Raw genomic sequence first — 144179 nt, 5'->3', positions numbered from 1 at the left:
TTTTCATCTGGAACATGTACATATGCCAAGCATCCAAAAACCTTAAGATGGCTAATTTTCGGCTTTATCCCATAAAGCCTCTCATAAGGAGTCACCTCATGTATACTTGTTGTTGGTGTACGATTCATGACATACACTGCAGTCATTACAGCCTCTGCCCAATATGCATTTGGTAGGCTTTTCTCATTCAACATGGCTCTAGCCGATTCCATGATCACCTTGTTTTTCCTCTCTGCCACACCATTTTGTTGTGATGTGTACCTGCATGTCAATTGCCTTTAAATTCCATGAGCTGCCAAGAAGTGATCAAAGTCTTTAGAAACATATTCTCCACCATTATTAGATCTCAAGCATGAAATGTAGCAAGCCAATTCTTTCTCCACATGTCTCTTAAAATCCTGAAAAGCATCCATGACATCACTCTTGTGCTTTAGCACATACAACCATGTGTACCTACTATAGTCATCTATGAAGGACACATAGTAACGTGATTCCCCAAGAGATGCATTCTGTGAGGGTCCCCATACATCAGAATGTACAAGTTGTAATGGTCTAGTAGTAGTGCTTACATGCCTCATAGATGGAAGCCTTGATTGCTTTCCAAATTGACAAGACTGATATACATGTCCCAATTCCGCATGCTTGAACTTAGGAAGTAACTTCTGAGTACTTTCAATTTAGATAATCTTAGTTTACTATGATCCAAGAGTGCGATAATACATACTATAATTAGTCAATCGTGTTGGTTAAAATTATAATTAAATTACAAGCGGAAGTTCCATAATCTATGCAATATTGTCTTTGCATAATGATATATTATAGCTCATCTCTTCTACTTATTTCTTAAAATTAAATATTAAATTGGATCCAAGGGATTTTGAAGGTCTTTCAAATTTCTTTTCTTAAAAATTTTCTATATTTTCTGTAGTTGGACTTGCATATACTCAACGATCCAAGTATATTCAAGAATATAATAATGTAGAATGAAGCATTTGTCTATATGAGTAATTTTAACGATTACTTTAAAGTATTGAAATAAAGAAACTAAGGTAAGAGTTTTAATTTCAAACTTTAGTGTTTAAAAAGAACCTTTATTTAAAACCCTGGATACATAAAGGCTATAACTCCAAACTCATTTTCACTTTCATTCTCTACTTCCCTACACTTGTGCTCTCCTTCCTTCTCTCTTTGTGTGCCATGGCTACCATTGCCACCTTCACCGCATGGATTAGCTCCACATGCGACGCACACATAGGAGACCAGATGTACCCTAGGTTTTGCACAACCTTGAGTCTAGAGAGCTCACTTTCCACCGTAGACCCTAGCTCTAGTATACTGGCATCGTTTTGTGATGCGGCAAACCCTCTCACCTACTCTATTCTAAACTCTGCTCTCATATGGGTCTCCATATATTTCCTATATAGTTTATGTGCTGGATCAAGTCATGCAAAGGTAATAAATTGAGCCCTCGTGGATGTGGGACAGTATCTCCATGCCAGAGCAGTGCTCACCTCATCCCAAGACCACGCCACGATGGATCTCATCGAGCGCGATGCAGCATTTGCCATATATGTTTTGTGCACTGAGGTGTAAGAGGACAGTGAGGAAGACATCGACACACCCTCTCGGCCACAGCTAGAGTATTTCAAGAGGGAACCTGAAGAGATCACACTTGATCCGAGAGTAGAGGTAGCACAAAGCTTAGCCATTATGTACCCACCTCATTGCCCTGTTGAGATACCGACAAGCCGATGAGCCACCCCTCACTTCTCTCCATGCTATCATCATCGAGGGGGTGGAATATTTACTTATGCAAGATGTTCTAGAAATTTTGGAGCTAAGGGAAGAAGAGCTATATTGTATCATGGTACGTGATGCACCTAATGATTTTATAGATTTTGATATAAAAGATGCGCCAACACATGTTGATGAGGTGGCTCGATATGATGGCATCAGTGTCGATGACATCTCTACCATTGTGAGCATTTAAGAGAAAATTGAGAATGCGGCGCCACAGTATGAGATCTCACATGAGGAGTTCGAGCGGTTGCAAGAAAGCATTTTTGGACCTCGACTCGACTACATAGTATCTTCCCAAGAGAGAGACGAGGGTGGCCCAGCTGCAAGAGCAGACCTGGTTGCTCCATTACAACAACAGATAGATGATGTAGAGAAGGTAATGTTGTCGAATTAATGTTATCAAATTTGTGTCAAAATTTATTAGTAGGGCCTCTAGGGCATTAGGAGTATGCACATCAAATTTTTTTGGGAGGCTCATGTCTGGGGGCTTGAATTTGCACATCAAATTTTTCCAGGATCAGGCGCCTAGTGTTGCCTTGGCCGGATGCTCGCATGTGGGGGTGTGAATCTAGTCCCCCAAAGCTGCCCTGACCGGAGGCTCACGTCTGGGGGCCTGAATTTGCAGGGCCCAATCCCAGAAAAATTTGATGTGCACACTTCCGATGCCCTAGGGGCCCTATTGGTAAATTTTGACGCAAATCCGATGTATATATCTTTACCACACTCCATGCATAGTGAGTTTCACACAGTGAGTCTGAAATTGAACTTGTGTGATGCAAGACATTGTCTATATAGATGAATTTTCATCTAGACAAGGTGGCCGATCTGGTAGCCGAGGAAGGATGCAGGACTCGGCATTGAAGGAGTATATTGACCAGTTTATGAGCGACATTTTTGCATTCCATAAGACATGCTCTCTGGATTTTTCTGAGAACTTCTTGAAGTTGAGGGCATTAACAAAGGCTGGGCCCTTTCAGACCATCCCAAAAAACTCTAGCTTGGAGAAAGTAGTATTGCTTCGACGTTCAAATATCCTCTACTTATTCTCTAGTACTAGGTCTGGGCCACTTTTTTCCTTGGTGGCCCATGGCATGGTTGTGCTCGTGTTGAAGACCCCAATGTCATTATGCAGGAACTACTAGGGCAAAATGTGTTGCTGCCTATGATCAAGAAAAGCTCTGACCATGGGGAGTCTAGCTCAAAGAAGCCTAGGAGAGAGTAGATGTACTTAGTGCCAAATGATATCTCATCACCAATGTAATGTATGAAAATCGATATTTGTTGGATTTGCGTGCAATGTAGTTTGTCATACGTGTCGTTTATTATTATTATTTACTTGAATATTACATTTATTTATCAGATTTATACGCAACACAATTCGTACCCTAAATTTGATACATAGTGCTTTATCGAGTTCGTGCGCAATATGTATTCGTTTGAACGCATGTAACGATAACTCAAAGACATAAATAAAACAAATAACAAGTGAATAAACAAAAATAAGACACGCCAATAAAATTGTATTCATATTCATAGCATTTTACATGGGATCCATTACAACCAGGGTTTTACAAAATCTCTTTGAAAGCTACATTCTGTATATGTTTTGGTAGTACGCCCCTATCATTGTTGATCTCCATGAGGACTATCCTTCCATCGCCGGAAGAACCTCACTATCTGCAAATCCCTATCAGTGATGGCGATTCACGCTGGCTAGAGGTTATTAGAAACTTAAAAAGTCACAAAAAATAAGTCATGGGTCAAATGGAATATCTCATATCGGATATAGTATTGCCAAATCGCTAAATACAATAAAGATATAGTACATCGGCCCATGTACAACTGATCACTGATGTGTGTGTGATTGCGCATTGAATTTATCCTTAACAAAACTACTTTCAAATTTAGAAACTTGAAAATATGCACAATGTAAATCATGGCAAAATAGAATAACAAATATCAGATTTGGCATTACGAAACCATGAAATACACGGTAGATAGTGCATTGCACAAAGTACAACTAGAGCTAGGCAAAATTTAGCTCCATTTTTTAGACCACTACTATCAAATAATTGAAGGTCTACTGGAAAGATAAACCAAAACTAAGCTCCTTACAATCTACAACCAAACCTGAGCTAAAAACATAGATCCAATTACAAGGTAGCTTCTCAAAGCATATTGTTGACATTAAGATTAAATGCATCCTTGTTGTTGTGGATCCTACGAACAAGAACCATATCTATGGGCTTAATAGTGATACGTCGGGCATGAATGGCTAAAACTTGAGAATCCCCCGTTAGATAAATCAAGTAACTTTCAGATGCTTCTTGGAGAGCAAGCAAGGCTTGGCTTGACCATTGCCCCACATTCCTTGCCTAGTTCCTTGAAAAGAACTTGTGATGATGCCCTAACTGCAGATCTTGCAGTATTTCTCACATCAACCTAGAGAATGGTGCCTTAGGAATAATCAAGTTGGCACTCTTCTGGAATTTCCTTATCTCACGTAGCACAGCTATGCCTGGTCTCCATCTTCGCTTCTTATGTGTTGGAGGACGTGTATTACCAGCTGGAGCAGTAGTGGGAAGTGGAGCAACTAGAGCATGTGGACCACCATTTTTGGACAATGGCAAACCATCATTATTGACCACACTAGGGCCACCATTTTTGGACAAAGTAGAACCACCATTATTAGCTACAGTAGGGCCACCGTTGTCGGCCACCAAGGGACCTTTGTTACTCATAGTATGCTCACTAGATTCAGAAGAGTGTTGAGCTCTTGCTTTTACAGACGCCTTCTTGATAGGAAGCTTGGAACGTGCCATGGTTGTGATAATGAAGGATAGAAAGATGGAGGGTAGAGTGAAGAGTAATGGGAAAAAATGAAAGGAGAGACTTGACTTAAGTACGAAACTTTTAAACTTATTGTAGTGTAAATGAAATTTAAATTTAAAAAACATAGTTTGAAATTGACTTTAAAAAACATAGTGACAAACCTTCAAAATTTTAAACAAAATTTGCAAGACATCTCATGTTAAAGATAGGAGTATTGATGTGTCATATCCCGGGTACCTTTGCTCTCTCGTGGACTCTAAATGCATCAAAAGTATTGTCTTTATCTAGGTCTCCATTTCTTGCCATCTCTCTCTTGGGTTGCCAACCATTCTGCGTGGCGTTGTCTAGCTATGTTGTTTTCATATTTTCTTTTCTCACTTCATATATTTCCCTACTTATAAACTATTCTTGAGAGGTTTTGGACTTCTTTTCTTTTTCCTCGTATCGTATCTCTAGTCTCCTATACCACCATTGTAATAATTGCCTCGTAGAATTGGAATAATTGATGCCACATCCATGATCAGTTGCCTTTTGAAAAGCACAACGAGCTTGCCAATGAGATCGTTTCATGCCTTGAGTTGACCAAACTGCCAAACTTCCTTGATCTGCAAAGTATGGACCATGTGCTTCAAGTATATGTTGCACAAGAAGAGATATTCGAAACACAAAATAATTCCAAATCATGATTTTTTTTTTGTAATGGTGACAATACTGACCATGTAGTGTGTTATACTATTTGTAGTCCATGCCTCCACTATGGACTTATGAAATTTAGCAACAGTCTCTTTAAATGTATTGGCATCACCATCCCTAAACCTCAACTTTTGTAAGAGAGCTGCTAATCTATCTAGTTGTATCCACACTTTTGCCTTAGCAATCCTCATTCATCCCCCATTGCTCCAATCTAGAACAGCAAGGTGCAACTTTTTCCATGCTTCATACTTCTCTGGTTATTTTACAAGTATATTGCCTTCCTCATCTAGAGGTGGAGATATAGAATTCCTAGCTTAGGTCCACCAAAGCATGGTTTACAAGGGATATTTCCACTCTTTCTCAATTTTTTCTCGTGTGTTTTTATTTCTACTTGGCCCCCGTGCAATCCAACTTCAAAGAGGACTTGTTCTACCTTCTTACATGTAGCATCAACTTTTGACACAGGCTGCATCTTGTATGCAAAGCATATATATTCATATACTAGCTTCTCAATTATTCTAACCAAACAATGCAATGTGCAAAAGTGAACCCTTGTTAGTGGTATTTCCAAAATAGGGCGCCAGTTTGGATCCACTGGAACTAGCATTCCATTTTTCATGACTTTTTGATCACGTGTTGGAGCACTTTGTTGTCCTACCTTGGCAAGCCATTCTTTCTTTCCATCTTTCCCTTTCTTCCTATTTTGCATGCAGTATATGCACGAAAATTTTGCATTTGCTGCATTTGATAAACCAAACATACACTTTAATGTTTTTAAATCACCTGCAAGATGCCATTCAACTTGATAGTTCCCAAACCCCTCGATGTGTAAAATTGCTCCATTATTTTGCTATTGAATAACACTGGGTACATTAGTGAGGTTAAAAAAAACTTTAAGTACTTCATGGTCCTCCTTTGGTAGTTCAAATGCTGCAAGACACCATATTTCATTCTCTAATTGTACATTGAAGTATAAAGGATGGTTTTCATCGATGTTGGGATCCAATGCTTGATTCATAAGTGTTATACTCACACATTCAAGTTTTTGCCCCTTAATAATCTCACTCTCATCAAGTTTGAGGATAAACTTAAGCTTTCCTCTACATTCTTCCATAGACATATTGTAGAACTTGACCATAGCAATCTAAACCCTACATATATCCAATACAAAGTTGTTGGATGCATTCAATACAAATGCAACTTCTTTAAAGCCATAGTTCAGTATGTGTGTATTTTCTAGATGTGTTGGCTCACCAATTAGTTCTAAAACTTTCTCATTTATTTGTTTTCGAGCCTTCTTCACGTGAAATGGTTTTAGCAGAGGCATTAGTCGCTTAGTCTTGAAGACTTGCTTAAATCTTGTATCCAATTATTGATAGAGCATACTATATGACTCAGAACTCATTCCCATCTTGTCACATATCCCCTAAGCATCTGTAGCAATAACAAAGTTTCTCACATCCCTAAGATGTTCACTTGCGACACCATCTACAATGTTCCTGCTCATTGTACATGTCTATGATATTGTCCACTTCCTTTGGTTAATTGGTGAATTGGTATAACTAATCGGATGCGCCGATGTGCTTCTTTGGTTTTTAAAGTGGGCCCAATCTCCAAATTTTCTGTGAGCTTCCTCTTTATGTTTCGATTATCCTTCTCCAAGTCCATAACTTTAGACTATAACTCCATATTTTGCACGTGTGTAGCCTGAATAGCATCTTCAATGATAGGCATTGCTTGTTGTAGGCTCTGGTTCTCCCTATCCTTCTCAGCTAATAATCTATCCTTTTCTATCAAAGACTACATATTCCCTTGTAATCTTGTCTGCATATTTTTCAAGGCTTGATGAACCCTTGCTAATCCTTGTGTGACAAGTCTGAATGTGTATCCATACAATCCTTCATTGCCTTCACAAACGAGCTTTACAAATGATGTAAGCCCTTCAAATTGTGGTGGCCTTTGAGTGATTGGATCGGGTGGATAAATGCACCCATCAACCCAAAGGTCCACATTTTTTTTCCTTGCATTTCTTTCTTGTTGCATCCTATATCTTATTGTATCATCCATTTCTGCAGTTCTTTTCAACATTGGTGCATATTCATCCTCCAATTGAAAGTGAATATCTCTCTTTCTCTTGGTACGTCCTGCACCTACATCTTGTAAAGAAAAATATATGCCAATTTCAACATTACACAATTACACCCCTTTTACTAATAGTAAGCTAAGGAGTTGATGCCAATTTTTTGATCAATAGCATGAACGTCTAAATATCTGGGAGCAGTAGGTCAGCATCAATCCAACAGGATGCAACTAATTCTGGATTGGCTCAAATCACACAATTAAACCTTTGATTCACTATATCTGTGTTCTTTTTTACCCAGTTGGATCTTATCTCTTTCTCTTGATTTCAGTCATGATAGACCCTAATCAACTCCTAATCTGCCTGTAATCTTAGCTTTTAATCTACCTCTAATCAGCATCCAATCTTACCTTCTATTCTATCCAAAATATTCTCTGTCTTTCTCTTTCTCTCTCTCTCTCTCTCTCTCTCTTTCTCTCTCTCTCTCAGAATTGATCAAAGATATTTAAACACATTTATACAGTAATCTTGGCTAGTGGAGAACAATAATATCATCTTATCTTCTACCCTAATTTACTCTCTGTCCTTCTATCACTTATTTTCCTAGTTCATCTCACATAGTCCTCTCTCTTCCCCCCTCCCTTCTCCCTCTTTTCCTCTCTCTCTCTCTCTCTCTCTATATATATATATATATATATATATATATATATATATGGATTGACACTTAAGGATTAAACAACAACTATGAAGAATAATAACATCACAGAGATTAAAAAAATAAAGATACCTCTATTATCACTTGATTGCTTGCAGTATAGAGTGTTGAAGAGGAAGATATCTTATAGCACAGTACTGAGGAGGGAGATTGCTTGCAGCAGGGTAGAGAGTGTTGTAGATAGAGATTATTTGAATTCAACAAATGCTATCAAAACCACTCCTGAGATTTCTTATAGTAGGGTAGAGAGTGTTGTATATAGTACTAAGTATTGCTTCAGAAGAATTCGTATGCAAGAAACCATATTCTGGAGGGAAGGAGAAGAGTACACAAAATTTCGGACAAAACTAGAGCTTTGAGAGGGAATGAAGAAATGCCTAGAAATGGGCATATACCTGTCCAAAAACATTAAAAATTTACAAGGAAACTCTCGAGTCAAAAAGGTGTCTCTGTGTAAAAAAAAATCTTAAAATATGATGTGTACGTTATTTTATATCATTTTTTAATTTCCACCCTTTTAAGAAGCAAGAATGAGAATGATTCTAATATATTTTCACGTTGAAAAGTCATGAGGGCATTAAACAGTCATATATTAATGATTGGATCCGTTTTTACAAAAAATAGAATTGTATTTTTTTAGTTATGAGGATTTTGAGAAAAAGTGACCTTATCCTACAATTTGAGAATAAAATAATAGGTAAAATCTATTGAAAATACAATTACGAGATTTGCTTGATTGTAGATCTCTTATTCTAATATTATTTTGGAATTTCTTTTTAGAGAGAGAGAGGTGAGAGAAACCCCTTAAGGGGCAAAAAAGAGAGTCTATACTTCTCCTAATGTGACATGTTATAGAAGTATGGTATGGTTGAATGCACGCCTATGGAGACACCTCTTGATCAGAATGTCAAGTTGCAGATTGATGTTGGGAACAACATAGAGAATGTGACGATGTATTGAGAGATGGTGGGCAACTTGATATACTTGACTATTACCCATCCACACTTATGTTATGCAATGGGACTGATTAGTTAGTTCATGCAGAAGCCTCGAAAACCACATTTAGATGTAGTCAAGAGGATCATGAGATATGTAAAGTGTACTACAGATTATGGGTTGTTTTATGCATATGAAAAATCTCTTGACTTGACAAGGTGTAGTGATGCTGATTGGGCTGGTTGTGCCTATGACAGGAGGTCAATCAGTGGTTATGCATTTGGATTGGGCAACAATATGATTAGTTGGCAGAGTATCAAACATCCTACTATTGCATTGTCTAGTATAGAAGCTGAGTACAGAGGAGCTGCCTTAGCGGCTTGCGAAGCAGTTTGGTTGATAAAAGTGTTGAAAGACTTGGGAATACAGCTGGAAAGCAGAGTGAGCTACGAACGTTCTGTTGGGAGTGGCCGACACACTCAAGAAATCCTAAGTGACAAACCCCGTAACATTCCATGGGAGTGCTAGGCAATGACGCTTAGATTCTTGACCACTAAAAATGTTCATAGGTAGTTGATACACGTTATAGTTGGTATCAGAGAAAAACTTTGTAATCATACATGATTGATTAATGTATGGTTCCTAGTCATATCCTAAACAAAATAACCTAAGTGGTATGGCTTGATTGTCAAGCACCTTCCACACCCAAAATGGTGACATACAAGAGAAAGAACTCATTCTCAAATAGATTAAGGCAGCTGAGTTTGGTGGAAAAGGAATAGACGTTGTAGTAGAGATAAAAACATGGATTGAGTCGATGAATGACTATTTCTCTAATGCGGAAACTGCTTCTACTAATCAACCAATGATACTGAAAATTAAGTTTTTTGGTCAAGCTTGGATAGGGTGGAAGCAATGGTGCAAAGATCAAGGTATATCTAAAGCCATTGTCACTTGGGTTCAACTGAAAGATGTTGTACGCAGGTGATACCTTCCGCCAACTTATTAGACTTTGAGGATGAATGAATTCTTCAAGCTCAAGTAGTTAGAATTAACATTGGCAGCCTACTACTCAAAGTTTGTAACCCTATTAAAACATGCACCACCTATGAATATTGTGCAGGAAGTATCCAGCTTTTACCGTGGCTTGATGAGAACCACCGTCTTGAAGCAATGCATCCAATAGACTTGCAAGATGCATTAGTTTGAGCAAAGCCAATCATCCAAGAACTTAAATTGGGCAATTGTGACAAAGAGGATTTTTCAGATTAGGACAAGAGATGCCACACATGCAGAGAGATAGGGCACATCCATAGGAGATGTCCCAACAATCAATGCTTCCACTGCAATGATCTAGGGCACGTCCAAGCACACTACCCTAACTTAAGTCCACACTTAAGTCCAAAAGATATTGAGTGTCCAAGAAAACAAAGCTACATAAGTGCAGTCTTTGATTATATAGAGGAATCGGATGAAGACGAAGACTTAGAACCCACTAATCTCTTCAAGATGATTAGAAATCCTAAAAGTTTTAATGACATGTAATACAATTTTTATTAGAATAAACCTTACTCCTGTAACTACAGTTAGCCCAAGTAATATGAGTTGCATTAATTTTGAGCCTAGAACTTACAAGTGATCAGAGATACTTTAGCAAGGAAAGACAGTTTTAACTTACAATGAATTTCTCTTAAGTTGTTTTCTTCTCAACTAAAATAGATTGGGTCTTGCTATAATGTTGAAGCTTGCGAGTATGCTTTAATATTACAAGAAAAGCCGATTGTCCATGGGTCTTAGTCCAAATCTAAGAAGAGGACAACTTGGAAACAAATTCTCGAACATAAAGGACCACTTTGGTCTATTAAAAGGATCCTAGGGAAATTTGGCCTAAAGAAGAAGATGTTGCCAAATACAACCAAGAATCTTGTGATCCCAAGTGATAAAGCTCCATGTTGTTTCTATTGCAAGGAGTTAGGTCATTTCAAAAGCGAATGTCCAAAGAACCCTAAACACCAATGCTCCCATTGCCACAACATTGGACATATCCATGCTAATTATCCCAACAAGACTCAAAGAGAGCTTGAACTTACAAGGGATGAAGTCAAACAAGCTACAGTGATCCAGAACCTACTAGGAAATTCTTAGATTCCTAGGAAAAACCTAGAAGATTTTCATGAGGTGTAACTACAATAAACCTTTCTCTTGTAATCTAGTGTAATATTCCTGTGCTTCCCCCCCCCCCCCCCCCCCCCCCGTGTCTCCCCCCCATAGGAACACCCCCCCTTAATGATTTTTTTTTTCAAATTTAGTGCAAATTTTTTTAACTCCCTCTCTCTCTCTCCACTAACAGGATGTCGGGGAGAGAGAGAGAGGGAGTGAAGTGAAGTAAATGGGAGGCATGCAGCCCCCTAGGTGGGAGGGGTGGTGGCCATGCCACCCTCTTCCCCCTCCTATAAAGGGGAGGCTCCCCCTCCCTATGTCGATGAAAGTGCCCCCCTGGATGTTAGACGGTAGATCCGCCGCCACTCATGTTCCTCACCTCCCCCCCTTCGTGCGGCAACACTAATGCCCCCCCCTAGGGGCTTCTGACAGAAACCTCGCCCCTCCTCGTTCGCCAGGCAGCTGCACCCCCCCATGATCAGGAAAAGAAGAAGGAGAGGAAGAAGAGAGGGAGAGGAGAAGAGAAGGAGAGGGAGAGAGAGAAGGAGAAGAAGAAGAAGAAATGAAGAAGATAGAGAAGAGGGAGAGAGAGAGAAGGAGAAAAGGAGAAGAAGAAGAAGAGAGAAAGAAGGAGAAGAAGAGAAAAAGAAGAAGAGGAAGAAGAGGAAGAAGAGAGAGAGAGAAGAAGAGAAGGAGAGGAAGAGAGAGAAGGAGAAGAAGAAGTGAAGAAGAGGAAGAAGAGGGAGAGAGAGAGTAGGAGAAGGAGAGAAGAAAAGAAGAAGAAGAGGGAGAGAGAGAGAGAGAAGGAGAAGAGAAGAAGAACAAGAAGAAGAAGGAAGGAGAAGAGGAGAGGGAGAGGAGAAGAGAAGGAGAGGGAGAGAGAGAAGGAGAAGAAGAGTAAAAGAAGAAGAAGAGCAAGAAGAGAGAGAGAGAAGAAGAGAAGGAGAGGAAGAGAGAGAAGGAGAAGAAGAAGTGAAGAAGAGAGAGAAGAGGGAGAGAGAGAGAAGGAGAAGAGGAGAAGAAGAAGAAGAAGAGCGAGAGAGAGAGAGAGAGAGAGATATATATATATATATATATATATAGAGAGAGAGAGAGACAGAGAGAGAGTTGGTGAGTGGAGAAGGTGTCGAGAGCCGTGTTCGAGGAGCCACTCTCAAGCCACCCCCTCATCAGCAAAGGACCCCTTCTCACGACCTTTCCTTCCCGAGCTCGTCGTCTTGAAGGCCCCGTTAAGGTCAGGACTATCCAAACTCCACATGTCAAATGGCTCCCAAAAAGAAATTGGCGGGAAGCATAAGTGCCAAAGCTACCATTGGTACCAGTAATGCGGGAGAGGCGAGCGGAGCGACCAACGCAACAAATGCCCCTATGATCACAAATCAAACCTAGGTTCTTTAGATATCCTAAGCTTTGTAATTAATTCTCTATTATTTCTCGTGGAAGAAATAAAGGGGTTAGCTATATGCATGGAGCAAGAACGAGGCTTAGGATTTTTGTTTACTCTAAGTGCTAGGTTGCAAACATGAAGTAGAGTATGGAATTCACATAAGTTTATATGCATGAAATGATAGCTTTTACACACATAGAATGATAAGGTTTTTGCATTATTTTACATAAAATAATAGCTTTTAAACCAGTTCAGTGCATGAATAGTCATTTAGAATTCATGCTTTGTGATCATGATTAAAAGAAACACATGAAATGATAGTTTCCGTTCGTAAGATGCAATTGCACCGATGGATAGAAACCTAGACTTTAATATATGCAAGTCACATGTGATCCGATGCATTAGGAATAAGTATTTGTTGCCAGAGTTAAAGGTCCTTTAGGATGTACAAATATACTAAACACACCATGTGCATGATGGGTAAGGATGATTAGAAAACTCTGCATAGTACCACACTAAGAGAGATGGAAGGGACACATGCATCTAGACTGTATCCTGAAGGCCTAGATGAAGAATCTTATGTTGCCAAGTGTGTTAACTGAACTTGGTTAGAACTGGAAGAAAAAAGGACCCTTGGTTGGGTTGCGAATAAGGCATGTCCGTTGCCTTGGTTGACCATTTAATGCTTTGAGTTAGGGTTAAGATACTGTAAGGTAAAACCCAAGGGGAAGAGCAAGTCAAAATGAGTTAACTTACCAAGAACATTTGCTTGCATGATCTTGTTTGAGATTATTGGGATCTCACCAAGTCTCGAATGATCCAGGATCGGATGTTGGGAGCATCTAGAAAAACAGTCCAGGATCGGATGCTGGGAGCATCCGGGAAAAAGGAATCACACCTTAGCAGTTGGTCGTAAAAACGGCCTCCAAAATGTTCATGATTGTACACTTAGGTATATTATTTGATCTCTTTGCTCAAGGAACTAATTCAAGGAAAAAACTTAATGCTTCATGTTAAAATCCTTGAGGGAGAGGCAAGAATAGTTACCTTCGACTATCTGCCTGGCCCTATCCAAGGGGATTGCTAGCCGCACCGGTAATATGGACCTAACCCGCCACGAGAGGTCTCTTCATGGGTGCTTCTTGGAGTGGGAGGATGCTTGCGTGCCAGGGGAGGCTCTGGCTGTAACTTCCTTGCCTCTAGATCCTGCACAAGAGGCCGACGTGACTCGAGATGGGATCTCAAGGCCCGTGTACTAGTCAACGGGGGGAACTTGGATCAACAATCTTGTAGATTGCTGGAATAGCCTTCATGCATGATATTGGATGTACTCCAGGATTATGATAAATAAATAACATATATTTGAGAAAAAGGAACTTGCTTGACATTGTTTTTGTGTTAGTGCCTAAGTTACGTGAAGGAATCCGTGATTAATTTGATTAATTAAGGAAGCTGGTTTTGCATGTCAAACGTAATGTGGTAGGTAATTAGATAACTAAATAAAACTGAGAAAAGTGCGGTGGATGTGACTTAGGTCCATCCTACGGAAGGGTGGTCCTAGTTAGCTAGGAACTTTTCTCGAAAGACGAGATAACGAGACTATGAAGACCTAGCATCAGTAGAGTTAGAATCCCAATTTGTGTTGTTTTAGGGGAATGGAATGGGACTATGCCTTATGGGCAAAGAGGTTGAGATTCGCATCCCTCTCGTTTTCCATTTTCCATGAACCAACTGTAGCATGAATCCGCTTTGACTCTGATGTTCCTACGAGAAGTGGTTCATGTGGAGCTTGATGCTAGCTACTTCCTAGAGACCTTGCTGATAGGAAAGGAACCCTGACTTCAGGTCAATCCTAAGTGGGAACGACCGGATACTTCCGCTCGGGGTAGAGTCGGGAAGACTTAGATTGCAAACCCTGTGACATTCCTTGCGAGTGCCAGGCGGAGCTTTCTAGACCCTCCTCCCAATGGGCTGCGAAAACCTGTCCCACAAGTGGGCGAGCGGACACATTACAATTGGTATCAGAGCGAACCAACGAGATCCAAAGATTACAAGGAAACTTAATGGAGGAAAATAAAGGGAATAAGGGGATAGTCAGGGGAAGGTGAGTGGAATAGAGCAGTGTTTTCTGTTGAAAACATTTCTTTACTCACTTATGGATGCTAGGTTGTAGAGTCACAAAGCATGGAGCAAGTTCTTGGTGTTCCAAGTCATGTTCATGACTGTAATGCGTGCTTCGGATTATAGTCAGAGGCTTGGCATGATGAACATTCTGAACCGCATCTATAATCCTTTGCCCTTGTATACAGAATGGAGATGACGGGAGACTCAGGAATATATTACATAGCAGCCCATCGACTCGCGTACCTTCAGACCAACTTGAAGAGAATCAAGTGGATGGAGGATTTAAAGATCGTGAAGCTATTCATCTTTGTCGAAGCTCACGCAAACGCAACTTTGCATGTTAGCGGTCAGCAAGTCAAGCAAAACAAGTATGTCTATGAAGAAGTGACCTAGGTATTCTCTGCCGACAAAAAAAGTATTAGGGCACTATGAGAAGAACAGGTATCAAAGGAAGGGATACCCCAAGCTTCCTATGACTTATCGTTTCTTGAAAATCCATGAACCCACTCCATATTATTATTTCGTTCTTGTAGCCGATTGTAACACAATCCTATTTTCCCCAAACTGATGTATCAATCAGCTTGTCCTACTTATCCAAAATAAATGTACACAAAGGGTTATGCCCTCATGAATAAATAAGACTTCTTACTATTGTCTATCTTGATCGTAAATGTTAGCTAAGGTGTTAAGTGATGAAATCACTTGGCTAAAAGTTGTGCTAGTTGTATTAATGTAATATGAGGAACGTTTGATAAGATGTTAACATAAAGAATCTTATTGTCTAGACGCAACCCCAAGCACACGTTCCAAGTCCCACTCCTGCACTAAGTACAGCTGTGGTTCAAGAGAAGAAGTTCCTTCTCAAATAAATAAAGCCACCCGAGTTTGATGGCAAGGGAAGGACTGTTCAAGCTAACGCCAAGATTTGGATTGAGTCCATGGAGGACTATTTTGAGGCAGTAGGAACTACACCTGCTAACCAAGCCATGCTCGCCAAACTTAAGCTTATAGGTGAAGTGAGACTTTGGTGGAAACAGTGGTGCAGAGACCAAGCATTCTCGGAGGGGACAGTCACTTGGGATAAGCTTAAGGAAGCTGTGCAAGGGAGGTATCTGCCACCTGCCTACCGCACACAAAAGATGAATGAATTGTATGACTTGAAGCAACTAGGATTATCCCTTGATGCATATTATTCAAAGTTCGTTTCACTCCTAAAGTGCGCACCTCCAATTGATATGACACAACAGGTGTCAAAATTTTGTGGTGGGTTGAATCCACCCATAAACTCTCGATTGGAATCAATGCGCCCAATGGACCTACAAGATGCACTCATTGGAGTAGCTCCAATAATACAGGAGGTGCAGACCAAACCTAGGAACAATAGGATTTTGCCTTATAAAGATCAGAATAAGGGTATATCTAAGGCTCAGACTAAGAGAGCGCAGGGTCAGAATCAGGGCCAAAGAAAGAAAGCTAGGGCCAATACTGTCAACAACTTTGTTACTATACAAAGTAATGACTGCAACCCACGTTGCTTCCATTGCAACGAGCTCGGACACTTCAAGAGGCAGTGTCCCAAGCTTAGCAGAGGACATCACCAAGGGAAATTCCAAGGTCAAAATAGATCCGCTCATGGCCAAGGAACCACCGTTATAGCCAAAGGAAGAACCTCCTGTGTTTCCAACAAGGAGCTGGACGATGAGGAAGATCCATCCATGGATGTTGACATTGAGAGGGCAACGGTTCACGTCGCTCTTCACAAGAGGGTCCGAATCGCCAATTCTCGGTGATTCAAACTCCATCAAATTATCAAGGTAAAAGCTTCAAAACCCTAATTGGCTGTGGCAGTACACATTCCTTCATTTCTCCAATCTGTGCACAAAAATTAGGGATAGCTACAATAGATGCACCTACTTTACTTGTGGAATTAGTAAATGGTCATGAGGTCACTTGTACTAGGCAAACTGCTAAGGTGAAATTCCTACTAGGTGGGAAGCCAACTTCGGTGAGATTCAGGGTAATAAACCTAGGTGTCCACGAATGTTTACTTGGAATGGATTTGCTAATACCCAATGATGCCCACATCCACTGTGGGAAGGGCCAAGTCTCCTTCTGAAATTCTGAAGGGGAACTACTCATGACTCAAGGAGAGGTTGGTAAGCCATAAATAAAACTGGCAAAAGAAACACGGTTAATAAAAGGGGTTAGAAAGGGCCTACATGTTTATCTTATTAAACTGAATAAGCTAGATCAGAATCAGGAATCCGGGGAAGAACCTTCATGGTTAAAGGAATATGCAGACATATTTCCTGAAGATCTGATAGAACTTCCTCCTCAAAGGGAAGGCGACCACAAAATCAAACTGGCGCCAGGAGCTGCACCAGTAGCAAAGAGGACGTATAGGATGTCCATTCCAAAAGCTATCAAACTAAAAGAGCAACTGAAGCAACTGTTAGACCAAGGCTACATCCGTCCTAGCAGTTCACCATGGGGAGCTCCAGTGTTGTTCCAAAAGAAGAAAGATGGAACGCTTCGTCTATGCATTGAATACAGAGGGTTGAATCAATCAACCATAAAAAATAAATATCCCATTCTAAGAATAGATGAATTACTTGACCGTCTTCAAGGAGCAAAGATCTTCTCCAAGATAGATCTCAGATCTGGGTATTATCAGATAAGGATCAAGGAAGAAGATATCCCGAAAACTGCATTCAGTACTAGGTATGGACACTTTGAATTCTTAATGATGTCATTCGGGCTGACGAATGCTTCTGCTACCTTCAACAGGTTAATGCAGGATATCTTTAGGCCCTATCTTGATGACTTCGTACTCGTCTTCTTTGACAATACCCTAGTCTACTCGAAACAGTGAAAAGATCATGAACCCCAGCTTCGCATTGTTCTTGAAACAATGAGAGGACACAAGCTTTATGCCAAGAAGAAGAAGTGTGCCTTTTTCAAGCAACATATTGAATATCTAGGTTTCATTGTATAAGTGGAAGGAATTTTAGTAGATCCAGCTAAGGTAGAGACGTTCTGGAATGGCCAACACCAACTTCTGTCAAAGAAATACGTAGCTTTCTTGGATTGACAGGATGGTACAGGATTTTCATCAAAGATTATGCTTTGATTGCAACACCTCTGACTGATCTACTAAAGAAGCAAGTAGCAATTGTATGGTCACCTGCTAAACAGACTAGCTTTGATAAACTAAAGCAAAGCTTAGTATCAGTACCAATCGTGAAACATCTTGATCTTAGTAAGGAGTTTGAAGTGGTAATTGATGGTAGCACGATTGCTTTAGGATGTGTACTTATGCAAGAAGGTAATCCTGTAGCATATTCTTTGAGAAAATTGAAGAGCCATGAAAGGAATTATGCTACCCACGACCTGGAGCTGTTGGTTGTCATCCATGCTCTCGAACTTTGGAGACATTACTTGCTAGGTAACAAATTTTCCTTAGTAACAGATGACAAGAGTCTTAAATGGAACTTCACCCAGAATGAGCTCAATATGAGGCAACGTCGATGGATCAAAGTGCTAGAAGAATATGATTTTGAAATCAAATATAGGCTTGGAAAAGAGAATGTAGCTGCGGATGCACTCAGTCTCGCGAGGCATTTCTAAACTCTCTTATCTTACAAGATCCATCAACAGGAAGGTCGCTAGACACAAAGGTATCAATGCCAAACAACCCGATTCTTGAGCTAGTTAACGAAGAGGCTTATCATGACCCAGTATATTAGAAAATGCTAAGGGAGATCCCCATCAAGGATCAAGACCCAAAGCTAAAGACAAAGTATCAAGAATTCTCTGTTAGTAGTGGACTTGTCTACTTTAAGACAAAATTATGTATCCCTGCAAGCCAAACTCTCAAGCAGAAGATACTTTGGGAAGCCCATGACTCCCCTTTCTCAGGACATCCTGGCTATGCCAAGACCCTTAATGCGGTCAGAAAGAGCTATTATTGGGAAAGGCTCAAGGGTGATGTTCTCAAATATGTCACGAAATGTTTGTCTTGTCAACGCATTAAGGCAGAACATGTCAAAATGCCTAGGAAATTGCAACCACTTAACATTCCCCAAATGAAATGGGAGATCATTAGTATGGACTTCATTGTTGGCCTACCCCAAGTTCAGGGAGGATATAACTCTATTATGGTTGTAGTAGATATGCTCACCAAAGTCACACATCTCATCCTTGTCAAGGAAAACTATAAAGCTTCAGACATCGCAAGATTATTCATCAAGGAAATATTCAAACTTCATGGGCTACCCAAAAGAAACATTAGTGATCGTGACTCTCTCTTCACATCACACTTCTAGAGGGATATCTTTGAGGCTATTGGAACTCAAATCTGTTTCAGTATAGCTTACCATCTCCAAACTGATGGTCAAATAGAATGAGTCAATCAAGTCATTGAAGATATGCTTATGGCATACTGCTGTCGCGAACCCAAAAAGTGGATTCAATATTTGCCACTGGTTGAGTTTTCCTACAATGCTTCTTAACAACAGAGTATCTAGATGACCCCTTTTCAAGCATTGTATGGGCATGATTGTCGTACCCCTTTGAACTTCTCAAATCCAACTTTGAGGGTTAAAGCTTCAAGGCAGATGCTGGAAGACATGGATGATCAAATCAAATCAATAAGACAAGACATCCAAGCTACGAAGGATAGACAGAAGGCTTACACTGACTTGAAACCACAAGATAGATCCTTCGTTGAAGGTGATATGGTCTTCATCCGTGTATGCCCTAAAAAGAGTTCACTGTCCGAGGTATTGTGGACCTTATAAGGTCACTAAGTGCCTAGGGTCTAATGCTTACAGACTATAGCTACCTGCAACCCTAAAGATTCATAATGCTATCGAAAAAGTATCTACCTAATTCGAATCATGTACTTGAAGATCAGAAAATTGTAATGCCTAGCCAAGGAGTCCTTGAGCTATGGCCTGATAGAGTCCCAGATGTCAAGGAGAGGCATTTGAGGTCAAGGACCTTGAGAGAATACCTCATCCAGTGGAAAGATTATCCTGAAGAGGATGCCACCTGGATGGATGAAGATACTCTCAACCAAAAATACCCTAAGGTCCTCTCGAGATGAGGACATCTCGATTCCTCTAAGGTGGAGAGGATGTAATATTCCCGTGCTTTCCCCCCTCCCGTGCCTCCCCCCCATAGGAACTCCCGCCCCCCTTAATGAAAAAAAAAAATCAACTTTAGTGTAAAATTTTTTGACTCCCTCTCTCTCTCCCCATCGATAGGATGTCGGGGAGAGAGAGAGAGGGAGTGAAGTGAAGTAAATGGGGGGCATCCAGCCCCCCAGGTGGGAGGGGTGGCGGCCATGCCAACCTCCTCCCCTCCTATAAAGGGGAGGCTCCCCCTCCCTACGTTGATGACAGCATCCTGCCTGGACGCTAGACGGTAGATCCTCCCCCCTCATGTTTGTCACCTCCCCCCCTCCATGCGGCACAATAGCAATGCCCCCCTGGTGTAACGTGTCCAACAGTTCCCTTCAGGACACGTCTTAGCAGTCCATCAGAAAGGAGGTCTAGAAAGCTTTGCCCCGCATTCCCATGGAATGTCACGGGGTTTGTGATCCAGGACTTTTGGCGTATGGCATGTAGTGGAAGTATTCTAGCCGTTCCCACTAAGGACCAACTTGAATCAGGGTTTTCCCCAATGGTCATTTCCTAAACGGCAACTATCATTGAACCCCGAGCGAACTACTTTACACAAAAATGCCAAGGCCTAAGCGGATTCACGCTGCACTTGGTTCAAGGAGAATGGGAAATGAGAGGGTTGCAAGGCTCAACCTCTTTGCCATAAGGCATAGTCCCATTCCGTTCCCCTAGAATAGTGCAAACCAGGATTATTATAACCTAGACTCTAGGTCAGTGCCCTTGCTGTTCATTTCCTTTGAAACGATCTTCTTGCTGTCCATTATGATTGAGAAAAGCTCCCGGCCAACCAGGACCACCCATCCGTAGGACTCATGGCCACATCCACCGCACTTTCCTCAAGTTGTTTTGGTTGTCTAATTACCTACCACATTTAGTTGGACATGCATCAAGTAGCTTCCTTAATTAGCCCATTAGACACCGATTCCTTCATGTAATCTTAACACTTGACATAGAAAAACAGTGTCAAACAAGTTCCTTTTTAACAGGTTATCATATTTATCTTTGGAATACATTCATAAAGTCCAGTCCATAGGCTTATCCATAATCCACCCGAAGGCTATCCAGCAATCCACAGGGATTACAAATCCAAGATTCCACTCGTAGACTAGTATGCGGGCCTCAAAATCCAATCTCGAGTCATGTTGGCCTCTTGTGCAGGGCTCGAAAGGCGAGGGATTTACAGCCAGAGCCCCCTAGCACCCAAGCATCCTCCTGCTCCAAGTACTACTCAACGGAGAGATCTCACGCCGCAGGTTTGGTCCACCTTCCCGATGCGGCTAAGAACCCCCTTAGTTAGGGTTAGGCAGACAGTCGGGGATAACTGAGGCTGCCTCTCCCTTCAGACCTTCAACCTGAAGCATTAGATATATTTTCATCCTTTAATTCCTTGAGCAAACAAAGCAAACAGTGCTCTCTAAATTGTTACAAGCACAATCATTTCCAGTGGTCGTTATTTGGCCAACTGTTAAGGAGTGAATCCTTCTCTCCCAATGCATCCAGCATTCGATCGGGGATCAATTGCAACTTGGCAAGATCCCCAAGGTTTTGTTTGATAACCCGTATGTCCTTGGGTTAGGGCCGTACCCTATTAACCCAACTTAACCAATACCATAAGTTCTATGAACAATAAATATGTTGCTCCCAATTATTGATTGGTCCTTTGCTTCCAAACAAATATCTAATTCCCTTATCTTGGTCACTTTTCCCAAGAAAGGTGCTATAACAGGATGACTACTCATCTTCTTGCAAGATAAACTTGCGCAAGAATCTGCCAATCTCATTCTGAGGAATTGGCCATTTCCTTGTGATCAAATAATAAGATCATGCGACTCTGCAACTTGTTGCACAAGTGATGCATCTAATCCATGGGACTATTTTACCCATCGAACGGTGTCTTCTAATCACGGAATCATGATTAGATTGGAAACAAGGTTAGGGTGTCTTGATATCCAATCCATTCCTGATTGCACTAGGCCGATATCATCGGTCCTAGGGTTCCATCTTTTTAGCGAGCGATTCTTAGGGTAGAAACCCTAGATCGTTTCTTGCAAGTATGTTCTATTGTCCCTACATTCCGTGAATGTGGGCAGGTCTTTAGGGTATGAGAGTTTCAACTCGACAATAAGTGCGGTTAGGTCCTGTCCTCAACATGCTAAACCCTAATTAGCACTTGGGATATGCTGCATCCATTTAACCATTCCGAAGCAATTCCTTTGCAGTTTAGGTATTTATGGTAAAACAATGTACTTGTCTATTCCTAAAGATATTGTCTTGATCAAAGAGGGGAAATTTGGTTGCATTACTATACAATTCTCATAAGCACACGATTCATTGCCTATGTATGATTAGATTTACAACCCCTAACTTTTCTGGTTAAGATCAAAGCGTATGTTAAGTTACGGTATAATTTCCATTGATGCATTCACGATTCATGCCACTAAGCTTTTAGGGTTTTATGTTAAAACGAAACATGCAACCTTTCCCTAACTTCATTTCTGAATGAAATATTCGTACGCTGAATGAGCATTACACAACCTTTCCCTAACTACTTACGTAGTTGATTGAGATTTATGCCAATTGACTAGAGTTTAACCTACTTCATGCAGCCCTAAAATCATTTCCATGCCTTGCAAATTCTATGATTGTTAGCAGTCTTCTTTAATGAATCATTACTAAGAAAGATTTGTCTAATAATGCAGCATGCCATTTAATCTTTCCATGCATAGTCGAAGGTGTACTATAATAATTCCGACTTTGTAATGATAATCGTTGTTTTGTTCTAGATTCGTTACTTTGCAATGCACAAAAGCCACTTGCTAAAAATGCATAAACATCTTTCGTTCATTCCCTTAAAAAATAAAATTGACCAATCTTCATTCGTGAGTTATTTCCTTTAAAATAGCCAATGTATTTCAATCATAAAAGTGCATCCTAATTCCATAAATTATCCATGCACAATTACAATAGTTCGACGTAAACCAAAATTAGGAAGAAAACCTAGACTTGTGGGTTCGGTGAAATATCCACATGAATGTTAGGAGATGATCCTCCTGCGGTTGCACCTTGTGCCTTTTTAGGGGCCATCAAGAATTTGACCTTCTTGCCTTGGCCGGAGACTTATGATCTTGGTCTGTCTCCCTCGCATGTGCAATTCCCTTTGAGATTTGGCTTCCTTGACCGATGCACTGTCTTGCGGAATTTGGGCTTTGGAAGGCCTTATAGGCTTCCTCCTCGAAGCTCGGAGGAAAGAGAAGTTACATGTAGGAGGGTTCAATGGGAAAGCCCTTAAACCCGGCAAGGAGATTGGCCTTCTGACGGATGCAATGAAAAAGGCTTTTAAATTCTAGGTTACAATGGACTTAATAGGGATTTCACGGTTAGGACTTTACAACCGGAAAAAAAATGGGCTTTTGGGGGATGTAAGGGAAAGGGGACTTGAAAATTCCAGATATAATATGGCCTTAATGGAAAGGGATAAAATGGATTTAAAAGACTTGTGTGGGAAGGGTTTTAAAAGGAAACTGGGGTAAAGAGGCTTTGTGGAAATGCTATGGAAAGGGCTTTAAAAACCGGGCTAAGGTGGCTTTTATAGAGACTTGGGTGGAGAATCCACGGGAAGGGTTTACAACTGGGGTAAATGGATTCTTGGGGGATGCAAGGGTAAAGGACCTAATTCCCGGGGGTAAAAACCCCTAGTGTAATAATGCAATGGGAAAGGGGTTTAAGACCGACTAGTGTGAATCCAGGGGAAGGGGGTTTAAAATGGCTTGGTGGAATGCAAGGGGGGAAAAGGGGCTTAAATTCGGGGGTTAAAAAAAATTGCTTTATAGGGAGCAATGGAAAAGGGGTTTTAAAGAAACCCGGGGGTTTAAAATGAACTTGTGTGGGGATTGCAATGGAAAAGGGGGCTTAGAGAGCCCCCCCTTAGAAGCTTCCAAGAAGCTTCTAGGGGCGTGAGCAGATCGACGTGGTCGTGGAGGGGAAATGTGGCCGTGTCACTCAATCTCCAGCGGCGGCTTCATGAGGCCAGGCGTCTTCACGTAGCTCCTCCACCTACACCGGCTATGAATCCTCCCTTAGCTCCCTCTTCTCACGAATGGTGGCCTGTACCTCCTCACGATTTAGAATCCTCCCCTTCTCTCCTCCCCCCTTAGAGGGGGTTTATATAGGACAAGGGGGGGGGAGAGGACTCCCTCCCCCATGTGGCCCCTACATGCAATCCTTCCCTCCACCTCTCAAGTTCCTATATTTAACCCATCCCCTTCCCTCAGCCACGCTTCGGCTGGGGGAAAGTAATTAAATTTTTTTTCCATAAATCTATCAATTATTCTCTTGACCTCCTCCCAAGAGGGAGTTCACCTGTGGTTATGCAGGGGCTTTTTTTTCCTTGGTCCCGATTTTTGCCAGTGGAGGGTCATGATACGTCGTGTACAACATAAAGATCGCACCATCCGTATCTTCAATGCCGGCATTGTCATTTTCATGAGTCTCATGCGGCTAGTAATATTTTCCAACAGAAATATTACATCCTCTCCCCCTTGGAGGAATTGAGATGTCCTCATCTCGAGATAAACTAGGGATATTGATGGTTGAGAGTGCTTTCATCTATCCAAGTGGCATCCTGCTGAGGATAATCATTCCACTGGACGAGGCATTCTCTCAAGGTTCTGGATCTCAGTTGTCTCTCCCTAACATCTAAGATACTGTCAGGCCGTAGCTCAAGGACTCCTTGACTAGGAATTACAACTTGTTGGTCATCAAGTACATGGCTAGGATTAGGTACATACTTCTTCAATAGGCTGATATGGAATACATTATGAACCTTTAGGTTCTCAGGAAGTTGTAGTCTATAATCATTAGGTCCTAGGCTCTTGAGGATCTTGTATGGTCCACAATACCGTAGACTTAGCTTCTTGCAGTCTCCTAAGGATAGGGAACTCTTCTTTGGGCATACACAAATGAAGACCATGTCTCCTTCCTCGAAGATTCTATCTTGATGCTTCAAATCTACATATGCCTTCTATCTATCCTTGGTGGCTTGGATATCCTATCTTATTGACTTTACTTGGTCATCCATCTCTTCCAACATCTGCCTTGAAGCTTCAACCCTCAAGGTTGGATCTGAGAAGTTTAGGGGACTTCGATAGTCATGACCATACAATGCTTGAAAAGGGGTCATCTAAATGCTTTGTTGGTAAGAAGCATTGTAGGCGAATTCAACCAAAGGCAAGTATTGAATCCACCTTTTTGGTTCATGACAGCAGTGTGCCCTTAGCATATCCTCGATGACTTGATTTAGTCGCTCTGTTTGGCCATCAGTTTGGGGATGGTAAGTTGTGCTAAAACAGAGTTGAGTCCCAATGGCTTCAAAGATAGCTCTCCAGAAATGTGATGTGAAGAGAGAATCACGATCACTAATGATTCTTTTGGGTAGCCCATGTAGCTTGAATATCTCCTTGATAAACTACCTTGCAATGTCTGAGGCTTTATAGTTTGTCTTTACTGGAATAAGGTGTGCAACCTTAGTAAGCATGTCAATCACAACCATGATGGAGTTGTATCCTCCCTGAACTTGGGATAGGCCAACAACAAAGTCCATACTGATGAATTCCTATTTCATTTGGGAAATGCCGACTGGTTGTAACTTTCCTAGCATTTTGACATGTTTGGCTTTGATACGTTGACATGACAAACACTCAGTGACATATTTGAGAACGTCACCTTTAAGCCTATCCCAATAGTAGCTCTTCCTAACTGCATTGAGAGTCTTGACATAGCCAGGATGTCCTGAGAAAGGGGAATCATGAGCTTCCCACAGTATCTTCTGCTTAAGTGACTGGCTTGCCGGTATACATAATCTTGTTCTATACTAGACAAGTTCACTATTGGTAGAGAATTCATGATACTTAGCCTGTAGCTTTTGGTCTTGGTCCTTGATAGGGATCTCCCTTAGCATCTTTTGATAGGCTAGATCATGGCATGCTTCCTCTCTAGCTAGCTCAAGTATTGGGTTGTTTGGCATGGACACCTTTGTGGCTAGAGATCTAGCTGTTGATGGATTTTGTAAGATCAGAGAATTAAGAAATGCCTTGCGACTGAGTGCATCGGCAACTACATTCTCCTTTCTAGGTCGATATTTGATTTCAAAATCATACTCCTCCAGCACTTCAATCCACCGACATTGACTCATGTTAGAGCTTGTTTTGGGTAAAGATCCACTTGAGACTTTTATGATCAGTCACTAGAGTAAACTTGTTACCCAACAAGTAGTGTCTCCAAAGATTTAGAGCATGGATGATAGCTAACAGTTCTAGATCATGCGTAGCATAATTTTTCTCATGGATGTTCAGTTTCCTTGAAGAGTATGCTACAGGATGACCTTCTTGCATGAGCACACATCCTAAGGCAAGAGTGCTAGCATCAATTACTACCTCGAACTCCTTACTGAGGTCTGGAAGTTTTAGGATAGGTGCTGATACCAAACTTTGCTTCCATCTATCAAAGCTAGTTTGTTCGGAAGTTGACCATGCAATGGATGTTTGCTTCTTCAGTAGATCCATGAGAGGTGGTGCTATCAAAGCATAGTTTTTGATAAAGACCCTATACCATCCTGTCAATCCAAGAAAACTGCATATTTCTTTGACAGTTGTTGGTATTGGCCATTCTAGAACATCGTCAGATCCACTGAGATTCCTTCCGCTAATATGATGAATCCCAGATATTCAATCTGACGCTTGAAGAATGCACATTTCTTCATCTTAGCATAAGCTTGTGTAACCTCATTGTCTCAAGGACAATCGGAAGTTGGGGTTCATGATCTTCTTCCTGTTTGGAATAGGCTAAAGTGTCATCAAAGAAGACGAGCACGAAGTCATCAAGATATGGCCTAAAGATATCCTGCATTAACTTGTTGAAGGAAGCAGGCACATTCATGAGTCTGAATGACATAACTAGGAACTCAAAGTGCCCATATCTTGTGTTGAAGGCCGTCTTTGGGATATCTTCTTCCTTGATCCTTATCTGATAGTAACTAGACCTGAGATCAATCTTGGAGAAGATCTTCACACCCTCAAGATGATCAAGAAGCTCATCTATTCTAGGAATAGGGTACTTGTTCTTGATAGTTGATTGATTCAACCCTCTGTAATCAATACACAGTCGAAGCGTTCCATCTTTCTTTTTTTGGAACAGTACTGGAGCTCCCCATGGTGAACTGCTAGGATGGATGTAGCCCTGATCTAGCAGTTGCTTGAGTTGTTCCTTCACCTCAGTTACTTCTGGGATGGACATTCTATAAGGTCTCTTTGCAATTGGCGCAGCTCCCGGCACTAGCTTGATCTCATGATCCACTTCTATTTGAGGCGGGAGTTCTGTCAGTTCTTCAAGAAATATGTCCACGTACTCCTTTAGCCATGAAGGTTCTTCACTAGACTCCTGCTTCTGATCTAACTTATTGAGCTTAATCAAGTAGACAGGTAGTCCCTTTCTAACTCCCTTTATAATCCGAGATGCTTTGGCCAATTGAATTTTTGGCTTTCCAGCCTCTCCTTCAGTTGTGACCAATTCTCCTTCAGAGTTCTGAAAGGAAATTTGGCCCTTTTCACAATGAATGTGGGTGTCATTAGGTTTAAGCCAATCCATTCTGAGTAGACACTCATGGATACCTAGGTTCATGACTCTGAATTTGACCAAAGTCGTCTTTCCTCCCAGAAAGAATCCCATCTTAGCAGTTTGCCTGGTACAAGTGACCTCACGACCATTTGCTAATTCCACAAGCAAGGTAGGTGCTTCTACTATGGCTATTCCTAATCTTCTTTCACAAGCTAGTGAGATAAAGGAATGTGTACTGCCACAATGAATCAAGGTCTTGAAACCTTTACCTTGATAGTCCGACAGTGTCTGAATCACCAAAAACTAGCGATTCGGCCCTTTCTTGTGAATAGCGGCATGGATTGTCGCCCTTTCAAACTCTGCTTCCATGGTCGGATGTTCTTCTTTGCACATTTCCCTATTGGCAACATAGGCGGTTCTTCCTCTGCCTCGGGTAGCGGCTCCCTGGCCATGGCCAGTTCCTTGGAAAGGTGCTTGGCAATGTCATCCTCCAAGCTTGGGACATTGCCTCTTGAAATGACTGGACTCGTTGCAGTGGAAACAATGGAGGTTTCGACCATTGCTTTGGGTAGGGACAAAGCTGTTGGCATTATTAGTCCTTGCTTTCTTTCTTTTTCCTCGATTTTTACCTTGAACTCTCTTCATTTGAGGCCTATATGCTCCTCTGTTCGGGTCATTATAAGACCAATTTTTGTCACTTCTTGCAGAAGGAGAGGGAGAGAGAGAAGGAGAAGAAGTGAAGAAGAGAGAGAAGAGGGAGTGAGGGAGAGAGTGAAGAAGAGAGAGAAGAGGAAGAGAAAAAGAAGAAGAAGAGGAAGAAGAGAGAGAGAGAAGAAGAGAAGGAGAGGGAGAGAGAGAGTAGGAAGAGAGAAGAAAAGAAGAAGAGGGAGAGAGAGAGAAGGAGAAGAGGAGAAGGAGAGAGAGAGAGAGAGAGAGAGAGTTGCTGAGTGGAGAAGGTGTCGAAAGCCATGTTCGAGGAGCCACTCTCAAGCCACCCCCCCATCGGCAAAGGACCCCTTCTCATGACCTTTCCTTCCCGAGCCTGTTGTCTTGAAGGCCCATTAAGGTCAGGACTATCCAAACTCCGTGTGGCAAATGGCTCCCAAAAAGAAAGTCGCACGAAGCGTAAGTGCCAAAGCTACCATTGGTATCGGTAATGCGGGAGAGGCAAGTGGAGCAACCAACGCAACAAATGCCCCTACGATCACAAATCAAACCCAAGTTCTTTAGATATCTTAAGCTTTATAATTAATTCTCTATTATTTCTCGTGGAAGAAATAAAGGGGTTAGCTATATGCATGGAACAAGAATGAGTCTTAGGATTTTTGTTTACTCTAAGTGCTAGGTTGCATGCATGAAATGATAGAGTATGGAGTTTGCATAAGTTTATATGCATGAAATGATAGCTTTTACACACATAGAATGATAAGTTTTTCGCATTATTTCACATAAAATAATAGCTTTTAAACCAGTTCAATGCATGAATAGTCATTTAGAATTCATGCTTTGCGATCATGATTAAAAGAAACACATGAAATGATAGTTTCCGTTCGTAAGATGCAATTGCATCGATGGATAGAAATCTAGACTTTCATATATGCAAGTCACATGTGATCTGGTGCATCAGGAATAAGTATTTTTTGCCAGAGTTAAAGGTCATTTAGGATGTACAAATATACTAAATGCACCATGTGCATGATGGGTAAGGATGATTAGAAAACTCTGCATAGTACCACACTAAGAGAGATGGAAGGGACACATGCATCTAGACTGTATCCTGAAGGCCTAGATGAAGAATCTTGTGTTGCCAAGTGTGTTAACTGAACTTGGTTAGAACTGGAAGAAAAAAGGACCCTTGGTTGGGTTGCGAATAAGGCATGTCCGTTGCCTTGGTTGACCATTTAATGCTTTGAGTTAGGGTTAAGATACTGTAAGGTAAAACCCAAGGGGAAGAGCAAGTCAAAATGAGTTAACTTACCAAGAACATTTGCTTGCATGATCTTGTTTGAGATTATTTGGATCTCACCAAGTCTCGAATGATCCAGGATCGGATGTACTAGTCAATGGGTGGAACTTGGAACAACAATCTTGTTGATTGCTGGGATAGCCTTCAGGCATGATATTGGATGTACTCCAGGATTATGATAAATAAAGAATAGATATTTAAGAAAAATGAACTTTCTTGACATTGTATTTGTGTCAGTGTCTAAGTTACGTGAAGGAACCCGTGATTAATTTGATTAATTAAGGAAGCTGGTTTTGCATGTCAAACGTAATGTGGTAGGTAATTAGATAACTAAAGCAAACTGAGAAAAGTGTGGTGGACGTGATTTAGGTGCGTCCTACGGAAGGGTGGTCCCGGCTGGCTAGGAACTTTTCTCGAAAGACGAGATAACGAGACTATGAAGACCTACCATTAGTAGAGTTAGATTCCCCATTTGTGTTGCTTCAGGGGAACGGAATGGGACTATGCCTTATGGGCAAAGAGGTTGATCTTTGCATCCCTCCCATTTCCCATTCTCCATGAACCAAGTGCAGCATGAATCCGCTTCAACTCTGATGTTCCTATGCAAAGTACTTCATCTGGAGCTTGACGCTAGCTACTTCCTAGAGACCTTGCTGATAGAAAAGGAACCCTGACTTCAGGTCGATCCTAAGTGGGAACGGCCTGATACTTCCGCTCAAGGCAGACTCAGAAAGACCTAGATCGCAAACCCTATGACATTCCTTGCCAGAGCTAGGCGGAGCTTTCTAGACCCTCCTCCCAATGGGCTGCTAAGACGTGTCCCACAAGCGGACGAGCGGACACGTTACATCCAGACTCGAATATATTGAATACAATAAGTTGTTGTTTCAAAAGATTGCATGCTTATGAGTGGTTAGAGTGTCGCAACAAATGTGTGATGGGTCCTATCCCATAGATTCCAGAATGAAATCCCCAATTTCTTCTGGGATGAGGACTTTTCGAGTCCTCTAATGGGGAGAGGATGTAATATCCCCTCCCCCCTTGTATAGGAACCCCCCCAAATAATTAAATTATTCCAAATTTTTTAGTACTCCCCTCCCCTTGTGATCGCCAAACAAGTTGGGGGGGGGGGGAAAGAAGGAGACAACATCGATGATGAGGATGACCTGAAAAGGGAGGAAGAAGGCAATGATGATGTGGAAGCTGGGGCAACAGCAATAGGGATGATGATGATAACGATAAGCAGGAGAGGCACACATGTGCCACCTCCCCACAACCCCACTTCCATCACAATGTTGGCATGGCCACCACGAAAAAAAAAAACACAGCGAAGAGAGAGAGAGGGCCAGTGTACCATGCCTATCACCTTGCCCCCTCATCAAAGGAAAGAAGGAGGCCTTGATGCCTTGACACGGCATAGCGAGAGAGAGAGATAGAGAGAGAACCTTCTAGAAGGTTCTGCTTCTCTTCCTCTCCTTAGAGGGTGACCACACGCTCCTTCCCTTCCTTGCAAACTTAATCCCTACCCCACCAATTGCTATGCGATAAAATCCATATACAGCACAAGCAACATATAAGATTCCAAGGTATTGTCGACTCCCCTTTTCTCATAAATAATAGATATGTTTTTACCACACTGAAAGTATGTTGTAGCTTGCATGCTTGACGGATTGCATGGTAAGTAATCTAGATTAGAGGAAATGTATCCTAGAAACTCTAGATCTTTGCCCAGACTCTTGCTAATATCACGAACTAATAACTCATATTTAATAGATTGGGATCTTGAAGATGTGCATAGTTAGCACAAACAACAATCATAAGGACTAAAACTAAGATGTCTTGAGATCCAACTAATAACTACTACTTTCATCAATCCAATTTAGGGTTGGGCTAGATATACAACCAACAATTCCAGGCGTCAAAAGGCAAGTGGAGAGCTCTAGGAATAGGAAACCCTCAGTCAAAGGAGAGATCAACACTTTTATACTTGTTGGGAAGAAGGTTGGGTTATTGATCAATGTGAGTGATCTATAGAACTTATGTCTTGTACAGTGTTGAAACCATGACATATACCCTAGCCGAAGGAAGGGAGTGTTAAGAAAATTTTTGCATAGGGTTGCTCTTAGATCCCAAGGGGAAGAGAGAATATGGGGATGGAAATTTTATCGCATGTATTCTTGCATTGTTTAGAAAAATATAATTGGTTTTGTTGGTTGATCAAATAGCGTACTAATGCTTTTACATTTAGTTGGTTGTTGTGGATGAGTATTCGAAGTGCTTGTAATCTATGGTAAATTCATGGCACGAGTCTGTGATGGCAAGTGGCCATGGGAATAAAAGAATGATTTCTTGGAAGATGATATTAGGCTGATTTCCTTGACTATGCATGACTCTTAAATGATTTAATTAAGGAAATGTTATTTGCATGGGTGGATCACCTCTAAGATCGCATCGCAGATCAACCTGAAAAGGGCACTGCTCGATTCATAGGATAAAGGTCGAGTGGTGGAAAGGACAACCATGAAAATAATGTTTCACTCCTGGGTAGCTTGTGGGTTAGGTGGAGCTCTAGACACCCCTTGCCAAGTTTGGAATGGAGTTTAGGACCTCCGTCGCCCTAACATATGTGGTGTTGGAAGATCCTATTCTAGATAAAGGATGGAAATTGTGGTGCCATGTGATTTGGACCGGTTACTTCTACAAGAGGCCAGAAGGGACATATAATTTCTCCTCTATGGGCAAGATGCAAGGATTAAGTGGAAGATAAGTTAAGGAAATTGTTTGTCAAAAGGAGTGCTTGCTCTATTTTTTGTCAGTGCTATAAGTTACGTGAATGAGCCCTGTTCCCTAAAAGGCTTGAGTAAGGAAGCTGACTTTAAATGTCACATAAATATGATAGGGCCTAATTAAATAACTAAAGAATGCCTCTTGAGGGAAGCAGGTGGGAGGCTCGCCAAATGGGTCTGTCCTATTGCAGGGTGGTCCTAGAGAACTAGGAGGCCTCTCACAAGGTTCTACTAGACCCTTAGTACTTGTTAGGTTAGGACCCTGATTCATATTGTTTTAGGGGATCGGAAGGGGATTATTCCCTATGGGTAGAGAGGTTGAACGATGCATCCCTCTCGTTTCCCATTCTCTTTGAACCAAGTGCGGCATGGATCTGCTTCAGCTTGGGTATCTCTACATAAAGTAGGATATACAAGACCCGACTCTAGAATGTTGTCAAGAGACCTTGATCACTAGGAACCCGGATTTTAGGTCAATCTCGTTGGGTTTAGCTGTGAACGTTCCGTTGCGAGGCAAACTCGAGAAACCCTAGGCGACAAACCCTGTAACATTCCATGGGAGTGCTGAACAACGACGCTTAGCTTCATCTCTCAATGGACCGCTAAAAACATGCTTGGACAGCCGATAAGTGGGCATGTTACACTTGTTGTGGAGAGTTTCATAACTTTTGCAAATTGCAAGAGTTTGGAACTTTTGTATATTTGTTTTATAAACTTACAGCTTACAAAAGGTAAGCATCATGCAAGAGGTTTTATAAGTTTGCATTTACTCCACTTGTACCTTATGCTTTGGATACTTGGAAAGGATAACATGCAAAAATATCCTCTATGTTTGAATAGTTTGAGATGTCATTTGAAAAGGGTTAGTGGGAAACCCCTCTCAACACTTGTTCACTACTAAGACATTGTGATGTCCTCAAGACATTATTATGCCCTTTGGTAATAAGAGCTTGATGTAAATTTTCCAAATGCAATGTAAACAAAATAGGATTGGACTAGTGGCACTGTATGTAGAGGAGCATGCACATACAACATTGGATCTTTTCATTGAACTAAATATGAGGGAAAATGGAGTTTTTTTAGGTTGTCTATTGATGAAAAAATGACAAATATTGAAGACCTTGAATTGGGTCCAATTATATTGTTGTTATTTTGTTTTTATATTATTGGTTACTAATATTGTTGTATTGTTGCTATTCAACCACTATATTGTTGTACTCTCATAGGCAAGTCTTAAGAACTCCTCAAGTATGAAGCTATTGAAGCATTTGAGGCACCAACACAAGGCGATATTAGCACACACATATGTAATCAAAAGAACTTCCTATGCAAGGACACTTTGCACCAAGATCAAGCACCATGAGATACATGTAAATTTTCTTAGAATGAAAGCAAGGGGTTGTTAGCATGTTCTTGGAAAGATTGTTACATGTAAATTTGCTTATGATGAAAGCAAGGGATTGTTAGCATGTTCTTGGATAGATTGTTAGAATGTAGATTTTCTTATAATCAAAGCAAGGGGTTGTTAGCATGTTCTTGGATGGATAGAAGGCAAACACTCTTTGCTTTCAATGTCATTAGAATGGGAATGAGAGAGGTGTCTACCCAAGTGGGAGGTGGGATAAAATCCCATGTCCCATCGCCTACTTCAATTTCCATTGAATACAACAAATATAAGGTTGGATCTAACACGCTTTATAGTATGGTCTTGGTAAGTGGATATAGTCTTGAGGAGGACACTATTGTTGGTTAGAAGTGGCAACATGATTGTTCTTTGGCCTTCTAGCCTTGGGATTGGCAAATCATTAGATCATATGGGGAGAGTTCCATGGTTGCAAAACAAGAAACAACTTTGAGTTCATGTTGACACAATGTGAATACTTTGTGGATACATGTTTGTAGATTACATGGTCACTTGTGAATTCATATTTTTGCATGACTATTTGGGAGATGATGTCTTGATTTGAATGAGTGATGTCACTTCCAAGTATTGTGTGGCTGATTGTTGACATCAACACTTGAAAGAGAAAAAAGGGGTTTCGACTGAGAAGCCCATGTACATGGTTTGGGGTTACGAGAATTAGTTTTGCATCAATGGGTGCTTTGAGAAGCATATTTCAAGAGCACATATTCTCTTCTTGATAAAAATAAGAGGAATGCAAAAGGATACATCCATTAAGTGTGTCTTGTGAGTAACATAATGATGTTATTGATATCTTTGTCACAACAATTTTCATCATCCATGACTCCCTTTTTTTATAGGTTTATATATTGAGGGGGATGATGTATATTGAGGAGTGGAATGATGTGCCAAAACAAAACCAATGAAATAAAACCAGGCCTATATGGCATAGGTCAGTACTAATAGAGATAATAGGAGCTCCTTTGTCTATACTCAGAAAAGAAGTTCATACAATGCTCCTTCTATTTTTCCTAATGCACCACAAGTGGCACACATGTTCACCAAAGCATTACCGATGAGTACAACATATTTCTCCAAAAACGTTGATCTAACAATCTCATCACAAATCATTCACCCTTATCGAGTGCTTCTACACAAGTATAGGCTTTCAATGCACATGTGAAGGTGACTAAATGTGAAAGTGACCTTCATGCTACATCTTATCAAAGAATTTTAGAGCTTCATCATCATGGCCATTTTGTGCATATCTTGTGATCGGTGCAAGTCATGAGAATCTATCCATGAACAATATCTTCCTTAGGTACTTGTTATGCTTTTGCAAGAGCACCACCACTACAAGATATAGGCTTTATACCGACGTTAAAAGCGACGAAAATGTAAATAACAAAATTTTCCCCTGTCATCGCAAAAAGCGTCGTTATTGGTGATGCCATAGAACAATCGATATCATCGTCAGTATCAGCGTCGTTATTGGTGTCGGTATGCGATGCTGATACCAACGCCAATAACGATGCTGATACCGGCACTTTGCGACAATAATAATGATGCCAATAATGATGGGAGCAATAAATTTGTGACGCTAATAGCGATGGTAACATGGAAAAAAAAATTTGCACTATGTGCTTTATTTGGGCCATACAAAATAGTTTTTGCACTATGTACAATGGTCGTGTAAACAAAAACAAAGTATAATGAAATCATAACATTGATACATGAAATAAATACATGATCGCATAATGAAAGCGACTGGTACAATCATGATAAAATATCACTACTACATAGAAAATGTCTACACAGATCAGGCGACCAAAAAAGAAAGGTATGTGAGCTCCAGGGATCCAAGGGCGAGCTACATATCCTCGCCATCCGAAAGCTCGTCCTGCCGCAAAGGAGCATCGAACGGAATTTGCAAAAAAAGAAAGAACAACACATCAATCCACCATACAATAATGCATTCTAATTAAACATGATAACTGCGGACAAGAAAGATGAGTGACTTACAGGGCCACCACGTCTATACAATCAGTCGATCAATGCAGTGAGACCATGCCTCTCTGCTTATCGAGTCTAAAGGCCAATCAGATCGCGATTTGTAATGGAGTGATGCAAAGAAAACAAAATACTAACTGTGAGAAACATGATTGTCAATACAAAGGATATTGCAAAAAAATAAACAAGAAAAACAAAAGAAAAACTTACAAAGTCCTCCAAATATGTCCTATGGCCGCCACTCCCAAGATGATGGACCACTTCGGCCTCTATTCATGCCCTCGCCTCCTCGCGCTGTTGACTCCAATGTCTTGGAGAATCTGTAGCCTCCTCCCTCAGTTGGCGCCAGTCATCCACGTCTAGCCACTCGGGCTTTGTAGCCCCACTCTTGAGTGCCTTGTGTGCATCTAATCGTCTGTGTGACATATATGCACGCATGCAGTCCATCATCCAGTCCATAGAAAATCTATCTACTAAGGCTGGAACCAGAAACTCCTCATGCAAGGATGCTACTATGTAGTCCTTGCTCCCCTCTGGTATGTTCTTCCAATGATCTAAGACATTGTGCTGAAAAACTTGTTGGCACAACTCTCTCATGCGAGCCATCACCCTCCTCCCATCATCATTCATGATGATGGCTCCTGATATATCATCGACTAGATAGGCATATCCTCCTAGGGTATGCCTAAGATGGGTCCTCTCCCACCTACGTCCACACTTCTGGGCATATCCAAGAGACCCCTGTGCATCCGGTGTACCGACCAGGGTAATATCTGTCGCAGTGGCACCCATAGGGGTGCCACCTATAGACGACTGAGCAAAAGCCGGAGTAACTGGAGTAGACATCCCCACAGGTGTGACAAATTTTGGAGGTGATGCAACTCCAGCAGAACGACAAGATGGAGACACGGTGTTCGTCCCTCCACAGCATCCACCTGAACCTGAGCCATGCTCCCTGGAACTACCACAAGAGCGAGGAGTCGCAATGTATCCCGTGTCGACCGCGGGCTCACTGCCTCCGTATCTCTACAGCATCCCCCTAACCCTGAAGAACTCCCTCCCTCTGGCCCAAGTCTGGAGCGTCGACCTCATCTGCTCAAAGTTGAAGCATCCGATCGTGCCGAAGTAGATCTAACAGAGCGACCTGATGATGTCCGAGAGACAGCTCTTGGTCTGCCATGTCTCTGAATCTCGCGATCTGATTTGGAGATATGCGCGTGAAGATATCTTGAAACTCCTCATCACTCATCCCTCGACTCATCTTGAAAATGTCACCTGCACAAACAAAAAATGATTTTAGCATAATCAATTTAAATCATACAAAGCACGGTAATATAAATCCTTAAAAAATGATCTCACTTAAAATGCATATCTTATGTACCTTTATAAGCGACTAGTCAACGAATTGAGTAAGTGGATGCTCCAAGTATGAAGTATCCTATGGTCCCATGTCAATCTCCTGACACAACTTCGCATACACTAGAAGGTCGATAGACATGCCACCAAAAAAGGATGAGTCCACATCATTCTCAAAGAATTCTTGGACTCCTGTATTTCTATCATTGCTAGCTGATGCTGGCTCCAAGCTTTCGGTGGCCCACTCCTCCATTGAGACCTCTACTCCTTCGCGAGACCCTGCGGTCAAAGCTCCATGCAACCATCGCGTTGACATGAACCGCGGCATCTCCTCCATGCCCTCGGGATATCGAATCGGTCAATGACATGTACTACGTTGAAATTCAGATCGTGCTTCCTCTCGATCTTGCCTAGCGATCAGGTACTTGGCGAGCCATGTCTCCATAGAGGCATGGTGCAACATACAAAAGCAGTTCACCTTCTCCTCCATTGCAGCATCCATTCTTTTTTCTACCCCATTTCCAACCACCATATCTTCGGTCAGTCTATCATCGTCCTTCAACGACCATACCATTTTGTTGTCTGGATCCACTATTGGTAGCCATTGTGAAATATGCACTAGCACCTCAGACACCAACCACCTTCAGCCATGCTACCTTCTGGCCGAGCTTGTTGTCACACAAAGACTTTCAGGGTTTTCATGAAGGGCTCCAAGAAGAACATCCATCACGTATGGACAGGTCCAGCAATCTCCACTTCATCTACAAGATGCACAAGAAGGTGGATTTGTATCGTGAGCATGCTGGTAGGCAGGTATTTCTGAAAGAGACAAATCGCCTCCACTGCTCCCTGCCTCACGATTCAATAGAGGACGTCTTAATCTCCTTCTATGAGATCCATTGCACCAAAGTCGACAACCTGTAAATGGCCCCGCATATTTCTAGAGTAAGGCATCTTGTGATTCCGATCAGTAGTACAAACTGCCACAAATGACAAAGCATTATGAACAATGGCTACACTCCAAATAGCAAAATGTGCATGCCAATTACAATCCATTCGTAGTAACAAACCTGACATATCTTATGCCAGTCATGGGATTTTAGCCCTGATAATTGGTCGTCTTTAGAAAATGCAGACTTGAGAGAACGCATCATACCCGTCGGAGTGCGGATAGACTTGACTACTTATTAATAGCGACGCAGATAGCGACACCGCTATTTGTTATCACTAATCGGCATCGCTATGGCATGATATCCTTGTAGTGCACATTTAGCATACATAATTATTAAAATGCTTGTAGCATAGGGGCTTCTTTCAAGTAAGCGTTGTTTGCAAATGTCCTCATGCAATCTTGTGCCCTTGAATAGATTGGTTTGGTTTGCACAAGCCTTCAAAAGTCCCACAACATGAGCAGTCTCCTCTCAAAAGATAGATCCATTCTCCTCTTGAGGCTTTGCTTCATTCAATTCAAGTATCGACATTGATTCGTTTTCTAAGCTCTTCAAAAACCTAGGTTGGATTGTATTGGAGATCCAACCACAAGGCCTCTACTATCACTTTGTGCTTGAAATCTAGAGACCTTTGCATTGGTCTGTAGTTGCAATGGGGTGAGAGAAAAAGCCATGTCTCTATGATATCTCATGAGATTTCATGTTTTGCAGAGGTTGAATATGTCATGATGAGATATATTGAGGCAAACTAACTTACTATTGTAATTGTCCCGCCACATCCAGGGATCTTTAAAATATTGTGTCCATAAATACTTCATGTTCACTTTCTTCATATTTGATTGAATGCAAAGGGGAGCTAACAATTGCAAGACCATCTCTCTTACTAAGACCTGTTGAAATGCTATTGGTAAGAATGATGATTTGATTGATGATAATGGTGAATCATGATGATGATGTTACCTCCTCTCCTACATCTCTAATTGCAGGAAAGGATGGAGATAATTTTTCTAGTAGTAAGCCATGAGGTTTCCCTTTGATGGTATAGTATGAATTAACCTAAAATCAAGGACTCCATTTTTGGAGGTGACTAAGTATTGTATTATTATTAATGGTGTTAAAAAATAATCTCTAGGTTACAAAATTGGAAGCCATTTGGCTAGCTAACTTAGCTCATTATTGTTAAAGTGATTCTCTTTACAAAGTCCCCTAAGATATAACCAAACTTTTGGCCATATTTATTTACACCTAGTTATGTTAACAAAAAATTTTTGCACACTATGATAAAAAATTTTGGATTGTGAACAGTTAATCTCCATTGACTCAATTTGGGAAGAACCTCCCTCCAAATTTGGGGGGCATGGAAACCATCCCATAATAAGTGTGAAGGCATTTCCACTCCTCCATACACAGACATGCCATCTAAAATATCTCTATTCTTTTATTTTTAACATATAAAAATAACACCTAAAATGAGTTTCTAGCCAAATACTCTATCTCTCTGAGAGAAGCCCTAATGTTTGAAAGATGAACAAGTGCCCCTTGAATCTCAACATTTGAGAATTCAATGCCCTAGATTCTGCAAATGTGGCTAAAGTCAAGTCTGCACCTTAACAATAGCTTCCTAACATGAGTGGAAGGCAATGATTGGCCGATCTTCTTGCCTTCTATGCAGAGAGGGGGTGTAACATGTGCGCTTGACTACTTGTGGGACACGTCTTAGCAGCCCATCGGGAGGGGAGTCTAGAAATCGCCACCTGGCACTTGCAAGGAATGTCACAGGGTTTGTGATCTAGGTCTTTTCGATTCTGCCCCGAAGTGGAAGTATCCGATCGTTCCCACTTAGGACCGACCTGAAGTCAGGGTTTCTTTCCTATCAGCCAAGTCTCTAGGAAGTAGCTAGCGTCGAGCTCCAGATGAACCACTTTTTGTAGGAACAACATAGTCGAAGCGGATTTATGCTGCACTTGGTTCATGGAGAATGGAAAATGAAAGGGATGTGAAGCTCAACCTCTCTACCCATAAGTCATAGTCCCATTCCACTCCCCTAAAATAGCATAAATCGGGATTCTAACTCTACTGACTCTAGGTCCTCAGAGTTTCGTTATCACATCTTTTGAGATAAGTTCCCAGCTAACTGGGACCACCCTTCCACAGGACGGACCCAAGTCACGTCCACAGCACTTTCCTCACGTTGCTTAGTTATCTAATTACCTACCACATTATGTTTGACATGCAAAGGAAGCTTCTTTAATTAATCAACTTAAACACAGGTTCCTTCACGTAACTTAGGTACTGACACAAAAATAATGTCAAGCAAGTTCCTTTTTCAAATATCTGATCTTTATTTATCCTAGTCCTGGAATACATCAAGTATCATGCCCAAAGGCTATCCCATAAATCAACAGGATTGCTGCTCCAAGTTTCGCCCGTAGACTAGTACACGGGCCTCAAGATCCCATCTTGAGTCACATTGGCCTCTTTTTAGGATCCGGAGGCAAGGAATTTACAACCAAAGCCTCGCCTGGCACCCAAGTGTCCTCTCGCTCCAAGCAGCACCCACAGAGAGACCTCTTGCGGCGGGTTCGTTCCATGTACCTGGCGCAACTAACAACCCCCTTGGATAGGGCCAGGCATGCAGTCAGAGGTAACTGAACCTGCCTTTCCCTCTAGGCTTTTAACCTGAAGCATTAAGTGTTTTGCCTTGAATTAGTTCCTTGAGCAAAGAAGTTCGAACAATGTGCTGAAGTGTATAATCACGATCACTTCATTGGTCATTCATACAACCAACTGCTAAAGTGTGATTCCTTCTTCCTGAATACTCCCAGCATTCAATCTTGGATTGTTCGCAACTTGGCAAGATTCCAAGGGCTTGGCAAGCTAGGTTGCTTGTTTACCCTTTTTCTTTGGGTTGGGGTTTATACCCTACCGACCCCAATTATCCTTCCTTAGGTATCCTTGTGAAATAGAATCATGGACAACCCCGTTGTCCTCGGTTGGTCAATTTGCTTCTTGGCAATTCACAGTTTCCCCAAGTTTGACAAATCGGCCCCCAAGAGAGAGAGTTGTAGTAGGGCGACTACTCGACTTCTTAATGAATCTAACTTGTAAATAGATCTCGCCTCTCTTGGCCTAAGATGTAGTAGTAGCATCTTATGATTTAGTTGCAATAGAATCTGACCCTGCACACGTTGCACGAGATAGGTAGTAGTGCCTATCTTGAGGAATTACATCCCTTTGTTGATATTACTAGTATTCATGTCCTAAGGCCCGGTATTCTCTCTTACTCGCAACATAGAACGATCTAAGTATGAGAATGTTGGATTAACTCTGCAAGCACAATACTAAGCAACATTTTTAACTTAACCTATCTTTCGTATTGAATGTAACTATCATTTCATGCGTATTATATGCTTTTTATCAAATGAAATATATCCCTTTTCCTTTTCATACATTTACTTATGCATGCAAGTTGTTTATGCATGCAGGTTATGCTATGTACAGTTACAATGATATTGAAATAAAAGCATAATCTTCCTTTCCCATGCAAGTCATGTGAAATAGAATGTAGTTGCTTATGTGGAAATATTATCCTTTTATTCCTCTCCATAGCAACTACCTATTCTTTAATTAAACATCCTTCTACGAATCAACCTGTTTATGGTCATCACAAGGGATTTTTTAAAATTGCACAAATGCATTTTATAACTCATTCTTGCCAACGTAAGTTACCAAACGCAAACATTCCAATGCTCATGAGCATTGCAATATATATTTAACCTATGTGCACGATGCAACTAGGACATTATTGCATGAGTGCATCTTTTTTAACATACGACCCATATATTCCAGAATGCAACAACCTTTCATCATGATGGCACGAGGAGTATAAGTACCTTGTCATGCAATTTAAAACTTTACCGAACATCCCTATGATCTTTTTTTAAAAAAAGGCGTTCTAATAATGCAATTAAGTTCTCCCTATGCGAATTTATACTTAATACGCCCATATCATGTGAAAACGAAAAGGGTGAATTTGATGAAACTTGAACTTCTGCAGGAGGGGTATTATCGGCTTTTGCACTTCGGGTGGGGACTCCTACATGTACCCCTCTTACTCCTGCATGTGCTCCTCTCGTGTGGCGCTTTGGGGCCATCGCAATCGGGGCTAGGGCAGTGTAACGTGTCCACCTATTCGCTTGTAGGACACGTCTTAGTAGCCCATCAGGAAGAGAGTCCAGAAAGCACCGCCCAGCACTCCCATGGAATGTCATGGGGTTTGCAATCCAGGTCTTCCCGAGTCTGCCACGAAGCGGAAGCATTTCGGCCGTTCCCACTTAGGATTGACCTGAATCAGGGTTTTCCTAGTGGTCAAATTCCTAGATCGGTAGCTAGTGTCGAACCCCAGGCGAACTACTTTACACAGAAATGTCAGGGTCGAAGTGGATTCATGCTGCACTTGGTTCAAGGAGAATGGGAAACGAGAGGGATGCAAAGCTCAACCTCTCTGCCCATAAGGCATAGTCCCATTCCGTTCCCCTAAAACAGCATAAATCCGTACTCTAGTATTCTAGATTCTAGGTCATCGTTACTTGCTGTCAATTTCCTTCGAGAAAAGTTCCCGGCCAACCGGGACCACCCATCCGTAGGATAGACCCATGGCCACATCCATCGCACTTTCCTCAAGGTTGCTTTAGTTGTCTAGTTACCTACCACATTTAGTTTGACACACAAAAATAGCTTCTTTAATGAGCCAATTAGTCACCAGTTCCTTCATGCAATCTTAGCATTGACATAGAAAAACAATGTCAAACAAGTTCCTTTTCAACAATTGATCTTATTTATCAGTCTTTGGAATACATCATATAATCTAGCCCAAACGCTATCTATAATCCACCCGAAGGCAATCCATAATCTGCCCGAAGGCAATCTAGCAATTCTCAAGGATTACTAATCCAAGTTTCCTCTCGTAGACTAGTATGCGGGCCTCAAGATCCAATCCCCAGTCACGTCGGCCCCTTGTGCAAGACCCGGAAGGCAAGGGATTTACGGCTAGAGCCCCCTTGGCACCCAAGCGTCCTCCTGCTCCAAGTAGCACCCACAGAGAGACCTCTCGTGGCGGGTTTGGTCCACGTTCCCGGTGCGGCTAACAACCCCCTTGGTTAGGGTAAGGCAGACAGTCCGGGGTAACTGATGCTACCTCTCCCTCCAGGCCTTCAACCTGAAGCAATTAATTATTTTCCCATCTTTAGTTCATTGAGCAAAGAAGTACAAACATTGCTCCTAACTTTTAAAAACACAATCAATCCAGTGGTCGTTTGTTTGGCCAACTGCTAAGGTGTGAATCCTTTTCTCCGAATGCATCCAGCATTCGATCTGGGATCAATTGTGACTTAGCAAGATCCCCAAGTGTTTGTTTGTTTTCCCTTTTTCCCTTGGGTTAGGGTTTATACCCTGTTAACCCAATTAGCAAACACCTTAGGTTCCTTAAATTATGATAGTAAAATCCTGGGCAACCTCATTGCCCTTACTTGATTAGTCAATTTGCTTGCAAGACAATACATAACTTCCTTATCTTGGCAAATCGGCCCAAGGAAGGTGAAGTAGCAGGATGTCTACTCATCCTCTTGCAAATTAGACTTGCACTAGAACCTGCCAACCTTGTTCCAAGGAGTGGCAAATCTACCTTGTGATTTGAACACAAAGCCATGCGACGTTGCAACTTGTGCACAAGTGTCGCACTTAACTTGTGGGATCATTTCTCCCATCAAATGGTGTTTCTTGGTCAAGAAATATGTTTGGTCAAGATGTAGGGTTTGGGAGTCCTCTTGACCCAATCCCAACCCTAACTATACTAGGTCTTCAACGTTTGGATCTAGAGTTTCTAAACTCAATCGGAAGTTTAGTATTAGGTCGATCGATCCTTAGGGTAAATCCCTAGATCTTGTTGCATGGGCGTTTAGCTAACCTAACGTTCCGTGAACATGGGTAGGGCCTTTGGGATCGAAAGCCTTGACTTGGCGTCCCAAGTGCGATACTAGGCAGAAGTTTTAACGTACTAAACCCTACCTAGCACTTTGAAGTGTTCGTCATACCAACTAGTTATGCTTTTACGAATCCCTTGAAGGTTATGCCATTACAAGTGATTTACCTAAAACGATCTAAATGTCTTGCGATGAGAATGATCTTCGCTTAGAAGAGATGCAAATACTTTTCTTAAGAGAAGCAATTAAATTCAAGATACAACATTCCGTGTAAGTATGCGAATCATAGACTTTTCATTCTATGTAACTATAGGGTTTGAAATTGACAATTTCTTTTCCTTGCTAAAATCATAATGATTGACAATTTGGGGGATAACTTGCATAAAACCTACATAGATTTACATTAAGAGCTATGCCTCTTAAACCTTTCGTTCAATGCAATTGAATTCAGGCTTTAACATGAAATGCATCTTTTTCTAAAACAACTTTGATAAAAGAAGGTCATGCATGACGAATGTCTTAAGACTAATGCTGACTTAATCCATTCTACGGCACTTAATCCGTCTTGAAAAGCAAGCATCTTTGCATGCAACAGGCAAGTTTATGGTTTCATTTCCATGCAATGCAACTATTTGGACAACATCCAATGGATGATAGCGATTATCTCATACGAATCCACAAGTAGAAAAATTACTACCTAAATGCCTTATGCCTATTTCTTTCTCACGGTCAATCAAGGATGCATTTAAAAAATTCCATCTTTTTAAACCTACGCAATATGCGCTTAGGATTTGCAACTTGGAAATGCAGGCAAATCCAAATGCACGACATGCACTAACTTTTGTAAATCGTCCAAGGAGATAAATTTCCAAATGTATTTTAACTTGACTACGTGAATTAGAGACATGCGTAGTTGCATTCTTTTCATGCAAAAAAAAAAACAATTAGAACCTCGACATGAGGACTCGTAGCGATGTCCATGTGTAGACTTGGGTTGGAGGCTCTCGCATGTGCACCTTGCGTCTTTTGTTTGGGGGCCATCGATGACACAATAATTTCGTTCCAGCAACTCTCCGCTGAGTCATTGCGCGTATTGAATCTTCTTCTATCAGTTATCCCCTCCCTTTGCGTAGGACACGACCTTATGGACTTGGTTTTTAAAGCACCCGGGAACACATGGGGAAACCAAGCTTATGGAAGCCTAGCTTTAGAAGCTCATAGTTGGAAGCTTCTATGCTTCTGGATCACGACAGAAATGACGTGGGGGGGGGAGGGATGATTGGAAAGGGGGGGAAGATGAGGATGAAGAAGATGGCAATGATGATGGTGGCGATGCAAGCGGCCAGCAGCGGCGGGCGACCAGGGCGGTGGCATTTATGGCTGGCGGTGGCATGGCACGGCGGCAAGACATAGCATGGCAGCCTTCTCACCCTTTCTCTCCCCTCCCCCAAGCTTGGGGAGGGGGTGGTTATATAGGCTAAAGGGGGGGGGGATAGCCACCCCCGTGGCATAATTGCATGCCTTCTCCTCCACATGCTTCTCCAATTAACTCACTCCCTCTCACACTCCCTCTCCCCCTGCCATGCATTGGTTGAGGAGAGGGGGTAATTAATAAGAAATTTTGCACCAAAATTACCCATTATCCATTTACCTTTCCCATAGAGATTGTTCTTTGCGGCCTTGCGGTCTTTTAGCACAACGCGGTTGAGGTTTATTATCGCGCGCGTGGGTTAAGCACTTAACCACCTCATTTACCGATGCGAGAGATTATGTTAATTTGGTTTTTGCATGGATTACGGGTCTTCAATATTTCGAGGTGAAAATATTACATTCTCTCCCCCTTAGAGGAATCGAGATGTCCTCATCTCGAGAAGAACTGGGGGTATTGTTGGTTGAGAGTACTTTCATCCATCCAAGTGGCATCCTCTTCGGGATAATCTTTCCACTGGACAAGATATTCTCTCAAGGTTCTCGATCTCAAATGTACCTCCCTAACATCTAAGATCCTGTCAGGCCATAACTCAAGGACTCCTTGGCTAGGCATTACAACTTGTTGATCATCAAGCACGTGACTAGGGTTAGGTACATACTTCTTGAGTAGGCTGATATGGACTACATTATGAACCTTTAGGTTCTCAGGGAGTTGTAATCTGTAATTAGGCCCTAGGCACTTGAGGATCTTGTAGGGTCCACAATACCTTGGACTTAGCTTTTTATATTCACCCAAGGATAGGGAAATCTTCTTTGGACATACGGGAATGAAGACCATATCACCTTCAACGAAGGATCTATCTTGATGTTTCAAATCCGCGTAAGCCCTCTGTCTATCCTTGGCGGCTTGGATGTCATGTCTTATTGACTTCATTTGGTCATCCATATCTTCCAGCATTTGCTTTGAAGCTTCAACCCTCAAGGTTGGATCTGAAAAGTTCAAGGGATTACGACAATCGTGACCATACAATGCTTGAAAAGGGGTCATTTGAATGCTTTTTTGGTAAGAAGCATTGTAGGAAAACTCCACCACTAGAAAATATTGAATCCACTTTTTAGGTTCACGATAGTAGTGTGCCCTTAGCATATCCTCAATGACTTGGTTCACTTGCTCCATTTGACCATCGATTTGGGGATGGTACGCTGTACTGAAATAGAGTTGAGTCTCATTGGCTTCAAAGATAGCCCTCCAGAAGTGTGATGTGAAGAGAGAGTCACGATCACTAATGATTCTTCTGGGTAACCCATGTAGTTTGAATATCTCCTTGATAAATAACCTTGTAATGTCTGAGGCTTTATAGTTTGTCTTAATAGAAATAAGGTGTGCAACTTTGTTAAGCATATCAACCACAACCATAATGGAGTTGTATCCTCCCTGAAATTGGGCTAGGCTAACAACAAAATCCATAATAATGAATTCCCATTTCATTTGGGGAATGTCAAGTGGTTGCAACTTCCCTGGCATTTTGACATGTTCGGCCTTAATACGTTGACAAGACAAACATTCAGTGACATATTTGAGAACGCCACCTTTAAGCCTCTCCCAATAATAGCTCTTTTTGACTATATTGAGGGGTCTTGTCATAGCTAGGATGTCCTAAAAAAGGGGAGTCATGAGCTTCCCAAAGTATCTTCTATTTGAGTGACTAGCTTGTCAGTATACATAATCTTGTTCTTTAGTAGAAAAGTGTAGTATTGATAGAGAATTCTTGATCCTTTGCTTGTAGCTTCGAGTTTTCATCCTTGATAGGGATCTTCCTTAGTAATTTCTGATAGGTTGGATCATGGCATGCCTCTTCTTTAGCTAGCTCAAGTATTGGGTTGTTTGGCATGGATACCTTTGTGGCTAGAGATCTAGCTGTTGATGGATCTTGCAAGATTAGAGAATTTAGAAATGCCTTGCAACTAAGTGCATCGGCAACTACATTCTCCTTTCTAGGCTGGTATTTGATTTCAAAATCATATTCCTCTAGCACTTCAATCCATCGACGTTGCCTCATGTTGAGCTCATTCTGGGTAAAGATCCATTTGAGACTTTTATGATTCGTCACTAAGGTAAACTTGTTACTCAGCAAGTAGTGTCTCGAAAGCTTGAGAGCATGGATGACAACTAACAGCTCTAAATCGTGGGTAGCATAATTCCTCTCATGGCTTTTCAGTTTCCTTGAAGAGTATGCTACAGGATGACCTTCTTGCATAAGCACATATCCTAAGGCAAGTGTGCTAGCATCAGTTTTTACTTCAAACTCCTTACTAAGGTTCGAAAGTTTCAGAGTAGGTGCTGATACCAAGCTTTGCTTTAGTTTGTCCAAGTTGGATTGTTCAGCAATTGACCATACAATCGATGTTTGCTTCTTCAGTAGATCCATCAATGGCTCTGCAATCAAAGCATAGTCTTTCATAAAGACCCTATACCATCCTATCAATCCAAGAAAACTGTATATTTCTTTGACAGTTGTTGGTATTGGCCACTCCAGAATGTCTCTGACCTTGGCCGGATCCACTGAAATTCCTTCCGTTGATACAATGAATCCAAGATATTCAATCTCTCTCTTGAAGAATGCACACTTCTTCTTTTTGGCATAAAGCTTGTGTGCCCTCATTGTCTCAAGGACAATGCAAAGCTGGGGTTCATGATCTTCTTCTTGTTTGGAGAAGACTAGGGTATCGTCAAAGAAGATGACTACGAAGTCATCAAGATATGGTCTAAAGATATCCTACATTATCCTGCTGAAGGTAACAGGTGCGTTTGTCAGCCCGAATGACATGACCAAAAACTCAAAATGCCCATATCTTGTGATGAATGCTATCTTTGGGATATCTTCTTCCTTGATCCTTATCTGATAGTAATCAGACCTGAGATCAATCTTGGAGAAGATCTTTGCACCTTGAAGACGGTCAAAAAGTTCATCTATTCTTGGGATGGGGTATTTGTTCTTAATGGTTGATTGATTCAACCCTGTAATATTCCACGTGAACTGCATATGATTTTGGATAAATATTTTTTTTTAAAATTTCCCCCCTATCTCTCCACCCGACTGACGAGCTGGAGAGGGGGGGAATAGAAGGAGCCATTAAGCTCCTTGGTGGAGCCTTATTGAGGGAGGGGGGACATGCGTGTTGACATGCAGGGGAGGGAAGATCCCCCTCCCCTCCACTATTTAATAGATGGGACACTTCGACTATGTATTGATTACCGAGGGTTGAATCAATCAACAGTCAAGAATAAGTATCCTATTCCTAGAATAGATGAGTTTCTCGATTGTCTTCAAGGTGCAAAGATCTTCTCCAAGATTGATCTCAGGTCAGGTTATTATCAGGTAAGGATCAAGGAAGAAGATATTCCAAAGACGGCCTTCAATACAAGATATGGGCACTTTAAGTTCCTGGTTATGTCATTCGGGCTTACCAATGTACCTGCCACCTTCAATAGATTAATGCAGGATATTTTTAGACCATATCTTGATGATTTCGTGCTTTGTCTTCTTCGATGAAACTTTAGTCTATTCTAAACAGGAAGAAGATCATGAACCTCAACTTCGGATTGTCCTTGAGACAATGAGGTCTCATAAGCTGTATGCAAAAATGAAGAAGTGTGCATTCTTCAAGCGTCAGATTGAATATCTGGGATTCATAGTATCATCAGAAGGAATATCAGTAGACCTAGCCAAGGTCAGAGATGTGCTTGAATGGCCAATACCAGTATCTGTCAAAGAAATACGTAGCTTTCTTGGATTGATAGTATGGTATAGGGTCTTCATAAAAAACTATGCTTTGATTGCAGCACCTCTTACAGATTTACTAAAGAAGTAGACTTCCATTACATGGTCAACTTCAGAACAAAATAGCTTCGACAAACTGAAGCAAAGTTTGGTATCAGCACCTATTCTAAAACTTCCTAACATCAATAAGGAGTTCGAGGTAGTAATTGATGCTAGCATTCTTGCCTTGGGATGTGTACTTATGCAGGAAGGTCATCCAGTAGCATACTCTTCAAGGAAATTGAAGAGTCATGAAAAGAATTATGCCACGCATGATCTGGAATTACTAGCTGTCATCCATGCTCTAAAGCTTTGGAGACACTACCTGTTGGGTAACAAGTTTACTCTAGTAACCGATCATAAGAGTCTCAAATGGATTTTTACCCAGAACGAGCTCAACATGAGGCAACGTCGGTGGATTGAAGTATTGGAGGAATATGATTTTGAAATCAAGTATTGACCAGGGAAGGAGAATGTAGTTGCTGATGCACTCAGTCGCAAGGCATTCCTAAATTCCCTAATCTTGCAGAATCCATCAACAACCAGATCTCTGGCTACAAAAGTATCTATGCCAAACAACCCTATACTTGAACTAGCTAGAGAGGAAGCATGCCATGATTTGGCCTACCAAACAATGATAAAGGAAATATCTACCAAGGAGCAGAATCAGAAGTTGCAAGCTAAGTATCAGGAATTTTTCATTGATAATGGACTTGTCTACTACAGAACAAGGCTGTGTATACCAGCAAGCCAGTCACTTAAGAAGAAGATATTATGGGAAGCTCATGATTCTCCTTTCGCAGGACATCCTGGCTATGCTAAGACTCTTAATGCAGTTAGGAAGAGCTACCATTGGGAGAGGCTTAAAGGTGATGTTCTCAAGTATGTCACTGAGTGTTTGTCTTGCCAACGTATCAAAGCCGAACATGTCATGATGCCAGGGAAACTGCAACCGCTTGACATTCCCCAAATGAAATGGGAATTCATCAGTATGGATTTTGTTGTGGGCTTACCCCAAGTCCAAGGAGGATACAATTCCATTATGGTTGTGGTTGACATGCTTACCAAGGTTGCACACCTGATACCAGTAAAGACAAACTATAAAGCCTCCGACATTGCAAGATTGTTTATCAAGGAGATATTCAAGCTACATGGGTTACCTAGAAGAATCATTAGTGATCGAGATTCTCTCTTCACATCACACTTCTGGAGAGCTATCTTTGAAGCTATTGGGACTCAACTCTGTTTTAGCACCGCCTACCATCCCCAAACAGATGGCCAAACAGAGTGAGTAAATCAAGTCATCGAGGATATGCTTAGAGCATACTGCTGTCGAGAGCCTAAGAGCTGGATTCAATACTTGCCTTTGGTTGAATTTGCCTACAATGCTTCTTACCAGCATAGCATTCAAATGACCCCTTTCCAAGCATTATATGGTCATGATTGCAGAAGTCCCCTAAACTTTTATGATCCAACCTTAAGAGTTGAAGCTTCAAGACAAATGTTGGAGGACATGGATGATCAAATAAGGTCAATAAGACAAGACATACAAGCGGCCAAGGATAGGCAAAAGGCATACGCAGATTTGAAACGTCAAGATAGAGTCTTCGAAGAAGGAGACATGGTCTTCATTCGTGTACGCCCTAAAAAGAGTTCTCTATCCCTAGGAGAATGCAAGAAGCTAAGTCCAAGGTATTGTGGGCCGTACAAAATCCTCAAATGCCTAGGACCCAATACTTATAGATTGCAATTCCCTGAGAACCTAAAGGTTCACAATGTATTCCATATCAGCCTATTGAAAAAATATGTACCCAACCCTAATCATGTACTTGATGACCAACAAATTGTAATGCCTAGTCAAGGAGTCCTTGAACTAAGCCCAGATAGGATCTTAGATGTTAGGGAAAGACAGTTAAGATCTAGAACCCTGAGAGAATGCCTCGTCCAGTGGAAAGATTATCCCGAAGAGGATGCCACTTGGATAGATGAAAGCTATCTCAACCATCAATATCCCCAGTTTATCTCGAGATGAGGACATCTCGATTCCTCTAAGGGGGAGAGAATGTAATATTCCGCGTGAACTGCATATGATTTTGGATAAATAATATTTTTTTAATTTCCCCCTATCTCTCCACCCGACTGACGAGCTGGAGAGGGGGGAATAGAAGGAGCCATTAAGCTCCTTGGTGGAGCCTTATTGAGGGAGGGGGGACATGCGTGTTGACACGCAGGGGAGGGAAGATCCCCCTCCCCTCCACTATTTAATGACTGTAACGTGTCCACTAACATCCTCTAGGACACGTCTTAGCAGTCCATCGGAAAGGTTGTCTAGAAGACTCCACCCGGCACTCCCATGGAATGTTGCGGGTTTTGTAATCTAGGACTTTCCGCGTCTGCCCCGTAACGGAAGTGTCCTGGGCGCTTTCCACTTAGGATCGAACGGAATTGTTTGGTTGTTTGCTAACAGCGACTAGCGTCAAACCTGATCGAACTACTTTACGCAGAACGCCCGGTCTGAAGCGGATTCATGCTGCACTTGGTTCAAGGAGAATGGGAAACGAGAGGGATGCAAGGCTCGACCTCTCTGCCAAAAGGCATAGTCCCATTCCGTTCCCCTAAAACAGCCTGAATCGGGTAATTGGTACTTCCAAGTCATTGTTCTCCTTGCTTGTTTTGGTGATGACGATCATCCTCTGCCCATCGAAGATCTTGAGAAAAGTTCCCGGCTAACCGGGACCACCCATCCGTAGGACGGACCCATGGTCCATCCTCCGTACTTTCCTCGATTTGTTTTAGTTATGTAATTACCTACCACATTAGTTTGACACATACAAATAGCTTCCTTGATTAACCCTGTTAAGCACTGGTTCCTTCACGTAATCTTATCACAGGACATAAAGAAAACAATGCCAAACAACTCCTTTATTATCATTTTGTCCTTTTATCTTTGGAATACAAGGAGTTCCCGCCCGTAGGCGTATTCATAATCTGCCCGAAGGCTATCCAGTAATCCTTCCTGTGATTACTATCCCAAGTTTCCGCCCGTAGACTAGTATGCGGGCCTCGAGATCCAATCCCGAGTCACGTTAGTCTCTTGTGCAGGGCCCGGAAGGCGAGGGATTTACAGCCAGAGCCCCCCCTGGCACCCAAGCGTCCTCCTGCTCCAAGCAGAACTCAACGGAGAGACCTCTCACGGCGGGTTCCATCCACGTTCCCGGCGCGGTTCACAACCCCCTTGGTTAGGGTCAGGCAGGCAGTCAGGGGTAACTGAAGCTGCCTCTCAGGCACCAACCTGAAGCTTTAGATATATTTTCATCCTTTAGTTCATTGAGCAAACAATGCAAACAGTCCTTTCTAAACTGTTACAAGCACAATCAATTTCAGTGGTCGTTTAGCTGGCAAACTGTTAAGGAGTGACTTTTTTTCTCCGAATGCAACCCGCATTCGATCCGGAATCAATTGCAACTTGGCAAGATTCCTATCATTCTTGGGTTAGGGTCATACCCTTCCAATACTTAAGGTTTTGTTGTGGCAGGATCCAGCGACCATGTCGCCTTAGTTTATTGTCGGTCATTTGCTTCAAGGCAAATACTTAACTTTCCTAATTGATCAAGCCTATACTTTGTAGTCTATGCTCTCGAAACTTATGCATTGGCGAATCATACAATCTTTCCTTGGTGCACGATAATTTGGTTACTAACTTTTCCTAGGACCTCCTACTAGATCTTACATCAATAGTCGTACCTACAACCTTGTTGTTTATCCTTTTTCATCCTATGCTTTTACACCTAATTACTGCTCTTAATGATTGACCTTTTTCTCATGACGACTACGCAATTTCTAACATTCTCCTAGCCACGAAGTCGTTGGTGAAACACAAGCGAAACTAGTGTTATTCTATTCCATCTTATAACTATTTTTCAAGTCATACGTTCACTTTAGTACCCTATTAATTCTTTCCGAATGAAACCTTATGGCGCTTAACCTTTTCCTATGAAATCATTACGAGAGGTATGTTACCTAATGTGCAGTATACGCTTAATCTACCATATCTAGGATGACAAATAATGCACATATAAATTCCGTTTCCTTGCTTAGGATTAGATTCCTTACCTTGATAAGGTACCAACTACATGCATCTAACCCTCTAATCGTTCAAAAAGATGCATTTCTTTCAATTTCCATATGCAAATTAAACGTAAAAGTGCAATTTCCTTTCTAAGCGCGCCTAATCATTTCCTTATGCGGAATTAACACGGAAGAACCTGGACTTGTGGAGTCGGGGTGATGTCCACTTGCACATTCGGAGTCGAGCCTCCCGCGGTCGCCTCTTGGGATCTTTTTGGAGCCATTGCACACGTAGGTTAGGTTTCTGAACTCGCTTTCGTCGCCTACGGATTGTTCTGCTTTGACACGCAACCTTCCGGCCTTTGCTTTCCTCGTAGGCGGAAGATCCTTTTACGGTAGGTCGCTTGCGGAGAAGGGCCTTAAAGGACTTCGCGGGACCCTTTTCGTCGGTCTAGTGGGATCCTTATAGACCCTCTTCAATTCCCGAAAAAAAAAGTGTTGATGGTCCTTCTTCGAAATTGTGGTGGGAAAGTGCCTTTGGAAATGGGTGGAAAAGGTTGGAAAAGGGGTCGTGGGAAGGGGGTTTAGTGAGGCCCCCTATGGAAGCTTCTAAAGAAGGTTCTTTAAAGAAGCTTCTGCTTCTTCAACTCCACGTGGGCAGGGGGGTCGTGACAGTGTGGCGGTGGCCTGATCTGGTCGGCGGACAGGGTGGCAGCAACTGGCGGCCTGGCTGGCGACGGCAGCTACAGCAGCTGGTGGCGGCGTCTGGACTGGCGGCGGTGCTGGCGGCGACCAGCACGGTGGCGGGCCTTCACGGCTTCTCCCTCTCCTCCCCCTTCTCGACAGTCACAGCCTCTCCTTCACACAGTCTTCCCTCTCCCTCCTAAGCACACCCCCTTGATGGGGGGCGTTTTTATAGGCCTTGGGGGTGGGGAAGGGGGTCTCCACCCACATGGGGAACTCCCCCATGCAAACCCCCACTTTGCCATCCTCCCCCCACACACTCCCTTTCCTCCAGCCATGCATCCGCTGGGGGAAGGGATAAACATAAAAAAATTTTGCATTTATTTAATTAAATTGCCCCTCCCAAGAGGGTGTTTCCGTGTGGCTTGCGGTTTTGAACACCCGGTTCGATCTACATTCGCAGAGGACCCTATTTCCCGCACGCGGCTCACAAATTACGCGGTCAATGATTTCAATGCAAAGAGATACCCTTTGTGCAGGGTTTACACGGCGTACGCAAGGTTAATATTTACGGTACGATTACGCGGAAATATTACATTCTCTCCCCCTTAGAAGAATCGAGATGTCCTCATCTCGAGATAAACTGGGGATATTGAAGATTGAGAGAGCTTTCATCCATCCAGGTAGCATCCTCTTCGGGATAATCTTGCCACTGGACGAGGCATTCTCTCAAGGTTCTAGATCTCAACTATCTCTCCCTGACATCTAAAATCTTTTCCGGCCTTAGTTCAAGGATTCCTTGACTAGGCATTACAACTTTTGGTCATTGAGTATATGATTTGGGTTGGGTACATACTTTTTCAAGAGACTAATATGGAATACATTGTGAACTTTTAGGTTATCCGGAAGTTGCAATTTATAAGCATTGGGTCCTAGGCATTTGAGGATTTTATACGGTCCACAGTACCTTGGACTTAGCTTCTTGCATTTACCTAGAGATAAAGAACTCTTCTTGGGGCGTACACGAATGAAGACCATGTCTCCTTCTTCGAAGATCCTCTCTTGGCGCTTCAAATCCGCATATGCCTTTTGCCTATCTTTGGCTGCTTGTATGTCTTGTCTTATTGACCTTATTTGATCATCCATGTCCTCCAACATTTGTCTTGAGGCTTCCACTCTCAGGGTAGGATCTGAAAAATTTAGAGGACTTCGACAATCATGACCATACAATGCCTGAAAAAGAGTCATTTGAATGCTCTGCTGATAAGAAGCATTGTAAGAAAATTCTACTAATGGCAAGTATTGAATCCATCTCTTTGGCTCTCGACAGCAATAAGCCCTAAGAATATCCTCAATGATTTGATTTACTCGCTCTGTTTGTCCATCTGTTTGGGGATGGTAGGCAGTGCTAAAACAGACTTGGGTCCCAATAGCTTAACTCTATCAGCTGGAATTACACGGGTTACTTCCTCATATACATATGAGTTTAATTCAGCTCTACGACCTCGAATATGCAAAGTCGAATTCACGTGAGCTTCCACAAAAATGAACAGCCTCACGACTTTCAAATCTTCCAACCACTTGATCCTCTTCAGGTTGGTTTTTAGATAAGCGAACCGGTGGGCAGCTATGTAATAGATTCCTGAAGACCCAGTCCATCTTCGCTCTATATATAGGGGTGATGGGTTATAAATCTGCTCCAAGATGTTCATCATCCCAATTCTTTGCCTATAATGCGGAGAATGCATCGCAGTCATGAACATGATCCGGAATACCAAGAACTTATTCCACGCCTCGTAATTCTGCAAGACAGTATTGAAGATGAGAAAATGTTTGGACAGGAACAATTTCTTTACTTCACTTCTAATGAAATCTTATGGAAACAATTCCATTATAAGTCGGCTTTGATACCAACTGTAACGTGTCCACTAACATCCTCTAGGACACGTCTTAGCAGTCCATCGGAAAGGTTGTCTAGAAGACTCCACCCGGCACTCCCATGGAATGTTGCGGGTTTTGTAATCTAGGACTTTCCGCGTCTGCCCCGTAACGGAAGTGTCCTGGGCGCTTTCCACTTAGGATCGAACGGAATTGTTTGGTTGTTTGCTAACAGCGACTAGCGTCAAACCTGATCGAACTACTTTACGCAGAACGCCCGGTCTGAAGCGGATTCATGCTGCACTTGGTTCAAGGAGAATGGGAAACGAGAGGGATGCAAGGCTCGACCTCTCTGCCAAAAGGCATAGTCCCATTCCGTTCCCCTAAAACAGCCTGAATCGGGTAATTGGTACTTCCAAGTCATTGTTCTCCTTGCTTGTTTTGGTGATGACGATCATCCTCTGCCCATCGAAGATCTTGAGAAAAGTTCCCGGCTAACCGGGACCACCCATCCGTAGGACGGACCCATGGTCCATCCTCCGCACTTTCCTCGATTTGTTTTAGTTATGTAATTACCTACCACATTAGTTTGACACATACAAACAGCTTCCTTGATTAACCCTGTTAAGCACTGGTTCCTTCACGTAATCTTATCACAGGACATAAAGACAACAATGCCAAACAACTCCTTTATTATCATTTTATCCTTTTATCTTTGGAATACAAGGAGTTCCCGCCCGTAGGCGTATTCATAATCTGCCCGAAGGCTATCCAGTAATCCTTCCTGTGATTACTATCCCAAGTTTCCGCCCGTAGACTAGTATGCGGGCCTCGAGATCCGATCCCGAGTCACGTTAGTCTCTTGTGCAGGGTCCGGAAGGCGAGGGATTTACAGCCAGAGCCCCCCCTGGCACCCAAGCGTCCTCTTGCTCCAAGCAGAACTCAACGGAGAGACCTTTCACGGCGGGTTCCGTCCACGTTCCCGGCGCGGTTCACAACCCCCTTGGTTAGGGTCAGGCAGGCAGTCGGGGGTAACTGAAGCTGCCTCTCAGGCACCAACCTGAAGCTTTAGATATATTTTCATCCTTTAGTTCATTGAGCAAACAATGCAAACAGTCCTTTCTAAACTGTTACAAGCACAATCAATTTCAGTGGTCGTTTAGCTGGCAAACTGTTAAGAAGTGACTTTTTTTCTCCGAATGCAACCCGCATTCGATCCGGAATCAATTGCAACTTGGCAAGATTCCTATCATTCTTGGGTTAGGGTCATACCCTTCCAATACTTAAGGTTTTGTTGTGGCAGGATCCAGCGACCATGTCGCCTTAGTTTATTGTCGGTCATTTGCTTCAAGGCAAATACTTAACTTTCCTAATTAATCAAGCCTATACTTTGTAGTCTATGCTCTCGAAACTTATGCATTGGCGAATCATACAATCTTTCCTTGGTGCACGATAATTTGGTTACTAACTTTTCCTAGGACCTCCTACTAGATCTTACATCAATAGTCGTACCTACAACCTTGTTGTTTATCCTTTTTCATCCTATGCTTTTACACCTAATTACTGCTCTTAATGATTGACCTTTTTCTCATGACGACTACGCAATTTCTAACATTCTCCTAGCCACGAAGTCGTTGGTGAAACACAAGCGAAACTAGTGTTATTCTATTCCATCTTATAACTATTTTTCAAGTCATACGTTCACTTTAGTACCCTATTAATTCTTTCCGAATGAAACCTTATGGCGCTTAACCTTTTCCTATGAAATCATTACGAGAGGTATGTTACCTAATGTGCAGTATACGCTTAATCTACCATATCTAGGATGACAAATAATGCACATATAAATTCCGTTTCCTTGCTTAGGATTAGATTCCTTACCTTGATAAGGTACCAACTACATGCATCTAACCCTCTAATCGTTCAAAAAGATGCATTTCTTTCAATTTCCATATGCAAATTAAACGTAAAAGTGCAATTTCCTTTCTAAGCGCGCCTAATCATTTCCTTATGCGGAATTAACACGGAAGAACCTGGACTTGTGGAGTCGGGGTGATGTCCACTTGCACATTCGGAGTCGAGCCTCCCGCGGTCGCCTCTTGGGATCTTTTTGGAGCCATTGCACACGTAGGTTAGGTTTCTGAACTCGCTTTCGTCGCCTACGGATTGTTCTGCTTTGACACGCAACCTTCCGGCCTTTGCTTTCCTCGTAGGCGGAAGATCCTTTTACGGTAGGTCGCTTGCGGAGAAGGGCCTTAAAGGACTTCGCGGGACCCTTTTCGTCGGTCTAGTGGGATCCTTATAGACCCTCTTCAATTCCCGAAAAAAAAAGTGTTGATGGTCCTTCTTTGAAATTGTGGTGGGAAAGTGCCTTTGGAAATGGGTGGAAAAGGGTGGAAAAGGGGTCGTGGGAAGGGGGTTTAGTGAGGCCCCCTATGGAAGCTTCTAAAGAAGGTTCTTTAAAGAAGCTTCTGCTTCTTCAACTCCACGTGGGCAGGGGGGTCGTGACAGTGTGGCGGTGGCCTGATCTGGTCGGCGGACAGGGCGGCAGCAACTGGCGGCCTGGCTGGCGACGGCAGCTACAGCAGCTGGTGGCGGCGTCTGGACTGGCGGCGGTGCTGGCGGCGACCAGCACGGTGGCGGGCCTTCACGGCTTCTCCCTCTCCTCCCCCTTCTCGACAGTCACAGCCTCTCCTTCACACAGTTTTCCCTCTCCCTCCTAAGCACACCCCCTTGATGGGGGGCGTTTTTATAGGCCTTGGGGGTGGGGAAGGGGGTCTCCACCCACGTGGGGAACTCCCCCATGCAAACCCCCACTTTGCCATCCTCCCCCCACACACTCCCTTTCCTCCAGCCATGCATCGGCTGGGGGAAAGGATAAACATAAAAAAAATTTGCATTTATTTAATTAAATTGCCCCTCCCAAGAGGGTGTTTCCGTGTGGCTTGCGGTTTTGAACACCCGGTTCGATTTACCATTCGCAGAGGACCCTATTTCCCGCACGCGGCTCACAAATTACGCGGTCAATGATTTCAATGCAAAGAGATACCCTTTGTGCAGGGTTTACACGGCGTACACAAGGTTAATATTTACGGTACGATCACGCGGAAATATTACATTCTCTCCCCCTTAGAAGAATCGAGATGTCCTCATCTCGAGATAAACTGGGGATATTGAAGATTGAGAGAGCTTTCATCCATCCAGGTAGCATCCTCTTCGGGATAATCTTGCCACTGGACGAGGCATTCTCTCAAGGTTCTAGATCTCAACTGTCTCTCCCTGATATCTAAAATCTTTTCCGGCCTTAGTTCAAGGATTCCTTGACTAGGCATTACAACTTGTTGGTCATTGAGTATATGATTTGGGTTGGGTACATACTTTTTCAAGAGACTAATATGGAATACATTGTGAACTTTTAGGTTATCCGGAAGTTGCAATTTATAAGCATTGGGTCCTAGGCATTTGAGGATTTTATACGGTCCACAGTACCTTGGACTTACCTTCTTGCATTTACCTAGAGATAAAGAACTCTTCTTGGGGCGTACACGAATGAAGACCATGTCTCCTTCTTCGAAGATCCTCTCTTGGCGCTTCAAATCCGCATATGCCTTTTGCCTATCTTTGGCTGCTTGTATGTCTTGTCTTATTGACCTTTGCCTCGTAATTCTGCAAGACAGTATTGAAGATGAGAAAATGTTTGGACATGAACAATTTCTTTACTTCACTTCTAATGAAAGCTTATGGAAACAATTCCATTATAAGTCGGCTCTGATACCAACTGTAACGTGTCCACTAACATCCTCTAGGACACGTCTTAGCAGTCCATCGGAAAGGTTGTCTAGAAGACTCCACCCGGCACTCCCATGGAATGTTGCGGGTTTTGTAATCTAGGACTTTCCGCGTCTGCCCCGTAACGGAAGTGTCCTGGGCGCTTTCCACTTAGGATCGAACGGAATTGTTTGGTTGTTTGCTAACAGCGACTAGCGTCAGACCTGATCGAACTACTTTACGCAGAACGCCCGGTCTGAAGCGGATTCATGCTGCACTTGGTTCAAGGAGAATGGGAAACGAGAGGGATGCAAGGCTCGACCTCTCTGCCAAAAGGCATAGTCCCATTCCGTTCCCCTAAAACAGCCTGAATCGGGTAATTGGTACTTCCAAGTCATTGTTCTCCTTGCTTGTTTTGGTGATGACGATCATCCTCTGCCCATCGAAGATCTTGAGAAAAGTTCCCGGCTAACCGGGACCACCCATCCGTAGGACGGACCCATGGTCCATCCTCCGCACTTTCCTCGATTTGTTTTAGTTATGTAATTACCTACCACATTAGTTTGACACATACAAACAGCTTCCTTGATTAACCCTGTTAACCACTGGTTCCTTCACGTAATCTTATCACAGGACATAAAGAAAACAATGCCAAACAACTCCTTTATTATCATTTTATCCTTTTATCTTGGGAATACAAGGAGTTCCCGCCCGTAGGCGTATTCATAATCTGCCCGAAGGCTATCCAGTAATCCTTCCTGTGATTACTATCCCAAGTTTCCGCCCGTAGACTAGTATGCGGACCTCGAGATCCGATCCCGAGTCACGTTAGTCTCTTGTGCAGGGCCCGGAAGGCGAGGGATTTACAGCCAGAGCCCCCCCTGGCACCCAAGCGTCCTCCTGCTCCAAGCAGAACTCAACGGAGAGACCTCTCACGGCGGGTTCCGTCCACGTTCCCGGCGCGGTTCACAACCCCCTTGGTTAGGGTCAGGCAGGCAGTCGGGGGTAACTGAAGCTGCCTCTCAGGCACCAACCTGAAGCTTTAGATATATTTTCATCCTTTAGTTCATTGAGCAAACAATGCAAACAGTCCTTTCTAAACTGTTACAAGCACAATCAATTTCAGTGGTCGTTTAGCTGGCAAACTGTTAAGGAGTGACTTTTTTTCTCCGAATGCAACCCGCATTCGATCCGGAATCAATTGCAACTTGGCAAGATTCCTATCATTCTTGGGTTAGGGTCATACCCTTCCAATACTTAAGGTTTTGTTGGGGCAGGATCCAGCGACCATGTCGCCTTAGTTTATTGTCGGTCATTTGCTTCAAGGCAAATACTTAACTTTCCTAATTAATCAAGCCTATACTTTGTAGTCTATGCTCTCGAAACTTATGTATTGGCGAATCATACAATCTTTCCTTGGTGCACGATAATTTGGTTACTAACTTTTCCTAGGACCTCCTACTAGATCTTACATCAATAGTCGTACCTACAACCTTGTTGTTTATCCTTTTTCATCCTATGCTTTTACACCTAATTACTGCTCTTAATGATTGACCTTTTTCTCATGACGACTACGCAATTTCTAACATTCTCCTAGCCACGAAGTCGTTGGTGAAACACAAGCGAAACTAGTGTTATTCTATTCCATCTTATAACTATTTTTCAAGTCATACGTTCACTTTAGTACCCTATTAATTCTTTCCGAATGAAACCTTATGGCGCTTAACCTTTTCCTATGAAATCATTACGAGAGGAATGTTACCTAATGTGCAGTATACGCTTAATCTACCATATCTAGGATGACAAATAATGCACATATAAATTCCGTTTCCTTGCTTAGGATTAGATTCCTTACCTTGATAAGGTACCAACTACATGCATCTAACCCTCTAATCGTTCAAAAAGATGCATTTCTTTCAATTTCCATATGCAAATTAAACGTAAAAGTGCAATTTCCTTTCTAAGCGTGCCTAATCATTTCCTTATGCGGAATTAACACGGAAGAACCTGGACTTGTGGAGTCGGGGTGATGTCCACTTGCACATTTGGAGTCGAGCCTCCCGCGGTCGCCTCTTGGGATCTTTTTGGAGCCATTGCACATGTAGGTTAGGTTTCTGAACTCTCTTTCGTCGCCTACGGATTGTTCTGCTTTGACACGCAACCTTCCGGCCTTTGCTTTCCTCGTAGGCAGAAGATCCTTTTACGGTAGGTCGCTTGCGGAGAAGGGCCTTGAAGGACTTCGCGGGACCCTTTTCGTCGGTCTAGTGGGATCCTTATAGATCCTCTTCAATTCCCGAAAAAAAAAGTGTTGATGGTCCTTCTTCGAAATTGTGGTGGGAAAGTGCCTTTGGAAATGGGTGGAAAAGGGTGGAAAAGGGGTCGTGGGAAGGGGGTTTAGTGAGGCCCCCTATGGAAGCTTCTAAAGAAGCTTCTTTAAAGAAGCTTCTGCTTCTTCAACTCCACGTGGGCAGGGGGGTCGTGACAGTGTGGCGGTGGCCTGATCTGGTCGGCGGACAGGGCGGCAGCAACTGGCGGCCTGGCTGGCGACGGCAGCTACAGCAGCTGTTGGCGGCGTCTGGACTGGCGGCGGTGCTGGCGGCGACCAGCACGGTGGCGGGCCTTCACGGCTTCTCCCTCTCCTCCCCCTTCTCGACAGTCACAGCCTCTCCTTCACACAGTTTTCCCTCTCCCTCCTAAGCACACCCCCTTGATGGGGGGCGTTTTTATAGGCCTTGGGGGTGGGGAAGGGGGTCTCCACCCACGTGGGGAACTCCCCCATGCAAACCCCCACTTTGCCATCCTCCCCCCACACACTCCCTTTCCTCCAGCCATGCATCCGCTGGGGGAAGGGATAAACATAAAAAAAATTTGCATTTATTTAATTAAATTGCCCCTCCCAAGAGGGTGTTTCCGTGTGGCTTGCGGTTTTGAACACCCGGTTCGATTTACCATTCGCAGAGGACCCTATTTCCCGCACGCGGCTCAGAAATTACGCGGTCAATGATTTCAATGCAAAGAGATACCCTTTGTGCAGGGTTTACACGGCGTACGCAAGGTTAATATTTACGGTACGATCACGCGGAAATATTACATTCTCTCCCCCTTGGAAGAATCGAGATGTCCTCATCTCGAGATAAACTGGGTGTATTGAAGATTGAGAGAGCTTTCATCCATCCAGGTAGCATCCTCTTCGGGATAATCTTGCCACTGGACGAGGCATTCTCTCAAGGTTCTAGATCTCAACTATCTCTCCCTGACATCTAAAATCTTTTCCGGCCTTAGTTCAAGGATTCCTTGACTAGGCATTACAACTTGTTGGTCATTGAGTATATGATTTGGGTTGGGTGTTGAGATATCGAGCTCCACTCGTGATACGCCAGGGTGACCGTTGTATATTTATGTCACCGACTTGTCAGTTGCAGACGCGGTTGGTACACCGCCCATGAATAATAGCTACATGATAGCTATCCTTATCTACTCTAGTTCGTGGCTCAGTTAGTATGCCACCTTAGTTAGTTGAGTTTGGTTTGAGACCCATATATAGGGTTCTTCTATTTCTTTGTACTTGAGTTCTTTTGGCTTACACAACTAAGAAGAGGAAAACTGTTTTCAGCCTCCACCCTTGTGTGTCTTCCCCCATTGTGCAAGCAAGAAAGCTTCAAGCGAGACTCCTTCCTTCTCTCCCACAATCTTGACATGGTATCAGAGCCTTGTTCGTGGTAAGGAGCTCAAGAAAGCAAGCCAAGCTCGCGGTGGTCTGGTAAGAGGAGCAGTGTTGCTTTCATTTCCTGTTTTGGGAGCAGATCTCTGCAGGTAGCACAGCCGGAAATTGCAGGAGTGCATTGTCTCAGGTTGAGACGCCCTTCGCGGTGAAGCAAGAGGGCAGTATATGCTGCGGGAGAGGGCTTTAGCCCTTGGCGACCTTGTTTTTTTGATTTGAGGCCATTTCGGGGCCTGTTTTGCAGACGGAAGTTTTCTGCACGCACTCAAGAAAAGGCTCAGTTTTATGCTGTGCGACCACTGTTCTACAGGTCGGTGAAAAGTTACTGTAGAAATTGCATCGTATGCTTGTGCGCAGAGACATTGGGAGTTTCAGAATCATCCTTGGTTCCTGTTTATGCAAAAACGTCACTAGGAAGTGACTGTGTGGTCAAATACCACTTTCGCCAGTTTTGCAGATTTGCCCTTGTGAGGGTGAAGCTGTGTTTTTTGCAGTGACAGAATTTCTTGCAGTATTCTGTAATGGCGTCTGATTCTCTTTCACAGATTGTCACTGAAAAGCTTGACAAGAACAACTTCCAGGCATGGAAGTTTAGAATGACGAATTTCCTTATGGGAAAAGGATATTGGGAATTTGTTGCAGGAAATGAAGAAGAACCAGTTCTTCCTGATGTTCCCAATCAACAACAAATGCAGGCATTTAAAACATGGCATGAGAGAGCCAGGAAAGTTATGTATTGGCTGTCTATCAGTATTTCAGACTCTATGATTGTGCATATTCAGGATGCAAGTACGCCAAAGGAGGCATGGGATACTTTGTCAAAAATGTATAGCACAAATACGCAAGCCAGGAAAATGCAGCTCAAGCAAGAGTTGCATAATGTGCAAAGAGAAAGTATGAGCATCAACGACTACCACATGAAGGTGAAGAAGATTGCAGATGCACTTGCTTCCATTGGGTCGCCAGTGGAAGATGATGATTTAGTTTCCGTGACCTTGAATGGTCTAGGAAAGGATTATGCACAGTTTCGGACATCCATTTCAGTTCGTGAAAGATTTCCTGATTTTGAGGAGTTGATTGCTCTTCTAATTTCTGAGGAACAGAGAAATGGTGGTGCATCTTCTTCAGGAGGAACTTCAAAAGAAGCTGTCTTCTACTCAAATGCTGGAAGAGGTAGAGGCAGAGGTAGAGGAGGCCGATTTGGAGGCCGTGGCAGAAATCAGAATATGCAGCAAACTCAAGAAAACCAGTCCTATGGAGGAGGACGTGGTAACTCTAGAGGCAGGGGGAGCCAAAGAGGTCGTGGTGGATGGCAAAGAGGCCAAAATGCAAACAGTAATGTTGAATGCTACTATTGTGGTAAAATGGGTCATATGGCTAAAGACTGCTATAAAAAGCAGAATGACATCATGAATGGAAAACTGCAACAAGGGAATTATGCATCTTCTAGCAGACAGGGTGATGACAGAAATGAGCATTTGTTCATGGTGCAGCACATGAACAATTCTGTGACAAGTGCAGAAGAAAGCAATGGTGTATGGTACGTTGACTCAGGTGCATCAAACCACATGACAGGTCATGCAGAATGGATGGAGGATGCAAGGAAAATGGAAAAACCAGGATTTGTGGAGACTGGTGATGATACTGCACATCCGATTGTGCAGATTGGAAAAATTCCTTTGTCTATGCAGGATGGGAAAAAGAAATACCTGTCCGATGTATTTCATGTCCCGAATATCACCAAGAATCTGGTTTCAGTTGGTCAAATGGTTGAACAGGGCTTGCAGGTCAGATTTAATCCTCATGGATGCTTTGTTGAGGATATGAAAAATAAAGGTCGCTTGATAGCAAAAGGAAAGAAGAAGGGCAGAATGTTTACATTGGATGCAGACATGTCTGAATTGAGTGCAGCAATGTTTGCACATGGGACCGGTGTAGTTGCAGATATTGATATCTGGCATAAACGCATTGGTCATGTTAATGTACAGCGACTTAAATCAATGCAGGCCCAAAATATTGTTGCAGGATTGCCCAAATTCAAGGTTGCAGAAATGCATAAGGTATGTGAAGCCTGTCAGTTTGGAAAACAGGCAAGGAAACCATTTCCTAGACATGTTCAAGAGAGTGAGAAGCCATTGGAATTAATTCACTCTGATGTGTGGACAACTAAAGCTGCATCTCTTGGAGGCTGTCGTTATTTTGTCAGTTTTATTGATGACTATAGCAGAAAAATTTGGGTGTATTTTATGAAAAAGAAAAGTGAAGTTTTTGGGCATTTCAAAACTCTTAAAGCTATGGTTGAAAAAGAAACAGGCTTGCAGATAAAATGCCTAAGGTCAGATGGAGGGGGAGAGTACCTCTCAAATGAGTTTGCAAAGTTCTTGCAGGAGCATGGCATAAAGTAGCAATATTCATGCAGTTATACCCCACAACAAAATGGAATTGCAGAAAGGAAAAACAGGCATATTGGAGAGGTGTCTCGTGCCATGCTCAATGAAAAAGACTTGCCAGATTTTTATTGGGCTGAAGCAGTTGCTACAGCAGTCTACATAATGAACAGGACTCCCACTGCAGCAATACATGGAATGACTCCAGAGGAGAGGTATACTGGTAGGAAACCAGATATTTCTCATTTGAAAATTTTTGGTTGCATTGCCTATGTACATGTGCCAGATGAGCTGAGATCCAAGTTGGATCCAAAAGCTGAGAAGTGCATCTTTATTGGTTACTCTCTGCAGCAAAAAGGGTATAGATGCTATAACCCTTCTACTCGTAAGTTTACAGTGAGCAGAGATGTTGTTTTTTATGAGATGAGTAGCTGGTATAAACCAGTAAATGTGATTGATGATGAAGATGCACAAAATGGTAATGCTACACAGAATTCACAGCAGCAGTCACAAAATATTAGTGGACCTGGAGCGTCCTCTAGCAGTGGTTCACATTCTTCGCCATGGACAGGCAGATTGAGATCAGGAGAATCTTCTCAAAGCAATGCAGATAGTGGTATGCAGGTATCACGAAAAGGAAAAGAGAAGGTTGATCAGCCCATGTTTGATGTGAATGCAGGTCACTCTTATGTGGATGGTGAATCCAGTGGCTCAGAACAGAGCATTGATGATGAGTTGGGTATTCCTTCTATTGTTACACCTGGAGTAAGGAAGACCAGGGATGTTTTGAGAGCACCTGGGAGTGAACCTACTTTGCGCAGGTCTACAAGAGCTAGGTATCCTGTGGATAGGCTGAAATATGATGGATTTACAGCCATTCACTATGCATATATGGTCAAAGTGATACAGGAACCAGAACCCACATCTTTTGAGCAAGCCATGGGAAAAGAAAAATGGGAGAAAGCCATGGATGAAGAAATGGATGCCTTGGAAGCAAATGCTACATGGAAATTGGTACCTTTGCCTAAAGGTAAGAATGCAATTGGCTGTAAGTGGGTTTATAAGGTGAAGCACAATGCTGATGGTTCTGTGAACAGATACAAGGCAAGATTAGTAGTCAAGGGGTATGCACAAACATATGGCATTGACTATGAAGAAACATTTAGTCCGGTTGCAAGGATGGCAACCGTAAGAGCAGTCATTGCTATGGCTGCATCAAAGGGATGGTCTTTACATCAGATGGATGTAAAGAATGCCTTCTTGCATGGTGATTTGCAAGAAGAGGTCTATATGGAGCAGCCACCAGGTTATGTGCATGCTGTTCATCCTGAGTTTGTTTGCAGGTTGAAGAAAGCCTTGTATGGCTTGAAGCAAGCACCTAGAGCATGGTCTGACAAGATAGGACAGTATCTTGTCACTATTGGCTTTCAGATTTCCAAGGCAGATTTCTCACTTTATGTGAGAAAAACAGAGAAAGGTATTATGCTGCTTGTCATTTATGTTGATGATTTGATTATGACAGGTGACAGTGATGAAGATATCCTTCATGTGAAAATGCTATTGAAGCAGAAGTTTGAGATGAAGGATTTGGGAGAGCTGCGTTATTTCTTGGGCATTGAGGTGATTAGATCACCAGGTGGGATACAGCTCTTGCAGAGGCAGTATGGATTGGACATGCTGTCCAAATATGGGATGACAGGCTGTAAGCCTATTTCAGTTCCTTTGGAGCAAAATGTGAAGCTGAGCACAGATGCAGGTGAGCTTCTAGAAGACCCTACTATGTACAGACGCATAGTAGGAAGTTTGATTTATATGACTATTACCAGGCCAGATTTGAGCTATGCTGTTGGATTGGTAAGTCAGTTTATGCAGGCTCCAAGGAAACCACATTTGGATGCGGCTAGACGCATACTTAGGTATGTGAAGTCCACATTGCAGTATGGACTATTTTATGAGACTGGGGTTCAGATACAGTTGCATGGATACACTGATGCTGATTGGGCTGGTAGTATTTCTGATAGACGATCTACCAGTGGATATGTATTCTCTTTTGGGAGTGCTGCAGTCACTTGGAGCAGCAAGAAACAGCCTACAGTTGCCTTGTCGAGCACAGAGGCTGAGTACAGGGGTGCAGCAATGGCTGCATGTGAGGTAGCTTGGTTGCATAAGCTACTTTATGATATGCATCAGTCTACAGATGGGCCAGTTGTCATTTATTGTGACAACATGAGTAGTATACACTTGGCAAATAACCCAGTCTATCATGCTAGAACAAAGCACATTGAGGTGCATTATCACTATGTGCGAGAGAGGGTTTTACTAGGTCTTATTGATCTAGTTTATGTCAGCACAGAGGATCAGGTAGCTGACATATTCACGAAGGCATTGGGCGCAGAGAAGCTGCGCAAGTTCAGAGACCTGCTTGGTGTGCAGGAATTGGGATTGAGCTCGAGGGGGAGTGTTGAGATATCGAGCTCCACTCGTGATACGCCAGGGTGACCGTTGTATATTTATGTCACCGACTTGTCAGTTGCAGACGCGGTTGGTACACCGCCCATGAATAATAGCTACATGATAGCTATCCTTATCTACTCTAGTTCGTGGCTCAGTTAGTATGCCACCTTAGTTAGTTGAGTTTGGTTTGAGACCCATATATAGGGTTCTTCTATTTCTTTGTACTTGAGTTCTTTTGGCTTACACAACTAAGAAGAGGAAAACTGTTTTCAGCCTCCACCCTTGTGTGTCTTCCCCCATTGTGCAAGCAAGAAAGCTTCAAGCGAGACTCCTTCCTTCTCTCCCACAATCTTGACATTGGGTACATACTTTTTCAAGAGAATAATATGGAATACATTGTGAACTTTTAGGTTATCCGGAAGTTGCAATTTATAAGCATTGGGTCCTAGGCATTTGAGGATTTTATACGGTCCACAGTACCTTGGACTTAGCTTCTTGCATTTACTAGAGATAAAGAACTCTTCTTGGGGCGTACACGAATGAAGACCATGTCTCCTTCTTCGAAGATCCTCTCTTGGCGCTTCAAATCCGCATATGCCTTTTGCCTATCTTTGGCTGCTTGTATGTCTTGTCTTATTGACCTTATTTGATCATCCATGTCCTCCAACATTTGTCTTGAGGCTTCCACTCTCAGGGTAGGATCTGAAAAATTTAGAGGACTTCGACAATCATGACCATACAATGCCTGAAAAGGAGTCATTTGAATGCTCTGCTAATAAGAAGCATTGTAAGCAAATTCTACTAATGGCAAGTATTGAATCCATCTCTTTGGCTCTCGACAGCAGTAAGCCCTAAGAATATCCTCAATGATTTGATTTACTCGCTCTGTTTGTCCATCTGTTTGGGGATGGTAGGCAGTGCTAAAACAGAGTTGGGTCTCAATAGCTTAACTCTATCAGCTGGAATTACACGGGTTACTTCCTCATATACATATGAGTTTAATGCAGCTCTACGACCTCGAATATGCAAAGTCGAATTCACGTGAGCTTCCACAAAAATGAACAGCCTCACGACTTTCAAATCTTCCAACCACTTGATCCTCTTCAGGTTGGTTTTTAGATAAGCGAACCGGTGGGCAGCTATGTAATAGATTCCTGAAGACCCAGTCCATCTTCGCTCTATATATAGGGGTGATGGGTTATAAATCTGCTCCAAGATGTTCATCATCCCAATTCTTTGCCTATAATGCGGAGAATGCATCGCAGTCATGAACATGATCCGGAATACCAAGAACTTATTCCACGCCTCGTAATTCTGCAAGACAGTATTGAAGATGAGAAAATGTTTGGACAGGAACAATTTCTTTACTTCACTTCTAATGAAATCTTATGGAAACAATTCCATTATAAGTCGGCTCTGATACCAACTGTAACGTGTCCACTAACATCCTCTAGGACACGTCTTAGCAGTCCATCGGAAAGGTTGTCTAGAAGACTCCACCCGGCACTCCCATGGAATGTTGCGGGTTTTGTAATCTAGGACTTTCCGCGTCTGCCCCGTAACGGAAGTGTCCTGGGCGCTTTCCACTTAGGATCGAACGGAATTGTTTGGTTGTTTGCTAACAGCGACTAGCGTCAGACCTGATCGAACTACTTTACGTAGAACGCCCGGTCTGAAGCGGATTCATGCTGCACTTGGTTCAAGGAGAATGGGAAACGAGAGGGATGCAAGGCTCGACCTCTCTGCCAAAAGGCATAGTCCCATTCCGTTCCCCTAGACAGCCTGAATCGGGTAATTGGTACTTCCAAGTCATTGTTCTCCTTGCTTGTTTTGGTGATGACGATCATCCTCTGCCCATCGAAGATCTTGAGAAAAGTTCCCGGCTAACCGGGACCACCCATCCGTAGGACGGACCCATGGTCCATCCTCCGCACTTTCCTCGATTTGTTTTAGTTATGTAATTACCTACCACATTAGTTTGACACATACAAACAGCTTCCTTGATTAACCCTGTTAAGCACTGGTTCCTTCACGTAATCTTATCACAGGACATAAAGAAAACAATGCCAAACAACTCCTTTATTATCATTTTATCCTTTTATCTTTGGAATACAAGGAGTTCCCGCCCGTAGGCGTATTCATAATCTGCCCGAAGGCTATCCAGTAATCCTTCCTGTGATTACTATCCCAAGTTTCCGCCCGTAGACTAGTATGCGGACCTCGAGATCCGATCCCGAGTCACGTTAGTCTCTTGTGCAGGGCCCGGAAGGCGAGGGATTTACAGCCAGAGCCCCCCCTGGCACCCAAGCGTCCTCCTGCTCCAAGCAGAACTCAACGGAGAGACCTCTCACGGCGGGTTCCGTCCACGTTCCCGGCGCGGTTCACAACCCCCTTGGTTAGGGTCAGGCAGGCAGTCGGGGGTAACTGAAGCTGCCTCTCAGGCACCAACCTGAAGCTTTAGATATATTTTCATCCTTTAGTTCATTGAGCAAACAATGCAAACAGTCCTTTCTAAACTGTTACAAGCACAATCAATTTCAGTGGTCGTTTAGCTGGCAAACTGTTAAGGAGTGACTTTTTTTCTCCGAATGCAACCCGCATTCGATCCGGAATCAATTGCAACTTGGCAAGATTCCTATCATTCTTGGGTTAGGGTCACACCCTTCCAATACTTAAGGTTTTGTTGTGGCAGGATCCAGCGACCATGTCGCCTTAGTTTATTGTCGGTCATTTGCTTCAAGGCAAATACTTAACTTTCCTAATTAATCAAGCCTACACTTTGTAGTCTATGCTCTCGAAACTTATGCATTGGCGAATCATACAATCTTTCCTTGGTGCACGATAATTTGGTTACTAACTTTTCCTAGGACCTCCTACTAGATCTTACATCAATAGTCGTACCTACAACCTTGTTGTTTATCCTTTTTCATCCTATGCTTTTACACCTAATTACTGCTCTTAATGATTGACCTTTTTCTCATGACGACTACGCAATTTCTAACATTCTCCTAGCCACGAAGTCGTTGGTGAAACACAAGCGAAACTAGTGTTATTCTATTCCATCTTATAACTATTTTTCAAGTCATACGTTCACTTTAGTACCCTATTAATTCTTTCCGAATGAAACCTTATGGCGCTTAACCTTTTCCTATGAAATCATTACGAGAGGTATGTTACCTAATGTGCAGTATACGCTTAATCTACCATATCTAGGATGACAAATAATGCACATATAAATTACGTTTCCTTGCTTAGGATTAGATTCCTTACCTTGATAAGGTACCAACTACATGCATCTAACCCTCTAATCGTTCAAAAAGATGCATTTCTTTCAATTTCCATATGCAAATTAAACGTAAAAGTGCAATTTCCTTTCTAAGCGCGCCTAATCATTTCCTTATGCGGAATTAACACGGAAGAACCTGGACTTGTGGAGTCGGGGTGATGTCCACTTGCACATTCGGAGTCGAGCCTCCCGCGGTCGCCTCTTGGGATCTTTTTGGAGCCATTGCACACGTAGGTTAGGTTTCTGAACTCTCTTTCGTCGCCTACGGATTGTTCTGCTTTGACACGCAACCTTCCGGCCTTTGCTTTCCTCGTAGGCGGAAGATCCTTTTACGGTAGGTCGCTTGCGGAGAAGGGCCTTAAAGGACTTCGCGGGACCCTTTTCGTCGGTCTAGTGGGATCCTTATAGACCCTCTTCAATTCCCAAAAAAAAAAGTGTTGATGGTCCTTCTTCAAAATTGTGGTGGGAAAGTGCCTTTGGAAATGGGTGGAAAAGGGTGGAAAAGGGGTCGTGGGAAGGGGGTTTAGTGAGGCCCCCTATGGAAGCTTCTAAAGAAGCTTCTTTAAAGAAGCTTCTGCTTCTTCAACTCCACGTGGGCAGGGGGGTCATGACAGTGTGGCGGTGGCCTGATCTGGTCGGCGGACAGGGCGGCAGCAACTGGCGGCCTGGCTGGCGACGGCAGCTACAGCAGCTGGTGGCGGCGTCTGGACTGGCGGCGGTGCTGGCGGCGACCAGCACGGTGGCGGGCCTTCACGGCTTCTCCCTCTCCTCCCCCTTCTCGACAGTCACAGCCTCTCCTTCACACAGTCTTCCCTCTCCCTCCTAAGCACACCCCCTTGATGGGGGGCGTTTTTATAGGCCTTGGGGGTGGGGAAGGGGGTCTCCACCCACATGGGGAACTCCCCCATGCAAACCCCCACTTTGCCATCCTCCCCCCACACACTCCCTTTCCTCCAGCCATGCATCGGCTGGGGGAAGGGATAAACATAAAAAAATTTTGCATTTATTTAATTAAATTGCCCCTCCCAAGAGGGTGTTTCCGTGTGGCTTGCGGTTTTGAACACCGGTTCGATTTACCATTCGCAGAGGACCCTATTTCCCGCACGCGGCTCACAAATTACGCGGTCAATGATTTCAATGCAAAGAGATACCCTTTGTGCAGGGTTTACACGGCGTACGCAAGGTTAATATTTATGGTACGATTACGCGGAAATATTACATTCTCTCCCCCTTAGAAGAATCGAGATGTCCTCATCTCGAGATAAACTGGGGATATTGAAGATTGAGAGAGCTTTCATCCATCCAGGTAGCATCCTCTTCGGGATAATCTTGCCACTGGACGAGGCATTCTCTCAAGGTTCTAGATCTCAACTATCTCTCCCTGACATCTAAAATCTTTTCCGGCCTTAGTTCAAGGATTCCTTGACTAGGCATTACAACTTTTGGTCATTGAGTATATGATTTGGGTTGGGTACATACTTTTTCAAGAGACTAATATGGAATACATTGTGAACTTTTAGGTTATCCGGAAGTTGCAATTTATAAGCATTGGGTCCTAGGCATTTGAGGATTTTATACGGTCCACAGTACCTTGGACTTAGCTTCTTGCATTTACCTAGAGATAAAGAACTCTTCTTGGGGCGTACACGAATGAAGACCATGTCTCCTTCTTCGAAGATCCTCTCTTGGCGCTTCAAATCCGCATATGCCTTTTGCCTATCTTTGGCTGCTTGTATGTCTTGTCTTATTGACCTTATTTGATCATCCATGTCCTCCAACATTTGTCTTGAGGCTTCCACTCTCAGGGTAGGATCTGAAAAATTTAGAGGACTTCGACAATCATGACCATACAATGCCTGAAAAGGAGTCATTTGAATGCTCTGCTGATAAGAAGCATTGTAAGAAAATTCTACTAATGGCAAGTATTGAATCCATCTCTTTGGCTCTCGACAGCAGTAAGCCCTAAGAATATCCTCAATGATTTGATTTACTCGCTCTCTTTGTCCATCTGTTTGGGGATGGTAGGAAGTGCTAAAACAGAGTTGGGTCCCAATAGCTTAACTCGATCAGCTGGAATTAGACGGGTTACTTCCTCATATACATATGAGTTTAATTCAACTCTACGACCTCGAATATGCAAAGTCGAATTCACGTGAGCTTCCACAAAAATGAACAGCCTCACGACTTTCAAATCTTCCAACCACTTGATCCTCTTCAGGTTGGTTTTTAGATAAGCGAACCGGTGGGCAGCTATGTAATAGATTCCTGAAGACCCAGTCCATCTTCGCTCTATATATAGGGGTGATGGGTTATAAATCTGCTCCAAGATGTTCATCATCCCAATTCTCTACCTATAATGCGGAGAATGCATCGCAGTCATGAACATGATCCGGAATACCAAGAACTTATTCCACGCCTCGTAATTCTGCAAGACAGTATTGAAGATGAGAAAATGTTTGGACAGGAACAATTTCTTTACTTCACTTCTAATGAAATCTTATGGAAACAATTCCATTATAAGTCGGCTCTGATACCAACTGTAACGTGTCCACTAACATCCTCTAGGACACGTCTTAGCAGTCCATCGGAAAGGTTGTCTAGAAGACTCCACCCGGCACTCCCATGGAATGTTGCGGGTTTTGTAATCTAGGACTTTCCGCATCTGCCCCGTAACGGAAGTGTCCTGGGCGCTTTCCACTTAGGATCGAACGGAATTGTTTGGTTGTTTGCTAACAGCGACTAGCGTCAGACCTGATCGAACTACTTTACGCAGAACGCCCGGTCTGAAGCGGATTCATGCTGCACTTGGTTCAAGGAGAATGGGAAACGAGAGGGATGCAAGGCTCGACCTCTCTGCCAAAAGGCATAGTCCCATTCCGTTCCCCTAAAACAGCCTGAATCGGGTAATTGGTACTTCCAAGTCATTGTTCTCCTTGCTTGTTTTGGTGATGACGATCATCCTCTGCCCATCGAAGATCTTGAGAAAAGTTCCCGGCTAACCGGGACCACCCATCCGTAGGACGGACCCATGGTCCATCCTCCGCACTTTCCTCGATTTGTTTTAGTTATGTAATTACCTACCACATTAGTTTGACACATACAAACAGCTTCCTTGATTAACCCTGTTAAGCACTGGTTCCTTCACGTAATCTTATCACAGGACATAAAGAAAACAATGCCAAACAACTCCTTTATTATCATTTTATCCTTTTATCTTGGGAATACAAGGAGTTCCCGCCCGTAGGCGTATTCATAATCTGCCCGAAGGCTATCCAGTAATCCTTCCTGTGATTACTATCCCAAGTTTCCGCCCGTAGACTAGTATGCGGGCCTCGAGATCCGATCCCGAGTCACGTTAGTCTCTTGTGCAGGGCCCGGAAGGCGAGGGATTTACAGCCAGAGCCCCCCTGGCACCCAAGCGTCCTCCTGCTCCAAGCAGAACTCAACGGAGAGACCTCTCACGGCGGGTTCCGTCCACGTTCCCGGCGCGGTTCACAACCCCCTTGGTTAGGGTCAGGCAGGCAGTCGGGGGTAACTGAAGCTGCCTCTCAGGCACCAACCTGAAGCTTTAGATATATTTTCATCCTTTAGTTCATTGAGCAAACAATGCAAACAGTCCTTTCTAAACTGTTACAAGCACAATCAATTTCAGTGGTCGTTTAGCTGGCAAACTGTTAAGGAGTGACTTTTTTTCTCCGAATGCAACCCGCATTCGATCCGGAATCAATTGCAACTTGGCAAGATTCCTATCATTCTTGGGTTAGGGTCACACCCTTCCAATACTTAAGGTTTTGTTGTGGCAGGATCCAGCGACCATGTCGCCTTAGTTTATTGTCGGTCATTTGCTTCAAGGCAAATACTTAACTTTCCTAATTAATCAAGCCTACACTTTGTAGTCTATGCTCTCGAAACTTATGCATTGGCGAATCATACAATCTTTCCTTGGTGCACGATAATTTGGTTACTAACTTTTCCTAGGACCTCCTACTAGATCTTACATCAATAGTCGTACCTACAACCTTGTTGTTTATCCTTTTTCATCCTATGCTTTTACACCTAATTACTGCTCTTAATGATTGACCTTTTTCTCATGACGACTACGCAATTTCTAACATTCTCCTAGCCACGAAGTCGTTGGTGAAACACAAGCGAAACTAGTGTTATTCTATTCCATCTTATAACTATTTTTCAAGTCATACGTTCACTTTAGTACCCTATTAATTCTTTCCGAATGAAACCTTATGGCGCTTAACCTTTTCCTATGAAATCATTACGAGAGGTATGTTACCTAATGTGCAGTATACGCTTAATCTACCATATCTAGGATGACAAATAATGCACATATAAATTACGTTTCCTTGCTTAGGATTAGATTCCTTACCTTGATAAGGTACCAACTACATGCATCTAACCCTCTAATCGTTCAAAAAGATGCATTTCTTTCAATTTCCATATGCAAATTAAACGTAAAAGTGCAATTTCCTTTCTAAGCGCGCCTAATCATTTCCTTATGCGGAATTAACACGGAAGAACCTGGACTTGTGGAGTCGGGGTGATGTCCACTTGCACATTCGGAGTCGAGCCTCCCGCGGTCGCCTCTTGGGATCTTTTTGGAGCCATTGCACACGTAGGTTAGGTTTCTGAACTCTCTTTCGTCGCCTACGGATTGTTCTGCTTTGACACGCAACCTTCCGGCCTTTGCTTTCCTCGTAGGCGGAAGATCCTTTTACGGTAGGTCGCTTGCGGAGAAGGGCCTTAAAGGACTTCGCGGGACCCTTTTCGTCGGTCTAGTGGGATCCTTATAGACCCTCTTCAATTCCCAAAAAAAAAAGTGTTGATGGTCCTTCTTCGAAATTGTGGTGGGAAAGTGCCTTTGGAAATGGGTGGAAAAGGGTGGAAAAGGGGTCGTGGGAAGGGGGTTTAGTGAGGCCCCCTATGGAAGCTTCTAAAGAAGCTTCTTTAAAGAAGCTTCTGCTTCTTCAACTCCACGTGGGCAGGGGGGTCGTGACAGTGTGGCGGTGGCCTGATCTGGTCGGCGGACAGGGCGGCAGCAACTGGCGGCCTGGCTGGCGACGGCAGCTACAGCAGCTGGTGGCGGCGTCTGGACTGGCGGCGGTGCTGGCGGCGACCAGCACGGTGGCGGGCCTTCACGGCTTCTCCCTCTCCTCCCCCTTCTCGACAGTCACAGCCTCTCCTTCACACAGTCTTCCCTCTCCCTCCTAAGCACACCCCCTTGATGGGGGGCGTTTTTATAGGCCTTGGGGGTGGGGAAGGGGGTCTCCACCCACGTGGGGAACTCCCCCATGCAAACCCCCACTTTGCCATCCTCCCCCCACACACTCCCTTTCCTCCAGCCATGCATCGGCTGGGGGAAGGGATAAACATAAAAAAAATTTGCATTTATTTAATTAAATTGCCCCTCCCAAGAGGGTGTTTCCGTGTGGCTTGCGGTTTTGAACACCCGGTTCGATTTACCATTCGCAGAGGACCCTATTTCCCGCACGCGGCTCACAAATTACGCGGTCAATGATTTCAATGCAAAGAGATACCCTTTGTGCAGGGTTTACACGGCGTACGCAAGGTTAATATTTACGGTACGATCACGCGGAAATATTACATTCTCTCCCCCTTAGAAGAATCGAGATGTCCTCATCTCGAGATAAACTGGGGATATTGAAGATTGAGAGAGCTTTCATCCATCCAGGTAGCATCCTCTTCGGGATAATCTTGCCACTGGACGAGGCATTCTCTCAAGGTTCTAGATCTCAACTATCTCTCCCTGACATCTAAAATCTTTTCCGGCCTTAGTTCAAGGATTCCTTGACTAGGCATTACAACTTGTTGGTCATTGAGTATATGATTTGGGTTGGGTACATACTTTTTCAAGAGACTAATATGGAATACATTGTGAACTTTTAGGTTATCCGGAAGTTGCAATTTATAAGCATTGGGTCCTAGGCATTTGAGGATTTTATACGGTCCACAGTACCTTGGACTTAGCTTCTTGCATTTACCTAGAGATAAAGAACTCTTCTTGGGGCGTACACGAATGAAGACCATGTCTCCTTCTTCGAAGATCCTCTCTTGGCGCTTCAAATCCGCATATGCCTTTTGCCTATCTTTGGCTGCTTGTATGTCTTGTCTTATTGACCTTATTTGATCATCCATGTCCTCCAACACTTGTCTTGAGGCTTCCACTCTCAGGGTAGGATCTGAAAAATTTAGAGGACTTCGACAATCATGACCATACAATGCCTGAAAAGGAGTCATTTGAATGCTCTGCTGATAAGAAGCATTGTAAGAAAATTCTACTAATGGCAAGTATTGAATCCATCTCTTTGGCTCTCGACAGCAGTAAGCCCTAAGAATATCCTCAATGATTTGATTTACTCGCTCTCTTTGTCCATCTGTTTGGGGATGGTAGGAAGTGCTAAAACAGAGTTGGGTCCCAATAGCTTAACTCGATCAGCTGGAATTAGACGGGTTACTTCCTCATATACATATGAGTTTAATTCAACTCTACGACCTCGAATATGCAAAGTCGAATTCACGTGAGCTTCCACAAAAATGAACAGCCTCACGACTTTCAAATCTTCCAACCACTTGATCCTCTTCAGGTTGGTTTTTAGATAAGCGAACCGGTGGGCAGCTATGTAATAGATTCCTGAAGACCCAGTCCATCTTCGCTCTATATATAGGGGTGATGGGTTATAAATCTGCTCCAAGATGTTCATCATCCCAATTCTCTGCCTATAATGCGGAGAATGCATTGCAGTCATGAACATGATCCGGAATACCAAGAACTTATTCCACGCCTCGTAATTCTGCAAGACAGTATTGAAGATGAGAAAATGTTTGGACAGGAACAATTTCTTTACTTCACTTCTAATGAAATCTTATGGAAACAATTCCATTATAAGTCGGCTCTGATACCAACTGTAACGTGTCCACTAACATCCTCTAGGACACGTCTTAGCAGTCCATCGGAAAGGTTGTCTAGAAGACTCCACCCGGCACTCCCATGGAATGTTGCGGGTTTTGTAATCTAGGACTTTCCGCGTCTGCCCCGTAACGGAAGTGTCCTGGGCGCTTTCCACTTAGGATCGAACGGAATTGTTTGGTTGTTTGCTAACAGCGACTAGCGTCAGACCTGATCGAACTACTTTACGCAGAACGCCCGGTCTGAAGCGGATTCATGCTGCACTTGGTTCAAGGAGAATGGGAAACGAGAGGGATGCAAGGCTCGACCTCTCTGCCAAAAGGCATAGTCCCATTCCGTTCCCCTAAAACAGCCTGAATCGGGTAATTGGTACTTCCAAGTCATTGTTCTCCTTGCTTGTTTTGGTGATGACGATCATCCTCTGCCCATCGAAGATCTTGAGAAAAGTTCCCGGCTAACCGGGACCACCCATCCGTAGGACGGACCCATGGTCCATCCTCCGCACTTTCCTCGATTTGTTTTAGTTATGTAATTACCTACCACATTAGTTTGACACATACAAACAGCTTCCTTGATTAACCCTGTTAAGCACTGGTTCCTTCACGTAATCTTATCACAGGACATAAAGAAAACAATGCCAAACAACTCCTTTATTATCATTTTATCCTTTTATCTTTGGAATACAAGGAGTTCCCGCCCGTAGGCGTATTCATAATCTGCCCGAAGGCTATCCAGTAATCCTTCCTGTGATTACTATCCCAAGTTTCCGCCCGTAGACTAGTATGCGGGCCTCGAGATCCAATCCCGAGTCACGTTAGTCTCTTGTGCAGGGCCCGGAAGGCAAGGGATTTACAGCCAGAGCCCCCCCTGGCACCCAAGCGTCCTCCTGCACCAAGCAGAACTCAACAGAGAGACCTCTCACGGCGGGTTCCGTCCACGTTCCCGGCGCGGTTCACAACCCCCTTGGTTAGGGTCAGGCAGGCAGTCGGGGGTAACTGAAGCTGCCTCTCAGGCACCAACCTGAAGCTTTAGATATATTTTCATCCTTTAGTTCATTGAGCAAACAATGCAAACAGTCCTTTCTAAACTGTTACAAGCACAATCAATTTCAGTGGTCGTTTAGCTGGCAAACTGTTAAGGAGTGACTTTGTTTCTCCGAATGCAACCCGCATTCGATCCGGAATCAATTGCAACTTGGTAAGATTCCTATCATTCTTGGGTTAGGGTCATACCCTTCCAATACTTAAGGTTTTGTTGTGGCAGGATCCAGCGACCATGTCGCCTTAGTTTATTGTCGGTCATTTGCTTCAAGGCAAATACTTAACTTTCCTAATTAATCAAGCCTATACTTTGTAGTCTATGCTCTCGAAACTTATGCATTGGCGAATCATACAATCTTTCCTTGGTGCACGATAATTTGGTTACTAACTTTTCCTAGGACCTCCTACTAGATCTTACATCAATAGTCGTACCTACAACCTTGTTGTTTATCCTTTTTCATCCTATGCTTTTACACCTAATTACTGCTCTTAATGATTGACCTTTTTCTCATGACGACTACGCAATTTCTAACATTCTCCTAGCCACGAAGTCGTTGGTGAAACACAAGCGAAACTAGTGTTATTCTATTCCATCTTATAACTATTTTTCAAGTCATACGTTCACTTTAGTACCCTATTAATTCTTTCCGAATGAAACCTTATGGCGCTTAACCTTTTCCTATGAAATCATTACGAGAGGTATGCTACCTAATGTGCAGTATACGCTTAATCTACCATATCTAGGATGACAAATAATGCACATATAAATTCCGTTTCCTTGCTTAGGATTAGATTCCTTACCTTGATAAGGTACCAACTACATGCATCTAACCCTCTAATCGTTCAAAAAGATGCATTTCTTTCAATTTCCATATGCAAATTAAACGTAAAAGTGCAATTTCCTTTCTAAGCGCGCCTAATCATTTCCTTATGCGGAATTAACACGGAAGAACCTGGACTTGTGGAGTCGGGGTGATGTCCACTTGCACATTCGGAGTCGAGCCTCCCGCGGTCGCCTCTTGGGATCTTTTTGGAGCCATTGCACACGTAGGTTAGGTTTCTGAACTCGCTTTCGTCGCCTACGGATTGTTCTGCTTTGACACGCAACCTTCCGGCCTTTGCTTTCCTCGTAGGCGGAAGATCCTTTTACGGTAGGTCGCTTGCGGAGAAGGGCCTTAAAGGACTTCGCGGGACCCTTTTCGTCGGTCTAGTGGGATCCTTATAGACCCTCTTCAATTCCCGAAAAAAAAAGTGTTGATGGTCCTTCTTCGAAATTGTGGTGGGAAAGTGCCTTTGGAAATGGGTGGAAAAGGGTGGAAAAGGGGTCGTGGGAAGGGGGTTTAGTGAGGCCCCCTATGGAAGCTTCTAAAGAAGCTTCTTTAAAGAAGCTTCTGCTTCTTCAACTCCACGTGGGCAGGGGGGTCGTGACAGTGTGGTGGTGGCCTGATCTGGTCGGCGGACAGGGCGGCAGCAATTGGCGGCCTGGCTGGCGACGGCAGCTACAGCAGCTGGTGGCGGCGTCTGGACTGGCGGCGGTGCTGGTGGCGACCAGCACGGTGGCGGGCCTTCACGGCTTCTCCCTCTCCTCCCCCTTCTCGACAGTCACAGCCTCTCCTTCACACAGTCTTCCCTCTCCCTCCTAAGCACACCCCCTTGATGGGGGGTGTTTTTATAGGCCTTGGGGGTGGGGAAGGGGGTCTCCACCCACGTGGGGAACTCCCCCATGCAAACCCCCACTTTTCCATCCTCCCCCCACACACTCCCTTTCCTCCAGCCATGCATCGGCTGGGGGAAGGGATAAACATAAAAAAAATTTGCATTTATTTAATTAAATTGCCCCTCCCAAGAGGGTGTTTCCGTGTGGCTTGCGGTTTTGAACACCCGGTTCGATTTACCATTCGCAGAGGACCCTATTTCCCGCACGCGGCTCACACATTACGCGGTCAATGATTTCAATGCAAAGAGATACCCTTTGTGTAGGGTTTACACGGCGTACGCAAGGTTAATATTTACGGTACGATCACGCGGAAATATTACAATGACAGGCCAGAGTTGAGGTACGGGAGAGGGAAAGGCTATGCCTGCTGTTGCCGTGAGGTATGAGAGACACTAAGGGAGAGAGAGAGCTTGATGGAGGGTTAAGCCAAACACTGCTGCCGCCTCTACACAGACGACGGCTGCTGAACGCCACTACCACTTCTGCCAGTCAAGGGTGCTGAATTTCGCCACTGCCATCTTCATCCACTGTCAACACACGGCCTTATTACCCCCCTCCCACATGGAAGCTTAGAAGCTTCCTGGGGGGAAGCTTCTAAAGGACCTTCTTAGCCCCCTTTCACCCCCCCCTCTTATGCCCTTTTTAAAACCCTTCCCCCCCCCCCCCCCCCCCGCGGGTTTTAATCCCCCCCTAAGCCCCTTGTTCCCCCCCCCCCCCCCCCGAGTTTTAATCCCCCCTAAGCCCCTTGTTCCCCCCCCCCCCCCCCCCCCGGGTTTTAATCCCCCCTATGCCCCTTGTCCCCCCCCCTGGTTTTTAATCCCCCCTAAGCCCTTGTTCCCCCCCCCCCCCCCCCCCCGGTTTTAAACCCCCCCTAGGATTTTTAAATTCCCTTTTCCCCTTAAGCCCCTCCCTTGACTTTGGGAACCTACCCCCGGTTTTAATTCCCCTATGCCCTTTTTCACCCCCTTATAACCCTTTTAACCCTTTTTCAACCCCCCTCATAACTCTTATTTTCCCACAACTCCCTAAGCTTTCTTCTTAATCCCCCCGTATCCCCATTATTATTTTCCCCCCCGAACCTAAAAATCCAAACCATAATCATGGCCTCGGATGGTATCCCGTAGAGAGAAATAGCCGTGAGATAAAAGATAGGGAGGGAAAGTAGAGGGAGTGAAAAGGAGTGAAGGAGGAAGAGTGGGAAAAAGATAAAAGAAAGGGAAGGAAGGAGAATAAGTGCTTTCTATTCCTTATACCCCAAGTCAAAATCCTACAAGGGTTCTGTGGTTGCAAAACCACACTCCCCCATAAACTTTTTTGGATCCAAAGAGACGGTGGAATTCCAGAAGAAAGAGAAAAAGGCTATCTCACATTCGACTACGATGCCGCCGAAGAAAGTCCAAGGTGTAGCTGCGGAAGGGTCATCTCTCGGTATCCATGTGGATATCTCGCCCCAAAACCAGGTTTTTCTTCTTGGCTTTAATTTGGTTTTAAGTCGATCATGCAAAGAAAATTTATTAAGGATAGGATATATTTGTTCGAGTAATTTGTAACGGAGTTTAGCTTATGAATGACAATGTATAGAACTTAGTTTTCTTCAAATTGCATCAAGCATTATAAATTACGAGCAAGATTATCCATTTACTATTAGTTAAATCCTAAGGTGTAGGAATTATATCTTGCACCATTAGCCTTATTCTTTTCGCAACGAATCATTGTAAATGGTTAAATTCATGAAAGGTTTCTTTCGATGCTCAAATTACTAGGAAGTTATCTTGAATATTTGCACATCTTAGCAAGGCAAGTATTGTTAGTTGGCATGAGCTCATCTTTAAGGAAAACGGAAGTTAAATTAAACTGTATTGACTAGGAAGTAAATTGTCACAAGGATAGCAAATCCGTGTGACAAGACGATTAATATCACCTTCCAAAAGATAACTGAACCAATCTAAACATAGAAACATTCATACCCTAAACACTTGACTACTTTCCTTATTGTAGGGACAATAAATTCGTAAAGATAAGGAACTAGGGTTTGTCCCTAAGGTTCTTAAAAGAAGAAACCCTAGGCATGACATACGTCAGGATCTAAACAGATTATTCCATCGCAGGACTTGTGCAACAAGTATGAAATCATTTAGTCTTGTGATTGATTCACAAGGAGACAGGGGTAAAAAAAAACCCTCATCAAGGATGGCAGATCCCTACGCAAGTTATCTTGCAAAAAGACGTATTTTTGGATATCCTTCTAAATAAGGAAAGTTGTAAACCGGAAACTAGCATATCTAAGGAACTTTAGGGTTAACCAAGTTGGTATGCCGCACTCCGGAATGTAAAAGATCTTGCCAATTTACAAGACACCTTGGGAACGAGTGCTGTTACACTCAAAAGGAAAGAACACTTCCTTAGCAGTTTGCCATACAACTGGGTTGATTAATGGAAATGTTTGTGCTTGCTAGAGATTTTAGGGCTCTATTTGAATTATGAATTACAAATTAAATGAGTACCTATACTTCAGGTTAAAAGGCCTGAAGGGAGAGGCAACTTCAGTTACCCCTGACTGCTTGCCTGACCCTAACCAAGGGGGTTGTTGACCGTGCCGAGAACGTGGACCGAACTCGCCGCGAGAGGTCTCTCCGTTGAGCTCTACTTGGAGTAGGAGGATGCTTGGGTGCCAAGGGGGGCTCTGGCCGTAAATCCCTCGCCTTCCGGGTCCTGCACAAGAGGCTAACGTGACTCGGGATTGGATCTCGAGGCCCGCATACTAGTTGACGGGAAGCTTGGAATAGTGATCCCTGAGAATTACTAGATAGCCTTCGGGCGGATTATGGATAAGCCTACGGGCGGAACTCCTTGTATTTCAAAGATAAAATGATGAAATGTTAAAAAAACTTGCTTGATATTGTTTTTCTATGTCACGTGATAAGATTACATGAAGGAACCAATGCTTAACAGGGTTAATTAAAGAAGTTGATTGTTATATGTCAAATTAATGTGTTAGATAATTACATAACTAAAACAAACCGAGGAAAGTGCGGAGGATGGGCCATGGGTCCATCCTATGGTTGGGTGGTCCCGGTTAGCCGGGAACTTTTCTCAAAAATCTCAAAGAATAGCGGAATGATCATCATCATCAAAACGAATAACGAGAACGATGACCTAAAGTTACGTCTTACCCGATTTACGCTGTTTTAGGGGAACGGAATGGGACTATGCCTTATGGCAGAGAGGTTGAGCTTTGCATCCCTCTCGTTTCCCATTCTCCTTGAACCAAGTGCAGTGTGAATCCGCTTCGGACCTGGCGTTTCTGCGTAAAGTAGTTCGCTCGGGTCTGACGCTAGTTGCTGTTAGCTAATGACCAAACAAGAAAACCCTAATTCCAGTCGATCCTAAGTGGTAAATGGCCAGGATACTTCTGCTACATGGCAGACACGGCAAGACCTAGATCGCAAAACCCGTAACATTCCTTGGGAGTGCCGGGCGGAGTTTTCTAGACGTCCTTTCCGATGGACTGCTAAGACGTGTCCTGGATGATACCAGGGGACACGTTACAGTTGGTATCAGAGCCGACCAACAATGGAATTGTTTTTATGAGATCTCAATAAAATGAAGTAAAGAAATTGTTGCTGTCCAAACATTTTCTCATCTTCAATGCTGTCTTGCAGAACTATGAAGCGTGGAACAAGTTTTTGGTGTTTCGGGTCATGTTTATGACTGCAATGCATTCTCCCTTTATAGACAAAGAATTGGAATGATGAACATCCTGGAGTAGATTTATAATCCATCACCTTTATACATAGAACGAAGATGGATGGGGTCTTCAGGAATCTACTATATAGCTGCCCACCGGTTTGCTTATCTACAGACCAACCTAAAGAGGATCAAGTGGTTGGAAGACTTGAAAGTCGTGAAGCTGTTCATTTTTGTGGAAGCTCACGTAAATTCGACTTTACATATTCAAGGTCGGAGGGTTGAAATGAACTCATATGTATATGAAGAAGTAACCCGTGTAATCCCAGCCAACAGGATTAAAGTGTTGGGCCGCCATGAGAAGTATGGATTCCAACGGAAAGGGTATCCTGAACTTCCAATGAATTATCGATTCCTAAAGATCCATGACCCAAAACCCTACTATTACACAGTTCATGTAGACAAATGCAATACAATGTTGTTCTCCCCAAACTGAATGTAATGATTGGATTATCATCACACGAGACGTTGTATAAGGCTACGCCCATGTAAATACAAATAAAGACTTCTTTTATCAATATCTGGCTGTGCATAAGGGATGTTAAAAAGTTAAGTAGCTACATTGTTTACGAGATAGCTGAACTAAAAATGAAAGATAAGCTAACATCGATTATCATATAATAACATTAAGAAAACTTTTATCTAAGCACAACCCCAGGTACAGGTTCCAAATTCGCCTCCTACATCAAGTACTGTTGTGACCCAGGAGAAGAAGTTGCTCCTCAAGCAGATAAAGCCACCCGAGTTTGACGGGAGAGGCATATTCGTCAGTCGGGTGGAGAGATAGGGGGAAATTTAAAAAAAAATTATTTATCCAAAATCATATGCAGTTCACGCAGAATATTACATTAAACCCGGGGGGGGGGGGGGGGGGGAAAGGGTTTTAAAAAGGGCATAAGAGGGGGGGGTGAAAGGGGGCTAAGAAGGTCCTTTAGAAGCTTCCCCCCAGGAAGCTTCTAAGCTTCCACGTGGGAGGGGGGTAATAAGGCCGTGTGTTGACGGTGGATGAAGATGGCAGCGGCGGAATTCGGCGCCCTTGACTGGCAGAAGTGGCACCGGCGTTCAGCACAGCCGTCGTCTGTGTAGAGGCGGCAACAGTGTTTGGCTTAACCCTCCATCAAGCTCTCTCTCTCCCTTAGTGTCTCTCGTACCTCACGGCATTAGCAGGCGCAGCCTTTCCCTCTCCCATACCTCAACTCTGGCCCGTCATTAAATAGTGGAGGGGAGGGGAACTTCCTTCCCCTGCGTGTCAACACGCATGTCCCCCTTCCCTCAATAAGGCTCCACCAAGGAGATTAATGGCTCCTTCTATTCCCCCCCCTCTCCAGCTCGTTAGTCGGGTGGAGAGATAGGGGGGAAATTTAAAAAAAAAATATTTATCCAAAATCATATGCAGTTCACGTGGAATATTACAAACCCTCTGTAATCAATACATAACCAAAGCGTTCCATCCTTCTTCTTCTGGAACAGCACTGGAGCTTCCCATGGTGAACTGCTAGGATGGATGTAGCCTTGGTCTAATAGTTTCTTGAGTTGCTCCTTCAGCTCAATCGCTTCCGGGATGGACATTCTATAAGGTCTCTTTGCAATTGATGTAGCTCCTAGTGCTAGCTTGATTTCATGATTGACTTCCCTTTGAGAAGGAAGTTCTGTCAGCTCTTCAGGAAATACGTCAGCGTACTCCTTTAGCCATGAAGGTTCATCCCTAGACTCCTAATTCTGATCTAGCTTATTAAGCTTAATCAAATAGACAGGTAGCCCCTTTCTGACCCCCTTTATTATCTGAGATGCTTCGACCAATTGAATTTTAGGCTTCCCAGCCTCTCCTTGAGTTGAGACCAATTCCCCTTCAGAATTTTGAAAGGAAACTTGGCCCTTTCCACAGTGAATGTGGGCATCATTAGGTTTAAGCCAATCCATTCCGAGAAAACACTCATGGATACCTAGGTTCATAACCCTGAATCTGATCGAAGTCAATTTTCCACCCAGTAGGAATTCCACCTTAGCAGTTTGCATGGTACAAGTAACCTTACGACCATTTGCTAATTCCACTAATAAGGTAGGTGCATCTTTTGTGCCTATTCCTAATCTTCTTGCACAAACTGGTGAGATAAAGGAATGTGTACTACCACAATCAATCAAGGTTTTGAAGCCTTTACCTTGATAATTCGATGGTGTCTGAATCACCGAAAATTGGCGATTCGAGCCTTTCTTGTGAAGGGAGGCATGGACTATTGCCCTCTCAAAGTCTGCTTCCATGGTCGGGTCTTCTTCATCACACATCTCCCTGTTGGCAACACAGGCGGTTCTTCCTCTGCCCCGAGTGGCGGCTCCTTGGCAATGGATGGTTCCTTGGAATGGTCCTTGATGTTGTCCTCCGTTAAGCTTGGGACATTGCCTTTTAAAATGACCAAGCTCGTTGCAATGGAAGCAACGGAGATTGTGGCCATTTCCTTGGGTAGGAAAAAAATTATTGACATTGTTGGTCCTAGCTTCCTTCCTTTGTCCTTGGTTTTGACCTTGAGCTCTCTTCGCCTCGGACCTATACACTCCCTTGTTCTGATCCTTGTAAGACCAAGTCTTGTTATTTCTTAGCCTGGTCTGCACTTCCTGAATTATGGGTGCAGCTCGAATGAGCACATTCTAAAGGTCTTTCGGGCGTATTGACTTGAGGTGGGTGTTTAGGGTGGGTTTAATCAGGCACAAAACTTTGACACCCATTGTGTCATATCCATTTGTGGCATGTACTTCAAAAGAGAGACGAACTTTGAGTAGTATGCATCAAGAGATAAACCAAGCTGCTTCAGTTCATAGAACTAGTTCATCTTCTGCGTGCGGTAGGCAGGTGGTAGATATCTTCCTCACACAACTCTCTTAAGCTTCTCCCAAGTTATTGACCCTTCCGAGATCCCTTGGTCTCTGCACCATTGCTTCCACCAAAGTCTTGCTTCGTCGATAAGCTTCAATTTGGCATCTTCACTGGGTTAGCAGGTGCAGTACCTGCTGCTTCAAAGTAATCCTCCATTGATTCGATCCAGATCTCGGCATTAGTTTGGACGGTCCTTCCCTTGCCATCGAATTCTGGTGGTTTGATTTTCTTGAGAAGAAACTTCTTCTCCTGAATCACGATCGTACTTGGTGTAGGGGTCAGACCAGGAATCTGCACTTGCACTTGTGCCTGGGCATTGAAATTCTTAACGTTAAAAACTTGCTAAACGTTTCTCTCATTACATTACATGTCTAGTTCAGCTTTTGCCAAGTGACCTAATCCTTAACTTCTTTATCAATATTTATAGTCAAGACAAACATTGATAAAAAGAAGTCTTATTTCATTCATATGGGCATAGCCCTTTCGAGTACAATCATTTTTTTGGAAAGATGGAACAAGCTCATACATTAATTCGGGGAGAATAAGATTGTGTTACATTCAGCTACGGGAACTGAGTAATAGTATGGATTGGGGTCATGGATTATCAGGAACCAATAGGTCATTGGAAGATTAGGGTATCCTTTCCTTTGATACCCATTCTTTTCATAACGTCCTAATACCTTGATCTTGTTGGCACGGATTATTTGAGTCACTTCCTTGTACACATATGCATTCTGCTTGACCTTTTGGCCACCGACATGTAGGGTTGCATTTGCGTGAGCTCAATAAAGATGAACAGCTTCACGATCTGTATGTCCTCCAACCACTTGATTCTCTTTAAGTTAGTTCAAAGGTACGCAAATCGGTGGGCAGCTATGTAATAGATTCCTGAATCACCCGTCCATCTCCATTCCACGTACAGGGGTGAAGGATTATAGATGCGGTCTAGGATATTCATCATATTGATCCTCCATCAATAATCTGAGGCACGCATCGCGGTCATAAACATAACCTGAAACACCAAGAATCTGTTCTATGCTTCGCGACTCTGTAAGTCAGCATCGATTATAAGTAAGGAAATGTTCTTAACAGCAACATTTGCTCTATTTCACCTCATTAAGGTTTCTTGTAAATATTAGTTCCTCGTTAGTTCGCTCTGATACCAATTGTAACGTGTCCACCTATTTGCTTGTAGGACACATCTTAGCAGCCCATCGGGAAGAGAGTCCAGAAAGCGCCGCCTGGCACTCCCATGGAATGTCACAGGGTTTCCGATCCAGGTCTTTCTGAGTCTGCCACGAAGCAGAAGCATTCCAGCCGTTCCCACCTAGAATCAACCTAAATCAGGGTTTCCCTAGTGGTCAAATTCCTAGATCGGTAGCTAGCGTCGACCCCAGGCGAACTACTTTACGCAGAAACGTCAGGGTCGAAGCGGATTCATGTTGCACTTGGCTCAAGGAGAATGGGAAACAAGAGGGATGCAAAGCTTGACCTCTTTGCCCGTAAGGCAAAGTCCCATTCCGTTCCCCTAAAACAGCATAAATCGGGACTCTAATATCCTAGATTCTAGGTCATCGTTCCTTGCTGCTGTCAATTTCCTTCGAGAAAAGTTCATCAAATTTTAGATTCATTCACCGGGACCACCCACCTGTAGGATGGACCCATGGCCACATCCACCGCACTTTCCTCAGGGTTTCTTTAGTTGTCTAATTACCTACAACATTTAGTTTGACACGCAAAAACAGCTTCCTTAATTAGCCAATTAGTCACCGGTTCCTTCACGTAATCTTAGCACCGACATAGAAAAAAAATGTCAAACAAGTTTCTTTTCAACAATTGATCTTATTTATCAGTCTTTGGAATACATCATGAAATCCAGCCCGAAGGCTATCCATAATCCACTCGAAGGCAATCCATAATCCCCCCAAAGGCAATCCAGCAATCCTCAGGGATTACTAATCCAAGTTTCCACCCGTAGAATAATATGGGGGCCTCAAGATTCAATCTTGAGTCACATTGGCCTCTTGTGCAGGACCTGGAAGGCAAGGGATTTATGGCCAGAGCCCCCGTGGCACCCAAGCGTCCTCCTGCTCCAAGTAGCACCCATGGAGAGACCTTTCGCGACGGGTTTGGTCCATGTTCCTAGCGCGACTAACAACCCCCTTGGTTAGGGTAAGGCACACAGTCCGGGGTAACTGATGCTGCCTCTCCCTCCAGGCCTTCAACCTGAAGCAATTAATTATTTTCCCATCTTTAGTTCATTGAGCAAAGAAGTACAAACAGTGCTCCTAACTTATACAAACACAATCAATCCAGTGGTCGTTTGTTTGGCCAACTGCTAGGGTGTGAATCTTTTTCTCCGAATGCATCCAACATTCGATGTGGGATCGATTGTGACTTGGCAAGATCCCCAAGGGTTTGTTTGTTTTCCCTTTTTCCCTTGGGTTAGGGTTTATACCTTGTTAACCCAATTAACAAACACCTTAGGTTCCTTAAATTAAGACAATAAAAACCTGGGGAACCTGGTCGCCCTAACTTGTTTGGTCAATTTTCTTGCAAGGCAATACATAACTTCCTTATCTTGGCAAATCAACCCAAGGAAGGTGAAGTAGCAGGATGTCTACTCATCCTCTTGCAAATTAGACTTGCACTAGAACCTCCCAACCTTGTTCCAAGGAGTGGCAAATCTACCTTGTGATTTAAACACAAAGCCATATGACGTTGCAACTTGTGCACAAGTGTTGCACTTAACTTGTGGGATCATTTCTCCCATCAAACGGTGTTTCTTGGTCAAGAAATATGTTTGGTCAAGATGTAGGATTTGGGAGTCCTCTTGACCCAATCCCAACCCTAACTATACTAGGTTGTCAACGTTTGGACCTAGGGTTTCTAAACTCAATCGGAAGTTTAGTATTAGGTCGATCGATCCTTAGGGTAAATCCCTAGTTCGTTGTTGCATGGGCGTTTAGCTAACCCTAACGTTCTGTGAACGTGGGTAGGACCTTTGGGATCAAAAGTCTTGACTTGGCGTCCCAAGTGCGATACTAGGCAGAAGTTTTAACGTACTAAACCCTACATAGCACTTTGAAGTGTTCATCGTACCAACTAGTTATGCTTTTACGAATCCCTTGAGGGTTATGCCTCTACAAATGATTTACCTAAAACGATTTAATTGTCTTGCGACGAGAATGATCTTCACTTAGAAGATATGAAAATACTTTTCCTAAGAGATGCAATTAAATTCAAGATACAACATTCCGTATAAGTATGTGAATTATAGACTTTTCCTTCTATGCAACTATAGGGTTTTAAATTTACCATTTCTTTTCCTTGCTAAAACCATAATGATTGACAATTTGGGGGATAACTTGCATAAAACTTACATAGATTTACATTAAGAGCTATGCCTCTTAAACCTTTCATTCAACGCAATTGAATTCAGGCTTTAACATGAAATGCATGTTTTTCTAAAACAACTTCGATAAAAGAAGTTCATGCATGACGAATGTGTTAAGACTAATGCTGACTTAATCCGTTCTACGGCACTTAATCCATCTTAAAATGCAAGCATCTTTGCATGCAACAGGCAAGTTCATGGTTTCATTTTCATGCAATGCAACTACTTGGACAACATTCAATGGATGATAACAATTATCTCATATGAATCCACAAGTAGAAAAATTACTACCTAAATGCCTTATGTGCTTTTCTTTCTCGCCGCCAATCAAGGATGCATTTAAACAATTCCATCTTTTTAAACCTACGCAATATGCGCTTAGGATTTGCAACTTGGAAATGCAGGCAAACCCAAATGCATGACATGCACTAACTCTTGTAAATCGTCCAAGGAGATAAATTTCCAAATGTATTTTAACTTGACTACATCAATTAGAGACATGCGTAATTTCATTCTTTTCATGCGAAAAAAAAACAATTAGAACCTGGACATAAGGACTCATAGGGATGTCCATGTGTAGATTTGGGTTGGAGGCTCCTGCATGTACACCTCGCGTCTTTTGTTTGGGGGCCATCAATGACACAGTAATTTCGTTCAAGCAACTCTCCGCTGAGTCACTCCGCATATTGAATCTTCTTCTATTCGTTATCCCCTCCTTCTGCGCAGGACACGTCCTTAAGGACTTGGTTTTTAAAGCACCCGGGAACACACAAGGAAACCCGGCTTATGGAAGCCTAGCTTTAGAAAACTTCTATTTGGAAGCTTCTATGCTTCTGGATCATGACAGAAATGACGTCGGGAGAGGGGGGGGGGAAATGATTGGAAAGGGGGGGAAGATGAGGACAAAGAAGACGGCGATGATGATGGTGGCGATGCAGGCGGCCAGTAGTGGATGACCAGGGCAGCGGCACGACACGACGGCAGGGTGTAGCAGGGTAGCCTTCTCTTCCCTTCTCTCCCCTCCCCCAAGCTTGGGGAGGGGGTGGTTATATAGGCTAAAGGGGGGGGATAGCCACCCTCGTGGCATAATTGCATGCCTTCTCCTCCACATGCTTCTCCACTTAACTCACTCCCTCTCACACTCCCTCTCCCTCTGCCATGCATCGGCTGAGGGGAGGGGTTAATTAATTAAAAAACATTGCACCAAAATTACCCATTATCCATTTACCTTTCCCGTAGAGAGTGTTCTTGTGCGTCCTTGTGGTCTTTTAGCCTCGGCCTTATTTGCACAATGCGGTTGAGGTTTATTATCGTGCGCGCAAGGTAAGCACTTAACCACCTCATTTTCCGATGCAAGAGATTATGTTAATTTGCTTTTTGTGCGTGGATTACGGGTCTTCAATATTTCGAGGTGGAAATATTACAGGCAGGTGGAGGGTGTGCTGAAATTCCCTGCAACTGGCAGTCCTTCCCTCCCGTAAGGGAACTCCCTTCGCAGACGAATTGCGTCCCTCATGCGATCCCCTGGGTGAAGCACCCTTAAGAAGGCTCTTTATGGGAGCTTCTAGAAACTTCTTGGAAGTTTTGTTTTTTATTTTTGGTTTTTGACAGGGGGACCCTGACGGCGTCGAGCTGAGGATGGGGAGGAAGATGAATATGATGATGATGATGATGGGGGGGATTGCTATCAGGTGGAGGGGGGGTGGTGCTGCTGTCAGGCAAAGGGGGGGCGGCATTGCTCATCACGGGGAGGGGGGGTGTTGCGTTTCAACTCCATGAGGGAGGGGCTCCCCTTTTATAGAGGGGAGGGGGTGCTTTATGGGGGGGAGACGGCCGTTTAACGGCTTCCACCCCTCCACCTGGGGGGTGCATGCCCCTCTTTCTCTCTCTTTACTCCCTCTCTCTCTCTGTCCCCGACATGCTATCGACGGGGAGAAAGAGGGAGAGTAAAAAATTTTGAATTAAATTTTAAAATTTTTAAAAGGGGGGAGGCGTTCTTATGCACGGGGGGGATGCTACATCCTCTCCCTCTTAGAGGAATCGAGATATCCTCATCTCGAGAAGATCTGGGGGGTATTGTTGGTTGAGAGTATTTTCATCCATCCAGGTGGCATCCTCTTCGAGATAATCTTTCCACGGGATGAGGTATTCTCTCAAGGTCCTTAACATCTAGGATTCTATCAGGCCATAGCTCAAGGACTCCTTGGCTAGGCATTACAATTTGTTGATCATCAAGTACATGATTCAGACTAGGTAGATACTTTTTCAATATGCTAACATGGAATACATTATGAATCTTTAGAGCTGCGGAAAGCTGTAGTCTGTAAGCATTAGACCCTAGGCACTTTATGATCTTATAAGGTCCACAATACCTCGCACTTAGCTTCTTGTACTCTCCCAAGGATAGTGAACTCTTTTTAGGGCATACACGGATGAAGACCATATCACCTTCGACGAAGGATATGTCTTGCCGTTTCAAGTTAGCGTAAGCCTTCTATCTATCCTTGGCAGCTTGAATGTCTTGTCTTATTGATTTGATTTGATCATCCATGTCTTCCAGCATCTGTCTTGAAGCTTCTACCCTCAAATTTGGATCTGAGAAGTTCAAAGAGGTAGGATAATCATGCCCATACAATGCTTGGAAAGGGGTCATCTGAATACTCTATTGGCAAGAAGCATTGTAGGCAAACTCCACCAGGGTAAGTATTGAATCCACTTTTTGGGTTTGCGATAGCAGTATGCCCTAAGCATATCTTCAATGACTCGTTCCGTTTGACCATCAGTTTAGGGATGGTAAGTTGTACTGAAATAGAGTTGAGTTCCAATAGCCTCAAAGATAGCCCTCTAGAAGTGTGATGTGAAAAGAGAGTCACGATCAGTAATGATTCTTCTAGGTAACCCATGAAGTTTGAATATTTCCTTGATGAATAATATTGCGATGTCTGAAGCTTTATAGTTCGTCTTGATAGGGATGAGATGTGCGACCTTGGTGAGCATATCTATTACAACCAAAATAGAGTTATATCCTCCCTGAACTTGGGTTAGGCCAACAATAAAGTCCATACTAATGAACTCCCATTTCATTTTTGGAATGTCAAGTGGTTGCAATTTCCCAAGCATTTTAACATGTTCTGCCTTAATGCGTTGACAAGACAAACATTCCATGACATATTTGAGTACGTCTCCCTTGAGCATTTCCCAAAAATAGCTCTTCCTGACCGTGTTAAGGGTCTTGGCATAACCAAGATGTCCTGAGAAAGGGGAGTCACGGGCTTCCCAAAGTATCTTCTACTTGAGAGTTTGGCTTGAAGGAATACATAATCTTCTCCTTTAGTAGACAAGTCCATTACTAATGGAGAATTCTTGATACTTCGTCTTTAGCTTCGGGTCTTGATCCTTGATGGGGATCTCCCTTAGCATTTTCTGATAGACTGGGTCATGATATGCCCCCTCTTTTGCTAGCTCAAGAATCGGGTTGTTTGGCATTGATACCTTTGTGGCTAGAGACCTTGCTGTTGATGGATCTTGCAAAATGAGAGAATTTAGAAATGCCTTGCGATTGAGTGCATCGGCAGCAACTACATTCTCTTTTCCACGCCTATATTTTATTTCAATATCATATTCTTCCAGTACTTCGATCCATCAACGTTGCCTCATATTGAGCTCATTCTGAGTGAAAATCCATTTAAGACTCTTGTGGTCCGTTGTCGAAGGGTTTCGAAAGCAATGTCGCAACTTCAGAAGTCCTTGATAAATTTCAGGCTAGAAGATCAGGCAGGAGAATGAAGTCAAATCTGTAGACTGCAATTGAAGAGTGTGAAGCAAGAAGTTTTGCACTATTTCATGTTCACCATTAAGTAAAAATGCCATAGCTGATGGGATGAAGTCTCTAATTAAAAAAAATCCTGATCATAATTGACTCTGTTGGGTCATTGGCAGCAATTGTGGCAATCTTGTCAGAAAATCTCAAGCTTCCTCTTCAAGTGATGTTCCTGTGTTTAGGTTCTTAGACTTGCCATTTACATGTGTTAAAGAAGTTGACTTGATATAACTAGGCTCTTCTACTACCATATATTTGGACCCAAAAAGGGCCACGGGAGACCTCGGATCTTCCAGTGGTCTTATCATGAGAATGAATGACTTGCTACTTATAGTTGAAATTCACATGCTCGCATCTGGGTTGCCGAGAAGAGCTCAAAACCCCTCGAAACCCCTGCTTTTTCTTCATCGTTTCCTTCTTGATAATCGTCGTTCTCCTCGTTGGCGAGCCTACTGTATTCTGATGGGCAGTCTAGAAAAGCATCTGTATGCTTCCATAAACTTTGTATGACAGGGGCTCCAATAGATAGGTTCGGGACAAAGTGCCTTTAAGGCTTAATCTGTCCTTCAGTCTTGCTTTTCCATTTCCCTGTTTTGCGCCCTCTGCAATTTTGACAATAGTAGAGAGAAGACCCTTTCTTTCAGGTTGTACTGCAATGAGCACACACTCTGCCTATCCCCTAGTTTTGGACAATTCCCCAGAGCAGTCTTTCCAGCTGAGTTCTCTTTCTAGCTCAACAATTGATTCACATTCTAGGCCAAGGTCTGTAGATCAAACGGGCCTTATTGAGTTTTGACCTTCCAACTAGTCGCTCTTAGCCTTGGGCTAAGAACAGTCCTCGAGCAAAAACTTCAACGGACATAGTTGCAGGTAGTTCATTGACAGTCCGATTTCCCCCATCCTTGATGCTACTCTGCTCTGTTCTCTCATCAATCACGCACCTGCGTGCGCATATACTCTCTCACACACATGATTAATTTTTAGGCTATTCAATATCCTCTCTGTCCTGTCATCATGCTGGGCCTCACCATCGGCGATCTCATCCCCAAACTCCACTCACGGCTACATCAACTCTACGACTATATCGGCAACAATTTGGCCATCACCTTCTCTCACCCAGCTGATTTCAGTCTTGTCTGCACCACCGAGTTGAGCTCTGTCGGAGCTCTAGAAGTGCAACGTGAAGGTGATTGCAGTGTCGAATGATTCTGTGGAGAATCAGAAGTCTTGGATCAAGGACATTGAGGCATACAATTCTGTCTCTGTCTCTTTCCCGATACTGGCAAACCCCAACAGGAATATTACATCATCCCAGCTCCTCTCCCATAGCAGCGTTCGATCGCTTCATCCAATCCATAGCAGTGTTTGCTTCATCCAATCCCCTCTCCCACAGCTCCCTTTAATCAATCCCCCTCATTCCTTCAAGTCGAAGCATACTCCTTGTCGCAGTCGCAGAGAAAAATGAGTCTTCTCCTGTTCAGCCGCATCAACTTAGATCCACCTTCGTGCTTTCTTCCCTTCGGCTTCGTCACAATCTTCTAGCTTTTCTCCGTCACAGCAATGTTCTGCATTGTATCTCCTTTGTCACATGTGGTGCAGGTTGCCGTCGATCCTTCGTCATCATTCTACAAGTCCCAAAACTACTCAGAATTTAACTTCTTTGCATCACCTCGTCCCTGTCTGCCAGCTTTGCCGGTCCATCTTCTCCATCGTTCATCTTCTGCCAGTCATGATTCGATGTCTTCCCCTCCCTCTACTCTGCGCATCCTATCTCAGATCCATACCTCCACACCACCCAAAATTTTCGTGACAATCATACGTCTTCCCTCCAAAAAAAACCCCTTTTTAAAAATAGCCCAAAAGCTTCTCCTTTTTCCCCTCAAAGCACGGCGATTCGTGCCTTACCCAGTTGACCTGTGTGACTGCATGCTTTCAGCACACTACTGAATATTATCAAGTTTGGTTTTATGCCTTATGCCCTCTTTTTGTCAAATATATAAAATACATCTTTAGCCTTTCCAAGTTGTGCATATCCTGTGATTAGGGCATTCATGTGCCTAGATCTCGATTAGGAAACATATCAAACACTGCTTGTGCCTCTGCCAGCCACATTTAGCATACATATCAACTAATGCAATACCCACATCCACATTTGTCCTCAATACCCCTATCCTATCAATCTCAGCATGTATTTCTTGGCCCTTGTTTATAGCTCCAGCCATGCCACAAGCTTTTAAGGTGCAGACAAGTGTGATACTATCCAAAAAGATATCCTCCTCATGCATTTGTTTGAATAATTGTAATGTCTTGTCTCCTTGATCCTGTTCAACATAGACTGAAAGCAACCCTTTATACTCGCTACTACACTCATACGCAGAGAATAAATGTAATCACAACAACTAAATATGTACAAAGTACCAAATCACATGCACAACTTTTGGGTGGTTTACACACCTCGAATGCGCAGCAATACGACATCCACCCCCTCTAATCCTGCGCATCCTCCGGATGGGCCAACTACCCATGATCATTATCATCAAGATCCACAAAGAAATCAATCTCTTCGTTATGCATTTCCGGTAGATCAACAAGATTTTCAGCCATATCATCTGTCCCTTCCATTGGAGTTTCTTGTCGTCGCTCTTCTCTTGAAAATTCTTCCAATGCATAATCCTCATCATCTCTTTTCTTGAAAATCTTGATTCTTTTTCCAGCAATAGGCACTCTAAGCACTGTTCCATCCAATTCTGTCAGCTCATATGTTGCATTATCAAAGACATGTCTGACTATGTATGGCCCAAACCATCTTTTCACCATCTTCCGAAGTGCAGTATGTTGATTTTCAAGGCTGCTATCAAAGACCAATACCCAATCTCCCTCTTCTATTGCTCTAGGTTGCAAGCGATGCCTGCTATCAAACCTGTCCTTGTTCCTTAATCTAGCAACTTTCAACCTGTCAATAGCTAGCTGAATATCCTCAGGTCTCCTCTCCAACTGTCAAATCCGAAGAGCTAAGAGCTCCTCTCTCGTCAAATCCTCCTGCCAAGGTAAAACTGACCAAGTCAAAGCACAAGTCTCAATCGGCATAACAGGTTTCTGACCATACATCAACTCTGCAGGCATATATCCTGTGGTAACACTATGGGTCGTACGATCAGCCCACAAAGCAAATGGTAGAAGTCTCGGCCATTCTCCAATCCGTCCTCTGCATGCTTTGGCTAATGCTTTCACTATTGGCGGATGCCCTCTTTCACTCTTTCCATTTCCTTTTGGATTGTATGTTGTGGTTAGAGCCAATTTGATTCCTAGCTGAGAGAAAAACTCCCTAGCTTCATCTGCATCCAATTCACCACGATCCGCAGTGATCTTACCCACACAACCATACCTGCAGAAAATTTCCTCCAATAAGAACTTACACACTGCATTAGTGGTCTTCGTTCTCAAAGATCTACCCTCAACATAATTGGTAAGATCCTCTCTAGCCAAAACAATGTATCTCATCTGCCATAGACCTATAGGCATGGTTGCCAAATCAACTACCCACTTATAATGAATGCATAGCGGATAGGTCGGATGAAGCTCATCTCTATGACGCACTACTGAATACATCTGGCAGTCTCTGCAAGTCTCAACAAAGTGAGAAACATCTCTATACATGCCTTTCCACCAATATTTCTCCTTGATTTTCTCATAAGTAGCCCATACTCCTCTATGACCAGCCCAAGGACTCTCATGAAACTCCCTCATCACCTGTAACTGTGACTCTCTATCGCAGACAACCCGCAAAGGTAATCCGCCTCTTTTCTTCGAATGCTTCCAAAGAAATCCGTCCTTGAGAAAATAACCATAGGCTTTTCTTCTAATCTTCTTGAACTCTTCATCTGTCCATTCATCTCTTTTGCTTAGTGTACTAAGGTACCTGCCAATCTGCAACCAATCTCCAACATAGAGCTCTTCTGTGAAAGCCACAATATCATAAACATGACAAACATGATCAACCATAGTGGCTGAAATTTCTGCATCATCCTCTTCTGCAAGTAGAGTCTCCTCATCATCATACCTGGCTCTAGACAACATATCTGCCACTGGATTATCCTTCCCTGCTATGTGTTTAAATTCCGGATTTAATGACTTGATGTATGCAATCCATCTCAACATGGCTATATCCGGAGTAGAGCAACTCATGATCATACCAATCAATGGCAAACAATCTGTCTCTACCACAACTGAAGCTCCAATAAAGTACTCCTTGTCACATTTGAGAGCCATGACAATCCCCAATAACTCCCTCTTGATTTGCGGATATCTCCTCTGTCTCTCATTTAGGACTTTTGCCCTAAACCGAATAGCATACCTATTTCCATCTGCATCATCTTGACCCACAGCCCAACCTATGCCAATTGGACTAGTGTCAACTGTCAATACAATAGGCCTGTCACAATTATAATCCGCTTTTCTAAGAGTAGGAGTATTCTGCAATAACTTCTTCAATTTCCGCATGGCTCTAGTGTGGCTCTCATCCCAATAAAATTTCTGCCCCTTTCGAAGCAGCTGATACAAACAATCTGCAATGTGTGCAAAATGAGGTATCCAAATCATATAAAACACACAAGCACCAATGAATCTCCATACCTCAGAAGTGGTAGAACAATACTCTGCAATCTTGCCTATAGCATTCACCTTATCAGGTGAGGGTTTCCTGCCATAATATCCACACATATGCCCAACAATGACAACCTCATTCACTCCAAAAACAGATTTTTGCCCTGAAAGTGTCAAGTTCACTTCTTCTAACCTAGTCAAAATCTTCTCACATGCTGAAATATGATCAGCCACAAAGTATCTACATCCCTGCTCATTTAGGCTCTCATTCTTCTCTTCTTCTGCACACCCCTTAATGGGCACATCATCCAAAAAAGGCATAGTAAGCTGAGGTATGTAATCACGAAGGACCTTATGCATGGCATTCATCATATGCGCAACAGAATTAGTGGCACCTTGAAGCAAGGTACACATCCTCACAAGCCCAATAGGAGTTCTTATGGTGGTTATGTCCCTGCTTTCCAAAGCCAGCTGAAACTGATCATAACCTGAATACAAATCACCCAAAGAATAGATGGCACATCCAGCAAATGCCTCTGCAAACTCATCCACAACTGGACCTATACCAACATTCCTGATAGTAACTCTATTCACTGGCTGCATGTCCTGAATAAATCGAAGAGTACCATTCTTCTTTGGAACTGTAAACCACCTGTTTGAGTATGGTGCAGATGAAGGCTCAAGGATTCCCATCCTGATTTTCTCATTCAATAAATCAATCAGCTTTGGCAAGTGTGCTTTAGGCACTGGAATAGGTCGGAGACTCCATGGAATATGAGGAATAGTAAAAATAACCATAGGAGCAACAATATCAGGATTCACACATCCAATCTCATGTGGGACAAAAGCAAATCCCCTTCCATGACGCTCAAGCATCTCCTGAAAGCATTGCTTCTCCATGGGTAACAAGAAATCACCATTTCCAATTTTCAATTCAGCAAGTGTCTCTGCTGAAAATTTATGACCAATATGCTCCGGATTCCTCAAAATTTGCTGTTTAGCAGCCCTTTCTATTTGCTGATCACTGTCAGGTGGAAGCGATACAGCAACCGGCTTCACCTTCTTATCCACAGTTTTGTATTTCGTATCAACCCTGGCTTCATTATGCTCTTTTGCATTACATAAACCTTGCTGTAAATCAGCAATTCTGCACTCCAATGGCTGAATATTCTCAGCCCTCTGCTCTATGGACTGCATAGAAACAGCCCCAAACTCTGAATGCTGAAATATTTCAGCAGTAAACTCTGTTGGCTGAAAATTTTCAGCCCTCTGTCTCTCTGAAAGCTGATCATAACCAGCTGGAAACTCTGTTTGCTGAATTTCTTCAGCACTCAACACTCTTTGCTGAGTTTCCTCAGCCTCTGACTCAATCTGTGACACAAAATCTGCAATTTCATGAAACATGTCCAGGGATTGCACTAATACATTACCATGACAATTCAGCATATCAGTTTTCAGCATATCTCTCATCTCTGTCATCGTATCTGCACAAATCACACTGTCATACATACCATCTATGTGCTCATCATCCTCCAAAATTCCTGCATTTTTCAAAATTTTCTCCTTCTTGCATATATACTGCCTAGCAGCTCTAGCAATCTAGAAGTCTTCTGATAGCTCATCGAACTGTTTGCTGAAATCCCAACATAACCGGAGGAGAAAACACTGCTGCTAGGAGGCGAGAACTCCAATCTCCTCTCCTCTGTACCACCGTCGTCTCGCGAAACGGCGGTACCTAATGAAAACCCGAATCCCTCACAGTGGGTAAGGGTGCATCTCTGAGAGTATCCCTGTTTCTAACATGATTCACACATACAGTCATAAACTGAACTGCTCTCATACCATCTTTACTGCGAATCCGTGCATAAGCAGATCCATCATCCATGACCTTTGTTTCCATGCGCATCTCTGTAATGAATGGCTGTCCAAGAATTATGGGATACGAGCATGAATCCTGCACAAAGAAATGAAAATCCTCCTCTACATCACCAATAGAAACCCTGACACTAGGGCAAGCAGCATATAAATCACCTGCAGTGTTATTGGCGGCTCTCATACGCCACCCATGCTCTACATCCATAGGCCATCTGTTACTCTCATAAACTCCACGAATAATGAGATTAATCTCTGAACCATGATCAACCAATGCAACATAAGGCACCTGTTTCTCTCCAATCTTTACCATCGTCTCTGTAGTTGCCCTAGCCCAATGGCTCTACGAAAAGTGACTACGCGGTATCAAAACAGACTCATCAATTTCAGCATAATGCATAGGCTAAACCCTCTTCTCTACCTGCGGCAAAACAGAAGCATTATCAACCATAACCTCATCATCATCCTCATCCAACTCTCCAATCAAAACTCCCTGTGTATCAGTGGTAGCCAATGCATGTCTTTTCCTCTTCAGGACCTCCTGAAACTGATCCTGAAACTCTCTTTTTGAGATGCCCAAAATCTCAGAAATAGTGAAAGTCACCTCACTGCCAAGTATCTTATCATTAAAGATTTTCTTCATATCTGTAGATGTCTCAATATCGGACATCAATCTGAATCCTGGCTGCTTTCTCTCTCTAGGCTCTTGCCTCTTTTCCCTCTTTTGAGCATCCTCCATCTGTCGATCTGGCCCTGATCGTGAAGACGGTCCTGCAGTAGGTGGAGTAACAAACTCACCCCCTCTAGTCTTCTTAGCTGCACTTGGATTGTCTTCATCCCTCTTACGCTTCTCCTCAACAAATACATCTGCACCATGAGATTTAGCCAAATAAGCATAAATAGAATACCTATCAACAGGCGAGTCCCATCCTGTCTCTGATCTGATGCTAGAGCCTGCGCTAGTCAAAATAGTTTGCTGAATTTTTCCCTTGTTTGCAGTCTCCATAGCATAAGTCCATAGTTCGGACTGAGTCTTTGATCCCTTCTCAATCTGTACTCCATATGCAGAAGCATCACCTCTAGCCGTCACATAAGAAGTACGCGCAGCCATGTCCTCCACTAACTTTTTCATTCCACCTTTACCAAAGTTGGTAGCAAGTGGAGCTCCTGTCTCAGTCAACCAAATCTTACCATCTTGCCCCCAATATACCAAATTCTGCCTCCTTGCATCCTAGAAAGAGTCACAATCCCTGGAATGCTGATGCTCCGTACTATCACACCAAATACATCTCCAATCTCTCCTAGGAGCACTAGGAGCACTCCTAGGTGCAGTAGGAGCACTGGAAGAAGTAGCAGGCACAATCGAAGCAAACTGCTCCTTCAACTTACCCACCAACTCCGCTTTAACTGACTCAAGTGTCAAATCTGTGATACCTTTGATTATGTCATCAAGAGAAGTAGGCACCGATGGAGCAGATGGTTTTGGAGCAGAAGGTGTAGGCATCGGTCGTGGAACAGGAGGAATAGGTGGAGTAGAAACAGTAGGCACTGGCATAGGCCAAGAAACTGGCTGAGGAGGAGAAGAAATAATAGGGATAGAAGTAGGCATAGGAGCTGATGATGATGTAGGTGTCATGGAACCATTCTGTAGGCGAGTCTTCCATATTCTCCTCTTGGTCAATGTCGAGACTGCATCCTGAGCATCCTGCCAATCAGTTTTAAGACCCATAGGCTTCGTGCGATCTTCAAGAAGCTCACCCAATTCTTCTTGAAGAGCAGGATCTACAGCTTGCAAGAAAAGCTCAACTTTTTCAACATCCAATGCTCTTTGTTCAATGGCATCAAGCTGACTATACCTTTCCTCAAATTCTCGAATCAACTCCGAAGCAGCAAGACCTTTGTTTGGCATGTAGACCCACTCTCGGAATGACCGTCGAGTAGCCATACCAAAGTCCTCAAGGAAATATTCTTCTTTAAGAGCCTTCTTAAAATCTTGCCAATGTGTATTTTGAATAAATCAATCAGTCACCTTTGTCCTTAAAGTAGGTGTGACAAGACGAAGGAAATACTTACTCATAAGTCCAGCAGGAACTCCAAAGAACCCCATCTTGATCTCATATGTCTTCAAATATGCTGAAACATTACGCCCATCAAATAGCTTCTTCTCACTCTCAACTGCTTCAATAGCCTTAGTCGCGCTGTTTGCATTCTCCTGCTCCGAATAGAGTTGCCTTTGCTGAGACAACTGCTGTTGATGCAATTGTTGTTGCTGCTGCATATACATTTGTGTTTGCTGATTTTGGAGCTGCATATACATGGAAATATTCTACAAAATCTGTTTTAGATCCTCCGTTGAAGTACTTGACGCAGCAGTCATTGATGGAGCTGAAGTAGAGGCAGCTGGAGTTGTAGAGGAAGCTGAAATAGAGGCTGAAGTATCTCCCATCCTGAAATTTCTGCGACGCTTTCACGTCGGGTTTACCAAAGATGTCGAAGGGTTTCGAAAGCAATGTCGCAACTTCAGAAGTCCTTGATAAATTTCAGGCTAGAAGATCAGGCAGGAGAATGAAGTCAAATCTGTAGACTGCAATTGAAGAGTGTGAAGCAAGAAGTTTTGCACTATTTCATGTTCACCATTAAGTAAGAATGCCATAGCTGATGGGATGAAGTCTCTAATTAAAAAAAATCCTGATCATAATTGACTTTGTTGGGTCATTGGCAGCAATTGTGGCAATCTTGTCAGAAAATCTCAAGCTTCCTCTTCAAGTGATGTTCCTGTGTTTAGGTTCTTAGACTTGCCATTTACATGTGTTAAAGAAGCTGACTTGATATAACTAGGCTCTTCTACTACCATATATTTGGACCCAAAAAGGGCCACGGGAGACCTCGGATCTTCCAGTGGTCTTATCATGAGAATGAATGACTTGCTACTTATAGTTGAAATTCACATGCTCGCATCTGGGTTGCCGAGAAGAGCTCGAAACCCCTCGAAACCCCTGCTTTTTCTTCATCGTTTCCTTCTTGATAATCGTCGTTCTCCTCATTGGCGAGCCTACTGTATTCTGATGGGCAGTCCAGAAAAGCATATGTATGCTTCCACAAACTTTGTATGATAGGGGCTCCAATAGACAGGTTCGGGACAAAGTGCCTTTAAGGCTTAATCTGTCCTTCAGTCTTGCTTTTCCATTTCCCTGTTTTGCGCCCTCATTAGGGGAGTTTTGAGGTCTCGAAAATGCCTTTTAGGATGTGGAGAGAGAGTGCTCTAGACCAATAAGAGCAAAGCCTCCGTAACAGAACTTCTAATTTAAAAAAAATAAAAAATCATTTTACAAAAATATATAAATATGATAATATTACGAATTTGTATTTTTATTATGTATTTTTAGTCTCTTATATTCGTGATTATGACATATTTTGCATTAATGGCATAGAGTCTCGGCTACTTTTATTTAATGATGTTTCTAGATTAATGATAATGACTGATGTAATCGAAATTCAAATTGGTGAAAAGTATGGCGCTCAGTTTTTTCCCTCGTTTCTTTTATTCCTCTATTGTTTTTCCCTCCGTTATGATAGCCTAGTCCTCTCTCTCTCTCTCTCTCTCTCTCTCTATCTCTCTCTCTCTCTCTCTCTCTCTCTCTCTCTCTCTCTATGTGCATGTATCTCTCTCTTCTACCATGGATACAGAAATTCGACCTTCAACAAGGCGTCCAAGCTCCCAAATCACATCCACATCAGTGTTTAACTCATTCCAAACTGATGGAAGATGGATTCCTACTATCATTAGCAAAGGTAGTTGGATCACCATGCAACAAGCAAAACGTGGAAAAAGGCAAAGACATGAGAGCTCGTTTATCTCTGCTTGGAAGGGCAGAATCCGAGATTTTAAGCTTGGAGCAAATAAGAATAGTATCAAAGAGGTACTAGTGCAACATGTGTTCATGCATAGAGAGCTGTGTTTGAAACCTGGATCTTCAAAGCTTCCAATGCATAGACCAAATTGTAAGAATTTGATTCTTAAAGTTTTTCCTTTCTTAAACATGGTTTAGGTTTTTCCATTATAATATTTGTTTGTCTTGTAGATGTCTATCCCTCTAATCTTGAGGAATGGCAACCAGTGGAATCTATTATTGATGTTATTGATGTTATACATGGTTCAATTGGAGAAGAAATGTATAGAGGTAGAAAGAAGACAGAGCTTGCAGAGAATGGAATATTCTTTTATGACCATTCTTATGTTATTCCTATGCGGTGTTGCCAATGGGGATTAATAAAACTCCTTCCTTTGCCAGATTTTTCAAGCTTTGAGTGGCCTTTGCCAAGTCCAGCTACTAGTGAGGGCTATAGATGTAAGATATTTTCTGAGATCCAGAAAGCACTAAAATCTAATATCTCAAGTAGGCTAAGCAAAGTTACTTTATTTATGCCTATTAATATATTTATTGATTTCTTCTCTAATATGGAGATAAGAATAACAAAAACCATACTTTCAGTGAAGAGACTAACATATGATCATATCATACAATTTGTTGATGAAGGATGGGATACAAGGACAGAAGGAAAAATTATATGTAAGATAGATCAAGACTCTATAGCTTGTAAATATATGATTGCTACTCAAAATTTTATCCTTAGCTTTTACTATAGTCGATGGCATTTTGTTGGTAGTAGTCTAGTTGCTTTAGACCAGAATCTTAATGATTTCAGCAAGGATCCTATTGTGGATCTTGATATTTGGTTCAACGAGTATATTATTGCAATCTTAAAGATCAGAAAATCATGTACGCTACATCAAGTGAGGATGGATTTACAAAATGAAGACATTGAACTACCATGCTCCTTTGTATTCCAACTTGACAAGAAACGAGTAAGTTTTCACATCATATTATATCTACTTAGATGTATATCAAGATCTCACTTTCTAACTAACAAACATTTGTAATTTATTTTTTACAGATATCGAAAAGGAGAGAAAATAAAATACACTGCAATGACATTCAAGAAAAGATATCTTTACTATCAATATAAAATACATGTACAAATTTTGTAGCAGATGTCTATCTGCCATCTCTATGAGATATACAAGGGCTGAAGGGCAAATTTCTATATATGAAGGCCTACAAGGCGATATGGCAAAGCTATTTCTTTTTTGGAGAACTATCCTTTCTAGGAGTCCTTTTGCCTTTCTTTGATGTCTTGGGTATAGAAGGTGTTGAAGCTGTGGATTTGCCTTCCGTGGTTATAGGCACCACATCTCCTTCATGGTGCAAATCCCCACCAATCTCTGTTGTTGGTTGTATACAATTGATTATCATATACTTCAAGAGCTTTGCTCTGATGTACCAAATATGCTCAGATGTATAGCAATCCTTCGAAAACTGTCACACATTTATAGAAAAAAGAGTTTTAGTTCATTATTGTTCTTACAATAGACTATATTTTTATCATCAATGGACTATTTTCAATTAATATCTATCTTAAAGTTTAGCATCTTTCATATTACCTTTACATGTTTATCATCATTAAGATAAACAAAGTTAACCATTCTTCTAGCATTTGCAATCACCCTCCAGCCACAAGAATGGCTATCATCCTGATGGGGACACTGCAACCACCAACACAAAGTAAAACTATAAAGAGGACGAATGGTAGTTCATAGAACAAACTCATGTTTCAATTATTTTAATGAATAACTTACTGCAACTTGTCTATATTGCATTGTTGCAAGCAAATCAGATGGCATAGGGGGTCTTTTCTCTAGCTCTTCAATTAATCTTTTGGCACCTCTGTATATAAAATATGTTGAAATTTAGAGTACTTACAAAAAAAAGAATTGAAATATCAAGGAGCCCTTGGATAATATAACTTACAATTTAGCATTTCCATGGCTTCCTTTCATAGAGTTGATTAAAAAGCATTGCTTATCCACAAGGTCTATTGCAATCAAGCTCCAATGAGAACTAAAAGCAATCATATCTCAACAAATTAGTAGGATAAAATCTCAAAAACTCTAATAGAATATTGAATCACTTACTTTTCATTATATGGAATTATAAGCAGCTCCAAAGTATCGAAGTCAATCAAATTGAGCCAGTGCTCAATAAAACTTGCATCAAGCTCATTCCTCATAAAGAATGAGATAGATGGATCAAAAACCTCAATTTTTTGTTGTATATCCAAAGGAAACTCATGCATTATACACCTAGAAAAGGCATAGAAATAGTGAGTATAAACAAGAAAAATCTTATTGCTAAAAAAATATCAAAAAGTATAAGTAATTATGGATGGACATACCTTAGGCCAGCAAGAATAAGACTGTCATTTACTTCTCTTCTTTTATCCTTAAGAATCTGAACACATGCAGCATCAAAGGAGATAACCTCAGTTCTTTTGCCTAAGTCACCAGGTAAGAAACAAAACACACTGAATCCTTTTGGATTAGTTGCTTCAAGAAGGGTGGCTAGCTCATTTTCAAAGGACTCTAGTTGCTCTATTTCCCTTTCTTCAACCCTTTGCCTCCTATACTCTCTCCATTTATCTGCTTGTTCCTCTTTAGCCTTCTCCTCTTTTTCATGTTGCCTTGTATCCTTCTCATGGGTGACATCCTCAACCCTGACACCAGAATCATCTTTCTTTCTTCTAGCTGGGGGCACATTAAGGATATTAAATGTCTTCATATCAGTGAGGGGAATTGGCTCAAGGACCTTTGAAAATCTATATCTTAGCCTCCTAAGAATTACCATGTCCTTGTCCATGAGTGTGAGCCTATGAGCATGAGCAGCACAAATGTAGGCATCTTGGAAAAACTCAATTAGAAAATCCTCTGTGGCTTCTTGTATACAATTAAGAGCTGTTCTTGTCCATCTGAAACTATCCAAACTATATCTGTCACAAATTTCCCTGACAAGCCTCTGAAAAGACAACTTTGGAATTGCATTGTCAAGATCATTTACTGCCTTCCTAATCTCCCTTAGACACCTGACATTTTGAGAAAACCTTCTCCTTGGCTTTGACTTTCTAGAGAGCTTCTGAGGCTTTGAAGACTGATGAATCTTTGATGCTAAATCCCTAGGATCAATCTTCTCTTTTCTTGCTGTTGCCTTAGTCCTAGCCATCTGCCAAAAAAACATATGTTACTTATTCTCCAGCATGTAAAGCAAAACGCAAGTCCCAGACAAGAGTTATCTATGCTGCATGGCGTTTTCTCGTATCAGCTGAATTTTTCTCGAGCTGTCTAGTGAAACGCGAGTGTCAAGCAAGGCGCCTCCTTGCAGCTGCTTCTTTTCGCGTTTCACCGGACTTGTTGTCCATTGTGTCCAGTGAAACGCGAATTTAAGCCAGGAAACCTGCTTGAAGTACCTTATTTTCGCGTTTCACCGGACAGCTCATGAATAGCATAAAAATTGACCAAGGAAAGCTTTTAAGATTACTTAAAATATCCATAGAATTAGGGAGGAAAGAAACAGTCACCGAGAGCATGGAATTCTCAGATAAGTAATTATTTACAGCAGCATGGATTTCAGATAGCTCATGCAGATCACAGTAAGATTTTCTTAAATATCCACTATATTAAGGAATGCTTTCACTGTGGAAAAAATTCTTTTGTAGTGGTCATGAGCTAATAATAACATAAAGGATTAAGGAAAAATATCAAAACAATGCATTGAATGGAGCTTGTTATTGAAAAGCAAGATGCAGAAACCATACCTTCTTCTTAGCTTGTTCTTCACAATTTCAGCCTAAAGATGACAATATGCTTGAAGGTTTGCTTTGTTGGGGAAGCAGTGAAATGCTTGGAGATTAGAAGGAAATGCGTGGAGACTGGAAGGAACACCAAAAACAAAGATGGAGTAGCGATGAAATGCGATGAAAGCTGAAGGCGGTGAATTTGCATGGACTCAACGTTCTTCGCAAAGTGTTAATAACACACGTGTGACGTACCCTCGCTTATCGGAATTTTTTATTTACTTGGAAAAGGGTTATTTAACACACGTAAAACGTATTTTTGGAAAAAGAGAATGCGCACGTCTTCTGAGGAGTTTATTACGCTGTGTTAAGTCACACACGTGTATTTCCATTATTACACAAACTTTTTCGTTGGAACTATCACCACATGCTTAACGGTCGATATAAAAGCATTTCAAACCCATTTCTCCGACATTGTCTTCTTCTCTGCCAAAATTTCGTCTCGACTTCCCTTCAAGGTCCTTGCATCCTGTGTGGAGAGCAGTTCAACAATCTTTGATAGGTAACAATTTTTTTTATTACAAGCATTTTAACAAAATAAATTTGATTAATATAGAAAGAATGTTTTATAACACTTAAACAATTAAAGATGTTATGTGCTTTCTATCTTTCAAATGCAGCATATCTTTTCCAAAAATGATTATATCATCAATTTGTGTGTTTCCATAGAATTTATTTATTGTTCATGTTTCTTTTCTTCATTTGCAATTTTTGATAAGTAAAACGCGAGACAATGTCTCTGTTGATGATATTTTTCTTAGTATCGCGTTTCACCGGCCACATTTTAGAATAATTTTTGTCTTCAAGCTAGTGTCTGATGAAACGCGATTCCTTCACAGGCATTTGCCTTACACACTTGAATTTTCGCGTTTCACCGGTCAACTAAAAAAATTCTCCTGTTTTGATTTTTTTGTCTTGGAAAATCAATGTTGGGGCCTCTTTCCATGATATCATCTTGTTTTATTGGATATTGGTTCTTTTCTGCTTTTTTTTTTCAGGGATAAATATTTTTCTGGTCAAAATGACAAAGAGGAAGCTATCTCTGGAAGGAATGGATGAGGAGGAGATAATTGAGACATCTGATGATAGGCTCTTTGATTTTTTACACATCACTGGAAATTCTTCCAAGTTTTGCTATATCAAGGAAATTTTCAATGTTCCTTTTGATTTGAAGGAGTTATTAGAGGATCTTGATGATAAACTTAAGGAGTACAGATGTTTTTATGATAGACATGTGCAAGGTTTGGAAGTCAATGGATTTGTTCATTATAGTGATGTCATGGGAGCCACCAATACATCCAGGTCAACTTTGCTCGGCAGGTTCAACCTCATTGATGAGGAATTCAGAAAGAAAGAAACATGTTGCCCTTTCCACAGGTATCAACACCAATGCCTTCTAATCCACAAGGACGTTGGATTTATTGTGTATCTTCAGTACATGGAAAATTCTTCTCCAGATATAGACCAACAAAGAAAGCTAGAGGATATTGCAAGTATGGATAAGGAGGTCGAAGAGAAGGAGGAGATGTTCCAAGAAGATGTTGAGAATCAACTTGTCCAAGGTTTTGATGTAGGTTTATTCAAGAGTGACAATATCACAATGGTGGAAGAAAAGGAGATTGAGCCAAGTGCACAGGTTGATGAAGAAGGTCCTCTTGCCTGTGTTCCAACATTTCCCACTTATCTTATCAAGAAGAAGAGATATGTGTTGCTAAATGATATTCAACATCTTTTTGATCTTAGAGAAGATTATTGCTTAGCAATCCTTGCAGGTTGGGGCAAAAATGACATGAATTTTATAGGTTATGAACAAGAACCACTAGCAAGTCTTGATGTTGAGGGAGAGAATTTCCAAGATAGCTCTATAGCCTTACATACATGTATTAATCAGATCATAGAATACGAAAAGGGGGGGCTACCTACAGAAGAAGAGTTCTTGCAAGTCCAGAAGAAACTTCATATTGATGATGTAGGGTATGAAGAGAGATTGAAGTCACCATCAGATGAGAAGCCCAAGAGTTCAATAAATCTTTATGATGATAGTCTTCTTGAAGAAGATGAACACCCTAAGGTATGAAATATAATTCGAAGTTACCCATTGAGTTTATGTTAGACTTTATTATGCATTATAGATAAATATCTTATATCTTGTACTGTTGTGGTTTGTTCTATAGATTGAGATTGAAGATCTGGACAACTTTCTTGGAAGGGCCAAGGGCTCTAGGCCAATGAAGCTTGGAAAAAATCAAAGCCTTGGCCATTATATTGGAAACTTAAACAATCAAACAATTGTAATATATCATAGTAGATTGTCAAGCTCTCCAAGTCTACCAATGATGGCTTTGAGAGCTATCTCAAAGGTTATTGGATCTCAAGTTTTCAGCAGAGGTTTGGACAAGATCATTTTGGTGGAGAAGGAAGAAGCCATAAGAGTTTTTGGCTTTATGCCTGGATACAGTGGTTCTAGAGCTGGATATTTTGGAGTTCTTGGCTCCTATTTGCTCTCTTATGTAGGAGATAGTAAGAATTTGAAGCTTCTTCCGGGCTATCGAAAACAAGAGTTTTTGAAATACAGAGGTCTTATTGAGTGGGATGAAACAAAAGATTCCTCTAGAGGCCCTGTCGAGCTACCTGAAACCAAGGACTCCACTGAAGGCCCTGTTGAGGTGCCTGAAACTAAGGACTCTTCTGCAACACAATCAGACTAGAAGATGCCAAAGATTAAGGGTTTCTTGAAACCCATCTTTTCCCAACTCTTTGTTTGGTTTGTAACCATTCTGTAAATCTTTGCTTTGCGCAAGAATTTAAATATCTATCTTTTCTTCTTTGGGTAACAATTTGTATAGTCCTTGCTAAAGATGATGTATTGCTTGATGTGGTTGTATCTTTAAGCTTGAATTTATGCCAAATTTGTCGATAGAACCATTGAAAGACCTCTAATAAACTGTTGGCTTTGTGTCTTCCACCTCCATGTCTTGTATGTCTGAAATATTTTGTTCTTGCTTGATAATGTGATTTTTCCATACCTTGGGTTGACCAGATAGATAGAGATCCATATTGTTTAATAAAGTATGGAGCATGGTTGTATAGAATATGCTGCATAGTCAACAAATAAGGAAAGTTATTAAAAAACATTATATGAGTTCGACAATGAAGAAACAAACATATACAAACTTCTTACCATATAGTGAGTAAAGTGTTGATCACCCCAAGCTTCTGTCATCGCCTTTTTGAAAAGGTTCAATTGGTTTTTAAAGTCTTTGAGATCATCGTCATTCCATTCAGTCTTATCACAATAAAAAAACACTTTGTCTAGTGTTTCCCAAACTTTAGCTTTTCTATTTCGAGCTTGTCCATTATCAGTGTGATCCTTAACTGCATTATGTAGGGATTTCCACTGATTAAATTTAATAGTTGAGCCACCATTTCTCGAGTTTATCTTGCCAAGTCTCCCATGAAAGCCTAGAAACCTTCTAGCCTTCACTCCACCAATAGATGGTTTTTTTGGGACACAATTACCATCCTTAGACTTTTGAAGATCTGGTTCAATAACAACATTGCCACCATGCAAACCAATTGCAGAGAGAACTTTTTCAACCTTTGTTATAGCATCTGTTCTAGTTGATAATGGCTTCAACTTCCATGCAAATCCTATATAGATATGAACAAGCTTTTCGATTATCCTGCAAAGTGCATGAAGTGTACAAATATGGGCATTCGCTAAAGGAATGTCCAAGACTGGTTTAAACTGTGGATCCTTATTGTGCCTAGAGGGAGCTCTATTCCAATTGCTTGAGTTTAACTCTACAGCTGGTGACATGCAGTATAAGCAAGGAGATCTCGAGTTAGCTCCCTTTGATACATTATACATACATTTGAGTGTCTTTAGGTCACCAGCTATGTGCCACTCAATCCTGTAGTTCCCTAATCCTTCAACAAATATCTCTTCTCCTGCTTGTTGCCTTTGAATAACATTAGGTATTGATGTTTGATGAAAAACCCAATATAGTATATCAAAATTCTCAGTATCTACCTCAAATGCTCCTAGCCACCAGATGTTATATTCAGATTGAACACTAAATGATGTTGAGTGATTGCAATGACTTGACGAAAGTGCTCTATTCATCAAGGTGATAGAGATTCTCTCCAATTTTTTACATTTCAGAATCTCACTTTCATCAAGTTTAATCACAAATCTAGCCACTCCCTGTGCCTCAACTACTGACAAGTCATAAAATTTGATCATTAAGCATTGTAGGGTGGGCAAGTCAAGGAAAATATTGTTAAATTCATTGAATGTAACCTCCTTTTTCTTGCCCTTGAAGCTAGCCTTGATATGAAAAGGCTCACCTAGAATCTCCATCACTTTGTTATTAACTCTCTGTCTGATAGTCCTAACCACAAATGGTTTCGGAAGTATGCAATTGTGTACCTGTCCTTGCTTCATATTTGATTGTAAAAGTTGGAAAAGTTGCATATAAGCATCTCGACTGATACCAATACTATCCAGTGTCTTCTGTACTAACTCAGAATCCAAAGAATGATCCTTCACAAATGACTCCAAGCATTGTTTCTTTGCCTTTTTAAATTTCTTCTTCTCCAAAATATCCTTTGAAACCACTGAAGGAAGAAGATGATAATAAAACTGAGCTGCTTTTAAAGAATCTCTTTCACTTGCATTTGGTTGTAGAAGAGATCTAAGCAAAATTAACATCACAAATCAATGCAAGTAGTTTAAATAAAGCCATATTTAAGATTTTTCAAGTGAAAAAAAATATACCTTGCTGCTTGGATTCTTTTACCACAGCCTCCTCCTCCTCGTTTGAGATTCTCAATATTTTTAAGAGCTCTTTGTCGATTTCGAAGGCCTAATAAAGTTTGCTTTTGTTGATAAGCTTTGATACGCTTTTCCAATGAATGAATTTTTTGTTGACAATCCTCTAGCTTCTGCAACAACTCTATATTGTGTTTCATCAAAAGATGATTCTCTAGTCCAAGGATATCCTTTTCTGCAACAAGATTAAGTGTATAACCTAAAAATCCATTGTAGCCATCGCCAATAAACCTCATTAATGACGAGCTATTATAGAAAGGAGGAGTGCTATTTCTGCTAGGATCTTTGGGATATAGCTTTCCATCTAACCAAAGATCAATATTCTTCTTTCCTTCAAACCTCAGTATATGTTTCATAGACTCTGTAACCGTGATAGATTTTGTTCTCTTTCTTATCGGTTCATACTCACTGTCCAACTCAATATGAAGATGATAGAGAGGTCTTTTATGAGAGCTACAGAGATCATTAGATGATTGATCCATAGCTGAGTTACAGAGATCATTGGGTGATTGATCCATAGCTAAGGATATGATTAGAAGCAAGAACGAAAACAAAGAAGAGACTAATAAGGAGGAGAAAAAAAGAAGAGAGAAACGATGGAGAAACGATGGAGGGAGGCAATCGAGTATCCACCAAAATTCAAATTGAATATTACTTTTCACTTTAATGAGGAGAGGTAAGATCTTCATTATGACAACCTTGCCAACTTTATGGCGACCTAGATTTCTAGGTTTGATGTGACCACGAGAATATCACGACAATGACTTATTAACGAATTTTGATATTTTAACTTACCAAAATATAAACCTTTTAAAAATTCTATAAAATGATTTTATTTCGTAAATTGTTTTCTCTCTCTAGGATCTTTTACAGGGCATTTTCGAGACCTCAAAACTCCCCTAATGCTGCAATTTTCACAATAGTAGAGAGAAGACCCTTTCTTTCAGGTTGTACTGCAATGAGCACACACTCTGCCTATCCCCTAGTTTTGGACAATTCCCCAGAGCAGTCTTCCCAGCTGAGTTCTCTTTCTAGCTCAACAATTGATTCACATTCTAGGCCAAGGTCTGTAGATCAAACGGGCCTTATTGAGTTTTCACCTTCCAACTAGTCGCTCTCAGCCTTGGGCTAAGAACAGTCCTCGAGCAGAAACTTCAACGGACATAGTTGCAGGTAAGTTCATTGACAGTCCGATTTCCCCCATCCTTGATGCTACTCTGCTCTGTTCTCTCATCAATCACGCACCTGCGTGCGCATATACTCTCTCACACACATGATTAATTTTTAGGCTATTTAATATCCTCTCTGTCCTGTCATCATGCTGGGCCTCACCATTGGCGATCTCATCCCCAAACTCCACTCACGGCTACATCAACTCTACGACTATATCGGCAACAATTTGGCCATCACCTTCTCTCACCCAGCTGATTTCAGTCTTGTCTGCACCACCGAGTTGAGCTCTGTCGGAGCTCCAGAAGTGCAACGTGAAGGTGATTGCAGTGTCGAATGATTCTGTGGAGTATCAGAAGTCTTGGATCAAGGACATTGAGGCATACAATTCTGTCTCTGTCTCTTTCCCGATACTGGCAAACCCCAACAGGAACATTACATCATCCCAGCTCCTCTCCCATAGCAGCGTTCGATCGCTTCATCCAATCCATAGCAGTGTTTGCTTCATCCAATCCCCTCTCCTACAGCTCCCTTTAATCAATCCCTCTCATTCTTTCAAGTCGAAGCATACTCCTTGTCGCAGTCGCAGAGAAAAACGAGTCTTCTCCTGTTCAGCCGTGTCAACTTAGATCCACCTTCGTGCTTTCTTCCCTTCGGCTTCGTCACAATCTTCTAGCTTTTCTCCGTCACAGCAATGTTCTGCATTGTATCTCCTTTGTCACATGTGGTGCAGGTTGCCGTCGATCCTTCGTCATCATTCTACAAGTCCCAGAACTACTCAGAATTTAACTTCTTTGCATCACCTCGTCCCTGTCTGCCAGCTTTGCCAGTCCATCTTCTCCATCGTTCGTCTTCTGCCAGTCATGATTCGATGTCTTCCCCTCCCTCTACTCTGCGCATCCTGTCTCAGATCCATACCTCCACACCACCCAAAATTTTCGTGACAATCATACGTCTTCCCTCCAAAAAAAACCCCTTTTTAAAAATAGCCCAAAAGCTTCTCCTTTTTCCCCTCAAAGCACGGCGATTCGTGCCTTACCCAGTTGACCTGTGTGACTGCATGCTTTCAGCACACTACTGAATATTATCAAGTTTGGTTTTATGCCTTATGCCCTCTTTTTGTCAAATATATAAAATACATCTTTAGCCTTTCCAAGTTGTGCATATCCTGTGATTAGGGCATTCATGTGCCTAGATCTCGATTAGGAAACATATCAAACACTGCTTGTGCCTCTGCCAGCCACATTTAGCATACATATCAACTAATGCAATACCCACATCCACATTTGTCCTCAATAACCCTATCCTATCAATCTCAGCATGTATTTCTTGGCCCTTGTTTATAGCTCCAGCCATGCCACAAGCTTTTAAGGTGCAGACAAGTGTGATACTATCCAAAAAGATATCCTCCTCATGCATTTGTTTGAATAATTGTAATGTCTTGTCTCCTTGATCCTGTTCAACATAGACTGAAAGCAACCCTTCATACTCACTACTACACTCATACGCAGAGAATAAATGTAATCACAACAACTAAATATGTAAAAAGTACCAAATCACATGCACAACTTTTGGGTGGTTTACACACCTCGAATGCGTAGCAATACGACACCGTTAGTAAGGAAAATTTGTTATCTAGCAAGTAATGTCTCCAAAGTTTGAGAGCATGGATGACAGCCAACAGCTCCAGGTCGTGGGTAGCATAATTCCTTTCATGGCTCTTCAGTTATCTTGAAGAATAAGCTACGAGATGGCCTTCTTACATAAGAACACATCCTAAAGCAAGTGTGCTAGCATCAGTTACCACTTCAAACTCCTTACTAAGATCAAGAAGTTTCAGGATGGGTGCTCATACTAAGCTTTGCTTTAGGTGACCATACAATTGCTACTTGCTTCTTTACTAGATCAGTCAAAGGTGCTGCAATCAATGCATAATCTTTGATGAAAATTTTGTACCACCCTATCAACCCAAGAAAACTTCTTATTTCTTTGACATAAGTTGGTGTTGGCCATTCCAAAACGTCTCTGACCTTAGATAGATCTACTACTGAAATTCGTTCTGCTGATACAATGAATCCCAGATATTCAATCTGTCGCTTGAAAAATGCGCACTTCTTCTTCTTGGTATAAAGCTTTTGTGCTCTCATTTTTTCAAGAACAGTACAAAGCTAGGATTCATGATCTTTCCCTTGTTTTGAGTAGACTAGGGTATCGTCAAAAAAGACGAGTACGAAGTCATCAAGATAGGGCCTAAAGATATCCTGCATTAATTTGTTGAAGGTAGCAGGAGCATTTGTCAGCCCGAATGACATCTCTAGGAATTCGAAGTGTCCATACCTTGTACTGAATGCAGTCTTTGGGATATCTTCTTCTTTGATCCTTATCTGATAATATCCAAATCTAAGATATATCTTTTAGAATATCTTTGCCCCTTGAAGACGGTCAAGTAATTCATCTATTCTTGGAATGGCGTATTTATTTTGATAGTTGCTTGATTCAACCCTCTGTAGTCAATGCATAGGTGAAGTGTTCCATCTTTCTTATTTTGGAACAGCACTAGAGCTCCCCATGGTGAACTGTTAGGATGGATGTAGCCTTGATCTAATAGTTTTTTGATTTGCTCTTTTAGTTTGATAGCTTTTGGGATGGACATTTTATATGGCCTCTTTGCGACCGGTGTAGCTCCTGGCACAAGTTTGATTTTGTGGTCGAATTCCCTTTAGGGAGGAAGTTCTGTCAGATCTTTAGGGAATATGTCTGCGTATTCCTTTAACCATGAAGGTCCTTTCCAAATTCCTGATTTTATTCTAGCTTATTTAGTTTAATCAGATAGACAAGTAGACCCTTTTGAATACCTTTTATTATCCATGTTGCTTTTGCCAATTGTATTTTTGGCTTATCAGCCTCACCTTGAGTCGTGACTAGTTCCCCTTCAGAAATTTGGAAGGAGACTTGGCCCTTCCCACAGTGGATGTGGGCATCATTGGGTATTAGCCAATCCATTCCGAGTAAACGTTCCTGGACACCTAGGTTCAGTACCCTGAATCTCGCAAAAGTTGGCTTTCCACCTAGTAGGAATTTCACCTTAGCAGTTTGCCTAGTACAAGTGACCTCACGATCATTTGCTAATTCCACAAGTAAGGTAGGTGCATCTATTGTGGCTACCCCTAATCTCTTTGCACAGATTGGTGAGATGAAGGAATGTGTACTACCACAGTCAATCAGGGTTTTGAAGCTTTTACCTTGATATTCTGATGGAGTTTGAACTTAACTTGAGTAAAGTGTGGCTAATTTTTTGGAGCCATGCACCACCTTGCCATGCACCATTTTACTAGCATATTCCCTAAATGGAAATGCTAATAAAATTGCAAGGAGAGGGAACAACTATGGTTTGCCTCACTTGACAAAAGAACTTCTGTTTCCTATAATCCTCAAACTTGGAAGTTGTCAGGATTTTAATGTGAACACAAGGTAAATTCATATTGATGAAAGGCTATGATAGAATCCACACCCCCTCCTCCCCATGCTAGTTGTAAATATTTGTCTCATGAGACCCCGCCTCCCTAAAAGAGTGTGCTTCTAAAAAAGTTTAAATAAAAAGACCCCTAATGTAAATTTTACATGAGGTGAATTTATAAAAACTTTCTATTTTTGAAAAATTATAAGTCAACATAATAAAAATACCCTTTCTTTTGAGATCACATGGTATATTACATGTTCTATAAGGTGACCCCCCTCCCCACCCCCCCTCCCCCCAAGATTGGGAGGAGCTTTTAGATGGTGAGGAGCTACAACATGCGCTTGGATTTGTGGAGTGCACATCATTTTCTTTTTTATTCATGTGATCTATGTAGGTCTCTTCCATGTAGCATTCCTTATATATTTTTATTATCTTTTTTATAAAATTACATTTTACGATATTTATAGATAGATTTTCATGTTTGTTTTGGACTCTCCTCTCCATGGTTCCATGTAGTTTTATGAGTTGCCATCATTAGTCTTGTACTTAATTTATGAGTTATAAGTATTGGGATTTTATGTACTTTTTGTACCTGCCTTGATGATGATTGTATATTCAATATGTAATTGCTTTGCAAAATATTTTCAGCACATGGTGATGGGGGGTGGTAGAGCAACTTGCTACCCTACCATTACTTTTTTTTCTCTGTAATCATCACTATTTGCATTGCTAATTTACTACATACATCGCTATGTGATTTTTTATATGCATCGCCATATGTTTCTATTTGCATCGCTATTTTGCAATGCTAATAGCGACACTAATAACGACACAGATAGCGACATATGATATGTGGAGACATCTATACCGATACTTTTAGTGATGACGGGGAAAAATTTTCTATTTAATATTTGCATCGCTTTAAACATCAATATGTGGCCTGTATGTTGTAGTACACCCCACTCGGATCATAAATAGGTTATTTTTTATACATTGAGAGCTTGAAATTTGCTCATCACTTTTGTTGGATATGTCATATTTGAGAACTTCCATTAGAAATCTACATGGATATCTAACCATGTGGCTATATATGCCTAGAATGTGGTGCAAATATTGAAGACTTAGGTGTCAAGAATCGCATGGTGGGGGGAGTTGCTTGAGTTGGTGCACTGAATATACACCATACACACAAGCGGAAGCTCACTCAAGAATGCAAGAAAGGAGATGGAGGCCAAAAATATTTTCTTGCTAGTTTTTTTTTCTTCTTCCATGCATAATACAATGTACACAAAGTATAGATAAGATACAACATAAACTAAAGTGGCCTACTAAGTTAGATAGTGTGTAGCTAACTATACTAATTGATTGGTACTATAACTATGCTAGCTGTAGGTAGATGTAACAAACTAAACTATGTGAAGATTATAATGACCACTGACATGCTAAGTGTAGATGTACACACCCATCTAACCAAACGATCCATCATCAATATCCACACATATTGAGCTTGCCATCTCAACACTTCCCCTCAAGCTCAATCATATCTCTATAACTCCAAGTAAGATTCAAAACTTTCAAAGCTTCTCTACACCCAATGCCTTTGTGAAAATGTCAGCTATCTAATCTTGTATGCCAATATATACCAAGTCAATCTCTCCTACAAGTATCTTCTCTCTCACAAAGTGGTAATGCACCTCAATGTGTTCTGTGCTAGCATGGAGTACTAGGTTCTTAGCTAGTTTTATACTACTCATGTTCTCACAGTGAATGATAAGTGGACCATCTCGGTGCACATCCAAAACACCCAATAACTTTTGTAGCCATACCACCTTAATGCTTCCATAGTAGCACCTCTATACTAAGCCTCCATACTTGATAAATCATATGTAGGTTGTTTTTTTCTGATCCATGTAATTACTATGCTACCATGGGAAAACATGAATCTATTGGTACCTCTTTTGTTGGATCAGTCCAATCTGCATCTGTGTATCTAAACACCTATATTTCCTTACCTGCCTCATAAAAAAGTCCATACTACAAAGTGGACTTCACATATCTCAATATGCATCCAACTGAGGCTTTCTTGGCATCTCCATAAACTGATTGACAAGGCCAACAACATAGCTCAAGTCTAGCCTTGTGATAGTCATGTAAATCAAACTTCCTACTATCCTCTTGAATATAGTAGGATCTTCTATCTCATCCCCAACATTAGCACTCAACGTCACATTTTGCTCCAATGGCACTGAAAGAGGCTTACATGCTATCATACCATATTTGGATAACATATCCAAGCCACATTACCTTTGGGACAATCATATACCATTGTTACCTCTAATCAACTCAATATTAAGAATGTACCTTAGTCCTCCAAAATATTTCATCTCAAACTTTATCTTCAAAAAATCCTTAACATCAACAGTTCCATTATCACTGTCACTTGTAATAATCAAGTCATCTACATAGATTACTATGATGACCATGCATGCATCTTCCTTTCTCACATAAAGTGAGTGGTTAGCATTAGAAACATAAAAGACAATGTTGATATGATACTCTCCGATCTTGTGAAACCATGCTCTAGGTGCTTGCTTCAGCCCATAGAGCACTTTCTTTAACCTGGACACATATGTGGGATGCTCTAAATCCTCGTAACCTACTGGGTGCTCCATATACATGTTTTCTTGCAATTCACCATGCAAGAATACATTATTTATATCCATTTTTTTCAAATTCCAACATTTGGTTGTTATCAAAGCAATCACACGTCTAATAGTTTCTATCCTAGCATATTGACTAAAATGTCGCTTCATAATCTATGCCATATGTTTGAGCATCCTAGCCTTTTGCAACCATCCTAGCCTTATATCTACTAATAGAACCATCTGCATTATGCTTGATTTTGTAAACCCACTTACAGCCAATAGCTTTTTTTCCCTTATATAGTGGTATTAGATCCTAAGTCTTACTGGCTTTTAATGCAACCATCTCCTCATGCATTGTTGCATCCCAATGAGCATGACAAGCACCATCCTCAAAGTAAGTGGATTCCAACATCCTCAATCAGTTTTATCATATAAGCATAATGGTAAGCTACATATTCTTGAAAACCAAATCTTTTAATAGGGTATTCGACCCTGTTAGACCTACCCACCACTAGATTAGTTAACGAAGCCTTTACGTTACCATGTGCTCTCTATATACCTCGTGTTTTGGCTGAAGAAATACCAAGCTCATCATCCAAACTCTCTGAACCACTAGAATCTCCATCAAATCCCAAATGACTAATAGATGCATCATTACCATCTGGCACTTTGTTCTTCTCTTTGTCTTTACATGCAACACTTGTAGATCCACTTGAAGATGTGGGGCTACTCCTTAGTCTCCTAGACCAAAGGCTAACTATAGATATAGTACTAGATGATGTGTCTCATCCACTAAGGCTCTATTATTCTTTCTTTTATTTCTATATACAACTGTCATGATCATCATCATCATCCAATGCATCACCACTAGATGTATACCAACTCCTTATCTCATAAAAAATAACATCCTTGCTCACTCTAAACTCACTTCTGATCGGGTTATAACACTGATACCCTTTTTGCTCTAAATAATATTCAATAAAAATACTATTTTCATCCTTTGGATCAAGCTTCTTTTGTTGCTCATCTAGCACATGAACATATGCAATACATCCAAACACTTTCAAGTGTGACACATCAGGCTTCTTATGTGTAAAGCATTCTTTGGGGGTCACTCCATGAACTGTAGATATGGGAGTTCTGTTCATAATATAGATAGTAGTATAAACAACTTAAGACCAAAAATATTTTGGCATATTCTTTTTAGCTATCAATGCCCATGCAACTTCTGCAACTTCTACAATATGCCCTATTTTTTCTTTTTGCAATCCCATTTTGCTGTGGGATATACGTGCAAGTAAACTCTCTTTATCCTATGAGACCTCAAGAATTCACCAAACTCATTAGAGAGGTACTCTCCCCCTTCATCTGATCTCAAGCAATTAACTTTCAAGTGTGTTTTTATTTCAACAACAGCCTTGAAAGTTTCGAAGTGCTCCAATATATCACTCTTTTTCTTCATGAAATATATCCATAGCTTCCTTGAGTAATCATCAATAAACATAACAAAATATTTGCTGCCACTAAGAGACATGTTTTGTATAGGTCTCCAAACATCTGTATGCACAATATCAAGCATATTCTTGTTCACATCTCTGTCATGCAAAATGAAAGAGCTATGGTGGGAGAGCAAGATAGAGAGAGAGAGAGAGAGAGACAGTCACAATGTGTGATCGGCCTTCCCTTTATTCATCTATCACTAAAATGATAAAGAATAAAGTGACAGTGATGCCCGCACGCTGCCTACAGTGTGTAGGCAAGGGTACTGGTAGTGTACTAATACACAGGCAACTAGGTGGAGGTGCCTTTGCTCCCAACAACCTCCCACTTAAAGGTGAATCTATCCCAGTGAGAAGTGAAAAAGAAAAAGAAAGACAATACAATAGGTACACATGTACAATAGGATGAGGAAATGTGTCATCTCATCCCATCAAACTCTGAGGAAGGTAAAGTGCTCCATAGAGAGGCTTTTAGAGAGTAGATTTGCAGGATTCTGGTCAATTGAGATATTGACAAGGCCAACAAACTTGTCCTTAACGATCTCACATATGAAGTGATACCTCACCTCAATGTGTTTTGTCTTCGCATGGAAGACTAGATTCTTGGCTAACTGAATAGCACTCATAGAATCTGAATGTAGTGTAGGGATAGCATCAATACCAAGGTCATGAACCAAACAATGTAACCATATGGCTTCCTTGCAAGCCTCAATGGATGCAACATACTTGGCCTCAGTGTAGTGGAGAGATCTATATAATTTTGCACCCTAGACATCCAAGAGATAGCACCTTCAGCATAGGTGAGTACATAGCTAGAAGTGGACTTCCTACTATTTGCATGTCCTGCATAATCGGAGTCAGTGTATCCCAAGACTCCTATATCCTAGTTTCCATAGCATATGCACATATTTGTAGTGCCCTTCAAGTACCTCATGATATCCTTCACGGCATCCTAATGCTTCTTGCCAGGTGTAGCCATATAGCTTGCCACAACACCAACTATAAAGGCAATATCTAGATGAGTGGCTATTATGGTATACATAAGACTGCCCACTATGGATACATAGGGAGTCTTGGCCATCTTGTCCCTTTACTCATCTATCTGCAAACAATCGGCCTATGATACCTTCACATAAGAAGGTGATGGACAACCAATAGGCTTCATGTCCTACATGTGGAAGCCCTCAAGGACTTTATAAATGTACTCCCTCTATGACAAGTAAAGGAGTCCTTGATGCCTCTCATGTCTAATGCACATACCAAGTATTGAGAGGCATATCCCAGCTCCTTCATCTTAAAGCTCTTTTGAAGCTAAGTCTTAAGAGCATATAGCTCATCATGAGCCTTCCTTGCTAATAGCATGTCATCCACATAGAGTACCCAGATAAGCCAAGAACCATCACAGCCTTTCTTTGTGTACAAGCACAGTACCATAGCACTACGGCTATAGCCTTGTGACAATATAAAGACATGGAACTTATGATACCATTCCCTAGGTGTGTACTTAAATCCATAAAGACTTTTCTTCAACTTGCACATTAGGTACTCCCTACCAGGCTCTGCAAAGCCCTTAGGATACTCCATGTAAATCTCATCATGTAAGTCCCCATGTAAGAAAGCCATCTTAACATCCATCTAGTACAAGTCCAAGTCAAGTTGTGCAACCAAAGCCAAGACTAAGCATAGGGTGGTCATCTTAACCATAGGAGAAAAGACCTCATCAAATTCAATACCATGCTCTTGCTTAAAACCCTTTGCTACGAATCTAGCCTTGTATGCCGGCTTGGCATGTCCATGGGTACTTTTTAGCTTGTACACTCACTTGCATGGCAGAGCCTTCTTGCCCCAGCAAGCAAGGAAACCAAATCCCAAGTCATATTCTTATGCAAGGAATCTATCTCAGATTGCATAGCCCTCTCCTAGGAGTGATTGTCACCCCTGCACATAGCCTCATCATAGGTGAGAGGCTCTCTTGCATCTGTAACCAAGACATAGTGCATGGAGGGCTCAAATCGATCAGGTGGGCATCTATCTCTAGTAGAATGCTACATTGCAAGCTCTACTACATGTCCCATATTCTGCCCAACACCCTGGCCATGAGCATCTATTGCTACTGCAAGCTCTCTAGCTAGTTGTATGAGAGCACGTGGCTCCTCCTGAAATATAACCCTGCATATCTCCACAACTCTCTTAGGCTTTCTATGCATCTTGTCTTCATGGAAAACTATATCATGGCTACGGATGACTTTCCGCGCCTGCAAATCCCATAGATAGTAACCCATCTTTCTTGCATCTCCATAACTAAGGAATATAAAATTAATACTCTTAGGATCCAGATTGTTATGCTTGTCCTTGGGCACATGGTAGAATTCCACACATCTAAAGACACGTAAATGCACATAAGAGGGAGGCTTTCCTGTCTATACCTCCTCTCCAACCTAAAAATCAATGTCACTATAGGGTGAACTATTAATTATATACATGACAATCATAATTTCCTTAGCCCAAAAGTGCTAGGATAGGCCTGCATGGCTAGGCATACTACAAACCCTCTCCTGGATGGTCATGGGGAGGGGTGTAGAGGGTGGTCAACTAATGCTTGATACCCCTCTCATCACATTATTTCTCAAAATCACGTGAGACATGCTCATCCCCATTATGTGTTGTTAGGCATTTCAGCCTATGCCTAGACTGGTTTTTGGCCAAAGCAAGCCATCTCTGAAAAATTGCCAATACATTGAACTTTTTATTTATGGGATAGGCCCATAGTTTATGTAAAAAATCATCTATGAAAGTAAAAAAATACTTTGCACCACCCATAGGCTGATAGGGCATGGGCCCACAGAGATCAGAATGAACCAAGGCTAAGGGCTCACTCATGTGTGACATACTAGACTTCTTATGCATAGACCTAGTCTGCCTGCCATAAAGACAATGATTACAAGAATCAAAATGAGAACAGTCAAGGGGAGGTAAGTACTGCAAACCATAAAGCTTTTTCATTCCCTTAATGGACATGTGTCCCAAATGGGCATGCCAAAGAGATACATGAGGTATAGGCCCCGCAAACAAAGCATAATCAACTATAGATCTAGAAACAACTAAGGGGTAGAGGCTACTAGCCTTAGCACTTCTCGCAAGCACAAGCCTACCATGAGTAATCTTCCATGCAGAGTCTCCAAAAGATACATGATATCCTACATCATCAAGCTATCCTCGGACATGAGTCTGCATGCCAATGCAGGTACATGATGTACATTGTGCATAACAAAACTACTTCTAGAAGGAAATTGCAGCCTAACATCACCAATGCCGGAAATCTCAATAGATATGTCATCACCCACATCACCCAACCACACAGAACCCGAAAGAAAATGGTATGAATGAAACCACTATCGGCAAGGTGTCATATGAAAGGAGGCACCTGAGTCCAAGAGCCAACACTGCGCATACATAGAGTGTATCTATATCATCTACAAAGCACTAGATGAAGCTGCTGCAAGGATATAATCCCATCACTATCCTTGGGTTACATAACATTGATCTCTTCAATTTTAACACTTGACTTAGCAGGTACTATGTTGCGATCAGAAGACTCTTCCTGCACTTTCTCTTTCCCCTTGTCTTTGCACCTTTCATTGCAAAATTCATGACATTGTGGCCTTATGTGGCCTTTCTTTTCACAATGATGACAAGTTAGATTTGCAATTCTCCCACGAGACTTACAGTGTGACTTGGTACGCAACTTGGATCAACTCCCATCCACAGCCATTACCACGGACATTCCATCATGTCTACCTCTATTTGTCAAAGCATGAGACACACGAGAGGCATCCAAATTCTTATGGTTTATCTCTTCCTATAGAAGAGAGCTCTCAACATTAGATAACTTCAGAGTAGTGGCATAAGCACATAAGGCAGTGCGAAATACATCCCAAGACTCATTAAGAGTTCCAAGCAAGAACAAAAGAGTGACATCCTCTTTGAAATCAATGCCCTACAAAACCAAGTTCTTAAGAATAGCATGAAACTGGCTTAGCTGAGCTAACATGGTCACATTCTCTTTCATGTGGAGATCCATAAGTAGTTTCAACTAATACATTTGACTTACAGGACTTTGCTTATCATAGAGGTTCTTCATCTTATCTCAAAGATTCCAAGCACTCTATGCTTCCTCAACCACATTGTAATGCACCTGTTCAGTGAGAGACAAGATGAGGGTGGACTTGCATAACTCATCAAGCTCCATCCATTTGTCATTAGTCATAGTTTAGGTTGCTCTCCACTCAACCTTAGTGGCTTATCTGCGATCTTTGAACCAATACATGCCAAACTTGACTCTTCAATAGGCATATTTCATACCATCAAGCTTAGTGATATTGAAGATAGCACTGTCATTGGAAGAAGATGCCATACTTCAAGCTAAAATAGTGCAAACAATTCAAAACTACTTGTTGTAAAATGCAAAAAATAACCAAAAAACCACAAAAAACAAGGCAAAATGGTGAGAAACGAGTATTTAATGATGTTTTCCACCAAGTACCATCAAAATTACATCAAACCAGAACAATTCAACATGAAAAATACACGATAGTCTCTGAAGATATATGCTTCTCTAATTTATGACAATAGTGTACAATGAGAGCTGACAGTAGGCAAAACCCAATATTCAAAGTTAATCACTGATTGTCACTGCAAAACTAGCATCAAGTGGGCATAAACAAGCATGTAACAGTCAAACAAACATGAGCCAACACCTAAGCATGTCAAACAAAGTGCATCAGTAAAGTCGGTATACCCCCTAATCAATAGGGAAAAATGTACATACCACTGCCAAGACCTGACACAAGTCGATGTTTGCTCACAGTGAATACAAAGCCGAATCATCCCAAGTACATCTACATGGACCAAGGTATATCAACCATACATCATCCACAAGGAGACCCTGATCTCAAAGATCCAGAAGCTCAATATGCATAACCGGCACTGCTTAATGTCTGATAAGCATACAAAGATGCTCCCACTAGTAAAAAAGCCGTAAGTGTCAAAGAAAATAAGCTCAAATAAAGCATGTAAGAGCACTAGTGACAAAGTATCCAAGATCATATATCAGTAAGACATCTAGAGCATATGAGCGGTCAAGTATCCAATGATAGCATCCAATGTCATGGAGACGATCCCAATCAATCTCTGACGAGCCAAAGAAAGACCAAAATAAGCTCCAAAATATTCAAAGTCAAGCCCAAATTAAGCTCCAGTAGCATTCAAGTCCAAACAATATAGATAGCATGTATAGGTAGCATAAGCATCAAGCATGTACCAACGAGTCATACATAGACCATAGGTATAACCTCTATCACAAAGCATGCCAGTGTAGACCAATATCAAGTAAATGCCAACCAATATGAAGCTAAAAAAAGTATCAAAATACATTTTGGAACCATCCAAAGCATTTTCTGACCTTCATTTGCATCCCAATAGTCATATGAAACACTCAAGAAGCACCTGTGACCAACATGCAAAGCAGAAAAGTGACTAAATAAGCTTCAGCCCTGGAGTGTACATCCCTTGAGTATTTTAGGCTGCTAAATTATTTACAAATAATGGACAATCAATAGCCATACACTCCCCTAGCATTTGGGGACCATTTGGGACCAATCGCGCATCAAATGCCAATGCTAACTAAGCATAAACATAAAGTGCTGATGTGACACTGTTTGTAGTTGCTTGTGGACTATGGAAAATAGTCATGGACTGAGGTAAACCAATCCACAAATCAATGCCAATCATAACCACCAATACCGAGGATCAAGGGGGTGGTCCAAAGTGCCAAATGAAGTGTTTTTTCAAGCTTCCAATGAGTGCCAAGGGAGGGCTAAAGTAAAAAACTAATTTTTTTGTAGGTCTTCAAGTTAGTGCAAATAACGTTGATGTTGCTAGGTATGCTACTTTTCCATGTGCATTAATGGGGGGGGGGACTCAAGTAGGGCCTAAAGAAGGCCTACACAAAGCCTTATCAAGCCTAATTCTTGGGTAAGTTACTGCATCACGTGTTCAAAATAAGGTATTTTTAAAATACCATTTTTATACATTTTTACATATAGAGGTGTAATATAATGAGGTTATTTATAGATTCAATAGAAAAGGGTTATGTTTTATTTTTTTAAAAATCACAGATAAGGATATTTATAAATAGGACTTGAATGCACATGATGTAGAGGATATACATACAGTAACTTCCCTAGGGCCTAATCACGCAAAAGCCAATATAAAAAATGGGGGAGCTAATTGGCTATGGCTGCCCCTTCCTACCATACCCTACAAACTAAAGTAAACAGTCAAAAGAATTCTTCAATGCCTCTAAAGGAATGCCCTGAGGGTGTCCAAATGAGCCGAGTAGGTGCTCGGGAAGTGAGGAGTGATTAGAGCTTGAAGGAGTCGGATATGGCTGGCAGGAGATTGCACCAATGGTGTAGGGATTCAGTGGGATGCTGATGGAGTCACAAACCATGCTTGAGTACTCAAGAAACCATGCTTTAATACCAATTGAAAGGTGAGAAGGATCGAAGCTTGCATGGGAGAGCTATAGTGGGAGAGTAAGATCAAGAGAGAGAGAGAGAGACTCACATTGTGGGAACTCCAATAGTCACAATGTGTGACTGGACTTTCCTTTATTCATCTGTTACTTAAAGAATAAAGAATAAAGTGACAATGACGGGCGCACGCTGCCTGTAGTGTGCAAGCATGGGTACAGTCAGTGTAGTAATACACAGACAACTAGGCGGAGGCACCTTTACCCCCAACACAAAAATGGTTATGTTGTGCACTTGCCAAATTGGCATGGTTCACAAACTTTATGAAATTCTACAATTCTTAAAGTAGGAAACCTTGTAACCAACCCTTTGGACTACATTAAGTTCATCCTTTGCACATTTTCATGTCAATTACATTTGTGCCATATTTCAATGTCAATAAGAATTCCAATATCTAAGGCAACAACTCTACTTCCTTTTGCAACCAACCTATACTTATCATTAAACTCTTCTACAAAATAACCTTTTGCTTTGAATCGAACATGCAACCCTTGCTCTAGTATTTGGCCAACATACACTAAATTATTTGTGATTGATAGTACAAGTAATATAATCTGACAAACTCTTTGTCTGGCCATCATGCAAGGACAAGGGAACCTTTTCAATGTGTGAAATTGGATGGTACCGTCTGTATATAACCTAGATTTTGTAAACACTATATCTCTCTAAGCATGACTCGTTATATGATTAGATATACCTAAATCGACATACCATACATCAGCATGTGTCCCCTTTCCTATACAACATTCATCATATGGTGCATAACAAATAGCCACTCATTTTTTACTTCATTGTAAATATTTTTACTTCATCGTATGGTTATATGATTAGATATACGTGAATTGACACACCATACATCATCATGTGTCGACACCCTTGCAGCCACTAAGACTTATGTATAGTTTCCTTGCTACAATTTACCACTACAAATGTCATTCTTCTTAACAAAACAATAGGCTAAAATATGACCTATTTTACCATAGTAATGACAAACAATACTAGAATTGCTAGAATCTCCGTTTTGCTATCCACCTCTTCCTATAGACCTCCCCTTGCCTCTAAATTTTCCACGACCTCCTAAAACCTGCATTTCATGGATTACTAATTTAACCTATTTTGCTAGTTATCACCAACACATCCCATGCCACAGCCTCTTGAAGGGAACCTACCATGTCCCCAACCTAAACTTAAATAAAATGCTTGGACATGTTCACCACTTCTTTTAGACAAATTGCCATGAATATTTATCTCTTTAGTGATCGTGAGAGAGCCTTATTCATCAAGATTTAGAAATGGCTTCCATACATATACATAAGTGACAAATGATTTCCAAACCTTCTCATTATTAAGGCTAGCCAAAGTAGATGAAACCAAATCATCATCTATAGGCATTGCATCAATCACTACCAAAGCATTTGCAATGCTCCTCACCTTCAAAACATACTCATTGATAGACATTTTTCCTTTCTTCAAAGTATTCAACTCTTGCTTGAGTTGAATCTTTCATGCCTTTGTATTGATTGAAAATGTGTTTTTAAAGATTATCTAAGCTACATGTGAAGTTTCTGCATTCTTGATATGCCCTAGCATAGTATTATCAGTGACTGTCTATTGTAAGTAGATAGCTAATAAATCACCTTTTTTTCTTCGCATTCCATTCTTTCCACACCTTTAATTCATCTACAATTGTAGGGTTACTCAACTCAGGTTCCTTTTCTTCACCTACTAAAATGAACTCGTAAAGGCCTTTCCCAATAAGGAAGTTTGTCACATGAAACCTTCATGATAGGTAGTTTTTCTTATCTACCTTCTCAATGATGGGGTTTCGAGTTTTCTCTACCATTATCACAAAAATAATACAAAATGAGTAAGTCTTCTGCAACCTCAAGTGCATAGCAATACACCAAGCAACCTTTTTTCCTAATGACTACTCAATAGTACATGTAATCTGCAACATGTTTGCAAATAAAACTTGTAATTGCTTCCTGGAAAACACCTCAAAAATTACATATTTATAAATTGTATCATGTGCACCCACTTTCAGTTGTCACAATCAAAATTGTAGTATGCCCTTAAACTACTGTTTGAAACCTTGCAGCTCTAGAACGGGATTTGAAACAACCTCAGATGGACAAAAAAATTTGCGAGGAAGCCCTAAAGGACTAATTTGTAGAATATATAGTGCTCTACTTGCACATCAAATCTCACAACAATTTGAGATTTTCACTTTGCCTTGTTTTTAGTGCCTCCACATGCGATTTTCAAGAGAAAGAGTGGAAGAATGGGAGAGTTTCTTACCCGTTGCTTTCTTGCTCAAATCGTTTCTTCTTCTCCTTTACTTTATGTAACGATCTAATTCTATTTTCCTCCTTTCACGCGTGAATAGGGCATAGGGATAATTTTTTTTATATGAAAGCAATTTTTTCAAATTTCCCCTCTCCTCCAGCCGACTATCGAGCTGGAGGCAGAGGAGATTAGTAAGTAGGCAAGCTCCTTTCTGGACCTTGCCAGGGCATTGTGGCATGCCTGCTAACATGCAGGCGGGGGGAGGATCCTATCCCCTCCCCCTATATAAATCAGAGGAGGCTGGCTTTAATGCTAGAGGAGAGGAGGCGCTGTAGTATCCTGGAGAAAGAGAGAGATTGAGGCGCTGCTGCTGCTATCTAAGGGAGAGGAGGAGTTGAGGGGAGACCCTGCAAATTGCCGCCTGTGCCAAGGAGGAGCCGCTTGATATGCCAGTCACCCTCTGCCATCGCAGTCCGCACCCCCAACTGTCGAAACATCACCGAGTCAGTGTTTGTGCTCCCCCCCCCCACGTGGCTGAGAAGCTTCTTGGGGGGAAGCTTCTAAGGGGTCTCATAAGCCCCCTTTCCCCCCTTAGCCCCTTTCCCATAGTTTTTTTGAACTAACCCCCCCTCCCCCGCGTTTAAATCTTCCTTAAGACTTCTTCTTATAAACTTTTGGACTATCCTTTTTCTTCCCCCCCTGGAAACTTCCCTTTAGGCCTCTATAAGCTTTTTTTTTTTTTCCCCAAATTCTCCTTGGAGGGGCCTTTAAGAGGTCTTAGGCCCTTTTTCCCTCCAAAAGTTTTTCCCTTATTATAGGGCCTTATTCCCCGCCCCCCCCCCCCCCCCCCTCGTATCTCAAATCCCCCCTAAGGGCCCCCTTAGTCCTTTTCTTTCCCCATGTAAAATACCCCTTAGAGCTTTGTTTTTCCCCCACACGTAAAAGAAAAGAGAGTATTGAGGGTCTTTTAACACTTCCCTTTCCCACTCAGAAGCTCTTGTAAGGGATTCCACACCTTTTTATTCCCCATTTGTGCGAGTCTTTACAAGGCCATTAAGCCCCTCCCATGGCTTTAATGGGTATTATCCGCAAAAAGATTTTGAAACACCCCCTTTTTCGAAATCCCTACTTCAAGGAAGAAGCCTTCTAAAACTGCTTTTGACGGACAGTGCAAGGTATTGCAAAAAGGGAACCACGGTTGAATTTCAAAAAGCGAGTTGTAAAGCTGCTTCCACGATGGAAAGACTTCAATTGCGATGCCTCCTAAGAAAGTCCAAGGCACAGCCGCGGGAGGGTCATCTCCTGGCATCCACGTGGACATCTCACCCCAAGCCCAGGTTTTCCTTTCTAATTTTTATTTGATATTGTTGTAATTTAATCATGCAAGGTTAATTGTTAGAAATAGGATATATTTTTGTCCTAAATGCTCACAACGAAGGAACTTAGTCATTAATACTTTCAATAAGACATGCAAAATAAAGAAAGCATAAATACATTTCTAGCAAATAGCTTTATGCATTGAAATGAATTAAAAATTAGATTATTGTCCATTAAAATACTATACTTCATTTAAGCCTAGAAGTATAAACTGCATATCTCACTATTAACCCATATCCTCTTCGCAACGAATCATCGTGGAAAGTGCAAGGCATGAAATGATTCTTACGATGCATAACTCTAGGAAATTATCGTTTGTCAACTCCATAAATTATCAAGTAAAAGGTTGCTTGTTTAGCATGAATTTTGTTCGCAAAGTTATAGGAAGATTAGTTGGAATTAACCTAACCTATGCCTGACCTCAAATCGATAAGTAGGGTTGAAAAATCAATTTACCCATAGACAATGAGTCATGTGAAAATGATCACGTAATTACCTTCTAGAGTTAAACAAATTGGCATAAACCTAAAACACCTAAACCGCGGAGTACTCGTTTAAAATGAGTTAAATTCCAAGAAATTCACTAGGAAATTAATACGTGACCTAATCGTACGTATTGCTAAAAACTGAAACTCCTATATCTTAAATACTTGCCCACATTCACTGAATGTAGGGACAGTGAAATGTAATTGGAAAGTGAGCTAGGGTTTGTCCCTAAGAATCTTACAAGATGGAACTTGGAAACCCTAGGTCTAACGACATCAACCTAATGTAATCAGGAACAGATTGTTTCGTGACTCCGTTCAATGAATAGAATAAGTCTCATAGTTCGATGCGACACTTGCGGAGCAAGTGCAAAGTCATATGATCTTGTGATTGGATCACAAGGGAATGACCAAATTCTCGCAATGAGGTTGCCAGGTCCTTACGCAAGTTACATTGTAAGAGGATGAATAATCATCCTAATTTAGTATCTTTCTTGAGTAAAAAAGATTGATTGGAAACTAAAGACCAGCCGATAAACTGAAATAACCAATGAACTTAAGGTTTGACCAAGTCGGTTTAATAGGGTACACCCTAACCCAAGATATAGGGGATCTTGCCAAGTTGCAAGTCATCCCGGATCGAGTGCTGGACGCATTCAAAAGGAAGGATTCATTCCTTAGCAGTTTGCCAACAAAAACGGTCAATGGAAATATTTGTGCTTGCTACAGATTTTAGAGCTCTGTTTTGCTTTGTTTGATCAATGAATTAAAAGATAAATGGATATCTATACTTCAGGTTGAAGGCCTGAAGGGAGAGACAGCTTCAGTTACCCCCGACTGCCTGCCTGATCCTAACCAAGGGGGTTGTTAACCGCGCCGGGCAAGTGGACCGAACCCACCGCGAAAGGTCTCTCCATTGAGCGCTACTTGGAGCAAGAGGATGCTTGGGTGCCAAGGGGGGCTCTGGCCGTAAATCCCTCGCCTTCTGGCCTTGCACAAGAGGCTAACGTGACTCGGGATTGGATCTCGAGGCCCACATACTAGTCTACGGGCAGAAAATTGGATTAGTGATCCCTGTGGATTGCTAGATAGCCTTCGAGCAGATTGTGGATAAGCCTACGGGCTGGACTTTTTGTATTTGAAAGATAAATATAATAACCTGTTAAATAAGGAACTTGTTTGACATTGTTTTTCTATGTCAAGTGATATGATTACGTGAAAGAACCAGTGCATAACGGGCTAATCAAAGAAGCTGATTGATACATATCCAACTAATGTGTTAGGTAATTAAATAACTAAAATAACCCGAGGAAAGTGCGGAGGAGGGGCCATAGGGCCGTCCTACGGATGGGTGGTCCCGATTGGCCGAGAACTTATCTCAAATCACGAGGGACAATAGGAAGATCGTCAAAGAACATGAACAACAAAAGCATTGACCTAGAGTTATGATTGAACCCGATTTACGTTGTTTTAGGGGAACGGAATGGGACTATGCCTTATGGCAGAGAGGTTGAGCTTTGCATCCCTCTCGTTTTCCATTCTCCTTAAACCAAGTGCAGCATGAATCCGCTTCGGACCTGGCGTTTCTGTGTAAAGTAGTTCACTTGGGTCTGACGCTAGTTGCCGTTAGGAAATGACCAATGAGGAAAACCCTAATTCAGGTCGATCCTAAGTGGGAATGGCCAAAATACTTCCGCTACGTGGCAGACGCTGAAAGCCCTAGATCGCAAACCCCGTAACATTCCATGGGAGTGCTGGGCGGAGCTTTCTAGACATCCTTTTCGATGGATTGCTAAGACATGTTCTGAAGATACAAGTGGACACGTTACAATTGGTATTAGAGACAACCAACAATGGAATTGTTTTTATGAAATCTTAATAAGATGAAGTAAAGCAAATGTTGATGTTCCAAACGCTTCCTTACCTTCAATGATGTCTTGCAGAATTACGAAGCATGGAACAAGTTCTTAGTATTTCGAATCATGTTTATGACTGCAATGCATTCTCCGCATTATCGACAAAGGGTTGAGATGATGAACATCTTGGAGCAAATCTACAATCCATCACCTTTGTACATGGAACGAAGATGGATGGGTGCATCAGGAATCTACTATATAGCTGCCCACCGGTTTGCTTATCTACAAACCAACCTAAAGAGGATCAAGTGGTTGGAAGACCTGAAAGTCGTAAAGCTGTTCATTTTTGTGGAAGCTCACGTAAACTCAACTTTACATATTCAAGGTCGTAGGGTTGAGATGAACTCATATGTATATGAGGAAGTAACCCACGTAATCCCCACCAACAGGATTAAAGTGTTGGGGTGCCATGAGAAGAATGGATTCCAAAGGAAAGGATACCTTGAACTTCCAATGACTTACCGATTCCTGAAGATCCATGACCCGAAACCATACTATTATACAGTTCCTGTAGATAAATGTAATACAATGTTGTTCTCCCCAAACTAAATGTAACAGTTGGCTTATCATCGCAAGAAATGTTGTATTCTGAAAGGGCTATGCCCATATAAATACAAATAAGACTTCTTTTTATCAATGTCTAATTGTGCATTAGAATTGATAAAAAGTTAAGTGGTTAGATTGCCTGGGTGATAGCAGAATTGAAGATGTAATATAAATCAATAACATTTATCGTATAATGACATTAAGAAACCTTTATCTAGGCACAATCCTAGGTACAGGTTCCTAGTTCGCCTCCTACATCAAGTACTGTTGTAATCCAGGAGAAGAAGTTTCTTCTCAAGCAGATTAAGCCACCCAAGTTTGACGAGAGAGGCAGGTCCGTCCAAGCTGATGCTGAAATTTGGATTGAATCCATGGAGGATTACTTCGAAGCAGCCGGTACTGCACCTGCCAATCAGGCTATGCTCGCCAGGCTAAAGCTCACCGGCGAAGCCAGGCTTTGGTGGAAGCAATGGTGCAGGGATCAAGGGATCGCGGAGGGATCCATTACCTGGGAGAATTTGAAGAAAGCTGTGCAAGGAAGATACTTACCACCTGCATACCTCACGTAGAAAATAAATGAGTTCTACGAGCTAAAACAGTTGGGACTCACTCTTGACGCATACTATTCTAGATTTGTCTCACTTCTTAAGTATGCACCACAGATGGACATGACACAGCAGGTGTCCAAATTTGGTGCGGGTTTAAATCCACCAGTAAACACCCGTCTCGAATCTATGCGTCCATCAGATCTTCAGGACGCACTCATTCGAGCTACGCCTATAATTCAGGAGGTGCAGTCTAGACCAAGGGATAACAAAGCTTGGTCTTATAATGACCCGAACAGAGGAGCATTCAGACCTCAAATGAAGAGACTTCAAGGTCATAATCAAGGACACAGAAAGAAAGAAAGTAGTAATAACGTCAACAACTTTGTTCCTACTCAAAGCAATGGCCGAAACCTCCGTTGTTTCCACTGCAACGAGCCCATTCATTTCAAGTGGCAATGTCCCAAGCTTGGTGGAGGACATTTCCAAGCACCTTTCCAAGGAACGGGCCGTGGTCAAGGAGCCGCTACCGGAGGCAGAGGAAAAACTGTTTGCATTGCCAATAGGCAAATGTGCAAAGAAGAAGAAGAAAAAGATCCGACCATGGAAGCAGAATTTGAAAGGGCGCAGTCCATGCCGCTCTACACAAGAAAGGGCCGAATCGCTGATTCTCGGTGATTCCGACACCGTCGGACTATCAAGGTAAAAGTTTCAAGACCTTGATTGATTGTGGTAGTACACATTCCTTTATCTCACCAGCATGTGCAAAACAATTAGGAATAGCCACAGTAGAAGCACCTACCTTGCTTGTGGAATTGGCAAATGGTCGTGAGGTTACTTGTACCAGGCAAACTGCTAAGGTGGAATTCTTCCTAGGAGGAAAGAAGACTTCGGTTAAATTCAGAGTCATGAATCTATGTATCCATGAGTGTCTACTCGGAATGGATTGTCTTAAGCCTAAGGATGCCCACATTCATTGTGGAAAGGGTCAAGTTTCCTTTCGGAACTCTGAAAGGGAATTAGTCACAACCCAAGGTGAGGCTGGAGTGCCAAAAATTCAATTGGCCAATGCATCTCGGATCATAAAAGGAGTCAAAAAAGGATTAGCTGTCTACTTGATCAAACTCAACAAGTTAGATCAGGAGCAAGAGTCTAGTGAAGGACCTTCTTGGCTAAAGGAATACGCGGACGTATTCCGTGAAGAGTTGACAGAACTCCCGCCTCAAAGAGAAGTGGATCATGAGATTAAACTAGTACCAGGAGCTGCGCCAATTGCAAAAAGACCTTATAGAATGTCTATACCGGAAGCAATTGAGCTAAAGGAACAACTCAAGTAGTTGCTAGAACAGGGATACATCCATCCTAGGAGTTTGGGACTACACTCTATTTTTGTGATTTGAGGCCATTTCAGGGTCTGTTTTGGAGGCGAAAGTTTTCCGCAAGCACTCAGGAAAAGGTCCTGTTTTTTGCTGTGGGACCACTGTTCTACAGGTTGGTGAAAAGTTACTGTAGAAATTGCATTGTATGCATGTGCGCAAAGACATTGGGAGGTACAGAATCATCCTTGTTGCCTGTTGATCACACAAAGAATATTTACATGTTATGACTTCTCTTTTTATCTTTTAAATTGCCATAGGCAAAGATTGGTCTAATGCTTACATAATTGAAATTATTGGTGCAAAAAGTATTAGAAAAATCAAGTGGATGTGAGTCCTAATAAGCAACATGGGTCTAAGAATATGTCTAGCACACTCCTTCACCTTCACTCCTCCTTCTCTTCTCTCTCTCCCTCTTTGTTACTCTTCTACCTCCTCCTTTTTCTCTCCCTCTTCCCTTCTCTCTCTCACCTTCTTTATCTTCTTTTTCTCTCCTCCCTTCCCTTCTCTCTCTCACCTTCTTTATCTTTTTTTTTCTCCTCCCTTCTCTTCTCTTACTCCTTCTTTTCACCTCCTCCTTCTTCACTCCCTCTGTGGTCAAATACCACTTTCGTCAGTTTTGCAGATTTGCCCTTGTGAGGCTGAAGCTGTGTTTTTTGTAGTGACAAAATTCTTTGCAATGTTCTGTAATGGCGTCTGATTCTCTTTCACACATTGTCATTGAAAAGCTTGACAAGAACAACTTCCAAGCGTGGAAGTTTAGAATGACGAATTTCCTTATGGAAAAAGGAAATTGGGAATTTGTTGTAGGAAATGAAGAAGAACCAGTTCTTCCTGATGTTCCCAATCAATAGCAAATGCAGGCATTTAAAGGATGGCATGAGAGAGCCAGAAAAGTTATGTACTAGCTATCTATCAGCATTTCAGACTCTATGATTGTGCATATTCAAGATGCAAGTACGCCAAAGGAGGCATGGTATACTTTGTCAAAAATGTATAGCACAAATACGCAAGCCAGGAAAATGCAGCTCAAGCAAGAGTTGCACAATGTGCAAAGAGAAAGTATGAGCATCAATGACTACCACATGAAGGTAAAGAAGATTGCAGATGCACTTGCTTCCATTGGGTCGCCAATGGAAGATGATGATTTAGTTTCTGTGACCTTGAATGTTCTAGGAAAGGATTATGCACAGTTCCGAACATCCATTTTCTTCCATGAAAGATTTCCTGATCTTGAGGAGTTGATTGCTCTTCTAATTTCTGAGGAGTAGAGAAATGGTGGTGCATCTTCTTCAGGAGGAACTTCAAAAGAAATAGTCTTCTACTCAAATGCTGGAAGAGATAGAGGCAGAGGTAGAGGAGGCCGATCTAGAGGCCGTGATAGAAATCAGAATATGCAGCAAACTCAGGAAAACCAGTCCTATGGAGGAGGACGTGGTAACTCTAGAGGCAGGGGGAGCCAAAGAGGTCGTGGTGGATGGCAAAGAGGCCAAAATGCAAACAACAATGTTGAATGCTACTACTATGGTAAAATGGGTCATATGGCTAAAGACTGCTATAAAAAGCAGAATGACATCATGAATGGAAAATTACAACAAGGGAATTATGCATCTTCTAGTAGACAGGGTGATGACAGAAATGAGCATTTGTTTATGATGCAGCACATGAATAATTTTGTGACAAGTGCAGAAGAAAGCAACGATGTGTGGTATGTTGACTCAGGTGCATCAAACCACATGACAGGTCATGCAAAATGGATGCAAGATGCAAGGAAAATGGAAAAACCATGATTTGTGGAGAGTGGTGATGATACTGCACATCCTATTGTGCAGATTGGAAAATTTCCTTTGTCTATGTAGGATGGGAAAAAGAAATACCTATCGGATGTATTTCATGTCCCGAATATCACCAAGAACCTGGTTTCTGTTGGTCAAATGGTTGAGCAGGGCTTGCAGGTCAGATTTAATCCTCAGGATGCTTTGTTGAGGATATGAAAAATAAAGGTCTCTTGATAGCAAAAGGAAAGAAGAAGGAGAGAATGTTTACATTGGATGCAGACATGCCTGAATTGAGTACAGCAATGTTTGCACATGGGACCGGTGTAGTTGCAGATATTTATATCTGGCATAAACGCATTGGTCATGTTAATGTACAACGACTTAAATCAATGCAAGCCCAAAATATTGTTGCAGGATTGCCTAAATTCAAGGTTGCAGAAATGCATAAGGTATGTGAAGCCTGTCAGTTTGGAAAACAAGCAAGGAAACTATTTCCTAGACATATTCAAGAGAGTAAGAAGCCATTGGAATTAATCCACTCTGATGTGTGGACTACTAAAGCTGCATCTCTTGGAGGCTGTCATTATTTTGTCACTTTTATTGATGACTATAGCAAAAAAGTTTGGGTGTATTTTATGAAAAAGAAAAGTGAAGTTTCTGGGCATTTCAAAACTCTTAAAGCTATGGTTGAAAAAGAAACAGGCCTGCAAATAAAATGCCTAAGGTCAGATGGAGGGAGAGAGTACCTCTCAAATGAGTTTGCAAGGTTTCTGCAGGAGCATGGCATAAAGCAGCAATATTCATGCAGTCATACCCCACTGTAATATTTCCGCACACTGCGTACGGTAAATATTGACTTCCCGCACGTCGTGTAAATCTCGTGCAAAGATTATCACCAGTGCCAGCAGCTAATCTATAACCACATGCGGGAAATGGAGACACTCCACCTTAGGAAAATAAGGCCGGGGATTCAAACCTGCATAGCCGCGGGAAAACAGCCTCTTGGGAAGAGGTCAAGAGGATAAGGTAATTGCAAATTTTTTTATTATCTTCCCCAGCCGATGTGTGGCTGGGGGAAAGGGATGGGCTAGTATGGGCAGCATGAGGAGGTGGGAGGAGAGAGCCATGCAAAAGGCCACGTGGGGAGGTCCCCTCTCCCCCCTTGGACTATAAGAACCCCCTCTTGGGGGGGGGGGAAGAGGAGGGTGAGAGGGAGGAGGACGTGCTGAACGTGTCGTGTGAAGGCCGTCGCTGTGGAAGGGAAGGACATGGCGGCAGAAGGCTGTCGAGAGGGAGAGGCCGGACGTGAAGGGAGGGGCCGGACGTGAAGGGAGGAGGCCGGCCGTGTGAGGGAAGGGTCGCCATGTCGCCGTGCTAAAGGAGGTGAGAGGAGACGTGGCTGCCGCCATCGCCATAGACCAGGCGGTGTGGTAATAGAGGGGGGGAAGTCGTTGGCCGCTGGGGGAGCCGCCGACAGGGTGTCGGCACCTCGCTGGAAACCACCAGGCCGCCGCCGTCCTCGCCTCGACCACACCCTTTCCTCCCATGATCATTGGACCCTCCCCTGACGTGGCCACGTGCTGCCAGAAGCTCTTAGAAGCTTCTCTAGGAAGCTTCTAAGGGGGCTTCTCAAAGCCCCCTTCCCGTGGAGTCCCTTTATAAGCCCAATTTTTACCCCGGGATTCAATCCCCCTTTCCCAATGCATTCCCACACAGCCCATATTAGCCGGTGTAAGTCCCCCCTTCTCGTGGATTCCCAGCACAAGTCCCTTCCCACCAATCACCCACAAGGCCGGTCCTAGGATTTTAGGGAAGGAGAAGAAGAACCCTAAAGCCTCCATTCTTGCAAGGTCCATTTCCACAAACCAAGCTCCAACCCCGCAAGGCCTTCCATAAGGCCAAATTCCGCAAGCTGGTATTCCCAAGGATCCACAATTCGAAAGGGATCTCCTGCGTACCAGGGAGAAAAGAACAAGATCTTGAGGCTGCGTACCAGGGCGAGCAAATTCACCGATTGCGTAAGGGAAAAGGCAACCTCGAAGTCCGTAATTATGTCATGATGGGCCCTAAAAAGTCACAAGACGCGCCTGCGGAAGGATCTTCTCCTGGTATTTACGAGGATATTTCCCCGAGCCCACAAGTCCAGGTTTGATCTATTTGGATTCCACACAGAAGTATTGAATTAATCACGATAACTTCATGGATTAGGAAGCACTCATGCATGTCAAATGCAACTAGTCAAGTTAAATGCAATTGGAAAAATGAATTGGCTATTTGAACATTTATTAGAAATAGCTTAAGATATGAAAATTGATCGTCGGTACGTTCAATGGAGTTAATGAAAAGAGCATAAGGTGTCTATGCATTTGCAGGACCTTATTAGTAAGTTTCCTTTTGTGTATTCAAAAGTGACGAGCCTAGGACAACTGTTGCCTCATTACAAGGTTGAAATTATTGGGGTACACCTTTTTACTAGGCATGGAAAGATTAATGGCATGTCCCATTTTTAGATCAATCTTCCTTGTAATGATTCATGAGGAAAAGTTAACACCCATAAGATGTTATTCGAAAAGGAATAGAAGGGCACGAAAATGATCTATGGACGTGCAAGTGGCATGATTATTTGATGTAAGTCCTAGTAGGACCTAGGAAAGTTAGTGTCCAAATTATCAGGCATTTTTACCTTACCAAGGAAAGATAGGGTTATTGTGAACCATGTGATGCGTAGAAGCAATAAATCGCATGTTTACGCGTATTGGTATAGTTGTAACTATTGTTCTCCATTAGATTTAGTTTATTACCTTTAGAAGGTTCATCCTTGTCGCAATACAAGTATATTGAGTTGTCTAAGTAACCTAAAACACGAGGGATTCATATGGGCATGGCTCAGTCGATATGATAGGTATCCCAAGTGCCAAGTGCAATAAGAATTCGACCTAGTTTTACACTTGTTGCCAAGTCTAAACCCGCAAACCCAAAGATCTTACACACATTCACGAGATGTCGAATCAATTGGATGCTCATGCATAAAAATGATCTAAGGGTTCATCCTAAGGATCACTCGTTCCAATGATGAAAATCCGACTGAGTTGGAAATTCCTAGGGCCGTGGGCCAATATAATTAGGAATGGGTTGGGTAAGAAGACACCCTAAACCCTGCTACTCGGCTGGAGGTAATTCAGTGACCAGAAAACGCCATTCAATGGGTGAAATGATCCCGTGGAATAGATGCAACACATGTGAAAAAGGTTGCATCATCGTATAGACTTGAGACTTGTCCACAAGAGAGTTTTGTCATTTCTCGAAATGAGGTTGGCAAGTTACTGAAAGAATTTAACTTACAAGAGGATGAGTAATCATCCTGTTACTTCACCTTTCTTGAGGAATAATTGCCAAGAAAAGGGAGAGTTAGGTATTTGGCTGAAAGCAAATGACCAATCAATAAATTGAAGCGACATGGTCGCCAGGATTTACTATTACCTAAGGTATTGATTAAGTTGGGTTAACAGGGTATGGCCCTAACCCAAGGATAAAAGGGTGAACAAACAAACCCTTGGGGATCTTGCCAAAGTCGCAATTTGATCCCAGGTCGAATGTTGGATGCATTCGGAGAGAATGATTCACTTTTTTAACAGTTGGCCAAATAAAACGACCACTGGAAATTGATTGTGCTTGTAACAGTTTAGAAAGCACTGTTTGCATTGTTTGCTCAAGGAACTAAAGGATGAAAAGATATCTAAAGCTTCAGGTTAAAGCCTGAAGGGAGAGGCAGCTTCAGTTACCCCCGACTGCCTACCTGACCCTAACCAAGGGGGTTGTTAGCCGCGCCGGGAACGTGGACCGAACCCGCCGCGAGAGGTCTCTCCGTTGAGTTCTACTTGGAGCAGGAGGACGCTTGGGTGCCAGGGGGGGCTCTGGCCGTAAATCCCTCGCCTTCCGGGCCCTGCACAAGAGGCTAGCGTGACTCGGGATTGGATCTCGAGGCCCGCATACTAGTCTACGGGCGGAAGCTTGGAAGAGTGATCCCTGGTGGATTACTGGATAGCCTTCGGGCGGATTATGAATACGCCTACGGGCGGGAACTCCTTGTATTTCAAAGATAAAAGGATAAAATGATAATAAAGAAGTTGTTTGGCATTGTTTTCTTTATGTCCTGTGATAAGATTACGTGAAGGAACCAGTGCATAAGAGGGTTAATTCAAAGAAGCTGTTTGTATATGTCAAACTAATGTGGTAGGTAATTACATAACTAAAACAAACCGAGGAAAGTGCGGAGGATGGACCATGGGGCCGTCCTACGGATGGGTGGTCCCGGTTAGCCGGGAACTTTTCTCAAAGTCTTCAACGAACAGAGGATGATCGTCATCTCCGAAACAAGTAACGAGAACGATGACTTAGAATTAACTATTACCCGATTCACGCTGTTTTAGGGGAACGGAATGGGAC

The sequence above is a fragment of the Lygodium microphyllum genome, chromosome 16 (assembly GCF_053477565.2).
Source record: "Lygodium microphyllum isolate KBCC chromosome 16, Lygodium_microphyllum_v1.1.10, whole genome shotgun sequence".
Lineage (NCBI taxonomy): Eukaryota > Viridiplantae > Streptophyta > Polypodiopsida > Schizaeales > Lygodiaceae > Lygodium > Lygodium microphyllum.
Note: the sequence above shows the minus strand (reverse complement) of the source record.